Source organism: Ruditapes philippinarum, unplaced genomic scaffold (assembly GCF_026571515.1).
Source record: "Ruditapes philippinarum isolate M1 unplaced genomic scaffold, ASM2657151v2 ctg589_1_1_1_1, whole genome shotgun sequence".
Classification (NCBI taxonomy): domain Eukaryota; kingdom Metazoa; phylum Mollusca; class Bivalvia; order Venerida; family Veneridae; genus Ruditapes; species Ruditapes philippinarum.
The window spans coordinates 32818-154745 of record NW_026866516.1 but is presented as its reverse complement, the minus strand read 5'-3'; the positions used below and the strand labels follow the sequence as shown (position 1 = coordinate 154745).

The following is a 121928-nucleotide window of genomic DNA, read 5'->3' as shown; positions in this document are numbered from 1 at the left end:
AGATATGCTATCTTAATAGTCTCAAATCGCAATAATGTAAGCTTCTCATTAACCCTTGACACTGCAGTTTGCTTTCATGTCTCTTTTCTTGCTTTATGTTAAAACGAAAACTTTTATTTTGTATTCAAGCACGTTATAATCTTATAAAGATTAAATGCATGTTATTCGAGATAAATTTAGTCATTTTTCGTTTATTTAAACAAAATGTACACAAAAGCTGTACATGTAACTAGTCATACACAAATATCAGAAAATGCAATAATTGCCTCACAACATACAACAAGTGGAAGTACACCATACTTATCCAAAATATGTTACAGATTATAATTAATTCTCAGTAAAAACATTCACAACCTTGGAATCAAATCAACTTAAACAATTATGCCATTGATAAAATATACTAAACAATAATTGTTGAAAACTCTACTAACGGTGCATTATCAATCGTTGCATCCTGTTTCTTTTAACATCATCACTGAAATGATAAAATTATATTCATTTTAAGGAAATCAAACATTCCAATAAATTTTATTGAATTAAATGATAGAATGGTTTTTATTGTGTTTTTCTCTCCATATGTTTCTTGTAGGAATATTTTATCCAGACGTTTTAAAGAAAATCCTCCTAATAAATAAGCACAGAGGCCACACCTGTGTTCCTTGCCTCTTCTAACACAGGGAATTGTATTGCTTTCCTGAACTTATTAAAGTGCTCTTCCAATTTCGTAATTGTCTTTTGTATTTTATGATGTTAGTGATTCTTATAATTTATTTCATTTTTTCATCATGTTTAATTATTTCCAAATTATATAATAAATAATAATAATAAATAGTTATAAATTCAAAATATTCTTCTTAAATTATATCTTATTTATATGTATTTTCCACATTATGTGATATTTCTAAAATGATATATAAATTACTAACAATAGTCATTCTTTATAAATAACCTGTTTTGTTACAATAGATGTAGTAAGTTTTCGGTAAGAAAATAAGAAAAATAATTGAAATTTCTGTATATTTACTACTTTTCATACAGTCAATAAGATATAAATAAGGTGTTTTTTTAAACAAAAGAAACATACATGTATATACTGAACAACAGTGTTCAATGCTTATGATTAATGCTTATCTGTTGTGTTCTATTGACTAGTATTACTGTGCAAAAAATATACCCCGATCTCTATTTCTGACTTTAAGTCGTCTTAAATAGACAAAAATACAGCATCAAAAACAGCTTCTTCTTACTTCAATTCTTCAGGTAAACAGACTTTGGCTTTGCCTTTAATGTGTATAAGCAAAACCTTCACAAAAATAGTTACATGCGATTGTCACTCCATAAAACAGACTTGCTTTGATAAAAAAGGTTTTATTTTGTTTGTTTTCTTCTGAAATCGGCATACATACATCATATTGGGCATGAAACAACAACTTCTACACAACAAGTATTACAACTTATTGTATCGGTGAAGCTAACCAAGTCCTGGAGAAATGTACTGTTGTATTGAAAACAACATGAACATATTTCTTTCTCCTGGAATGACTTATTAAATGGCTATGTAGCATTGTTCTATTAAACTTGTATTAAAAATGAGTGTTTGGTTGTATTTAGCACAGTTCTTCAATTTAAACATTTGGTTTGCTATACGTTATTATTTACTGAATGCTTTTTATTTCAAATATCCTAAAACAGCCACAGTAGTGAGCATTGACTTTGAAACGTACATTTTTCTGTTATAATCTACATGTCAACCTAATATAATTATTGTGCGGCAAAACATCGGTTTACGATAACAACGTAGAGGATAGAGTAATGCGCAACCTTATTCTGCAACTGGGAACTTATATGATTTTCGAAAGAATCGACACCTCATAGTCACAATTTGTTGTTTGTAATAAACGAATACTGGTACTTAACCAGGTTTTTCCATGTCAAAACCTTGTACTTGGCCAGGCATATTTCACAATTAATACGATTTACTGATTTGATTAAAAAACTGAACAAGCTTAATACGATCTTCATGAAAATATCCACGAAACAAGCGTATGAACATACAAATGACACGGGTATTGTCCGGTGTCAGGAATAAACGGTATCTACATCTCTCGGTAACTGCATATGTGTAAACAATTATTTTCCTTTACTGCGTTCAATTGAAATTTGATTAATAAAAGTTTACTTTTTGATGTAGCAAAGATCAGTTTTCGAGTCCGATATCCAACTAAAAGCCGCCAAAGTCTTGTTTTGAGCAATGGCTGGTGATAACGGCTCATAAAAAAATATATCTTAAGCACTTGTCATAATGCACAACGATTTTTTCTAACCCAGAGCATACACAGGTTTAAACTTCTATCAATATTTTGCTTTATGAATCACAAATATTTTGCTATTAACTCTGCTTTTCCTATGAACAAAGTAATTCAAAACTTTGAATTTGCAATTTGTCAATATCAAGAACTTGATATATACTGTCACTATAGGCAAATGTTGGAATATATCACTTAAAGAAAGACGCTTTACGTGTTGTTATGTATCATTCTTAATAACCAAAAAGCCAAAGGCTTCGGCGGGATGCGGGGAAAGTTAGCTTTGACTTTCCTCAGATAAAAGGTTACACATATTTAGTATGAAGTTTCAAATTCCATATTCGCTCTGTATGCGTTTAACCGAAATAGAGATTCAATTAACGTTATCTTGTTTAAAATTTGTCTTCAGATTTCTTATGAAATAATATTATGATTTTTTTTTCAATTTTCATTTTTTTTTAGTATTTTTTTTAATGTTTTCTTAGTTTGCATTGAGTCACGCCTTTCCCTTTGCGTGTCTTACATGCCTGGGTCTCATTGACAATACAAGACCTGTGCACGAGCAAGAAAGACGTCATAACGATTTTTTATGTGTTGTAAGAAGTAACCTGTCACAAAAACAATAGAGGTGGTGCGTAAATTCGAAAACCTATAAAATGCACTCTTTCTATAATCAAAATATTTGACTCCACTCAGATTCCAGTTCATTTGAATAACCACTGTCTAACATAAAATAATGATACTTTATAATACACTATTTTCATACTCTGCAAAAATTTATTTTAACGGGCGTGGACGGTCCAGTTATAAAGTAGTTGAATTAAATCGAGTCAGTAACATATAAGTCTAATTTCCTCTTTTGCCTATTTTCAACATATTACATATATTGCTACAAATTTTTTTTCGATCGTATATACAACCAGAACAAATTCTTATTAAAGAAACATTTAAGTAATTTTGTCATAGAAAGAGATAAATGTAAGATTTCTTGAGAAAGGATTGCATTGTGAGAGGTAATTTTACAATTAGATATTTTTACATTTTAAATAAATATGACATCGAAAGTAATGAAAATGATAGTAGTTCGCTTACCTTTCAATCATGTCAAGGAGTTCTCTTTTTTGCCTACGTAGTGCTGGAAAATATACATTCACATAATTATCAAGACTAAAATGAATGTAATAAATTCAAATGTATTACGAACAAATGTAGCGTAAAATTAAAAACGTTTCGAAGTTCAAATTTGATATATCTTATGAATCACCAAAATCAACCACTATATTTTATTCAGACAATTCTAAACAGGACCTGATGTAAGAGGGTTTTAAAAAGAAATAGCAGATCTGCAGTACAGTCGTTTAACCCATGTCAAACAATCTTGTACGTCTCGTTGTGAGAAAAAAAACTTTGTAACAAACAAAGTAAATCATTTTAGATCTAAGTGTTTCATGTATCATTTAGTTATTTACCACATGTTTAAAATCTGTGCGTTTCTATTCTACTTAATTTATTTTAGTCGTTAAATCAATACCATTATCAAAATTATCAAATGGTTCTAGTGTTAATGTTTGACTATATGTGCCACTTTAAAGTACATGTCATAGAAAATTACAAAAAAATTAAAATGAATATAAATTAAGAAATAAAAAGTGGTAAGTCTTGAACAATGCAGTCCTCATAAATGAGAAAATGAGATCTAGCCACCTTTAAGTTTGATATCAGAATAATACTTTTCGAGTTAAACAAAATTAAGCATGAATAATAATAAAAGAAAATTACAAAAACTCTGATAGGCAGAATTATCAATCTTGTGAAAATTTGACGTCCAATATATATTTTTTAGTTAAATTCCAAAGAAAAATAAAGCTAAAAAACAACAACCTCCCCCCAAGAAATATCACTAAATGTGATAAATACCCCCGCAAGACTGCTTCGGAAATGAAAAACAGAGTAACACTAGTAACAGAATACTTTGTAAAAGATTTGAAATAGAGTAATGGTTGCGGGCAATTGAAGATAGTTGTGGTTCTTGTATGTTGCATTTTCTTTAAGTGTGTTTGACCATTGATGGAATTTTATTGAATTTCTCTGTAATAAGTCCAGAAAAAGTTACGCTTCTTAAGCACTGCACTTCCTCTCATTGCACTTGACCATTGTATGAAGTTGCATTGAATTCTAAATATTAGTTTTTAAGTTATGCACCGGACAAGGAAAACGAACAAAGGGCAATAGCTCTACCAATACTGAAGATGGAGTTATAGTTATAGTACACTGCACTTCCTCTATTTGTATGAAGTTGTATTGAATTCCAAATTTTCAAATTATGCACTGGAGATAAAAAGGAACAAAGGGCAATAACTATGTAATTAGTCCAAATAGAGTTATAATTCTTGTGCACTGTATTTATCTGACTACCGTTTACTATTGTATGAACTTTCATCGAATTTCAACCATTAATTTTTAAGTTATGCACTGGACAATAAAAAGTAACAAAGGACAAATCTCTTAAACTCAAGAATGAGTTATGGTCACTGCGCTTTCTTTCAATTTACTTGACCATTGAATGAAATTGTATTGAATTCCAACTTTTTTCAAGTTTTGCTCTAGACAAGAAAACAGAAATGGAAAAGTACTAAGGGCAATAACTCTATAATAACTTTGGACACAGTTATGGTTCTTGTGCACTGTACTTCCTCTTATTGTGCTTGACCATTGCATGAAAATGTTTTGAATTCCAACCAGTACTTTTCAAGTTATCCTCCGTTTAAGGGAAAGTATCAAAGGGCAATAACTCTGTAATTTGTCAAAATGGAGTTATGGTTCAAGTGCACTGCAGTTCTTCTTTATGTGCATGACCATTGTATGAAGTTGAAATGAATTCCAACTAGTAGTTTTCAAGTTATTTTTCGGACAAGGAAAAGTAACAAAGGGCAATACCATAATTAGTCAAGATGGAAATATGGTACTTGTGCAATGCACTTCCTCTCAATTTGCTTGATCATTATATAAAGTTGTATTGAATTCCAACCATTAGTCTTTAAGTAATGTTCCGGACAAAATAAGCAATGAAAAAGTAACAACGGGCAATAACTCTGTAATTTCTTTAGATATAGTTATGGAACTTGTGCACTGCACTTCCCCTTATTGTGCTTGACAATTTTATGAAGTTGTTTTGTTCCAATTAGTAGTTTTTAAATTATGCTCCAGTCAAGGAATAACTTTGTAATTAGTAAAGATTTGTTATGGTTCTTGTGCACTGCACTTCCTCTTAATGTGTTTGACTATTGTATGACGTTGTATTGAATTCCAACCATTAGTCTTCAAGTTATGCTCCGGATAAGGAAAACGCAACGGACCGCTGGGCTGACTGACCGACCGACCGACCGACCGACCACCGGGTGACTCCTATAAACCTCCAAAACTTCGTTTCGGGGGTATAACAAACAAACAGACAAACAAAGTAACAAACCTAACAAAAAAGCACAACAAAACAAAAAGCTTAAGGACAATAACTGAACAATTAAAATTGGTTCCTATACATTGCATATTTCTTCAATGAGATGAAGTCTAAAGTTTTATCTGAAATATCTAAAGTTATGCCCGTACAAAAATTAAAAATAACAAAGTCAAGTTCATAAAACTATGAGGGGTAGAGTTAAAACGTTTATACAAAACTGGCAAAATTTGGCAAAATAAGGCGGGCGCACGGACGGATTATATTAAGAAGCCGTCATTGATTTTGAATACCTTGCAGACCAAGAGAAAGTCTTTAATTGTCTATGGGTATACAGGAACATTTTAGTAAACATCAAAGTGAAATTATCCAAAAAGAGGGCTATTCCTCAAGCATTTTAGTTATGAAACAATAAACATTTCTAATTAAGCATAAATTATATCTATTGGCAATAGCTCAAAATTTTGATGCAGTTATTAACTGCATCCATTCTTGATTTGATCTTGGAATTTTATATAAATATCTCTTAAACTTTAAGACTAAAGGTTGTTACTTGTGCACTGCTGTCCTCCTCAATGAGATCTATCCACAAATAAAGTTTAAAACTGATATTTCAAAACTCTCCGAGTAATGTTTATTACAAACATAAAGTATGAAAAGCAACAAAGGGAAATAACTATTGGGCTAAATCCTGGGTAACATATCTTTTATAAGTTTTAATCACCAATGATGTGGACTGTTAAGCTATGAATCTGATAACTAAAATTTTGACATTTGTGCCCTTTTCTTGACGGATACAAAATGATTACTATGCGTTTCTTTGTGCAGATATTCGTTATTGTATTAAACAATCATATGTGCAGCAAAATACTCAGGTTACTTGGAAATTCTGTATCCACACAATGGTTTATTATGTTTTGAAATTTTATTTTTTTCGGAATTGTGACTTTTGAACGCTGTTTTGTCAACAACGTGATATTTATATATTAATATAGGTCTACCAATACTATACATCATATCAGATTGTTTGGTCAAACAAATTAGCAAAAGAAAAAATAATCAACAAGCACAATATACAAGTAACATATAAAAATAAAAAAAACAAACATACTTGGTGTTTTAAAAGTTGTTATTCCTGGAGGTTCAAGCGTAACCGATTGGTAAACAGCATACACATATACAGAGTATTCCTGATTAGGATGTAGTTCCAGTAAAGTACATTCCTTCGTTCTAATATTCACCTCTCCATATACTACTTTCTCTTTCTGAAAGATAGTTTCATAAAAGTGTAAATATTTGTTTTTTACTGGATACATACAGTGTTTAGGAGAGAGTGGAATATTCGATTATTAAACCATTTTATACTGTAACATAATAGACATTAGGAAGCAATAACTATTTGTTTTGTCAAAGGCTTGGAATGCTTTCACACAAACATGATTTTTTATTTAAAAGATAAAAAATATACAGGAACATAGTTCTTTCATTGGAATGCAAATTAAACAAAATGCACTTACCAAGACACATTTAACCTTGTAAGTGATTGCGTGTTCTTCCTTAAAGATTTCTGATTTTTTATAAACAAAGTTGTTAATAGTCCACCGAATGTTGCATTGTACATATCTCCGTCCTTGTTTACATGATACTGTCGGGATCACTTTTACTTTAACGATAAATACATAAAACATATCAAAATTGTAAATAATCCTAACAATGTATATGTATTTATTGATATAAATTTGAAGATGTATTTCTCAAAAGGTCTAAACCTATCACTTTTAAACATTTTTGTTGCATTATTTCCCATTTTCTAATTTGTCTTAATTACATATCATGCTCTGCGAAAAGCTTGTCAGTTTAAGATTTTATCTTATATCACTATTCATCGCTGTTGGTATAAATCCCACCAAGGACTTTGGATCATATCACAAGGAAGATTTTCCCAAACTATGGAGCGACTTGGGTTCTACCATTGACCTTGCATGTGCTTTATATAATTCAGGAAGGGTTTTAAAGACCTGAGGTCTTACTTTACCTGTTAAGCTTGACAACAGCAATTTGACCATAGCAGTCGGGTGACATGAAACTCAACAAAAGTAATACATAGAACCTAAGCAATTTAATGACAGATATCTAGTTTGCGCTTCAAATACAAACTTATTTTCAAACTCTTAAACCAAGAAAATCTGCACATTGTTCTAACGCTTTTCAGATAATTTAGTTTGTAGTCGTTTACACTTAAGCATACTTACTAGCTTGTGTTTCTACTGCCGTTTCTAATAAAAGAATATTAGTTGTTCCATAGTATACTTGAATTGTAACTGTTCTACCTGGGATGAGACCCTCTATTGAGCACGATGTATTTAAAGTTTGCTTTTTGTAAAACTGAAAATAAAAATTTCTATATTTTCTTCGTGACTTTATATGGTACAGTTATTCAGGCAATAACAAAATTATTATTATAATTCCTTTTGGTTGCGGAAGCGACATGTTCCCGGAAAATACAATAATGTTGAGTGGTTTAAATTATGTCAACCAGCGACATTCTTCTTCAAAATAAGCTTATGACCTTGCAAAACAATGCATTTTGCTGTTATTTTTGTCTTTATTGAATCAATTGAGGGAGACAACAATAACAAACCAAAATGAGTAATTGTTATTAATCAAATGCTTTCAAATTGATGACGATGGTAAACAATCAGTTTGTAATGTGTAAAGCTGTTTGCTATAAAAACTCCTGATACAAGGTTCTCATTCGCTATATGCTTACAAGGAGCTCCGGATCTAAGAAAGATATTTTGAATGTCCTAATTAGTTCATTATATGCGGTTTTTTCTGTATCTTACATGTTATATGATAAATATAACCAAGTAAGATTTGTTTAGTACATACAAATATATCTTGTAGGAGAAAAGAAACATAATTTCAAGTAAGTGCAAAAAAGGCGACGTGGGTTGGCCTCTCGTTCTCGGCATTCGAGTTTTGTATTGGGAGGACTGTTTTTAATAATAAAACATGAAAAGATACAATATAGGTCACTGCAGAACGTGCTCAAACCCAGGCATAGTTTAAATTGTTGCAGTATACATTGTTATAAATGAATTGTACTGACTCAAATAAAAACTAGAAGATAATTATTGTCAAAATCTAAATATCAATTCCCAAAATTGAAAAAACAAGAGGGTCAAGATGGCCCTAGATCGCTCACCTGACACATTGAACTCATCCGAGCAATTACCTAGACAAGCATTCAAGCTACGTTTCATGACAGGTGAGTAAAAAAATTTATAACTACAATGTTAACAAGGATTTTATTCTATATTTGAGCAGTGTGACCTAGTTTTTTACTTCAGGTAACCATATTCAAATTTGACTTAGAAATCATCAAAACAAACTTCAGACCAATTTCAGGGATGTTGGGATCAAAGTTATTTTTTTTTAAATTTCAGTGGTTAAAAAGTATGGATCGTACTTTTTAACATTTGACCTTAAAAGGTGACCTTGACATTTTGGATAGCAACCTAATTCTTGCCCTTTGCACGTCGTCTTATTTGTGCCAAAATATTTTAATTTTTTTTCCAGTAGTTAAAAAGTTATGAAGCGGACAAAAAATATAGACTTTTATAATAAAATGAAGACTTTTTTACGTTTGACCTTAAAGTGTGACCTTGAACATGGTGGTCGCAACCAAATTCTTGCACTCTGCACATCGTCTCATTATGGTGATCATTTGTGCCAAGTTATTTCAAAATATTTCAGTGGTTTAAAAGTTATGGGGCGGACACGGAAGTGTTACCGTACCGGAAGGACAGACGGACTGACAGACGGATGCCATTCGTATAAACCCATTTCTGCTACTCGGAAGGGGATTAAAAATGTGACTTCTAGAGTGTTCACAAGGTTTTTCCATCTTTGGGCTGTGACACCTATTTTTTGACCTCAGGTGACCCGTATTCGAACTTGATCTAGAAAATATCAAAACAAACTTTCCAGGTTGTTTGGATCAAAACAGTAGCCACTAGAGTGTAAAAAAGGTTTATCTATTTTTAGCCCCTGTGACCTAGTTTTTCATCCGAGATTACCCATGTACGAACTTATTTGAGAAATTACCTAGAAAAGCATTCTGAACAAGTTTGATGACAATTGAGTCAAAAATGTGTACACTACAGTGTTATCCAGTTTATCTATTTTTAACTCCTGTGACCTTGTTTTTCATCCGAGATGACCCATGTTCGAACTCATTTGAGAAATTACCTAGAAAAGCCTTCTGAACAAGTTTAATGACAACTGAGTCAAAAATGTGACCACGACGGTGGTAACAAGGTTTTTCTTTCCGAGATGACCCATTTTCAAATTATCCGAGCAAATTACCTTGACAAGCATCCTGACAAAGTCTGATAAAGATTGAGTAAAAAATATGACCACAAGAGTGTTAACAAGGTTTTTCTATTTTTAGCACATGTGACCTAGTTTTTCATCCGAGATGACTCATGTTCAAACTCATCCAATATTACATAGACAAGCATCCTTACAAAGTTTAATGATGATTGAGGCAAAAAAATGTGACCGCTAGAGTATTAACGGACAAGTGTGGACGGACGACAAACGATGGACATTCAACGATCCTAAAAGCTCATCCTGAGCTAGCTCATGTGAGCTAAAAAAACAATATTATATCGCTAACTTTTTTTTGGCTATTTTTTAAAATTAAGAAATTGTCGGAGAAGATGTAAAATAAATAATTAAGAATAGCGGAAAATCGTATGACCATGCGGATGGTTAAAAACATGTACCTGCCAAAATATCCATAATGTGTGAAATAATGATTTGTTTGTCCCATAATCTGATAGACATAACATTGAGTTTATGGACTTTTGTCCGGATTCAAGAGCTTTCTTCACATTTAATCGTTTTCTAAATATCAAAAGAAGAAGACAACATTTTTATGTGAACGCCTATATTACTGGTGGTCAGGTGTCCCTGACAAATTTCTGAAATATTTTCACGCTAGTATGCGGATTATTATTTCTTTATAATTCAATAAAAAAGATATGAACATGTATTTTCAGTGAATGCTTTGAATTTATTGTTTGCCAGTAAATCGAACACAATACTAATAGAACTGCGACAAAGTATGAAATTTATTGTATTTCCCAGAAGAAACTGAATCTCTATACAGTGCATAAATAATAAAAGTCAAGAAGGTCTGATCATATTGATCAAGTAATACCTTATATTTCTATTAAAATATGTCGAGCATCTATAAATATGAATTGGTCGGACAAAAGTATATATTATCTCGTTCTTATTTGTATATTCTGTAAAGAGCTCAGATTTTGGTTATTTAATTTATATTTTAACGGAATTTCATACACAAATACACAGGCAGGGTGACACTGGCATAATATGATGATGATGATAATAATAATAATTATTATAAACTTCAAAAGTGAATCAATTTAATTACCCCGCTAGTGGTACGCAAAATTAAATGCATTTTTATATTCTCTCACCGAGTGCCTCAAATTTTACCGATAGTCACGTGACATGTGCGACAGATACCAGAGGACAGTAAATCACGTTAAGATTTGAAGAAATTTCTGCTATTGTAAGATATTAATCAGCAGCTTTTTAATTTGTCAGATGTCATTAAAACTTAAAACTGACATACAACAGCGGTTTAACTCATAACATACTTAATAATCTGTGAAGAAACAGAAAACAGTAAATCATAGAGGTGATTATATTTGCCAAGGACAAAAACAGTCCGTGGTTGCCCTGGATCGCTAATTAGAGATACACTTTTAGAAAAGGTCAAACATCTTCAAAGTAATAAATCAGTAATTAGGTTACGTTAGATTGTATTTTTAAACAAAGCTGCTTCATTAGAAAAACAACATTTGTCGATGTTTGCTATGGAAAATTACATGCAAAACATCAAATCTCTGGGCATTGCATTTTCACACAAGAAGTTTTTAAAAGGCATTGTTACCATACAAGATTGTTTAAAGGGTAGAACGTTTTAAAGGGGCATGAATTATACATCTTCTGCAATTGTCTACTAGGCAATACAGCATGCCAAAAGGCTCAGCTCTGGTATTGACGTTTTGAAAAAGAAAAACTTTATATATATATTTTTAAAATTTAGTGAACTCCGTGCGTACTAGATTTTACCCGATTGACTTATATTACTTTTGTAAAGGACCACACTGTCAAATATCGTAAGACATTAGTTTATGTTTAGTAAAAGACTATCAGGACCGGACAATGTTTGACAAGAGACAATTTATATAACTTTATAAGATGTCCATTGCCTTCTGTACGTACAAAATATCTAAGTTGAGGGCACTGAAGTTTCACAAAAGAAAACAAATATAAGACAATATAAACTAAGTGACCACAGGCGCGTGGCAAATCTTGATTCAGGGGATTTATTTATAAACCTTTTGTAGAGGACATGCAAAATAACAAAATCAAAAAGAATCGGCATGGTAGTTTCCGAGAAGTTTTAAAAAGGAGCATAGGTCTAAAATGAGCTAATTGTTCATATCGAAAGCTTGACGCAAAACTATTCTAACTCAAATCTTTTCAGAAAATGATTTAAGGCAGTTTCTTGTATAAAATTTCAATGCATATTCTATAAAAGGTAGTACTAAGTATCCATTTTTTGAGTTTTCCTAACTTGTACATACTTGTTATCGTTAAGTAATGGCTTTTGATAATATGGCCAACCATTTTTATTGCACCCGTCATTCTCTCTGTTACATGAAAATTATCAGAATTAACTTTGTATTTAATGTCTTACTCTTTTGATATATCAGTATTTACTTCGTAGTATATATATATATATATATATATATATGGCTTTGAATAACTATAATAACTATTGCATTAGTGAAACAATATTATTTTCCTATTTAACTAAATTTGAAACATAATTTTTGTTTTAACTTTATTGTGGAAAGGCAATATTCTCAACTACGTTTTGCTTAAATGCGTAAAATGATTTCTGAAGAAAAAACTGACATTACATTTTTTCCTAATTGCAATAAATTACGTATTCAGTGATATATTGATGTTTCTGTGATATATATAAGTAATCTGATTATTCTTCTACTAATGTGCTGCACATGTATATGCTGAGAAAGGTATTAAATAAACTACAATCTTTAAAAGAATTAAATACATTAAAAAAATATGTTTCAAATTTAAGAAAACCAAAATTTTAAATATGATATCAATAATTGATTAATATTAATTGAACTCCAAAGAACTAAAAACATAAAAGTTGAATTTCTAACGTCAGCTGGGGGCACATTAAACAGGAAGATATGCAAAAGATAATTAAGAAATATATTCCGAAAAAAATTGAAAATGGTTTTCTTGCTATTCGAAGCCCGATTTGAGTAACTCTGTACAATAGAAATAATTATTCTTGAAAAAGAGAGTGAGAAAATAATCTAAAAATTCAGCACTCAAGATATTGGTCTAGGCCTACATAAAATAGGACCTAAGTCTCGAAACATTGTTTCTAGTCCTGTCATGTAAAAAATTATTTAAGTCCTCCTGTGTTTCAAAAGGATAAAATATATATGTTCGTGAAGTTGGCAGCCTAGCAGCCTGGCAGCCTAACAGCCTGGCAGCCTAGCAGCCTAAAGAAAACTAAGAATAGTACAAACATGAAATCGTCGGAAAAACATTAGTAGCACTTCTTTAGATCATTCCACGCCTTTTTCAATATCGTGATCTTTATTTTTTTAAGATGTTGAACTATATCTTTACATGATTGTTTTATTCTGACACTCAGAAATTTGTGAAGTTAGCAGCCTAGCAGGATAGTACAAACATGAAAACAATCGGAAATGAATCGGTAGCAAATACTTAGACCATTCCACGTCTTATTTCAGTATCGTGTACTTTAATTTTTTAAAATAATTAACTTTGTTTTTTTTATTTTGACACTTCGAAATTTGTGAAGTTAGCAGCCTAGCAGCCTGAAGAAAACTAAGGATAGTACAAACATGAAAACAATCGGAAATGAATCGGTAGCAAATACTTAGACCATTCCACGTCTTATTTTAGTATCGCGTACTTTATCTTTTTTAAAATAATTAACTTTGTTTTTTTTTTATTTTGACACTTCGAAATTTGTGAAGTTAGCAGCCTAGCAGGATAGAACAAACATGAAAACCGTCGGAAATAAAGCGGTAGCAAATACTTAGACCATTCCATGTCTTATTTCAGTATCGCGTACTTTATTTCTTTAAAATAATAAACTTTTTTTATTTTGACACTTCGAAATTCCTGATGTTAGGAGCCTAGCAGCTTAGCAGCCTGGCAGCCTAACAGCCTGGCAGCCTAGCAGCCTAAAGAAAGCTAAGGATAATACAAACATGAAAACCATCGGAAATGAGTCGGTAGCACATACTTAGACTATTCTACGTCTTTTTTTCAGTATCGCGAACTTTATTTTTTAAAATATTGAACTTTGTTTTTTTTGTTTTTTGTTTGTTTTTTGTTTACTCTTCGTCTTCAAAATTTGTGAAGTTAGCAGCCTAACAGCCTAACAGCCTAAAGAAAAATAAGGATAATACAATCATGAAACCCGTCTGATATTAATCGGCAGCACATACTTAGACAATTCCACGTCTTATTTCAGTATCGCAATCTTTATTTTTTCAAATATTGAAATTTTTTTTTTTTTTTTTTTTTTTGTTGACACTTCGAAATTTGTGAAGTTAGCAGCCTAGTTTGATAGTACAAACATGAAAAACGTCGGAAATGAATCGGTAGCAAATACATAGACCATTCCAAGTCTTATTTCAGTATCGCGTACTTTATTTTTTCTTTTAAATAATAAACTTTTTTTTATTTTGACACTTCGAAATGTGTGAAGCTAGCAGCCTAGTAGCCTGGCAGCCTAGCAGCCTAAAGAAAACTAAGGGTAATACAAACATGAAAACCGTCTGAAATTAGTCGGTAGCACATACTTAGACTATTCCACGTCTTTTTTTCTCTATCGCGAACTTTATTTTTTTTAAATATTGAACTTTGCTTTGTTTTTGTTTTTTTTACTCTTCGTCTTCGAAATTTGTGAAGTTAGCAGCCTAGCAGCCTAAAGAAAACTAAGGATAATACAAACATGAAAACCGTCGGATATGAATCGGAAGCACATACTTGACCATTCCACGTCTTATTTCAGTATCGCAATCTTTTTTTTTTCAAAAATTGAAATTTGTTTTTTTTTTTTTTTTTTTTTGTTTTTGACACTTCGAAATTTGTGAAGTTAGCAGCCTAGTTGGATAGTACAAACATGAAAAACGTCGGGAATGAATCGGTAGCAAATACATAGACCATTCCAAGTCTTATTTCAGTATCGCGTACTTTATTTTTTTTTTTAAATAATTAACTTTTTTTTTATTTTGACACTTCGAAATTTGTGAAGTTAGCAGTCTAGTAGCCTGGCAGCCTAGCAGCCTGGCAGCCTAGCAGCCTAAAGAAAACTAAGGGTAATACAAACATGAAAACCGTCTGAAATTAGTCGGTAGCACATACTTAGACTATTCCACGTCTTTTTTTCTCTATCGCGAACTTTATTTTTTTTAAATATTAAACTTTTTTTGTTTTTGTTTTTTTTTTCTCTTCGTCTTCGAAATTTGTGAAGTTAGCAGCCTACATGTAGCAGCCTAAAGAAAGCTAAGGATAATACAAACATGAAAACCGTCGGAAATGAATCGGAAGCACATCTTTAGACCATTCCACGACTTATTTCAGTATCGAAATCTCCATTTTTTAAAGATTGAACTTTGTTATTTTGTTGTTTTGTTTTTTTTGACACTTCGAAATTTGTGAAGTTAGCAGCCTAGCAGCCTGGTAGCCTAGCAGCCTGGCAGCATAGCAGCCTAAAGAAAAACTAAGGATAATACAAACATGAAAACCGTCGGAAATGAATCGGTAGCACATACTAAGAAGGACCATTCCAAGTTTTATTTCAGTATTGCGATCTTTTTTTTTTAAATATTGAAGTTTATTTTATTTTTCATTCTGACGCTTCGAAATTCGGGGATTAAACATATTTTCGAATAACGTAGGAATTAGTCTGAGTCTTAGAACATTTTCTCGGCTAATAATGTCGCTGTCTATTGACAATAAGTGACGTCATGTGAGTTAATTATGATATGCTACTTTGTATATATATGTTTATAATGAAGTTGACGTTGTTTAACGCATATTTATTTTAGGTCTGTAGAGATAAAAATGTGTTGAAACGTAGAGATATAAAATGCATAATTATGTTTAAACGAACACATAAATGAACATAAAAATTATCTGAACTTAATAACAATACCCATTTGATCAATAGTTGCCACATCCAGATCTTGTATACGACACAGCAAAATAATGGAGTGGCGTTGTATGCCTCTATAATTGTTATTCTGATATTTTTTTACATCATACTATATATTATTTTCACTCACGTAAGTGCGTTTCGCAAACTACGCACCGGGTCAGGCTCTCGTGTTGTCAGCAAAAAAGAGAAAGAAAAAAAAAACAAAAAAGAAACAAAACGCAATTACATTCGCCTATTTATTATATAGATGTTGTTTTCATGGATCTATTAAAATGTTTAAAAGGTGATGTATGAATATGTGATTCCTTTACTCTGACTCCAGTTAATAGACTTATTCGTCACCGTTTTCCGGTATGTTACGGTTTTACCAAATGAAGTACATACTACTGTTACATTTACTTTTCTATCATTATTTCGCCGTGTAAGGTGAAAAAACTTGACGTGTTTGAAAATTATCAATGTTTCTTTAACATCTTTTGTATTTTTTTTATATAAAAATTGAATTCTTTAAAATGAAGATCAATGAAATTAAAACAGTCGTAGTGGCATCTTCCATAATAAATAACGAGAGATGTTTTGTGATTAAACTTGTGTATTTTACTTTATTTTTGTATGGAATTATTCCTACAATGATATTTCATTATTTTCTTACATAGTAGTATCTGTTAACTCAATAACGAACAAAAACGAAGAATTCGTTATTACACTCCATTAGCGGATTTTCCCACAGCTATGTAAAGAAAGTACTGGAAAACGGCGTTTAGCTAGGTTTTCGAATTCGTGAATCTTTGCCGTTAAAGGAATTTAATTTAAACTTAATGTTAGAAAATTTCTATAGGCTATTTCGAAATGCATTTCTTTTATTATTCATTCTATTTCGCAATCATCTTCACCTCTTCGTCTATATATGAAGATCTAAATATGAAGATGCGTGAAGTGCAGTAAACATTGAGAAAAACTTATAAAATATATAGCGAAGTAGGAGTGCAAAATCCACATATGAGACCTACTCGACAGAGAACCAGTCGGGGACCAATCGGAACGCCCTCGGCTATTATCTATAATAATATCAAAGGGCCGAAAAGTTGCGATTGATCGGAGATTAGTGTACCAGTCTACCTCCTGAAATTGGAGAAGAGCCAAAAAGTATTGCGAAGTTGGGTATGTAAGCCGATCGATGATTTATGAAGATGATGGAGACTATGGTTTCTTGCATTTTCGTGTGTTTTACCCATGCCGGAAATTTCATGTAGCATGGGGGGGTGTCAGATGAGTCGCGTGCTGTACAATGGCACGCTTAGGATGACATCGTTTTCCCGTTATGAATGAAGTTGCAATTTTTCATACGCTGTTGTAAGAAAATAGGTACGGCTGTAATGATATTAATTTGCGTTGAAAATAAAGATAAAGTATTTAAAGTATAATGGAATATTTTAGAATATGCAAGAAAAAATATCTGACATATGTTTGCGGTTCGGATCGGAATATCCGTCCCTCGGTAACCCGCCCATGGGCAGTAACTCGGCAAGCCTCGTTACCGCCCAATGGGCGGGTCACCTCGGGACGGATATTCCGGTCCGAACCGCAACATATGACAGATATTATTATTATTAAGCGTTGTAATTGCGACACAGATTAGGTTACTATTTATAATTATGCATTTTGCTATTTTCTATTATAATTGTTGCAATTGGACATTATATTAGTTCAAGATTTTTGTCTACAAGTAAGCAGATATATACGGTGGCACAAAGGTGACACATGTGTGGTTTTATTTATCTCGTGCGTACGAGATACTATGTCGTGGCCGAGCTACTAGGCTGTTAGGCTGCCAAGCTGCTAGGCTTCACAAATTTCGAAGTGTCAAAAAAAAACAAAAAAAAACAAAAACAAATTCAATATTTAAAAAATTAAAGATCGCGATACTGAAAAAAGACGTGGAATAATCTAAGTATGTGCTTCCGACTCATTTCCGACGGTTTTCATGTTTGTATTATCCTTAGCTTTCTTTAGGCTGCTAGGTTGCTAGGCTGCCAGGTTGCTAGGCTGCCAGGCTGCTCACTTCACAAATTTCGAAGTGTCAAAATAAAACAACTTAATTATTTTAAAAAATAAAGTACGCGATAATGAAATAAGACATGGAATGGTCTAAGTATTTGCTACCGATTCATTTCCGACGTTTTTCATGTTTGTACTATCCTGCTTGGCTGCTAACTTCACAAATTTCGAAGTGTAAAAAAAAAACAAAAAAAAAACAAAAACAAACAAAGTTCAATATTTAAAAAAATAAAGATCGCGATACTGAAATAAGACGTGGAATGGTCTAAGTATGTGCTTCCGATTCATATCCGACGGTTTTCATGTTTGTATTATCCTTAGTTTTCTTTAGGCTGCCAGGCTACTAGGCTGCTAACTTAACAAATTTCGAAGACGAAGAGTAAAAAAACAACAAATAAAAACAAAGTTCAATATTTAAAAAAATAAAGTTCGCGATACTGAAAGAAAAGACGTGGAATAGTCTAAGTATGTGCTACCGACTCATTTCTGACGGTTTTCATGTTTGTATTATCCTTAGTTTTCTTTAGGCTGCTAGGCTGTTAGGCTGCTAACTTCACAAATTTCAAAGTGTCAAAAAAAAACCAAAAAAAAACTAAGTTAATTATTTCAAAAAAATAAAGTACGCGATACTGAAATAAGACGTGGAATGGTCTAAGTATTTGCTACCGATTCATTTCCGACGGTTTTCATATTTGTAATATCCTGCTAGGCTGCTAACTTCACAAATTTCGGAGCGTCAGCATAAAACAATCGTGTTGAGATAAAGTTCAACATCTTAAAAAAATAAAGATCACGATATTGAAAAAGGCGTGGATTGATCTAAAGAAGTGCTACTAATGTATTTCCGACGATTTCATGTTTGTACTATTCTTTGCTTTCTTTAGGCTGCTAGGCTGCCAGGCTGCTAGGCTGCCAGGCTGCTAGGCTGCCAACTTCAGGCTGCTAGGCTGCTAGGCTGCCAACTTCACAAACATAAAATATATTTAAATTATCATGTAAAAGCGTAAAAACAACATTGATAATAATTGTAATAGGGTCTTAAAATAATAAAAAGATTCATTTAAAAATAGTTAAAAAATAGAATTTAGTATCAAAAGTAAACTTATTTTTTAGCCCTAATGGACAAAAACGTTCTTAATTTAAGTGTTAATGCAAAAGTTATATTTATACAGATAAAATTCTTTTGCACAAGATTAAATTTTTAATTTATGATACTTCATAAAAGATATTTTTGAAAAATAAATATACTGGCAATTCAATATAAATTTTACCGTTTTTCAATATACATAATATCATTACATTTTTTAGTAGACAGTTTGAGAAATTTTTCACACACAAAAAAAAAATGTTTTTTTTATTTCATAAATATTTTTCACTATTTCATGGTTACGATGGGTCATTTTTAAAAAGTTTTAAATTTATCTAATTTCTGATATTAATGTCTATTAGTACATTAGTTATTATTGTTTTATTAAGTTTCTTGCTTCTTTTTAATTAGAAATTGCCCGAAAACTAATATTTTTCTTAATTGAAATATGTAAAAAATTTCTGAGAGTGTTTTCTTGGAATTTTGTGAAAACATATTTCTTACACTTTATATTCTATATTTTAGTGAAAGTAATAGTGTGACATGTCAGCACTCTCCATAGTCACAAGTAGTCACAGCCTACTAGGGTATTAAAAATTGCAAATCTCTAGCTAAGACAAGTTGGTTGTCTAAACGTTCATTTTCTTGGAAAATGATTAATACATTTTTGTATTGACTTTTCATTCTAGAACAGAAAAGTCATAATCGCATTACAAAGCGCCCATTTTTCCTAATACTCTATAATTTCGAAGCGTAAAGGTAAGTCGAGAGATTTGTTAATCAGAAATTCGGAACTTTACAAAAAACTTTAATATGATTTTTAAGGTTTAATTTTATTTCAATACCAAACTCTTTAAAATTACTATTTTAAAGCTGAAGACAAATTCTCAATTCGTTTTCCATAGCCAAATCCCTCATATTTAAAGAAATAATTTCTGTAACCATTATCTTTTTATTGTGAAAATTAATGAATAGGTATTATGATCTTTTATTTTTATGAGACGATCGGACAATAAATAAATAAATAAATAAATAAATAAATAAATAAATAAATAAAATAAGTTACAGACGCTCCGTGAAGGTTCAGTTATATAAAAAAACTATTTGCGTTGACCCTCCGATTCGTGCATTGTTTTGCAACTAAATAGAGAATAATTATTTAAAATTTAGTAAAGGTGTTGTAGTAAACAAATACAAATATTTGTTTTACTATGGAACCCATTACAAAACATAAAATACAAGCAAGCATTTCTTTTACCATAAATTTAAATTTCAAAATGATTTTAGACGGTTGAACATAACTTGTTTTGTTGTACGCGGATAACAAGTATTCCGTGAGTTTTTTTACCTCACATTTACTAAACAATGTCATGTAAACTAGGTGACTCCCGAGACATGTAAAACTTTTATTCTAGGGCCGCGGATGTTTTGGAGAGGTCTAGTATACATGGCTAGATGCCAAAAATCTCAGCTCTACTCATTCACGTTTCCCAAAAGAATACTTAAATGTATCTCCTATAAAAATTTATATAAGGAAATGGACCTTCCGAAGTGGGACCAATTTTTACACCAAGGGCATGATTTATAAAACTTTCGTACATGACCACAAGGTTATGCTACTTGACAAATATCTAAGCTCAGTCCATTGTAGTTCCAAAAAGTTTTTTGATATTGTATGGTTTGTCAAATAGAGGAAACAAAAAAATCTACAGAATTCCAAACGGCAGAATTGAAAATGATTGCATGCTCGGTTTGATTAAGCTTGATCATTAGAAAGTGAAGGTTATCGTCGACGCTCCCACTAACACCTTCAACTGTCAGTAATGAATGTTTAGAAACATTCACAGACATGTTCATATGGCGGCATCCATAGAACCCTAAAAACAGATTTGTTCCATTAAATTTGAAGCTGCATATGGTCCGCAAGAAAACGAATGGGTTTTCCCTAACACAGAAAACAATCTGCGAATCTAAGTATAATGTAATTTTGACAGAGAACCAGATGTTATGCAATAAGAAAACAAGATCAAAGAGGAGAGGCGGCATTCAATGGACGCAGCCCCCAACAAAACCTAACAACACCGAATCACCGACACGGAACCCAGCCAGGCATCGAACAAACGCTGGACCGTGCACAAAGACAAATAAGTTGTGGTTGCCATAAAAAACTTTAACTATCAATTTCATAATATATTTTTGTTGGACACAGCGACCCTTTGGGCAATATTTTTACGTTGACCCTATTAAACTTGCCATTGACTCATAAATGACATTCAAGATAAAATGTTTGAATTTTTCTTTATATTTGTTAAATGGGCTATAACTGATAATAGGTTGCCTACAAATTTGGACAAAACAATCCCTAAGACAATACGTTTAAGTTAACTTTATTATGACCTTCATGGATCAATTGTATTGGCCCTGAAGCACAAATTACAGTATTTTGCTTTTTTGCGTGTTGTTTATTTAATGATTGTCTTTATTGTTGAGCTTAACATTCATTAGGACAATGTCTTACAGGAGTATTTTATTTGGCCATAACTCATAAATGACATTGACCTTTAAGATTAAATTATTGTATTTCACAGTTTGTTTTCCCTGACTGGCTACAACTTTGTCCCTACGGTCAAGGTCACACGTAAAGGTCAAATTGAAAAAAGTCAGCATTTAATGTCCGTTGGATTTTTTTAAAATGATAAATACACAAATGATTACAATTCTGAGACGATGTACATTGCACATCACCATAATTGTAAGATGTTGTGCAAAATGCAAAAATCAGGTTGCTACCTTAGGTGAAGGTCATGCATTAAAGGCACATGGAAAATATTCAGCATTCTGTTTTTATCAGGTACACTCTTTGAGGTCAAAGGTAAAACACTCTGCATTTCGTGATCCAGATGCATTTACGTAAGTGTGATTCAAAACATATCAGTTTCCCTAATTACACCAGCGACGTATAAAAGTAGTTTAACCTGTTTCTAGATATGTTCTCTCTAGGCGGAATTTATGTTTCCTATTTATATTTACCAGTTTCATTGCCTATAAATACATTAGTGGATGTTGTTCTAAATCAAAAAATTATCATTTCATGTTTATTATTAGATTCTGCTTTAGCCGGTGTTCAGGCTATGGACGGTATGCATTTTTTCTTATGGGACTCCTTTAACCCCCTTTTGTGATTTTTTGCGGCCATTTGACTTAGTTCTTAGGTCTTAAAACGCAAGAACCTCTTAATATTAAGTTCTACCTACATATATCAGGAATAGTGGTACATTTGCCGGCTCCATTTCCTACAGTCTGCGTAAGGAAGGTGGTTTTTTTATTACTTCTATATACTTCCAAATGTGTTTTTTTGTATTTTTGAATTTTACAAATGACGTGAAAAGTCGTTAACGTTGTGATAGACTTTAAAAATAAAAACATGAATTAATCTAAAAATGTTAAAGATACATATAATTGGTAACAATAAGGAAATTTCTAAAAGTTTTTCTTTTTATTCTGAGAGCTTAAACATTGAATTTCTTTCAGAACCCAAAGTATCAATAAAAAGTAAGTGACCTCAAGAGCTATTTTCTCATGTCGGCGGTCATTTTATGTTATTGATTTTTTACATGTGCTGGCTTCAATATAATTCTTCACATAAATTTTGTATGTTTCTTCTGATATCTAGGTTCTAATGCCTTAGTTTTAAGATCGAAGTTTAAATGACCTCAGTACATTACAATAAAATATTCTTGTTAATTAATACTGAAACACAGTGTTATGTACGCCCTGGAAATTTCAATCAAATCTATTATTAAACAATTAACAATTAAACCTATTGAGTAAAAATTTAAGGACTTCCATAATGTATACTTTATTTTAGAATTTTATCAGACGTGTTATGTCTAAGAAATATGCTACTCAATATACCCTTATATGGTGGTTTACCTAGAAATTATTGCAAAAGTTTTTTAATCTTTTTTTCTGAAACTAGTACGAGGGATGTTCGAAAATAATTGCTTATTGTCCTCTATCTCGTGATCCACGTGGGACACGATAAACACCAATACATTCCTATATAGGGTAATTCAATACCTACACAACGGTGTATAAATGTACATTTTAGACTAAGTGTAAGACATACAATTTGTCATTTAAATACACACAGTCGTTGAATACTGTAATAAAAATGGTTGGTAGAAGCGTCGTCATAAAAGATGAAATACGGTCTTACATCAAAGCTCGCTCAAAACTGGGTTGCTCTTTGAACCAGTGGATGACTTAACTCTCTACTGCTTATGGACCTTCTTGTGTGTCTTATGACACAGTTAGGGGATGGAAAAAGAAATTTGAGTCTGGTGTAGAGTGCATCAAAAATGCACCACAACCAGATAGGCCAAAACCTGCATCTCGTAACGAAATCGTTTCCAAAATAATGGATATCATTGAAGGAGATGCCAGATTTACAGTTCGTGATATTGCACGAAAGGTAGGCATATTACTATCAACGTTTCACTTTATTTTGAAAACGCATAAGCCACGGGGAGTACTTCGAGAGCATGAAATGAACACTTTTAAGCTAACTTGAAATTTGAAGTCTCCAGATAGAAATAAGCAATACATTTCGAACATCCCTCGTGTGTCTGTTTATTCATTCATAAAAAATCAGAACTTTTGCTATGCACTTGCTAAATGATGTTTGAATAATATACAGAATCAGGAAACCAGTTTACGGATTTATATTTATTGTAAATTTATAAATTGTTTTAAATATATCAATACAATATCAAACAAGGCAGCCTGAAGGACAGCTAATCCCCTCCCGCAGCTGACATGAATGTGAACTTTAACAAGCCATGACTTTGATGTTCTGCAATGCCTATTATAAGCATATAGTCCTATGATAGTGCAAAGTTATTTAAAATCTTCCTAAAAGTCAAAAAGTTATGGAGAATTTTTAACCATGACATTTGGAGTAGCAACCTGGAAGTTTGAGTCTGCACATCGTGTCATAATGGTGATCATTTTCTGCCAAATTATGTTAAAAACTTTGCAACAGCTTAACTGTGATAGAGGGGACACGAAATATAGACTTTTTTATACTTGACCTTTAAGTGTGACTTTGACCTTGGGGGTAGCAACCCAAGTATTGCGCTCTGCTCATCGTCTCATAATGGTGATCACTTGTGCCAAGTTATTTCAATTTTTTCAGCGGTCATGAAATGTAGAATTTTTAACACTTGACCTTTAAGTGCGACCTATACCTTGGTGGTAGCAACCCAATTATTGCGCCCTGTACATCGTCTCATAATGGTGATCACTTGTGCCAAGATATGTTAAAAAAATTAGCGGTTTTGCTCATAATGAGCATTACAATATGCAAAAAAGGTGGTAAATTAACATATAGGAAAATATCCTATATATACATGGATAACGGCATGAAGTTAAACCACTCTCGTTGGTGAGCTAGCTTTTTATTGACAAGATTTGTGAGCCGTTCACGTTACAGTTAGTGGCCAGTGTGGTGGAATGTAAAAAACTGCCTGACCGGAGTTGCCGTACCCACAGATTTCGCAGGCCTACTTCCCGGAAGGGAAAGTTATGTAACGACGTTTGTGGAAAGTCATATAATACTCATAATGAGCATTACAATATGTAAAAAGGGTGGTAAATTAAGATATAGGAAATATATATGTAAGGGCATAAACTCCTCTCGGTGGTAGGGTTGCTTTTCACTGACAGGATTTGTGTACCGTACATGTTACAATTGTTGTGCTCTTCAGGTGATATCATATGGTCATCATTTTCTGCCAAATTGTCTCAAACAAATTTCAGAAGTTTAAAAAGTATGGGGCGGACATGAAATGTAGAAATTTGCAAAATTTGACATTTAAGTGTGACATTGACCGTGGGAGTCGGAACCAATTTATTGCACTCTGCACAAAAAAATAGCATTTGTCTGCAATTAAACTGACTTTTAACTGGATGTTACCATTCATAAAATGTGCATAAAACTTTGCAACAGATTGTACTTCGTCTTCAGAAATGTAGCATATTCAAGGTAAATATTCTTAATGTTTTGTCATTTGTATTTTTGTTTATAATACTCCTTAAAACATAGACCTGAAGTGTACTTTCAAATGGTTGATCATTTTACATTGTGAGCTTTGTTGTTATATGAATTTTGATCTACTTTGGACCCATGTAATGAAAACAAACATGGCTGACAATGCTGAATCACCTTAAACGGCGAACCTACATTATTTAGTTCCAGAATCTTTAGTACAAACTTATAACGCAGCAACTTTCCTTGAGAAGAAAGAAAATACCTTTTTACATAAATTTACAGCAGCTGTGGTTAAAGTTAAAATAAACGTCAAGACTATATTATACTTACTACTCTAACAAACTTGCAAAGTTTATTCTAACAATTTATTAATACTCTCGCTCAACAAACTCAAATACTGTTACATGTACATCCATTGTCAATCACAAGGTCGATCAATGATCACATGTGTCGCCTCATGATAACTGTATGTTGCAGATATTGTGTAGCAGGATACACAAAAATCGCGTTTATATACCAGGGCAGTTACTTGGCTTAAAATCCTTCAACCGGAAAACCCGTATAATATGCGCAAGATCTTGTGCTACCGATCAATCATTGAAATTGAAGAGAAGTAGTCTGGACAAACTTTATTAGCACCTTTCATATTGAAGGGCCCTTACTCGTCCAAAAATCACTCAAGTGGAAACTAGTGTAATATTCCCACGTACTTGAGCCATCAATCAATCCTGTAACGTTTCATTGAAATTGCATAAGTGGTGTAAGAGGTGTAGTCCGGACAAATTAAAACTAAAACAATAAACAACTCTGACAAAAAGCATTGAACCAAAAAAAAAAAAAAAAAAAAATGCCGATGATGTGCACAACTGAATGTGTTACTGATCATTCCTTTAATGATTAAATAACATTGCACCAGTACTTTTTGAGGAGAAGTCCGGACGAGGTTTGTGACGGACGGACCTCCGTTCTTTCTGAGTTGACATTCTGCGGGTTTTCCGTTTTTGATTTCTAAAACCCCAAAACCCTATAAGCACCGTATCAACGTATTTGCACCCCACGAGCAACCTTTTCCTCCACAAGTACAAGTCTGTACGGAATGAACATGGATATTTATACCGTTATGTCACTTGAGTTCATACGGACAGACGGACGGACAGACATAGTGACAGACAGACGACCTGTAAAGGCTACGAAACAAAATATGAAGTAAAATTATTTTCCTCGGTAACAAATTTTCAAAAATGCAAATATAGATATAACGTTTAATTAATTTCATATAAACAGTACCATTTTAAAATTTACACAGGTCAGTTTTCATTACAATGGCACTGAGTATACTAGCTTATTTAATTTATAATATTTTTTCATTATATGCGAGTCGAAATGGTATAATCAGCGCACAGCTAAGCAACGTACTATTCCTGTACAAGCTGTAAACCAGAAGTCAAAAACTAGATGCCTTATAACGTACATGTCAGAGCAGTGGTAGAATGCGAATGATCTTACAGCACAGTTCTTGATGGTTTTCCATGATAGTTTTCTCTCGTTAGGGGCCTTTATTCTTAATATATAGTATTATAAGCGTATATACATTACATTAATTGATTGTGTCTATTACCTGTGAACGGAGATTGTTGGCAACCATAATATTGTATATTTGCGCCGCGATTATCATTTTTTCGTGAGGTCACAAACAGTGCGCGTGAAATCTCTTGGTATGGTAGCGTGGTCGGATTAAGATTTAAAACGGCAAAAAATCTCTATATTTAACATGTTTTACCTTGTTAATAGCAAATGCAAAATTTAGGGACCTTTCATGGTTAGCACTTAAGATTATGTTATTTCACCTGGTGGTACATCTTAGATACTGCATTGTAGAATTTGTTAGTTTGAATTGATTATATTTAGTATAAAACCATTAGCATGTAAACCTTAACGATGTATTTTAATTTTTAAAGCGCATTCCAAAGGTAGATTCTGTGAAACTTGTACTGATACTTAGTTATATATCCTGAATGGTAAGATCCAAGTGTTCAGACCTAAGTCAAAACAGCCTTAACAGGCTTCAATGGTAGTATGATGTGTTTGTGTCTCGAAATTATATGATTTCAAATTGATCTTACTTTCCTGACCTATTCAATTTATAACGTTTCTATTGCTTTTCTTTCTTCAATAAATCAGTCTTCAAGATCAGATATGTTATAGATAAACTAATTTTCAAAACTAATTGCTTAAAATCTACTTTTTGGGGTTTCGAAAATATGAAATTTATCTAAGATCTTAGAACATGGATCTTTAACTTAAGTTAACAATTTTCGAAATCTCACTTCTGAGATCCAAGCTCTATTGTTCCTGATCAAAAGGTTCATGTAAGGCCGCAGTAATTTTCAAATAAAACTATTTTTTTATTCAAATACTATGCCTTTTTAGTTCAGTCACACAAAGGTAATATTGCAATTAAACCAACAAAACACTATAAGCAATGTGTAAATGGAACAAAAGAGAGTACATGATTGGTATCGCGATGGTTTATCCAGTGAGAGAGGAAGTGTATCTTGGTGAGCTTAAGTTGTAACTTAGTCAGCGACTGGTTGCAAAATGTGAAGGGAAAAACGTAAGATTCAATGGGACATTAGGTGATTGGATGAAAATTTGATGTTTTAAAGTATGATTTTTTAGGAAACGAAAAAATTGTTTTCTTAAGATAATGAACTATTAGTTAGTCTCTAGAATAATAATATACTTGAATATTTGCATTTAAAAAAACTATATGTCAGTCCTATGATCAGCAGAAAATTTCAGTAAAAAGGGGGTAGTTATCTTTGGGAAAAGTTTATGAAAAGTTTGGTCGTACATCCCTATATAACAATATCATTTTGTATGTGTCAGGCAGATCATCCTCCCAAATAATTACATATTTAGCATGAATACTAAATTTTAAGGTAATTTTTATGGTTAGTAGGGTGAACGTGTCAGTTTACACGCAAAACGCACGTTACACGCTATACGAACGCACGTTACACGCTATACGAACGCACGTATAATACGCACGCAAAACGAAACGAAATACGCAGACGCACGCAAAACGATATACGCTAAACGAAATACGCTAAACGATATACGCACGCTAAAACGCACGCAAAATGAAAACGTTTCTAAACCTTTAATAAAATATCGTAATCATTTTAAGTTTTTAACAACTTCAGCTACATGTAGATCGTTTAGCGATAAATTTTGATTATCATATATATGGTAGCTAGAAATGTATTTTAAACGAGTTTATGTAAGAACTGAAATGCACTCAACCTAGCACCGAAATTAATTTTTGTCACAGCCTCAACAAATGATTTTTAGAAATATTTATAAGCTATCATGCGCTAATTAATATCGAAAGTAAAATAGTTAGGGTAACGTGTTCCTTTTTATGCGCAATCGAATAAAGAACTATCCCTTGCATTCACTACGTAATCTCTATGTAATAGTCCAACATGGCCAACATTGAAAATGCATTGCAATGTTTCATAAATATACAGTGCTAACAATTAAATTCAGATGGATTTATGAGGCAAATCTATATATTAAGTGAGGCTGCATCATAAACAATCGAACTATATAATCTTGAGTGTAAAATAAAGGAATTAACTATTTTGACAGAAGTCACGAAAACAGATTAAAAACACAGGATTCTACCACGGATAACATTAAGGGAAATGGATAACATTAAAGGAAAAGCTTCCAGAATCAAAAATGATTAAATTGCTGGCACAATACGTAGATTTAAGTTGATGTCCTGTATGTTTCATTTGGACATCGCATGATTTACTGTTTTGTCGCCAGTTAAAGCTTCTCAAAACGAAAGTGAAAGTAGAAATAATCAATACTGAAATCCAGTGAAATCACTAAAAAAGGTAAAATTTCTAGGGCATTACAATGTATGAGTATATATGAATATTAAGAACGCAATTTTATTTTAGGTCTGAAACTGTAATCGAGAGGAAAAAAATGAGGAAAATAAGGAAACTGGTTGTGATGTTAAGTTATTGGATTTACAAAGACAGCACAACAGAAAATATTTTTCATATCACTTAAAATTGAATTTTATTGACATGCGCTTAATATGTATTAATATGCTTAATCACACACCGGTGCTGATTTTGCCACTCAGTAAATATGGTATTGCACATTCGTGCATATAATTTGACGTGACGTCATTAGCGTTATACAAACATTGTGTAAAGACGCGGTAAATGTTAGCGTTATACTATAGGCGTGTATAGCACGTTACATGCTATACGAACGCACGTTACACGCACGCTTTATGAAACGAAATACGTAGACGCACGCAAAACGAAATACGCTTAACGATATACGCACGCTAAAACGCACGCAAAATAGAAAACGTTTCTAAACGTTAATAAAATATCCTTATCATATAAATTTTTAACAACTTTAGCTAGATCGTTTAGTGATTTGATTAAATGATAGCTAGCCATTCATGTATTTTAAACGGGTTTATGTTAACTAACTTATCTTATGTCCCAGGTTAAAGCTGTAATGACATCAATCCGCGAATGCACTCAACCTGGCACAATATTATTTTTTGTCGGGCAGCCTAAACAAATGATTATTGAAATTACAAGCCATCAAGCGCTAATACATGCATTAAAAATGATTTAACAGGGTCGTCTTTATGCACATTTCTGAAAAAATACTTTGCTTTATACCAGGAATCTCTTAGATAGATAATAATTACTTCGACACCTCTTCTGGCGTAAACAAAATAAAACGAATGGTAGTAACTTTAGCAAATCAGCGATCAAATTATCAAATCATTTACATACAGGCGAACAAAATTAATACATGACCTTTTTAAATAAAGGAAAACATACATTGCAGACCGGCAGCCCAACATATTTTCCAGACAAGGGCTAAATCTATATGTTTCAGGACTTTACACCTCCTGGACGTTTCGGCCCTGAAAGTTTCAACCTCAATTTTTAACCACCATTTTTAGTCCCCTACCGGTTTACCGGAGGGGACTTTAGGTTTACCCTCCGTCCGTCTGTCTGTCCGTCTGTCCGTCCGTCTGTCAGTCCGTCCACAAAACTGGATCCCGCGATAACTTGAAAAGTACTGAAAATATTTTTATGAAACTTGATATATGGATAGATGGCAGTATGGAGATTATGCACATCTTTTTCTTTTCTTCCTATGTTGAAAATTCTGGTTGCTATGGAAACAAATAGGCTGAAAATATGGCAAATTGTACACATAAACTGGATCCAGTGATAACGCAAAAAGTACTAAAAATATTTTTATGAAACTTGAAATATGGGTAGATGGTAGTCTGGAGATTATTCACGTCTTTTTCTTTTCTTCCTATGTTGAAAATTCTGGTTGCTATGGCAACAAATAGACTGAAAATATGGCAAATTTTACACATAAACTGGATCCAGTGTTCACGCAAAAAGTAATAGAAATATTTTTATGAAACTTGTAATATGGGTAGATGGCTGTCTGGAGATTATACATGTCTTTTTCTTTTCTTCCTATGTTGAAAATTCTGGTTGCTATGGCAACACATAGACTGAAAATATGGCAAATTTTACACATAAACTTAACTGAATCCAGTGATAACTCAAAAAGTACTGGAAATATTTTTATGAAACTTGACATATGGGTAGTGGCAGTCTTGAGATTATGCTTGTTTTATCTGTTCTTCCTATTTTGAAAAAATATTGGTTGCCTTGGCAACAAATAGGCTTAAAACATGGCAAATATAACAATATTTGTGATTAGTCAAAAAGAGCTGAAATTTTTTATGAAATTGCATCTTTAATTCAAGAGTTATATCCTTTTTACGAATTTGCTTTTAAAAATGTTATATTTTGGTAACAGGGATGTTTCAAATATTAACTTTAGAGGGTCCTTCAGTCCGTCTGTCTGTCTGTTCATAAAAACTGTTTCCTGTGATCACTTTTAAAGAACTTTTCCAACTAATTTACTTAACAAATTTACTTAAAACAGAGAAAAATTGAAACATTAGTGAATGGCCAATGGCCCTTCAGAATGTTGATGGGGTTCTAACCGGTAGGGGACTTATGGATTGCTTGCAATACTATGATAATTGCTTGTTTCAATTTGATAAATATATATAATAAATACCATGCATTATGGGTTATAATATATTCTAACATGACCCGCATTTACCCTATTGAACATAGAAGAACAGAAAGTGTGTGTTATTATGCAACAGATGCACAGTTTGACATTCTATATTTAGACATGTGACGTAATCATTATACACGTGACGTAACCACTAAAAATCTGACGCGCTGAAAATAAGTACGGAAACAAATCAGGCGCAAATTTGCTTAACCATCTCAAGTACGGCAACATTTATTTGTTGATGTCGTGTTAGAATCGAAATAGTATATCCAAATCAATGATTTTATCGCTTGATAACATCACTATTTGTCGTTCGAATGTGCATCATTATATCACTGGGGCTACGCCCTCATGATATAATTCCTCGCATCCGAACTCCAAACAGTGATGTTATTGAGCGATAAAATCACTGTTTGGGATATATTATTTCTTAAATATATATAATATAAATAGAGGATATTTGTTTAGTTCAGTGTAAGATCGAAATATATTTCACCGAGTGAGCACCAAAAGGTATATTTCACGAGTGGCTACGCCACTCGTGAAATATGAACTTTTGGTGTTCACGAGGTGAAATCTATTTCGATCTTACATTAAACTAAACAAATTTTCTTTTTATTATATGCAAAGAAACGTTTAAAAAGACATTTTAACTTAGTACTAAATGAAAAAGGCGCCAAATAATACTAAACGTGACGTTATTTACGACGTCACGTCATTAAGTTGGTTTCCAGTACTGTGAACGCTTGTATTTCACTGAAACAACGTACTGGGCTCAAATATTCAAAACAGTGAAATTATCAAATCGATAATTTCACTGCTTCAAACAGTGAAATTACCAGTTTTTAACTCACTGATATATTTCTATAAACCACCGAAAAGCATGTAATAAAACATACTTGCAAACATGATTGATATAAAAAAGATTTTCGGTGATATTAAGTATAATGAAATTTCCTTGGGAAAATAAATATTAATTTGATTTTGAATATGAGTTCTGAAAAAATTATCAGCTGTAAAACTACATGCATATATTTATTCTTTTTTTTTCAAAAAATTAAATTCCATAAAAAGATATTGATAAAATATGTTTTAATATAACAGATAAGAACGATTATAGAAGTGTGAAAAGCCTAATGAAATTTAATGAATTAAAGTGTTATATTAAGAATAAACTTCTATTTTGGGCCCGAAACTGTAAGCGAGAAAAAAATGAGGAAAATGGAGAAACTTGTCAACCTCATGCACCTCGATCCATAAGTGCCAGGAGGGAAGGAGTGTTGCACTCAAATAATTTGTGAATCATGTGTAAACTGTAAAGTATATGGATTTACCAAAAGAGCAGCGCATCAGAAAATATGTTTCATAGTATTGAAATTGAAATTTATTGATATTTTATGCACTATATGTTATAATATGCTTTATTATTATTAAGGAACATTAAATGCCTAGTACCTTCCTTTTTGTTACTGTCACAAGTTAAAAAAGAAAGTTGCTGCCTCACCAGGACTTTAACCCGGGACCCTTGGAATACCGTTCTGCCACTCAACCAACTGAACTATATTGTATTAGGCTGCTTACGCATCATCTCCCTATATAGTGAACAGTTCGGAACCATTACATATTCCCCTGCTTTATTGAAATTCGTCCTTGAATGGGTACAGTGAACAATGTGAAATAGGACTTTGAGTTTTATACCATCCATCACAGTCCCCTTTGGAATAGGTGATGGTATGAAACTTCAAGGCCAATTTCACATTGTTTTATTACTAACTGTTGGGAGTCAAATGTCAAAGGGTGAGAAAAATATGCAGCCTCACTGGGACTTGAGCCAGGGACCCCTTGAATACAGTCGAAGCTGACTACCGGCTAAGCTATCAGTCTGCTTGCACATCTTCTCCCCTCAATAGTGAACAGTTCTGAGCTGTAAAAATGAAAAAATCAGTTTTACAGTATCTTTTTTGTGATTCCATATACCATGCCAGTAATGGTCCCCTGACGGGGAAGGGAACACTTCCTTACTGATAGTGGATATGAACCCCTCTGTCTGCATTATAGGACATTTGCCATACCTTTTTTTATTTTTCAATGAAATTTGGTGGATTTTTTTCCATATCAATCAAACAGATGTAATATTTACTCAATATTATAGTAATATGTTGCCTTACTAACTTGGTTCCTAGGAGGTTATAATAAGGTAAAATTACCCCCATTTTTAAAGATGTAATGTATTTGCTTGAACAAATAGGCATCATAGAAAATTTACCCTATCGTTCTTCATTGTCAATATAATTCAATGGGGTTTTCTTATTTTAGTCAATTAGATGTAGTAGTTACTTGATAGTATAACATAATTTGGCTTTACTTACTTTGTTTCAGTGACCAGAAAACTGGTAAAGTTATTAATAAGGCATTATAGAAAATTAGCCATTATTTCTTAATTTTCAATGAAATTTGTTGGGATATTCTTATATAAGTCAATTTGATGTAGGTATAACTTAATATAATAATACTATGTTGCTTATATAACTTTGATTCATTTACCATGAGGTTATACTCAGGTAATATTACTCCCATTTTTAATGAATTAGTGTGTAAGCTTGTATAGTTATACATCATAGGAAATAAGCCATAATTTTTTGAATATTCAATGTAATTTATTGAGATATTCTTATTTTAATCAATTAGATATGCTTGTTAATTAATATAATAGATTTATGTTGCACTTATAATTCTGTTTCATTTCCTAGGCTGTTATAATAAGGTAAAAATCCCCATTTTGTAGTGAATTGGTGTTCTATCTTAAGACAGTAAGGTATCTTAGGAAATTTGCAATAACTCTTATATTTTGTAATGAAAATTGGTGGGACTTCCTTACTTTAGTCAATTAGATACGTTTGTTAATTAATATGATAGATTAATGTTCCTCTAATAGCTTTGTTTAATTTCCAAGGCTCTTATAATTAGGTAAAATTTTCATATTTTGTAGTGATTTAGTGCATTATCTTGGACATTTAGGCATCTTAGGAGATTTGCCATAATTCTCATATTTTGTAATGAAATTTGTTAGGACTACCTTATTTTAGTCAATTAGATATGTTTGTTAATTAATATAATAGATTCATGTTATATAAAAAAATTCTGTATCATTTCCTAAGAGGTTAAGTTTAAGGTAAAATTACCCGGTGTATCAACATTTTATGTGGCACTGCTTTCTTTAATAGTTGGGGTCCACATAGAATTTACTATGACATTTATATTTTTCATGGACAATTATTGAATTTTTTTTTAAGTCATCTTATTAAAGCTTTTAATTAATAAAGTTTATTTGGATTGAGTTATCAATTACATTACTTTTCAAAGGGATCTTGTATTATGCTCTTTTTAATGAACTGACCTACCTATGAAGCATAAAATTGATATTGTAGGAAAATTAAAATTACAATCAATTGAAATTGTACAGGTCCCAAAAGATATATTAGAATGCAAAATGGGTTTTTGTAAATTTATATAAATACATAGGTGATATTTAAGTATATTATAGTTAGAATTTTATCAGTTATGAGGTTTATAACTTACTTGAGGGAAGTTAAACAAGTGACTTGGGACTATGTACAGCATACCTATCTAACTCAGCTGAGAAAAATCTTCAAAGAATTATATGGTTATATATGGAAAGGTTATATACTTTTAAGTTAGCAAAGGGCGACACAGGCTCGGGTATCTCAAAGGGGTATTATGTTAAGTAATGATTACGGATTGATAAACCTTAAAAGTGATTTTAGATAATATACAGAAAAAAATCAAGAAAGCTATATATGTTTATCAAAGTGGGTTATATTATGGACCTCATATAAGATTAAGATATATTTGAGCCGCGTCACGATAAAACCAACATAATGGGTTTGCGACCAGCATGGATCCAGACCAGCCTGCGCATCTGTTCGCTATCAGTGTTATACGGTTTGTAAGTGAACAGTAAAAGCCCAGGCCACATACAAAAATAGTATTCTATGCCTTGATTATGAGCTGACAGATAGGGGAATTTTGTAAAGGGTGGCTTAGCCGGTCTGTTGTGATTACATGTCTAAAAAGTACAACATGGTATATTTTAGCCACCATAGAATTTTTTATCTAGAAAAAAATCTAGCTATTTTTATTTGTACAAATATATAGAAATAGTACAATGTACAATGTATAATTATTTAAGCGTTCACTATACATGTACAAATAATGAAACTATTAACAAATGTCGGTACAGCTGCGGTACAGTATTTAGAGGGTCACGGGTTCGAGTCCATGTCAGGATGCACTTTTTTTCTCACCCTGTGACTGACATACATTTGTATAGCCCAGCTAGAAATTAATTCACAATGCTAAGTAACCCTGGGAAATTCGAAGAAATATTTGCATACACAGTAGGTTTATAACTATTCAGTATTTAAACAAGTAAAACGTGTAAGCGGCCGAATAGCTCAGAGGAACTCAAGAGCCGCGGAATCGTATTCCGAGTGTCAGGGGTTCGAGTCCCTGCCAGGCTGTTACATATCAATATAAATCTGTCAAGAAAAATAGGAAGGAACTGTCTAAAATAATTATCACCCTAAATAGTATTCGGATAGGATTCAGACAGTCTTTGATGAAAAGTCAGAAAGGGGGTGGGGTGCTAGTCTGATTACCATCATTTGATGTCTGACGAACTTCATATCTAATATATATTGGTACGCATATAAACACCTGTTTGCTGAATTGAATATCAAAAATGTTGCAATTAATTAGTAATTATATCTTATGCGTATGTAAAATAGAATTTTAAAACAAATTAATCTTCGGCGTAAAGCATGTAGAAATCTGACCAGTATTCACCGCGAGGTCACAAACTTTAAAACTTTAATGTAAATATCACAATAATACTTCTTTATATAATATTTCTATTCTTTGACAGGGACACAGAACATCTCTTACATGTTTAAGAAACAAGAAATTTACATAATATATCTAAGATATTCTTTTACTTCTCAATAGTAAGTTAACAGACGCAAAACACGGTACTTAAGCGCTTAGACGAACGCAGACGCACGCTAAACGTTTCTGGGAATAAGAAACGCACGCTTTCAGACGCACGATAAACGAAAAACGATACACGGAAAACGATAAACGTTAAACGCTTGTAAACGATGCACGCTTGAGAAAGCGTTTCAGCAAACGCACGTTGCACGCTATACGCACGCACGTTACACGAAAAACGGACGCACGAAAAACGCTATTTTTGACAACCGAAACGTTCACCCTACTGTATTTCTTATAATGTATGTCTATGGGAAAATAATTACGTAATCTAACCTTTAGCGAGTCAAGTTTTACTTCTGCCTCAAACCAGATAAACCTTCTCCACCCCAAACCATGTATTCGATTTATCGTTTTATAATGCTTTTAGTTTCAATATATGGTTTACTTTTTTCATATTGATTAATCTGTGCTAGTTTCGTTGAATTACCGCTATAATTATTGTAAACAGATTTTTCGCAATAGAAAATATTTTTTAAAAAGTTCCAGTAATTCGCAAAGAAATACACAAATACTTAAACTTACTTCATTCAAACAATTGTTTTATTATATTATAAATAGAGACAACGATTAACATACAACAAGCACAGCAACATAAAATATTTAATTATTGCTTAACCATGTGACTCAATTACTGGTCTTAGCTAGGTTTACTCGGCAAGTCTTCATTCAGCACATATAAGCATATAATATTTACAAAAGCAGGATAATTTTTTTCCGCAATGAATAGATAATTGTTTACCAAGAATCATCACATCAATTATAGGCCAGCAATATAATTAACTAAAAATGTCATGAATTGGCATAGAAAACATTTTCGATTTAATCAGCTAATTTCACTTTGTAAACACTTCTCTTATCAATAGATTCCTTCGATGATAATTTGATAATAAGCAATGCTTGAAAGATTAAGATTTACCTTGTTCCAACATACACTGTATTCTATCGATTTCCCAGTTACAATAGGTTTGTTCCATGATATTTCAATCACTGTGGACTTTGGTGTGGCATGTATTATTTCACCTAGTTGTAATGAAATAACAATAAAGAATAATGAAAATATGTTTTTAAATGAATTTAAAGTGCAATAGTCTTAAAAACGATTAACAAACAGAATTAATAGTTCTTAACGGTAAAAACAACAATTCTTACATTTTAAATTCAAGGCACAGAGCAAATGTAAATGTGTTTGCTCTTTCATCATTCTTTTGTTCACCGTACAGAATATACAAAATGCTGATACATTCTATATTCTAGATAAGCTTTCCATGTTATTGGCAGAATTGGTATCATAACACACTAAGTGTGTCATGCAGTTACAAACGTTGAAAAGAGTTTTGGGTCCCCAAGTTGGTCTCTTAACTTCAAAGGTTAACACGAAGTCTTTATTACTGTGCCTTTATGTTGAATTAGCTTGAGCTCCAGTTACAATGAGTACGTTTTTTTTCACAAAAAAAGATGTCTGTCTTATATAAATTTGACGCTGTGTTTTTACATAGCGGAAAATGTTAGTTTAACATTAGCTGCTATGCAAGTTTTTTTTTCAATAACAATACCTTTTCTGTAGAATTTTGTGTATATGTGTACAAATGATAAAGAAGTTGATCTTAACTTAAACAAGCAATTATATAAGTATTGAAATACAGAATACCCTTACCTGTTAGACCGGTTTAAACCCAAGCAACATTCTGAAGGGCCGCGGCCTTTCAATTATGCCATTTGAAAGACATGAAATTTAACCTTATGAGTTCTTACTTTGTTTGTATCATAGTAATGTGTTAAGTTCCCCTGCGTAATACGGAAATTATATTTAAACAACAGATAATCAAAGGATTAATATTTTCAGAATATATATGTATAACTAATGTTTCCATTTGTCTCTATTTTAAGTAAATTTGTTCTGTTCTTCAAAAGTGATCGCAGTAAACAGTTGTCCGGGGCGGACACACAGACAGAGGTCTAATTGTTAAGCATACCTGGTTGAAAGAAGAACATCACATACAAAACATTAAAACAAAATTCTTAAACTTAAAAGTAGACTTCTCTTGAAAAAAAAAGATGCTTGAAAAATGATATTGTCATAGATTGTCAAATTAAAAAATAAATAATGGAAACCCAGGCGCTAGACGTAATCTAACCCAGGCGCTACACTTAATATCACATATGATGTATGTGTTGATAATGATCACGTATTTCAAATTTTAAGTAAATCCATGCATAGATAAGAAAGTTATAGGATGTTATACAATGAAAATAAGGAAAACCCAAAGTTTAAGGAGAAGACCATTCTGGAAATATAAACGCTAGATTTATAAACCTTGTTATATCATTATGTTGTAGAAGTTAACTTTTAAACAAATAAAAGGTCTTTAAAAAGTTCAAGGGGAACATAATTCTGGAAATAGTAAAGTTACAGTTTATAATTTTTTTCACACATTATTTGAGTGGTAACAAGAAACAAATATTTGAAGTTTGAAGTTGATGCATTAATCAATAAAGCAGTTATATAAAAACAAATATTTCCTTTTCGTGAAAATTCATAATTAAAGGGGAATTATTTTAATAATGTTTGTGTTAGATGTGTGAAAATTGACTGGCCTTATATCCATATTTAAGGTTTGATGAAATTATTTTATATTACTTTTTGAGTCCAACTTGGAGGGGGATTCACTTAACTAGTTTTGAGAATCCCCCCATATTTGTCCAGAGGCAGGGGGAAGTTATACTTTGATAAAGAAGGAAAAATATCAACAAATGTAATAAATTCTCATTTTTCGATACAAATCTCCCCTGTTTAGAATCCTAGTATAGACACTGGAGTTATCACAAAAAAAAAATGTTTGGTATATTTCATGTCTATTTGTTGCCACAGTAACCAAACAAATCAATATAGAAAGGAAAAAAGACTTGCATAATTTCCAGACTGCCGTTTATAAATATATCAAGTTTCATAAAAATATTTTCAATACTTTTTGTTATCGCGGGATCTAAATTTGTGGACGGGCGGCGGATTGGCAGACTGACGGACGGAGGGTTAACATAAAGTCCCCTCGGGTTAAACTGGAAGGGGACTTACAAGGGTCTGCAAAGAGCATGCAAGACATTTTGCCACTGTCTTTACATTTTGTTGTTTTTACAAAATATAGGTAAAGTAGCAAGAACTTGTCGGTCACGTAGGCTGTTACATTTTCTATAATCGTTACATTATGATGGCTGATTTGTGCCATTCGTGTTTTCACCCTGCAACCTTGCCAAGCGAAAAGTCGAAAAATAACAAGTTAAAATGGCGGGGGCGCGCAGCGAAAACACGCTTATTAGCGTGGGCGCGGGGCGAAGTTTAATAAATAAACCTTCGCCCCGCGGGGGCGCGGAGCGAGATTTAAGAAATAAAACGGCGGGGTCGCGAAACAAAAACACACTTATTAGCGGGGTCGTGGGGCGATAAATAAATAAATCTTTGCTGCGCGCCCCCGCTAATTCGCGTGTTTTTGTCTCGCGATCCCGCCAAGCGAAAAGTCGATAAAAAACAAGTTAAAATAGTGGGGGTCCGCAGCGAAAACACGCTAATAAGCGAGGGCACGGGACAAACTTTAATAAATAAAACTTCGCCCCGCGGGAGCTGAGCGAGATTTAAGAAATAAAACGGCGGGGTCGCAGGACCAGAACACGATAATTAGCGGGAGCGCGGGGCGAAGTTTAATAAATAAAACTTCGCCGCGCGCCCTCGCTAATAAGCGTGTTTTCGTCCCGCGAACCCGCCAAGCGAATAGTCGAAAATTAACAAGTTAAAATAGCAGGGGAGCGGAGCGAAAACACGCTAATTAGCTGGTGCGCTAATTAACATGTTGTCGCTCCGCGTCCCCCCCGTTTTATTGTTTATTAAACTTCGCCCTGCGCCCTCGCTTATTAGCGTGTTTTCGCTCCGCACCCCCCCCATTTTAATTTGTTAATTCTCGACTATTCGCTTGGCGGTGTCGCGGAGCGAAAACACAAATGACAGAAATCAGCCACCATATTACATAGTAATACGAAAAGAAAATTCGCAAAGGCAAACGTAAGAGAGTAGTATTAACATGATGAAATACATACCGGCACTTGGTGTTACAAAAGTACGGTGTCCAGGATGATTAAGCGTTTCCGACTGGCAAATTACATAAACATATACAGAGTAGTCTTGATTAGGATGTAGACCCTCTATAGCATAACTTTGCGTGTTTATGATATCTGTTTTAATCACTAATTCTTTCTTCTTTAACTGTAACAGTAAGATTGTGTCAAATAATTTCAAATAATTGTCTTTTTACAGTCTCTATTTAACAAACATCGACAAGAAGAGACTGGAATATAACTGATAATTAACTATTTATGATTACATTAACACAAGGAAGCCATTAACATTTGTTTTAGTAAATTTGACATATCACGGTTTGGACTGCTTTCATTTACATGTAGAACTCAGTCCTTTCATTCATAAAAAGATTAAGAATATTAAACAGAATTATAAAAAGTAACTGTTGATATACATACATCGTGACATTCAATCTTGTAAGTGAACGTGTCTGTTTCAACGGGGATATTGGAATTCTGTTCAACAACAGCCCACTTGATGTTGCAGTTTACAATCTTCTTTCCAGGTTTATATTTGACTTTCGGGATCACTTTAACTTTTAAGATAAAAAATTAAATAGATTATATATTTCATCATTTATTCACGAGGAGATTATACCATGGCCTTCTTATGCCATATAAAATGGTAAATAATCTTGAACATAATTCTTTCAATTTATGCCCTATTTTGCCTAGATTTTGTTCTCTGATTAGTAAACCAATGTTTCAAGATCCAACTTTCAAACTGCTTAACTTATCAATACTAAACTTGGAATATTTGTTTATTTACTCTCGAAATTCAAATGCATTTCAAAAAGGCAAATTTATCATTGGCTTATGTCTTCTTCGTTACTTTTTATTTCTGCAATTACCTTAGGGCTAGTCAAGAATTGTAAATCGCGTTTATCTTTAATTTGGAGTACTGTCAAATTGGAATGCATGTTTTAAAAGGCAGATAACCCCGAAATTCATATACCTGTTTTACTTAAAGCTGCAAGCCTCCAGATAAGCCAAAATATATAAAAAATAAAAATCCAACTTGAGAAAAATGTACTAAGATTATAAGAAAAGTAAATCGATTTAAGATTCAAGTAATAGTTTTCATGTTATGTGTAATTAGTGACAGATTTTACAGTATTTACCACCATGATATTTAGACTACGTTACTAGTAATGGCTATCTTTGCATATTTTGAACTTTTTTTGGTAATTTTCGTCGAAATTCAGTGCCGTTCGCAATGTCTGAATTATTATGTTTGTTCGCTTCACAATATTTTACTTTTAAATACATTTTCAAAATTTTGATGAAAAATTGCATGCTTTCTGGAGGCATGCTGCTTTAAAATAAGTAATAACAAGCCGTTATAATTATATCCAGCTTTGAAAAAATAAACGTCGAGGGACAGGTATTATCCTTAGCTTATTGAACTACTAGTATCATAAATCTATCAATTGTTCACGCGCCGAGTACGAGCGTTAAATATTGATGACTTCAATTCACCTGCCTGTCACCTATGTGGGTTCGAATCCAAATAGGGATATTGGATTCTGTCACGTGAAGAATCTATCCTTCTATCATGCGGAACATTGGTGTTTCATCTTATGTCGTCAATTATGATGTAGGCAATGAACGAAATGGGATTTGAGGTCTCGCCTTGGTAGTATAATTTGTTATATGAAAACAATCTTATTTGAACTAAATATATATTCACTTTTATAAAACGCTTTTCTGGTTATTTCGTTTACAGTCGCTTCCTACTTTACAGTCTTTCAAAACACTTGAAAGGACAATGCATAAAGCCATGGGTTATCAAAAGACAAATAAATTGTAAAATAGTTACCAGCTTTTGAATAAAATTCAATTTCTTCTTGTGAACTCTTCTGGCTTTTGTATATGGTACATACTTGAACTGTATATTTTTTACCGGGAATAAGTTCCGGTATTGTACACTTTGTTCTAGAACATTCTTTCCGAAACTGAAAAGGAAATTCTAATTGCCTTCTTAATCGTATCGACAGGCACATTTTATTTTTCATTCAGTTGAACTAGCGCATGTGTAAACTGAAGCCGTGTCTTATTCTGACGACGTAAAATTGATTAAAAAGAGAAATGATATAGTTGATTAAAAAGAGAAATGATATAGACAAACCTTAACATTGTAATCACATAAATATGATAACTGTCAATTTAACATTTGTCAAATAGTACACACAGTTACACTAAGTGTGTGCTATCACTCCTTTTTGAAATTTAATAGTTTTTTTATTCAGTATGTTTCACATGGAATAACATGTAACTCTCAACAAGAAAGGCATACAGAGCAGGGCTAAGGTTTATTACAAAACTATTCACGTCCGATATTTTTCAGAATATTGCAACATTGAAAAAATCAATAGTACACGATGTAAATAATGAACACTCTGTCGCCAGACGTACCTTTATTTTTTATATATTGATTGACAGAAGTGACAATTGTGCTACCTAAACTCAACCCATTATTTTGTAAACAACTTTTTATACGAAGGGTGTTCCAAAATTAAAATTAATGTTACTTTCACCAAAACAAATCAAGATATATTCTGGGCTCTGACATTAACCAGTATCTTATGAGTTTACCTATTGAAGAGTACGAAAACTGTTTCAAAAATGGATTGATCGACTGAAAACAAACTGTTTCAAAAAATGGATTGATCGGCTGAAAACATGCTTAAGGGTAGAGGGGAGTACTTTGAGGGACAGGGCAAGTTAAAATGATCTTAAAAACTTATATCAAAAACGAAAACACAAAAGTAACATTAATTATGGAACACCCCACGTATGCTTGGGGCGGTCTAGTGGGGTCAAATGAGGTTTAAACTAAATAAGTTTTTAAATTTGTTTTTATCAAGTGAAAGGTTATCAAATAAGAGTCCACGGTTGCTCCCAAACAGGTCGCCTCATTATTGGTTCTTTATTTTTAAAATTTCACTTAATAAACACTTATACTTAGTGTGAAACAGGCAACATGCATGAGTTTCTGTAATACTAAATAGGCATTTAAATTGCCGTATTTGATCGTGGGTTGTCTTAAATAAAACATAAAATCGTGCGAGAATGAGCATTTCAGAACGCACACAATTCCAATCAGAAAGGTAGTTTACGAGTCGTTTAAGAAGTTACAAAGAAAAGCATTGATGCAAAGCATCAAAGGCGACGCCAAAATACACCTAAATACAGAAGATGGTACTTTATATCAGTACCATAACATGTGACCTGGAGGCCTGTTTAAGTTGACACTTGAACCCAAAAGAATAGACTCTGTCTTTCCAAGATGCAAAGATAATTTAGAGCTAATTAACCAATCACTAATAAGACTCATGCCATAAGTTATTCATTTTACCAGATACAAGGATACCTGAGTCATCAGTTTAAGCTTATTGCTTAGGGTTGCAGACATGTCATTGACATATATATTAGACATAAAAGAGGACCTAAAATAGGTAGGCACTCGGAGCAGTAGTAGAATGAGTACCAGCCAAAGATAAAGTTCTGGAAACAAGTGATCCCTCGGAAGCATTAATCACAACAAATTTACAAGAGAATTGCAGACTCGGTTTGATTGAGTCTGTACATGAGGTATAATGAATACGTGCAATAAGACTTGAACCATATAAGAATGTCATTCCCTATAGCAAATGCTTGAAGTTTCATGTGCAGTATAGTGTGATCAACATGTGTCAGTTGAAAAACCACTTCTTAACCCTGACTAAAACTGCCTGACCATGACTCGAACCCATGACTGTCAGATGACCAACTAATCTAACCGACTGGCTACACATTATCTCTTTAATAATGAACAGTTCTAAACTATAACATATTTCCCCACTATCTTGATATTTGTCCTCGGATTTCTAAAGTTTACTGAGTACAGTGAATTAAACTCTTGATTATATGCAGTCACAGGATGAAAAAAACCGTGCAGTTTGACCTGATCTCAACCTGTGAGCCACAGAATAATGTACCGCGGCTGTAGCGATTGAGTTATCTGGCCGCTTACACAATTTCCCCCCTAAATAGTGAACAGTTCTAAACTGTGAAAGATATTTTTAAATATTTCAATTAACAGGCAGAATAATTCTTAATTAATATAAATAAGAAAAAACAAAAACTTACATGCTCATAGTCTTAATTCAAATAACAATTTATATTATTGTATAATTATTTTATACTAAAAATGACTTAGACAGTTATTGAGTGTCCCATTATTTATATCCGGTCAATTTAAAAGAGAACATTACTGTACTAGTACATGTAGTACTAGTACAGGTACAATATCTCATTCTTTTTACAGTAAAAAAACTGATAAGAAAATTTTATGGAGGCTGATTTGTGCCATGTTATATTTTGCATGAGGGGGAACCGGGCGAAAAAATGAAAATACAACAAACAAACCACTTTGTGGTATTTTCATGTTTTCATCTGGCGTCCGGTTACTTTTTCCAATTGTACTTTGTCGGTTTTCATGTGGCACAAATCATCCAATATAAAATCTAGTGCACAAATTAATTCAAGTGCAAGAAACAAAAGTCTGTAGTCGGATTGCCCGAGTTGAGACCGGTGTCCCTTCATTACAAAAAGATAAGACAGGAGCTGTCCTTTTCAAACTATGCATTTGTTAGAAAAATTAAAATAACAATTACAGAATATAATATTTTTGAGACTTTATAAATTATATTGCTTGATCAAAAAGTTTAAAGACATTGTACTACCTTAAAGGACCAGTACTGACCTACAAGCACAGAGAGTGTTGAATAAATATCTATATCTATATTGCCATGGCATGCAAAAGTCTGGTGGAATTGCTCAATGGACCTTGTCATCACTAGTACTTAATGAAAACTTATTTAACCTCAATTCTGGATAGGTCATTATGTAACCTGCCAAATCTCACAATTTCAGAAAATAAACCACAACATCCAGGCTAAGTCACCCTTTACAATATTCCTTTTACTCTATTATAGATACTATTATTTACCAGCTAACACTGGGTATAAACCTTTAACCTGTATACTAATCAATACATGCATTAAGAACTCTAAATGAAAGTCTCATCCCTTCAATTATAATGTCATTACTGTGACTCTTTATATACAGAAATATTATAAGTCTCATCATATCCATATACTACGATATACATGTATGCACAAAACATTAAAAATTCCCAGTTTCTATTAAATAAACAGAAATCCTATAAACATTGGTACATGGATGGAATTCAAAATCTAGTAGAAAGAAAACTATCATGTATAGTACAAAAGTAAAAAAAAAAAAGCTCAAATAGTCTATATAATAAAGATTGAGTTGAGAAAGGCAAAGTTTACTCTGCACAAACGTTCAATTATTAAAGAGTTAAGTTACAACAACAATAAGTGTCACAATATTCTTACAGTTAATAATGTTAGGTACTTTCATTTTCATTGAACTTTGCCTTTTTAAAAAAAAATATAATAAGAAAATTCATTTGTACGAATTTGTGTGTATCATCTCAGAACATTGTTATTACATCAACTTCATGGTATTGTATTATTGTATTATTTCATGACTTTTATTGTTTGCATTGTACAATAAAGAGAAATAAAAAAAAACTAACTGCATATATATCAAGTGTTAAAATATATAACTTCAGAATTTATACTGTCTCTGTTTCAATATATGGACATGAACACCTATTTGCAAAGCTTTAATGTTCTACCTTTCATTTTAACCAAAGGTTATTTTATTAACAATTCAAATACAAGCACATAGAAAATAATAATAAGCTTCAAATAGTGATTAGAAGATTCCTGTAGCAGATAACTTGTAGGTATGTACTAACTGAACAAACTAGAAAAATCCATACTGTTTTATATACAACAAAAATAGTATGTTATACCTAAGATAGACAGAAACGAACAAACAATTTAGTAAACATGAGTTACTTCCCCTCAAAATAAAGAAAACGAACACCAATAAACAGCAAAATTTTGAAATGTTGCCGGCTCAGATTTGTTAAGCCATGAAAAGTAATGGCCAAAAGTTAGATTGCCATGTGATAACAGTAATAACATTGCAAAAAATCGGAAAGCTTTCAACATCCAGATATGGTACACTTTGTAACGCAATAGATAAACGTTATATGGATAAAATCAATAGGATAATTGTTTTCAACAGTTTCATTACCAATCCGGTTACTCATAAATTTTGCAGATGAACGTTCTTCTTGTAGGAAAATGAAAAATAATACTATTGACATCAATGTAGACCACAACGATATTAGAAATCCGGCTTTTACTATTGCAAATAAAGCTAAGGGAACTGAGCCTGCAATTTCATGAAAATAATATCACGATTCACAAAGTTAATAAACACCAATATAACAGCATATTTGTTTACTTGATTTTTACGAATCAAAATAAAACAATATGTATACATCTCCGAGTGTGTGCTGATTTGCTTTACATTAATCACCACTTATTTATATTGTGGCGTTAATCGCCAGAGTGACGAGCTATTTATAGCTATTTTTTACCGTCGTTTCCGCCTGGTTATACGGACATAAAACTACTGTTAACAAGTACAAAATTAATGTTGCTGCAATGCAGCAATTGAGAAGCTTCGCGAAAAAAATACGCTCATTACATATACCTTACCAACCATGAATATAGAAATTATATTTAATTTCTTGCCGAATATCTTTATTATGTGTGGTTAACACATAAAGCCAACACAAATCTTTGATTTGATCTACTATTTCGTCTAGACGTTCTCTGTAAGATTCTGAGATATTTTTTTGTTCTGGTTAGAACATTCTATAAATGGAATTTATGTTCTATATTCCTTCGACTGTTTTGCGATTTTTTTCCCTGAAACGGACTATAACTGATCTGCTATCCTATGGGGATGATGCAATAAAAACACTTATAGTATTAAACTCGCCCGGAAAAAAAGCATTTATAAAGTTTTTTCTTAAAGTGCCAGTTTTTGGAAAGAAAGCAAAAATACTCTTATTAAGACTACATTCTGTTATCAGAAATGGCTTGTAGCAAATACATTGCAATTTCCTGTGTTTTATTTAAGACTGGTACTGAGTTCGTACATTGATAATGGTATTTTTCAGTTGTTTGAATGAGTTACCCGACTAAACCTGGCGGTTGGGCGAGTCCATGACGCATTTTGTTATCATGTGATATTGAATTATTCGCTTTGATTGGCTTAAGGCAGGCGGTGTACAGGTAGAACTGTTCAAATCTTGTTAATTGTCTTTATCGCCTGCCAGGAACGGCGATAACAAATGGTAAGATTTAGAAAATAAAAATAAAAAAACAATATGTTATTTTTACAATACAGTACATACAGTCCCACACTTAAAAAATGATAAAAATGATATGAATATCAAATGTTTCAATTAGATAGATATGCTTTATATGAACTTTATAATGTCATATAGAAATATGTTTTAAATATGCGAAAACTGACCTTATCTTCGTATGTGACTGTCTGAATTTAATACCTTTGAAAAATTACCTTTGCTTCTTTCAAGGTCACTTCGTACTTCAATTGCCTCTTGTCAGGACAATAAGGCTTCTCCCAAACTAATTCAACCGCTGTTGTCCGTGTAGTACAATGCAAATTACTTGGTTTACCTGGTAGTCAATAAAATGATATACTGAAAATAAGTTTTACCTAACGCTTCGATAAGGTGCACATTTTTCTGAACTGTTATGCGAATAATGATTAAGAATTATAATTTATTGTACAATTACAATCATCAAATGTATTTTGGAACGACAAACAAATTTCCCGGTGTTTATGGTAAAATAAACTATAACATCAAAGGTATAGGAAAAGTAAAAATATAATTGTTTGTCATCGTACACAGCTTAACATTTATTCTCATTTTGTTTTAAACTAAATAGGTATCATATATTATTGGCAGATGTAATTTTACTACGTACCAGGTAGGGTAGTTACATGCACAGGCGTTTTTGATTTTGAACTCATACATAACATGTTCCGGGCTACAATTATGATATAATCAGTCATTGGTTGAAGTCCTGACAATTTGATTTCTGTTTTCCTTGTGGTTTGTTCTTTTTCCGATACTGCTCCGGTTTCCTGAAAATCCGTCTTGTACATTACATTACGCAAAAACACATAAAACATGTGATACAAATATGGGATTTAAGATACTACAAAAAGTAAACAAAAGCATTGTTGTTGCCTGCTTTTTAAGAAGCTTTGAATTTGTTGTACCCATTTAGCAAAATTTTATATAGTAAACAAGTATACTTATCTATAATATCATTTATTATTTGTATATACACAAATGTAATAATATTCATATGAAAATCGTTATAAAATAAAACATACCTTATAACTGATTTTGTATAAAAATATTTTGCACCAACATTTGATTGCATCATTCCATCCTAATTTAACTTCCGTTTCCTTCGGTTCTATTTTATGAATATTTGGTGGCGGATGTTCTGAAATTTTGATACGTGAATAACAAATTTCCTTTTGTTTAACTATTAAATGTCTAATTAAAATTTAAAACCGTTGTTACTTTATTTGATCAAACTAAAAAGAGTGCACTCAATGTATTTTGCATATGGCGATGTAACACCTATCTTCTTCCGTCAAGTGTTATAACTATGACACGTCACATGGCGTATTTACATAACGTAATATTATGGTAAATATGATCATGTTGAAATATCCGTTTTATAAAAAAAAAATCAAAGAATTTTCCTTATTTTGATTTGCCCTCAATGCCTCATCGAAGTTATGTAAAAGTGCTTGATAATAAATAATTGAATAGCTCCGCCCTGTCCCTACTGCCCCGGTCCCGTTTATTAATGGTTCCCTAAATTGTGCCCCTTATATGTGCCATGTTACGGTTTGGGGGAGAACGTCTTCTTTTTTAAAAACACTGTTGATATTCAATATCATTCGTTATACTAGTAAATTTTTGAAGAAAAATCGTTCCTTTTTAGTACATGTATAATTACATGAATTTCATGCTTGCTAATTTTAGTCTTTTTAAAATGTTATTTGTCTTCTCCGATTTGTATCTCCTGTCAATATGCGACGAAGCATTTATTTGCGTATTATGGGCTTTTTTGTAAGTCGTCATATCCGGTACGTACTAATTAAGAACGTATCCCACATAAAGAATTCACATATCATTGTTCACAAGATCTTTCTGTTTTCAGTTTTTTCTTTATATATTGTCTCATTTTATTGTCAATTATTCACAAATGAATATGTGTTATTTTTACTCACATAGACATTACTTGCAAGTAACGTTTATCGGTTCAGTGTTGAATGAATGCAGTGGATCTTAACCTTTTACTCCATGAAAAAAATGGCCGTTTTCATTGGAAAGCCTCCTGTCACAAGTTCAAACTGCTATGAAACTATGAAAAATGTTTCAATACTAATGAAACTTGGCACAAATGTTGACTAGACCATAACCTCTGTAACAGCATTCTCCATCGAAAATTTCCTGTTACCATGGCAACGGGGGACGTCTCAAAATTGCTAAAAATCACTATTTTGCATTGTTTTTTTTCCATCAAATCTGATTTCCAAGTGCTGCAACTTCTCAATGAATTGAGATAGACTAAAAGGCTTTTCAGCGTAGGTTACTAGTTACCCTAAGATCGACCTGAGGCCATTTTTAGCCTGTCACATGTCCAAAATTTTCCTGAGACATCCCCCTTCTGACAACCCCCTGATGTACCATTTTGATGCGCCGAAAAAGTGGTCACCTTTTTAACAACGTTTTTTAAACGAAAAACGGTGTTTGGGGCCTAAAAAGGGCATTGTTTCATAATGTTTGAGGCCTCAGAAAAAGGGGGGAGGACAAAAAGCCGTCAAAACACGTTTATATGACGGTAAAGGTTAAAAAATAAAATATACAGTTGAATGATGGAGTCATTTTGAGCGAATATGAAAGAAACCCACTCAACTCTAATTAAACAAGCAGCGCTTGTAAATATATTATGATGTTTACATAATATAATAAGTACAAAGTTCAATCCTTCAATGAAAATAAAATATAATGCGGGTAAGGCTCAAAGTAAAGTAATGGATGTACTCTAACACCATTACGGAATGTTAAGATGGTGTTGGCGAGATATAAAGCGTGTGCATCATAGAGAGAGCTGTCAAAGCACCGATTTTGGAAGCAGGAAACAAACGGGTTGATTTCGCGGTATTCAAGTAGGAATAAATCAACGAGTAAAACAAATAATTGAAAGAACATGAATCAAGAAATACATCGATAATTTTTACATTGTGCAAGACAATTTCAACAATTTCTGTAAGTGAATACGTATATAGTACACATGTTTCGGTACGTTTTGGAAAAAGGAAAAGGAATGAAAGAAAGGAAAAGGAGAAACAAGAGCAGGCTAGGCTAGGCGGAGCATAATATGTCCGAAAGTTTTTTTTTTTAGTAAGGATGAAGCATTAGTAAGTCATTACATAAATTGAATAAAGTATTACCTTCTTCAAATAGCAATCCTCCTATAAAATTTGAATATTGTGGGCCAAATGCTCTGGAAACTGTTTTCAGTTTTGGGGTAATAGCGACCTTTAACTTTGACCCTGTGACCCCAAAATCAATAGGGGTGTTCTACCCAATATGGACAATCATCCTATGAAGTTTGAGCACTATGGGTCAAATAGAAATAAAGTTATATTCTGGAAACTGTTTTCAGTTTTAAAGTGATAGTGACCTCGACCTTTGACCTTGTGACCCCAAAATCAAAAGGGGTTTTCTACCTAATACGGACAATCATCCTATCAAGTTTGAATATTGTGGGCCAAATAGACCTTAAGTATTGCTCCGGAAACTGTTTTCAGTTTTAAAGTAATAGTGACCTTTGACCTTGTGACCCCAAAATCAATAGGGGTCTTCTACCCAATATGGACAATCATCCAATGAAGTGTGAACACTGTGGGCCAAATGGAACTTAAGTTATGTTCCGGAAACTGTTTTCAGTTTTAAGGTAATAGTGAACTTGACCTTTGACCTTGTGACCCCAAAATCATTAGGGGTCTTTTAACCAATATGGCAATCATCCTATGAAGTTTGAATATTGTAGGCCACATGGAACTTAAGTTATGCTCCGGAAACTGTTTTCAGTTTTAAAGTAATAATGACCTTGACCTTTGACCTTGTGATCCCAAAATCAATAAGTGTCTTCTACCTAATATGGACAATCATCCTATGAAGTTTGAACACTGTGGGCCAAACGGAACTTAAGTTATGCTCCGGAAACTGTTGTCAGTTTTAAGGTGATAGTGACCTTTGACCTTATGACCCCAAAATCAATAGGGGTCTTCAAACTAATATAGACAATCATCCTATGAAGTTTGAATATTGTGGGCCAAATAGAACTTAACTTATGCTCCGGAAACCAAATTGCTAACGGACGGACGGACGGACAGACGGACGGACGGACGCCAGTGGGTATAACATATTATGCCCGAAATTCTTTCGGGCATATAAAAAGGAAAGAAAAAGGAAAAAAAAGTAGAAAGTAGAAGGAAACAAAAATGAATAAATGAAAAATGTTATAAAGAATTTATTTCACTTACTGTTATCCAAATACTTGAATACTGCAATGACGACAATCGGCACTGCAATTACGATTAAAACTACTACGATCACAACTGCGATCACATCTATTAACAAAGTGGACCCACTGCTGTCACTGCTGTCACTCTGTTTACTGTCTTGAACTTAAAAAAATGCATTTCAATGTTGTTAATAAAAACACAGGCATTTATCAATAATTTCTAAGAAAATGTACCATTTAAATCTAATATCGATTTAGGCGAGGTGATAGCTTAATACTTTGCCGGAAGTACATCAAAATTACGAATATTAAATTTGCTAGCCCTTAATTGGAGCCATTTTAGTTCCTTCGTCTATGGAAATCATTCAATCAGTTCACTGCTCTATTAAAGAAGCCACCAGGAACGATATGGTCTCCTGTTTCAATACAGATCCGATCCAAACTTGGCATCTCATTTGAATTGAACATTCAATATGGTAAGACTAAAAATAAATGATTTAGTTGAGGTATTATTTAAGGATTTTTGAAGCAAAAAAATGGTCTATGGAAACAGTGTTAAACAAGTCGAACACATAGGACATAAGGTTTCTGCTGATTCTGTGCGTCGCGTGCAATTCGGTAAATTAACATAAGTAAAACAAGTAAAGTGTTTTTCTATCAAACGTCGCGCAGCAGCTACTGCTGTCGTCAGACGTAAAATATAATATGATTTCGTTGATGAATACTTCTACAAAGAGAAAATTGGCAGCTCTAGGCACTTTCAAATACAAAAGAGCAAAAGCAAAAAACTCTAAAGGCAAATGGAAATATGCCGAGTTCAAAGCCTTAGTGAAGCCCAAATTTTGAAACACCGTGCTCGATCATGGCGTCTATATCTCCCTTTTTACTGTAAAAGATGTAAAAACGTTATAACCACAGATGAGGCTAAGTTTCATATGGTAGGTATTTACGGTCGACGTCGGGCTTGCTAAGTTCAAACTAATGAGACAGACCTGAATAAACTTAGGTTTGTAAAACAAGATGCATTTGCACCTGGGTTAATGGATCGGGGCGGGGTTAGTTACTACGGCATGACACCTCTTATTTTTATCAATAAAGAGTTAAAACTGGTCAATGCAAAATATTACATAGACAAACTCGGTCTAGTAATACCGCTTAAATGACCATGTACTTTCTCAACAAACGCAAATTGCAGAACACCTGCTCAAATAAAGCTTCCATGGACTTTATTATCTGAGTTTCACTGAAATGTAGGCTGTAAAAACGCAACCATGTTCTGTCTTAAAAAGGCTCTCAAAGACGAATGGAGCAAACTTGAGCAGTCATGCATAAACCTGTCTTTAGAAAGCTGGTAAAAATTTGTAGAATATTTACTTTTGCAATGGATCCCAGATTGAGCATCTGTTGCATTGAAACACATGCAAGTAAATAATTAGCCATGTTTTAAAACTGTTTCGTAATGAATTCAACACCTCATGTAGTAATATGTAAAGTTTAACTGATTAGAAAGGGAATTATGTTTATACGGATAGTCAAAAGATCAATTTTTTTTCAAGATGATTATGTATTAAGATTAATACAGCAAATTGAAAAGAAAATACTTAATCATATTATTTTTTAAATTCCAATTAAATAGAAACACAAAGGCATTGCATTTTGTTGAAGCTTAAATTTGTTTTAATGACTTTATCTGTAAATTGTAAGTAACTGCAAGTGCATGAAAGAGATATAAATCGGTGAAATGGAAGCAATAGTTATTCATGGCAACATCATTTTCTTTATTATGATTTACAATGCTAATGTATGGAAATCAATAGGTACTTGTAAAACATTCTTCTATTTAAGGTACATTCTGCTTTCATAAAATTGTAATAAAACATTTATTTAGATACTGTAAAATATCAATACTATTTTAGAAATTTGAGATTTAAACTGTGCTAACATGTAAATTGTATCAACTTTCAAGTGCACTGACGCCAGAGTAATATTTTCACCAGAATCATGTCCAAACAGTACGCAGCAATTAGTTCTTAACTTAATCTACGATACTGCCAAAAATCAGTTATATAAGGAGAGATGAAAGGACAAATATAATCTACATGTATATCTTAATCTAGCTCTAGAAATATCAACACTTTCGTACAGTACCGTTAAACTTTAGTTATACATAGAATTTACGTTTTTTTTTTTTATGCTAAAGTGCAAATTCCAAAATGCAAAGAGGGAAACTTAAATAAGAGTCACATTTCCATAGCTTGCTAGAACTTTGTTCTTCATCTTAGCTAATAAGACGAAAATGTTCATGCTAAGTTACTATAGATTTCGAATAAAAATTACAAGCAACTATCAGGAAAAGGTTTACCATATCACTTTGTTTTAACCATGGATACTTATGTTAAGCAACTGGTCATAACGTAAGTTTAAGCCATTTATATAAGAAGAACTAAGTAAAAATCAAACTGAATGGGAAAAGGCCATCTTATAAATACAGACCTACATACATATAGTCAATCGAACTGTTCAATTATTTGATGTTTAACTTCAGGTTAATAAAGAGTACGTCAAATTATACAAATGCCCTTAAAAATTTAATTATTAGTTTCAAATCAATGCTTTTAGCTGGCGTAGTTATGTAACGGCTGAAAAGCATTACAAATGATCAGATTGATGATATACAAGGCATACCTTTCTGTCTCAGGTAATATCTAAAATGTTTCACCTCAGTCAATATATTTTTCATGTGTCAAACTCTAAATACCTATATTCTATATATAAATATTAATTTCATAGACGATATTCCAGCGGAGATGTTTTATCATTCTAGAGTACATGGTAATGACCCTTACAGAGGTTATTTGCCCATGATTCATTGATATATAGAATATATGTTTGTCTTAGTGTAGATGCTAATAGTATATATATCACACTGAGAAAATGCAATATATTGCAAAATGTGGATATTTTCTTTCTTCACTGTGTAATATATAAAATGTTCACGAAAACATGAACATTTTTCTTTCTATTGTTTTTTTATACGTATGATGATATCAATTTTCGACTGTTGCGATTCTGGCGCAGGAAAAAAGGCACACGTGAAGAAGGTGACGTCAGGTTTACAACTGCTTCGCGAACGCTTCGAAAAGAAACTAAAGTTAGTTGTCACTTTCACCAATATTAGAGAAAAATGACAATTGAATAAGAAATATGCAATTAAGAACAATACGCAACAATTACCTTTGATGTAAATTAATTAATTTGCGGAAAGATAAAACCAAATTGATACGGTAGATCTATATCAGCCGAAATTTGTTGGTGTTATAGGATACACGCATTTTATCACACGGATAAAATCCAGTATCTTACTGGTTAGCATGCAATAAATTTCACAATGGGTCATCTACCTTTACAGTCACCATTTACCCGAAGTATATGTTTTGTTTATATCTGTTGTTTTTAATCTCAAATACCAGCGCAATATTAATATTGTCTATATTATCATAGGATCTTGTGACGATGTGACTAACCGTGCGTTCAATGCTTGCAATACTAGCTTTTGCGATAAGACAATTTCATTCTGCAAGCTTAAGGTATATCCATCCTAATTTATTTACTCCGATTTTAAAAGTATTTAAATAGGATAGAACTACTGTTAGACACATTAAAACTTAGGGTTGGGTATCAACGACCAGAAGGTCGACTTTTTTCTTTACTTTTTTTCTTTTAAGACAATTTATGTATCCTTTATATCCCTTTTGGGAAGAAAAATGTTTAATTTTAATTACCTTATTAATATAGGAATGAGATAACAAATATGGTACCTGATGTTTTCAAAGTTTAATAAAATCAAAACTAGACGGTAAAAGTATTTTATATTTTAAAAAAATAATCAATATAAGGCGCATGATTAATTGCAGAAAAACACCATTCATTGTGAGTACTCAATTAAATGCATGTACATAAAATATTCACATATATCAACTTAATAACTATGGGCTAATTTTGACTTTCTTTGTTTTGTTGCAAATGTATTCATCTCTCTGTATACATACAATGGACTGTACAAGAGTCTGATTGAGAAGAATATCGAGACAAAACAGCAAAGTTGCAAAGTTTTCTGCAATACAGACGTATCTAGACTTTTGTTAGCCACAACAGTTCAAAGTGTCCTATAATAGTGTTTCTTTACTTTTTAAATAAAATAGAAAATAAAACAAAATTAATCGCTTTTTACAATTGTTTAAGAAATCATTTATAATAAAAATAGATATTGGACAAAAATCCCGTGGTCCAATCTTCAACCGTCTGCGCCCAACAACTACCAATTTAAAATCAATCTCATGACATTTTGTCTAGATGGCGACCGAGTGCTAAAGTTTTAGGTTAATATTCATGCTCAAATACAGGGATTATCATTGATGTTGTTCGATTAATAATGTAGTAAGCTATATGCGACGAATTGTTATTAACAAAATGACAACAACAATATTATGTTCATTTGGCCGTTTCTTAATTTGTGTAATAAAGAATGTCTAAGTAATTTAATATCATTATGGATATTGTGCATATTAAACAGAATAAAATGACCCGGAACAAAATGTTCAGCATTTTTTTTAATGGCGATGGAATCATGCATGCCCCCACATACATTCTATAAGTGTCTTTCATTCTATGTGTTCTGTTATCGTTGTACTTACAATATAGTTTTCTACAGATAGCAAACATATAGCTGTGTGTATAATTTAATTGGGGCATTTTTTATTTCTGCTCAAAGCATTATAAGAAAAAAATAAGAGCGTATCAGCAATGTCTTTATACAAATGAAAATCAATGTATCCAAGTTCTGGCATATTTATTGGTAAGCTTTCCTTTCGGCATTGACTTAAGCGTAACCGTCCGGTCAAAGTATAAAACGACAATTACGTAGTACTGACCTTATAGAATTTTCGTGTTGCCACGCTTCCGCTTAAACTTCACTTTTTACAATCAGACAAGACGGACTTTCTCAAGGTTTTTAGCGCACATATGTGATGCTAAGTCATTTAATCATTGCGTAAAGCTCGCTTTTGATTATTATACTATTCGTTGTACAATGTACTCTTTGCCATCAGCTACTTTTATACTAAAGTTTAGCACTAGAGAACTTATTATCATCTCATTAAAATATTTACTTTTTTGTTATCCAAAGATAGCAATGATGTTATAAGATAAGTTGGAATTTTTTTATTCGGGTGAGCAATATGTTTATGTAATGGAAAATTTCATTTTAATTGTACACACATTCTTGATGATAGGAAATGAAGATTTTTTTATATAAACAGCGAGTAATTAAAATTAAATATTGATTAAGTTAAAAAAGCCAAACTTTTCAATGTGATTGATTTCTCACAGGGAAAATTCTCAATCATTTTGCATTTCTTCTTTTTTTACATACAATATGATATTTACATGAAGACCGATATCAATTGTTGTATATCAAACCGCTAGACATTAATATTGCACCAACATTGAAAGCGGGTTCTAAGTAGAAAACAATTTTGTTAGTTATCATTATTTGTGACTTTCAGAAAGTGTTTGCGCAACCCAATGTATCACTTTAAACCAATGTAAACCAAATCTATTCCAAGATGATGTTAACCTTTGATAAATCTTATTATCACATAAAACGCGGCGCAGGAGTGTAATAAAGCCATTTAATAAAAACGATATTACACTAGTGTAATAACACTGACGTGACGTCATTTGCGCTGTATAGAAACATAGCGTTAAAGCGCGCTAATGTTAGCGTTTCACTATGGGCGCGTCATTGAAAAATTACTCATTTTAACAGTTTACTGTTCTTATTTTATATATGTGATAAATAGAATATTATATTCTTGTAGATTTAATACTAAATTTATTGAACTCGTTGAATGAAACAATATAATGCTCACCAGAGGCTCGCATAATATGATTTTATTCAACTCGTTCAATAAATTTAATATTAAACTACACTCATTCAATATCCTCTATTTCAAGCGTAATGTCCATGTAGTATATGTGTCTTCAACGTGGAATTCGTAACAAGATTTAAAATCTGCTGTGCGTAGGTGTTTTGTATAATAATTATGAAAGCAAGATTCAAAAGATCTTTCGACCTTTTATAGTTCACATTTTTTATATGAAATGGACAACTATCCAACATCAGCGCTGTTGTAGGCGTTATTTTTATTGTAAAAAATGATCCTTAATTAAACGCCTTTACACTAAAATCTGAGAAAAGCACACAAATGCGGTTTTCAATTTTTATCTGATTATATTTCTCCAAAGGTGTGTCAGTGTAAGAATTTAAAATTTTTGTTTTTCCTCTTTTGAACCTCCTTAAATGCTGCATCTTTTTTTCTCTAAAAGTTACCGTCCATTTACTGTATATTAAGGTGAAAGTTTTACCTTGATTGTGTAACTATTTATAGTATTCAAATATTCGACATTTTCAGCTTTCACAAATAACAATGTCATGGCACTTTGCACATTTACTCATATTACAATAGTATGTATGCGTGAAAAGAAAATTTATTACAAACCACTTCGACATAACTTATGAATGCTTGTCATTTAAATTATTTTTAGTGTGCATTATAAAATAAATGTAAATGATTATTTATTTATAAAATGATACACTGGGTTGCGCAAACACTTTCTGAAAGTCACAAATAATGATAACTAACAAAATTGTTTTCTACTTAGAACCCGCTTTCAATGTTGGTGCAATATTAATGTCTAGCAGTTTGATATACAACAATTGATATCGGTCTTCATGTAAATATCATATTGTATGTAAAAAAAGAAGAAATGCAAAATGATTGAGAATTTTCCCTGTGAGAAATCAATCACATTGAAAAGTATGGCTTTTTTAACTTAATCAATATTTAATTTTAATTACTCGCTGTTTATATAAAAAAATTCTTCATTTCCAATCATCAAGAATGTGTGTACAATTAAAATGAAATTTTCCATTACATAAACATATTGTTCACCCAAATAAAAAAAATCCAACTTATCTTATAACATCATTGCTATCTTTGGATAACAAAAAAATAAATATTTTAATGAGATGATAATAAGTTCTCTAGTGCTAAACTTTAGTATAAAAGTAACTGATGGCAAAGAGTACATTTTACAACGAATAGTATAATAATTAAAAGCGAGCTTTACGCAATGATTAAATGACTTAACATCACATATGTGCGCTAAAAACCTTGAGAAAGCCCGTCTTGTCTGATTGTAAAAAATGAATATTAAGGGGAAGCGTGGCAACACAAAAATTTCATAAGGTCAGTACTACGTAATTGTCGTTTTATACTTTTACCGGACGGTTACGCTTTAGTCAATGCCGAAAGGAAAGCTTACCAATAAATATGCCAGAACTTAGATACATTGATTCTCATTTGTATAAAGACATTGCTGATACGCTTTTATTGTTTTCTTATAATGCTTTGAGCAGAAATTAAAAATGCCCCAATTAAATTAATAAACATACAGCTATATGTTTGCTATCTGTAGAAAACTATATTGTAAGTACAATGATAACAGAACACATACTAGAATGAAAGACACTTATAGAATGTATGTGGGGGCATGCATGATTCCATCGCCATTAAAAAAAAATGCTGAACATTTTGTTCCGGGTCATTTTATTCTGTTTAATATGCACAATATCCATAATGATATTAAATTACTTAGACATTCTTTATTACACAAATTAAGAAACGGCCATATGAGCATAATATTGTTGTTGTCATTTTGTTAATAACAATTCGTCGCATATAGCTTACTACATTATTAATCGAACAACATCAATGATAATCCCTGTATTTGAGCATGAATATTAACCTAAAACTTTAGCACTCGGTCGCCATCTAGACAAAATGTCATGAGATTGATTTTAAATTGGTGGTTGTAGGGCGCAGACGGTTGAAGATTGGACCACGGGATTTTTGTCCAATATCTATTTTTATTATAAATGATTTCTTAAACAATTGTAAAAAGCGATTAATTTTGTTTTATTTTCTATTTTAATTTAAAAAGTAAAGAAACACTATTATATGACACTTTGAACTGTTGTGGCTAACAAAAGTCTAGATACGTCTGTATTGCAGAAAACTTTGCAACTTTGCTGTTTTGTCTCGATATTCTTCTCAATCAGACTCTTGTACAGTCCATTGTATGTATACAGAGAGATGAAAACATTTGCAACAAAACAAGAAAGTCAAAATTAGCCCATAGTTATTAAGTTGATATATGTGAATATTTTATGTACATGCATTTAATTGAGTACTCACAATGAATGGTGTTTTTCTGCAATTAATCATGCGACTTATATTGATTGATTTTTTAAAATATAAAATGCTTTAACCGTCTAGTTTTGATTTTATTAATCTTTGAAAATATCAGGTACCATATTTGTTATCTCATTCCTATATTAATAAGGTAATTAAAATTAAACATTTTTCTTCCCAAAAGGGATATAAGGGATACATAAATTGTCTTAAAAGAAAAAAGTCGACCTTCTGGTCGTTGATACTCAACCCTAAGTTTCAATGTGTCTAACAGTAGTTCTATCCTATTTAAATACATTTAAAATCGGAGGTAATAAATTAGGATGGATAAACCTTAAGCTTGCATAATGAAATTGTCTTATCACAAAAGCTAGTATTGCAAGCATTGAACGCACGGTTAGTCACATCGTCACAAGATCCTATGATAATATAGACAATATTAATATTGCGCTGGTATTTGAGATTAAAAACAACAAATATAAACAAAACATATACTTCGGGTAAATGGTGACTGTAAAGGTAGATGACCCATTGTGAAATTTATTGCATGCTAACCAGTAAGATACTGGATTTTATCCGTGTTATAAAATGCGTGTATCCTATAACACCAACAAATTTCGGCTGATATAGATCTACCGTATCAATTTGGTTTTATCTTTCCGCAAATTAATTAATTTACATCAAAGTTAACTGTTGCGTATTGTTCTTAATTGCATATTTCTTATTCAATTGTCATTTTTCTCTAAAATTGGTGAAAGTGACAACTAACTTTTAAATTAGTTTCTTTTCGAAGCGTTCGCGAAGCAGTTGTAAGCCTGACGTCACCTTCTTCACGTGTGCCTTTTTTCCTGCGCCAGAATCGCAACAGTCGAAAATTGATATTATCATATGATAGAATGGTTGTCATATCTGTGGTCAGTGAAAGCTAACAACCGTTATGTCTTAATAATGTCGTGAAAACTGCAAATTTAATTTCTATGCATAACTGTATACAAATATGCTGATGATTTGTAGACCAGTTTTGTGTGAGAGTATAGCTTTAACATACAACACTTATGAGTGTATAATACATAGACATAAAAAATACATTTTTTTCCGAGAATGGACAATAATAATTTCGGTATTTCATCATGATTTAACTGTCGTTTGTACAAAACAGATGATACTTGATCACGTTATTTCCTTTGAAATTTCATTGTTTATTACAAACTTTGATGAAATTGTTTCTATATTTTACGATTTAAGATGTGTTGTCTTATTAAAATAATATAGTGTTGCTTCCTATTTTTGTCTATATTTGTTTAGCTTTACATTAAAATATTCTGTGATCGAATTAATTTCTTTTGATATTTATACGTTGTGTTTGCTGTTCTTCTCTTAATATTACGGAAGCGTCCAAGTACAATTTCAAAATGTTACAAAATAAAAATGTATATCCTAATTAGGAGTTTATATCTCCTACGGAGGAGAAACAAAAGCCTGATTAGGAGTTAAAACTCCTACGAAGGACCTTTTAATTCCTACGTAGGACTTAAGAACTCCTATGTAGGAGAAACAAAAATCAAAATTAGGACTTTAAAACTCCTACGTAAGACTTTGTAATTCCTACGTAGGTATTTTTAATTCTTACGTAGTCTCCTTTGTAGCAGATTAATAGTATGATTATCTTATCGCCTATGTAGGAAAGATACAGTCCTATGTAGGAGTTATTAAGCCCTACGTAGGAGATTTAATCTCCAAAAAAGACTATTTATTCTCCTACGTAGGACTTAGACAGTCCTACCTAGGAGTTTTAAACTCCGAATACTGCTTTTAGTATCTTCTACGTAGGAGTTTTCAAAGTCGTACTTCGGGGTTTAAAAGTCAGCCGTACGAGTTTTTGAACACATTATTAGGTTTTTTTTTTCTCCTAAGTAGGGGTTTAAAAGTCAAACGTAGGAGTTTAAAACTCATAATTAGACTTTTTTTATCCCCTACGTAAGAGTTGAAAGGTCCTAGGAGCTTCAAAGTCCTCTGTAAGAGTTTTAAACTCCAAATGAGAATTTTGCATCTCCTACGTAGGAGTTATAAACTCGAAATTAGGTTACATATATTTTAATGAACATAATGAATTGTCAATAGAACGCTTCCGTAAAATATAAATGGAATTCGTGTATCGTTTTTTAAATGATTTTTAACACTTGTTACAGAGGTTTACCACAAGTTGAATTCACATATATTTTTAAAGTACAATAAAATTTATCTATAAAAAAAGATTTTTTTTCAAAAGATTTGCCATTATTATGGTGACGGACCTATGATTGATAATAAGAATTTTTAATGCTATAATACAAAAAAGATCTATATTATATAAAGTTATCACAAATCTTCCCAAATGATATATTCATAAATTTTATGAATTATGTAGGCCTCCTTAATGACTGCCATTTTTTATATTACATTAGCCGTTGAAATATGTATACCAAAATATTTTTTTTTAATTTTTAATTTAATTTAGTTAAATAAAAATATCAACCAAGGCAACTTGAGTCGTTGAGTTATAAGTCAGAAACCGTTTTTTTACGGAAAAGGTCAAGGTGACTTTGACCATTAAAATAATAGGGGTTATCTACTGGCCAAGACCAATGCACCTGTGAAGTTTGAAAGGTAAAGGGCCAATGCGTTGTTGAGCAATTGATCATATAGGAGGTCAGTGTGATCTTGATCTCTGACCTCTTGACCCGACAAATCCATTCAGGTCACCTTCTGACCAAAAACAATGCATTTGTGGACCTTTAAGATCAAGCGCCCATCGGTTGTTGAGTTATTGATAAGTCATTGTGAACTTACCCTTTGACCTCCTGACCCCAAAATCAATAGGACTCATCTACTAGCCTATGCATTTTGCGGTCAAAGGCCAATATGACCTTGCCATATGACCCCTTGAGCCTAAATCAATAAGGTTTATCTACTGGCCAAGACCAATGTTTCTCAGAGGTTTAAGAGTCATCAGCCCATGGGTTGTCAAGTTCTTGATTGGAAACTTTTTTAATCTACAATTCCAATGTGACCTTGACCTTTAACCCTTGACCCCAAAATCAATAAGGTTAATCTACTGGCCAATACCAATGCACCTTTGCAGTTTGAGGGCCAAAGACCCATGGGTTGTCAAAATATTGATCTGAAACCTATTTTACATACAGTTTCAATATGACCTTGACTTTTGACTCCAAAATCAATTAAGGTCATGTACTGTCCAAGACGAATCATTATGCCAAGTTTTAAGTTCATATGCCTAAGTGTTCTTTAGTTATTGATTGGAAACCATTTGATCGACGGACGGACGGACCGACCGACAGACAAATGGAAAGCAATATACCCCCAGTTCTTTGAAGGGGCGTAATTACCGATATATCTGAACGATATTTGTAGAAATTTACGTTACTCACTTGGATCATTGCTTTTTATAATAACATGTTAATTGAACACAGCTATGTCAAAATGTCAAGTCATTTACATTTTTATCTGTACAATTGGGTAGACATAATGGCACTTTAATTTATTATTGGTATTGTTAATAACGTAAATTTGAAATAAGGGGGATAGAACAATGACTTATGATTAGCACCCCCATTTATACTATAACTTATAGCCATGAAAAATAAGCATGCTATATTAAGGAGCATATAGTTACTTACCTTTTATTGTATAAACGTTAGTTGAGTTTACTTCCAATTTCAAATTGGTCGGTATATGAGTCACTACAACTCTGAAGTAAACATTTTTTGTTTCATTTCCAGATGCCTCTATGTGATAAAACCCACATGTCATTTTTGCATTGTCGTCTTCGTTGCAATTTGAACATGAAGATTTGTTGATCATAACGAAAGCAGATTGACCTTGTGTGTATTCTTCTGGTGCTCCATTCTTAAATATGAAAAAAATATTGCAAAATAATAACGCATTCTAGAATTTGTAAAAACGTTCTAAATGTAAAAGCTTTTTTGTTTTAGAAAAGTCTTTATTTTTCAAACCAGATCGTTAATGGTGTAAAGTATTTTCTAGTGCATAAAACTATGATATTTTGACAATTGGCTTTTATTTGCTAACTTGCGTTCTCTCTTTAAATGCGACTTATATACTGACCATGCTTAAGGCGAATAAATATAAATATTAGCATAAGCAGTTCTGATTGTTATTGATTTGAAAGAATTAATAATTTATTGTTTTAAGATACAAAAAAGATCATTGATTTGCTATGCCGGTATTATGTTTTATATGTTTTCTATGAATGGAAAGTTTATGCTGCGTTTGTTTAGACTCTAGTACATTTTGAATCATTATATGATTCTATACACAGGCTTCTATTTTTTATGATTTCATAATTAGGTACATTCATTTAATATGCATATGTAAAAGCCCGTTTACTGAATGTTATTAATGTCATTATAATATTAATGCATTAAAACTTAAATTGATTAAAGTATTCAACTTGAATAAATAAATAAGTAAATAAATAAAAACAAGCCAATTCGTTGAAGTTATATTCCCCGTCTAGTACTGCCTATTACTTACACAACAACTGGAGACATATGGCTTATTTATATATTTATTTTGGCGTTCACATTCTCTTCTCATATTGATTGTTCCCATAAGTCAATCAAGCAGATGCAAAGAAATAGCAACATACTCTTTATGCATACTGCACAAGTATTCATAGGCCATAACACAGTATTAAAGGGTCTGATCGGAACATAGTGGCGATATGCCCAACTCCTACAGGTATTAATGGCTCCCATGAATTTGATTTAATTCAAACAAGTAGTTGCACAGCATTAGCGCTGAGTTTATTATTTCTGTATATGCATACTGCATTAGTATACAGGGCCATTACACTGTCTTGAAGAGTCTTACCGGAATAAAGGGGCAATATGCGCATCTTCCCTTGATATTGATGGTTTCAATAAAGTTTCCTTTATTTCAGCCTGGAGTTGCAGAGAAATAGCCGGAAAGATTATTGCTCTATATGCATACTGCATAACTTATCAAGGGCCATAACTCTGTTTTGAAGGGTCTGATCGGGACAAAGCGTTGATATACGTATCTCGTCTTGGTATTAATGGTTCCCATAAAGTTTCGTTGAATTCAGGCAGTTGTTACTAAAATTTGCCCGGAACAAATTATTGCTCTATAGGCATACTGCATAAGTAATCAAGTGCAATAATTCTATTTTGAAGTGTCGGACTGGAACAAGGCGATGCTATACGTAGTTTCTGTTGGTATTGATGGGGTTCTTAAAGTTTCCTTGAATTCCAGCCAGTATTTGCAAGGAAATACCCATGGAAACGATTATTGCTCTATATTCATACTGCATTACTAATCAACGGCCATAACTCTCTCATAAAGGGTCTGACCGGAACAAGGCAATGATATGCGTTTCTCCTCTCGGCATTGATGGTTCCCATAAGGTTATTTGAATTTCAGCCAGTAGTTGCAGAGAAATAGGCCGGAAACGAAAATTTCTCAAAATGCATACTGCATGACTATCCAAGGGCCATAACACCGTTTTGAAGGGTTTTACCGTAACAAGGCGACGATATGCGCATCTCCTCTTGGTATAGATGGTGTCCATAAAGTTTCGTTAAATCCTAGCCAGTTGTTGCAGAGAAATAGCCCAGAACGGATTATTGCTCTTTATGCATACTGCATTATTAATCAAGGGCCATAAATCTGTCTTTAAGGGTCTGATAGAAACTAGTTGAAGATATGCGCATCTCCTCTTGGTATTGATAGTTCCAATAAAGATTCGTTGAATTCCAGCCAGCAACTGCAGAGAAATATCGCGGAAACTATTATTACTCTATACGCATACTTTACAACTAATCAAAGACCACAACTCTGTGTTCAAAGGTTTGTCTGCTATTGACAAATATTATGGAGATTTTTTATATGCATTCTTTGAATATGACCCTCGAAACCAATGAAATCTAGCCGTGAGAATGTAAGACTATCAAAAATGCTCATCTTAGATAAATAGGCAGTTTGCCTCACACATTTTTTACCTCACCTGAGCTTGCTCAGGGTGAGCTATCAGGATCGTTGAATGTCAGTCGTCCGTCGTCTGTCGTCCGTCCACAATTCTTCGTTTACACTCTAGTGGTCACATTTTTGCATCAAACATCATCAAACTTTGTCAGAATGCTTGTCTAGGTAATTGCTCGGATGAGTTTGAACAGGGGTCATCTCGGATAAAAAAACTAGGTCACAGGAGTTAAAAATTGAAAAATCTTGTTAACATCCTAGTGGCTACTGTTATCATTTAAATATCCCGGAAATTTGTGTGAAAGTTTGTTTTGATGATATCTAGGTCGAGTTCAAATATGGGTCACATAACTAGGTCACACTGCCCAAGTATGGAAAAACCTTGCTTATACTCTAGTGGTCATATTTTTGACTCAATAGTCATCAAACTTTGCCTAAGTAATTGCCCTGATGAGTTTGATTGGTCAGGTGAGCGATCTAGAGCCATCTTGGCCCTCTTTTTTCTGTTAGATATGGGCTTGTCAAATATTGACAAGTCCTGACTGATGAATATTGAACTTAATGCAGATATATTTTTTCAAAAATGACAATTTATTGAATAATTACCACTTGTTTACATACTTGTCACATATTTCCAATTCCTCATTTATAAATATTGGATCATCTTGATGCAGAATAATTTTCGAAAATGACAAATTATTGAAGAATCGCAAGTTTTTTTTTACCGTTGAGAATTGTAAGACTTATATTTATGTACATTTTTTGAATGTTGAGACTTGACTTTTAGTGAATACATTAAATATGACAAAACAAGCAATTTTTTAAAGATGATTTTATACAGCAGTTTTTTGTAAAAGAAAAGCCATTTCTGGATTTTTCGCAAAATACATGATGTACAAGAAACATCAACCTGAAAAAAGGAAGTGGTGCAGATCTGTTGGGATATCTGTTTCTACTGGTGATACACAATGTGCAGTATGCAAACAGATTTTGAAGAGGAACTTAACAAATACAAAATATGTGATGCAAGAATTCAGTATAAGTTACAATACCAGATTTTCATTTCAAATGGAAAAGCCCACCGGATCAGTCTATTATCTTCAGTCAGTGGTCAGTCTTAAAAAATCAATTATCCCAAAGGGTGCATATCCCACCAGGGACATTTTAATACTTTTAATGCTACAAATGCATTTAACTAGCTCATCGACGGTTCTACTCTAGTGCAACCAGAAATGATATCTAAGGGTATCTTCGGTCTCTACTCCAGTTCAGGTTGAAAGTTGCAATACGACTTATCCAGTGTCAGTTTCATTATAAACTGACTATATCACCCCACAATAAAGATAGTCAGTAAAATTACTTACTAAGAATTGATAAAAAATAGTTATTGATAAAATAAATATCTGTACTGTTGTTTTGCTGATTTGTGTTTCGATAGATATGATAGAAGCTGGGTATTTTTTAAATATTTGGTATTTGATTGGTATATAAGTACCCGGCAGAATGTATATAAAAGACCCTTGCGAAGAGAAGATGAGCAAGGTCACAATGAAACCCCTTTCCAAACTGGGAATATGGTATTTCCAGGTCTTAGTGGAGATGTTGTGTTTCTTTATTATATACTTATAAATGATGTATTTCGAATTGAGTTTCGAAATGAAATATTTTTTACTGGTGTCTTGCCACTTTCTGCTATATTTAGCCAAATTTAAGTCTTTCATATGGCGATGTCAAAAAATAGAAATGCATATAATAAACAGAAACTTCAAGTAACTTCTATTTATACAGAATTTATTTTCATCTTGTGGTATGAAAATTATCTTGTTTCACTCGTGGCTATCGCCATTCATGAAATATTAGTTTTTCATACCACTCAATGAAAAGAAATATTGTATTTATAGAAAAAATAAGATCTGTGAGATTCGTGAGATCTTACATTTTTTTCGACGGATCTGACTAATCTCTCGCTACAACGGACCAAGGCGACGATATGCGCATCTCCTCTTAGAACTGATGGTTCCCATTAAGTTTCGTTGAATTACAGCCAGTGTTTGCTGTAAAAGCCCGGAAACAAAATTCGGACTGACGGATGGACGGACAGATAGCGCAAAATCAATATCCCCCTCCCGATTTGATTGATGGGGGATAAAAACCATAATGCATTTTTATAAACTGCTTCCTTCTTTTGAATGATTAAATTAAAAAAGTAGCCTTTATTGACACTTTCAAAATGACAAATTCCAAATACACTTTTGTCTGTGAACTGTTTTATTCCTCTGTAACTAACTTATATAACTAATATTTTGCGTTGCCCTATAACGTGGTTTGTAACGTTGTGTCTTTGTAATCGCATCTGACTAAAAATTTAACAAAGCGTCAAACTGTAGGGTTATTTACATTTTACCTCGGACTTATCCAATCCCTAGTCCTTAAGACTCGGGCAATTAATGTATCCCCTGGTTTCTTCAGATTTTAATGCACGAAAAATATGCATTAACCCTCTGAAATGTTCATTTGTTTCGGCCATCAGTACAAAACAGTTAAAGGGAGACAAAGGCAACAAATTTCATTTGTTTTAAATTTTTCATTCATCATTCTGTAAATGTCGTCAAAATAAATACACTAGACAGTCACAGGAACAAAACTTTTCTCTTTATAAAGAATAAAATGGCGGTTTCCTAACATGGCCCACTTTGGTCCTGTTAGAGCGTTAAGATTTCACAGCAGTTGCTACAGTGAACTCTGAAAATTGTAAAGAACATGTCAAATGAATGACTTTAGACTTGTTTTAAGCATACAATATCCACACTATATGTTATTGTAGCTCCCAGGGTTTGTTCAAGTCACATGACTGGTTTGAAAACTACTCGGTGATTCTGTCGGCTTCTAAATTCTATTCAACATATATAGATATATTTTAGCATTAAATCAAAAATATATAGAATTTATACAGAATTTCATGCTATGACTTTGAAAAATGTCAATTTTGCATGATTTGAGTTCATAAGATCATTTTAATATTTTTGTCCTTAATTTGCCCGAGTATCCCTTTAATAAATATGTCGATTCTGCATTTGAAACTGTCAAATAGAACCAATTTAAAGTTGTAGCTCAATTTTCAAAAGTAGATGGCTGGGTCAAAATTTAGGTTTACAAAATTTTCATTTTACAACTGAAACTGTATAGAGAAGTCCTAAGGGACAGTGTTTTATGCCAAATAGCACTAGCCCTTATAGTTTTGCAGGATATAATTTTTCGTATGTAAAAAGAAAAAAATCATGGCCCCAGCATGGAAGGGCTAATCCTGGTACAATGTTTCATGCGAAGTATGTAAGCACTAGGTTTTGAATATATTTTTGAACAATACATTAGACATTTTCTTAGGGTTGGTATATTTCGTCATCCACCAGAAAAGCACTTAGTGCTCAGGTGAGCTAAAAGTTTTTTCCTACCGAAAAGGAAAAAATAGAAAAGCTGATTCTTATGGTTTCCATTAAGGCCTTTCATCCTTTAGTTAAAGATTTGGTGTTTCGGGCACGAAAGACTTCAGTCTCAAACCAAATTTACAGAAAACAAGCAAGGCTGGCTGGAGCCGGCACTTTAAGCAAATCGTTACCATTTAGCAGGATATTATATGGCTAAAGGTAGATTTGAAACAAAACAGAAAGAAAATCATCATAACTATGTTAAAATCTAACGGTTATATAAAAAGCAGGTCCAACGTTTTATTATTTTAGTAAACCCTTGCAAGTCTGTTCTGACACATGATCATAGATGCCTTTACATAATGAAAACTGAATGCGCAGAAACTATTTGAACTTAAAAACTAAAAATCAACGGTTATTTGACGTAAAGTATTAAACTTTTTTTTGATGTATGAACTTAAAAACATTTGGCAATAGAAAAAGGCACGGCGATTAAAAAGTAAATAAAATGAGTTTTTTAAGCTTAAAAGTGCTGATATTTTCTAAACAGCACACTACTTTACCTTTTGCAAAACTTCAAGATTATAAAGATTTCGTGACATTTATTTCATTGTTTAAGAAAAATTAAATGATATGATTCACTACCATGCACGCTGGATGAATGACCTCAAAAAACTATGCCCGCCTAGAGATAAAACACATTTCAAAATATTTTAAGGAGAACATTCATGTCATCTCTTTAGCGTTTGTAAGATTTTGGAACATTACACCGGTAAATGTTATCTAGGAATAAATATGATTTAATATCACTTTTTAAATTTTGCTTTAAAAGAGAATTTAGTTATTTCTAAACACTCTTTAATGTCTTCATATCTGACAAAAAAATGATAACTTACATTAAAAGTATACCACTCGCATGTCACGTGCATATATCCGGAAATACAGCCAGTTGTTATCGAAAACATACCGTTATTATGACTAAAAGCTGGCTCTGCAATCGATGTAGGATTTGATGAATCAAAGTCTGAAATTTATGACAATATTTTTAAGTTAATTAAACGATTTAAAAATCTGATACGAGTCTGCAAGTAGCGATCAAATTCAAATAATGTATTATATGCTATAAATGTTGTCTTAATATTTGTAATTATGTAATTACTTTGATGTAACTTGTTTACATCATGAAAGATTTTAAAGGGATACTTTTGAACAATAACAACAGAAAAACTGTAACTATCCCAAATTCACCACCAGATAAGGTATTTGTTGTTTAACATGCATAAATATTGTACCACGCCAAATAAACAGTGGCTCTTTCACATTTTGGTGATCTGTTTAAATGAAAGCCCTCGCACTTCCGTTGTAGAGCCATCGACCAAAACAAAGCTGAAAAAGGTAAACACAGTTTCTAAAAATATCCAATTTAAAAGAACATGCTTGTTTTCAAAAAATTGAAGGATGCTTTGCAACGAACAATATTTTTCTCAGAACGTTTACCAATTATCAACTCGTGTGTTTTTCTTTCGCGAAGAGACATATCTTGAGTGATTCCTCTACCATAAAGTAAATGTGACCTACATAATATTAGATGTGGCATTGTACCTACCTCACCTTTGGCTCAACACTAAAACATTTCAAAGAGCTTGGTTATAAATGAAATATTTTTATTGATTTAAATGTGATCCAGCTATCGACATGGTGCTGGCGCCATCGTCAACGTGAAAGAGCTCTCGCAAATGTGATGGAGCCAATACAAGCCACTGACACTTGGGACGTGGAGCACATGTACTGATCATATTATATATATATATATATATATATATATATATATATATATATATTATATATATATATATATATATATATATATATATATATATATATATATATATATATATATATATATATATAACTTAATATAATATTTCAACATCTTAATAATTATAATGGACAATAAAATATGATTTGTTTTTCAAAACGGCTTTTATTATTTTTTTTGGAATATATATGATCAATACATGTGCTGGGATTGACAAATATACATTTTATTTGGATTTTAAAGGCGTTTTGAGTTCCATGCACCTAGTGTCTGTGAAACAAGTATATAACTAGTGTCGATATTGTGGAATATGGCGAATAATATTCATAAATAGACAAAATTGTATGAGTTGATTAAATATAATAAATAAGATCAACAAGGAAGGGCGGCGTTCAATGAAGGCAAATCCCAAACGACTCAGCAATAAGAACCAGCGCAAGGAGCCCTGGAGGACCCCAAACAAAAACAGGACAGGTCGCAAAGCAGAGCACAGACACGATAATCACACAAATGATACCTAAAAAAGTAATAGTAACCGACAAGGAAATGAAAAGCTTACATTGATTATAATTGAAATAATTATATCCAATGCACATTTTACATTTGATATATTTGATAACCTTGATAATATCATCATTTCGTACCTCGAACAAAAAAAAAATAAAACAATAAAAATAAACAGCATCAAATTACTTATGTTATTGGCGTATAAAGATATGTTATATTCTTTTTATTTCTTATAAGAGTTGTATATTTCGTCATCTTAATACCTTGCTCTGCTTTTTCAAACACAAAAAGAATGTTAACCGTCGGAAAGCAATATTGTGGCAATTATACGTAACAAAACTCAATAAAAGTATTAAGACCGAAAGGACATTGTCTGTTCTAAAATGTGTTGGTTTATAACTTAACAAAGACATTTTTACTAGACACAGTGCCTACGCAACATAACACATTATGTCAACATCAATAATAAGGAAAAAGAAACACACAATCAATGATATGATTAATATTTGAAGATTTTACTATGGTTATAAAACATCGTATATTAAATTACACCTTTAGCATATTTACATATGAATTGTAAACGTAATGACATTCCAATTTATATAAATCAAGGGGCAGGAAGTGAAGTGGTTGCACACTTGGTTCAAGCGAGCGAATTGGTTGCAAACTTGACAATATGGCGAACACGGCGTGATTTTTTGAAACGGGTGAACGAATTTTTGCGAGGCAAGTGGGTTTCTTTGTTGTTTTGAAGTTCATTAGTATGTCTATTCCATAATGCAATATATATGCCACACTCGGTTAAAGGTTTCAGCATCCTAGATTCTGGTTTGAGAAAGTTATTGAAGATATAAACTGATCATGTAGATATTTTGAAATTTGACATGTGACTGTTCTGGTCGGTTTTTCTCCTAATTTATTCGAATTTGTAAGTTTTGAACTGCTTTTAACAATAACAAACTATGTTTTTGTCAATGCTGTACAAATGGTTTAGTTCGCAAGTCCGCAGATAACGTTCAATACACAAAAATATCTTGTTCAAGCACATTTTGGTTTGTAATGACATGAATGGGAACATGTCCGTGGTCAGTGCCTGAAAAGAGCGGATGGACACTCATTAAGCCTAGAAGTCATACGTACATAAAAGCTTATAAAAATTCTTTAGTTAGTCAATGGATATAGATCGGAATAATTCTACAATATCGAAACTAATTATATGTTTGTATTGACTCAATCACATTTGTGACAGCTCTTTCACATTGCCGATGGCGCCAACACCGTATCGATTACTCGATCACATTTGAATAAATGTAAATATTTTATTTTTAACCAAGCTCTTTAAAATTATTTTTGTGTTGAGCCAAATGGTAGGTTGGGATCATGTTTCATGCACGATAAATTGGTTAGACATTTACTTAACGGTATAGAAGTCACTAAAAATGTGTTTCAACGTAACAGAAAACACACAAGTTAATATTTGGTAAAAGTTCTAGCAACGTTATTTTGTGGTACTTCGTATCGAAATTACATGCAAACTGATAATGAACATGTTCTTCGTGGCATAGCATTCTTCGATTTTTGAAAAACAAGCATATTTTTTAAAAATAGAATATTTTTTCAAACTGTGTTTACCTGTTTATTGCTTTGTTTTGGTCAATGGCTCAACGACGGGAGTGTCGAGGGCTCTCATTTAAACAGATCACCAAAATGTGAAAGAGTCACTGTTTAGTAGGCGTATGTACGCACACATACAAACTTTCCGGAACAAAACATTATTTTGCTGCTAAAAGTAGGGATTTATCCGTTTAGCAACGATATTTTGGATGCGCTACTCGTTCTCAGATACTTTACTATCATATTTATTTTATACACGAATTTTGAAAATATTTTTTGAAAACTAAAACATTAATATGTTTAAGCAGAAATATAGTTTTATACATTTTAATAAGCTAGGTAACGCTGCAAAACTATTCAAAGGAAATCTTAAATTTTCACAACAACTATCACAAAATAAAAAAAGCAAATAAATAGTTATAAATAGTAACAAAATTATAACTAACATTGACATCGTATGCTTATATTATATTAACCTTTTACCCCATGAACATATTGCGAAAAATGGTCGTTGTCATTGAAAAGTCTCCTGTAACAAGTTCAACCTGCTATGAAACTATAAAATATGCTTCAAAACTGATGAAACTTGGCATAAATGTTGACTACACCATAGCCCATGTAACAGCATGCTCAATCGTAAATTTCCTGTTACCATGGCAAGGGGGACGTCTCAAAATTGCCAAAAATCACTATTTTGCATTGTATTTTTTCCATCAAAACTGATTTCAAAGTGCTGCAAATTATCAATGAATTGAGATTACTAAATACCCTAAGATCGACCTGATGCCAGTTTTAGCCTGTCACATGTCCAATATTTTCTTGGCGATGAGGGGAACTTATGCCCCCTTCAAACCGCCTTAACAGAAGGAGGCAGATCCTCCTTTTGGTAACCCACTGGTGCAACATTTTAATGGGGGGCCGCGCCGAAAAAGTGGTCACTTTTTTATCAACATTTCTCGAACGAAAAACAGGGTTTGGGGCCTAAATAGGACATTTTTCACTGTTTGGGGCCTCAAAAAAAAGGGGAGATGGCAAAAAGCCGTCAAAACACATCTATATCAGGGAAAATGTTAACAAACAAAATAACAAACAAACAAACAAAAGATACAAAGATGAATAAATAAATACATTACTTACTGATAGCAGACGGGACTACCATTAGCTGAGCGCTTGTATTACTAAGGTCTCTGCAATTAATTTGAGTACAGTCATTGTAATCGTAATCGATTTTTGTCATCTTGTAAGCAAACACGTTTATTAAAAATGTATAACCATCAGGCGTAGGCAAACACGTATCATTAAACACACACTCTGATATCTGAGTTCCATTTAAAACCCATTGAATACCATTTCCAACTGTCCGTCGGCAAACGCACGTTACGTTAGTCTTAGCTGAAGGATTTGCAGAGTCACAAGCTAATTCAAAATCATCTGATGATGCTATAAATATAAACATTGTTAAAACATCTTTAAAATGTCTGACAACATTTAAACAGATGCTCATATGTGTAATAGCATAATAAATTTACATTTTCATAGTCTTTACTGATTGTGTTACCAACAATCTAATGTCATTTTTAATTTTAACAAATTAAGCTGGCAAATAATTTGTTTCTATAAATATTTCACAATTGTAAGCAGCTTGATAAAAATGTCAGTACAAACCCTAACATTTTTTAAAGAATTGATGTTTTAAAAAACAATTAAATATGTGTGTCCCATATGAGTTCAATATCCATTAACAATGATACTTCATTACTAAGTTTTCAATTTTGTTTTACCAAATACATGTTTTTTTTTCGCAAAAAGTACTTAAATCTTCGAAATATGAAAGTATAACGTAAACAAAAATGACCATGGAACTTTTTGTCTGTCTATAAAGTCAAAGTTAAGTCAAGTCAAATCATTGTTTTCATTCAATTATGTATATACAGGACAAACATAAGTACATTTGTAGAAGGAAAATGAGGCTGCTAAAATAGCAGTTTTAAAACCCTAAAACAGAAAATTAGAATTTCTTAAACAGATCAGTTGAGGTACTTAACACAGAAAGATACACAACAAATGAATAAGAAATAGACTGGAACACAAATTGAAAATTGTATATTTGTGCTATTTTAGCCATATTTAAGTCAAAAGCGATGGAATGATTTTCAATTGTGAGTCATTTTTACAATAAGTATACTCCCTTTTAAAACAAGAGGGCCATGATGGCACTGAGTCGCTCACCAGAAACAACTGCTTTTCTGTGTTGGGAATTATCCATTGTCAATATTTTCTAATATTAAATTTGAACATAGAATATCTTTTAACAATAATTTGAAGAAATGTCATGACCTGGGGCATTTAAGCTTTTGCTTAAACGGGCCCAATCAAATTAATATGAGCAAACTTGATAAAAGACTACCTAAGACTGCTACAGACAAAGTCTTGTGGTCATCATCAATTATGTTAGTAGGAGATGATGTTCAAAGATTTTCTATTTTTAGCTTGAGCGGCCCCTAAAAGGGGACAATCAAAAAAATATGAGCAAACTTGATAAAAGACTACCTTAGAATGCTACAAACAACATGTGGTGATTATCCATCTATAAATTCTGTAGAAGGAGTTTAAAGGTATTTTTATCTTTAGCTTAAGCAGCCCCTTAAAGGCGCCAATCAATATAGTATAAGTAAACGTGATGAAAGACTACATAAGAATGCTACAAACAAATGTGATCATCTTTAATTATTTCAGGATATGATGTTCAAATGTTTTTTCTACTTTTAGCTTTAGTGTCCCTAAAAGGGGCCAATCAAATTGATATGAGCAAACTTAATAAAAGAGTACCTAAGAATGCTACAGACAAAATTTGGTATTTATCTATATATTAGTTATGTAGAAGGAAACGTTTAAAGGTATTTCTATATTTAGCTTTAGGGCTAATCAAATCAATATCAGCAAACCCGATAAACGACTACCCAAGAATGCTACAGACAAAGTTTAGTGACCATCCATCAATTATTTATGTTGGAAATGATGTTCAAAGTTTTCTTTATATTTTAAGCTTAAGCGCCCTTAAAAGGTGCCAATCAAATTAATATAAGCACAATGGATATAAGCCTACCTAAGAATGCTACAGACAAAGTTTGGTGATCATCCATTAATAAGTTCTGTAAAAGCAGACTTTTAAAGGTCAATCTTTTTTTAACTTAAGCGGCCCGTAAAAGGGCCAATCAAATTAATATGAGCAAACTTGATAAAAGACTACCCCAAAATGCTACAAAGTTTGGTGATCATACATCAATTAGTTCTGTTAAAATAGATGTCTAAAAGTTTTTTTTTCTATTTTAAGCTCTAGAGAGCCCTAAAAGGGGCCAATCAAATTAATATGAGCAAACTTGATAAAACACTACCCACGAATGCTGCAGAAAAAGTTTGGTGACCATCCATCTATTAGCTTAGTAGAAGAAGATGTCTAAAGTTTTTTGTATTTTTAGCCCTAGAGACCCCTTAAAGGGGCCAATCAAATACATATGAGCAAACTTCATAAAATACTATATAAGAATGCTACAGACAAAGTTTGGTGATCATCCATCAATAAGTTCTGTAGAAGAAGACATTTAAAGGTATTTCTATGTTTAGCTTAAGCGGCCCGTAAAAGGGGCTAATCAAATTAAATGGGCAAACGTGAAAAAAGACTACCCAATAATGCTACAGACAAAGTTTGGTGATCATACATCAATTAGTTCTGTTAAAGAAGATGTCTAAATTTTTTTTCTATTTTAAGCTCCAGAGACCCCTAAAAGAGGCCAATCAAATTAATATGAGCAAACTTGATAAAACACTACCCAAGAATGCTGCAGACAAAGTTTGGTGACCATCCATCCATTAGCTTTGTAGAAGATGTCTAAAAAAAAATTTTATTTTTAGCCCTAGAGACCCCTAAAAGGGGCCAATCAAATTAATATGAGCAAACTTCATTAAAGACTTCCCAAGAATGCTACGGCAAAATGTTTGGTGACAACCCATCAATTAGATCTGTAGTAGAAGATGTTTAAAGGTTTTTCTATTTTTAGCTCTGTTGACCCCTGAAAGGGGCAAATTGAAATGACATGAGCAATTTAAGTGTGACTGTCAGAAGGATGCTACAGAACAACAGTAAATCTGCCCGACTGATTCAAAGAAGACGATTGTTGACGCATGACTACTGATGACAGACGCCGGAGCATCCCCCTTTGATACTAATAGCTCACCCTGAACCTTCGGTTCTGGTGAGCTAAAAAAAAAGAAGAAACAAACGAACTTTTTTACTGATCTGAAATTTTGCACACACGTTATTGGTCTAAACCTACATCAAATGAAACATAAATAGAGATGTGAGCATCATTTAACAATCGGCAAAAATTAAACATTCTTATATATGTTTTGGAAATATTTTAATTACCTACTATTTATACTATTATGTATATAGGCTTAATTTTAAATGTGTTAAGTATCTATTTCCTGATTAGCTCAGTAGGTACAGCGCAGGACTGATTATCTCGATGTCGTAGGTTCGATACCTACTCATGCCACTTTTTAATAAATGTGTTTATTTGATGTTTATATATTTTTCATTTTCATTCATCTTCTTTTAAGAAAGTTCTTTTCATGTTCATTCTGGAATATTCTTTCTCTAAGTAGTTTGGTATTCTAGATTTTTCATTGATAGTACGTATATAGTGAATGTTTGTACTTCGATGTGTGTGTGTTAATTTGTGATATTGTGTGATGTTGATATACAAGTTGTGTGCTATTGTACTGCTTACATAGTAATATTTAAGTTTGGATTCCGTAAATCTGTGTGAGAAGTATTTTTGACAGATTTTGATATTTTGCTGTGGAATTGATTAAATTTGAGTTGTGGACCATTGAATTTCGAACTGTGAGGTAAACTTTAAGACATTGTTAAATTTGAATCGTGGATAATTGTGAGTTAAACTCTACTTTCTTTTTTGTATTTTTGTAAATAACTGTTTTTTTTTAAAATTAAAACATTGTAAAATATGTTGCTGGGTTAACGTGTCTGTTAGATCGTAACAGAATTGAGGGCTCGTCCGGGATAGAATTTTGTTTAAAGCCATAAATTTTGTAGTTCATTACCTATTAAAAGTTGGGTATAGGTGGCGTTTAGCTGTCAAATAAAAATAAAATTCTTCTTTGCAAAACACAGCAACAAATCAAAATGTCTTTTGATTTAGAACAGCTTGTTAAAGAACCTTCCAAGGATAAATGTCTTTTGGCTAAGAGGTCTGATTTGCTCAGTCCTGCAAAACATTTTAATGTTGAAGAAATTAAGTCTATATGAGAAAACAAGAAGTTTCAAATAGGTTGATTGAATGTTTGGCAGAAGAAGAAATTGTTTAAGAAAATCAAGAAAAAACAGAGTTTGAGTTACAATTACACTTGAAAAATTCAAGTTGAGCAAGAAATCAAATTAACAGAACGGGAATGTAAATTGAGGTTGTAATTAGAATATGATAAACAAGAAAGATTATTAAAAGAAAAAGAACATGAAAGATTATTAGAAAAAAGACAAGAACGATTTTTTAAAAGAACAAGAAAGATTATTAAGAGAAAAAAGAGCTTGAGGGAAAAGATAACATTATTCCTGATGCTTTATCCCGTGTATGATATTCTATGTTATTTGCTTTAAGATTTATTTCATAAAGCTTTATCTTTACGAGGGGATGTGTTATGTATATAGGCTTTATTATAAATATCTCTAGTATGTATTTCCTGAATAGCTAAGTAGGTAGAGCGCAGGACTGATAATTTCGATGACGTAGGTTCGATATCCTCTCTTGCACTATCATTTTTAATAAATTTGTTTTATTTGATGTTTATATATTTGTTCATGTTCATTCAAAGACCAAGAAAGATTTTGTAAAAGAACAAGAAAGATTATTAAGAGAAAAAGAGCTTGAGCTTGAGGAAAAAGAACGGGAAAGAGAGGAAAAAGGATAGCGAAAGACAGGAAAAATAATGCAATAGACAAGAAAAAAGATTGCGAAAGTCAATTTTATTTACAAATAAAAAAATCGGGGCTAATAAATATGCAAATCAAGCACATATTAAAGCCAACAAACCTTTTGATGTAGCTAAATTTATTTAACTTGTAACTTCTTTCGATGAGAATGATGTTGATAATTTTTTCTTACATTTTGAAAAAGTTGCAGACAATTTAAAATTGCCAAAAGAGCACTGGACTTTATTGTAACAGTGTGTCTTAACAGGGAAAGCCCGTGTAATTTACACTCAATTAAGCATTGAGCAGTATGCCTTTTATGATGCTGTAAAAGAGGTTATTCTGAAAGGCTATGAGTTGGTTCCTGAGGCATGCAGACATAAGTTTAGGAACAGAAAAAAAAGTGAGTGGCCAAACTCATGTTGAGTTCGCAAGAATTAAAGAACAATTGTTTGATCGCTGGTGTTTGCAAGAAAGGTTGGAAGCCTTATGATAATTTACGCCAGTTGATTTTTGTTGAAGTGTTCAAGAGTTGCATTAACTCTGATGTAAAGGCCCTTTTACATGAAGATGAGAAACAAGTCGAAACTTTAGAGGAAGCTGCTCGATTGGCTGATGACTATCCTTTAACTCATAAGCATTCCTATGTCCCAAAATCCACTGGTCAATTTACAACCAAACATGAAAATTCAAAAGGAATTGGAAATCAGAATCCAATTAGTAAGCCCAAGCCCAGTTATGGTTCGTCTGCCTATAAAAAGCAGTCAAAGAAATTCAAAGAGCAAAATGAAAGCACCAATCATTTTTCTCCCTTGACTTGCTGGTATTGCAAAAAGGGCACATTGCTACCAACTGTGGGAAATTGAAAAACAAAAAAATAAAAGCTTATGATTAGTCTAAACCAACAGGGCTCACGACTTTGAAATCAGGCCCTCAGTCTTGTGTTAATAAAGATAGCGATTTTAAAAAGCTAAACAAACCTAGAGAAAAGGTCTCAAAATCTGATTCGGTTATGGAGATTTATGAGCCATTCTTGTCGGATGGTTTTGTTGCACTTTGAGGTGATTCTAGTCTACCCTGCCCTGTCAATATTTTAAGAGACACAGGAGCTTCTTAGTCTTGGATTTTGGCTGATACATTGCCTTTTTGTAAGAAGACCTGTTCTATAGTGTCTTAATTCAAGGTGTTGAGTGTTGTTTTGTAAGTGTTCCGCTCCATAACATCTTTTAAACATCAGATATAGTTACTGGACGGTATCCGTAGGTGTTAAGTCGTCGTTACCCATTTAAGGCGTCTATTTGTTGCTAGGTAATGACTTAGCTGGCAATAAGGTCGTGGTTAACCCACTCTTAACTGGCACACCGAATTTAGATGAAACTCCTAGTTTTGTTGTGCAGGAATTTCCTGATCTTTACTCATCGTGTGCAGTTGTTAGAGCTATGGCTAAAAGACAGAATGAAGCGACTAGTATAGCCTTTGATTGTGACACAAAGGTCACTCAGGACGTTGGCCTATCTTATACATTTTTAGGTCAAATATTTGATAATGAGATACACAACTCATTTTGTGATAGTGGGAATAAAATGAACATTAGTACATATTTTCTGGAAACAAAGTGATCCCATTGGAAGCATTAATTACATAAGATTACATAAGATTTGCAGACTGGGCTTGATTGAGTCTGTAAATGGTCTGTATATAGTTTGGTCCTTACATTGTTGATAAGAAAGAATGTGATCTTAATTATGTTAACACCTGGGAGGCGAAAAGAAAAACAAATGTGTCATATCAATATGCTAAAGAAATACATTGGTAGAGATTCTGAGAATTTTGTTAAGCCGGTTTCAGTGACTCATCCTGTCTCCTATAAACAAAACGTTGGTGATATGGATGAATGTGAAAATGGACAAAAACTGATCATTGTATACCAAAACTTGAAAATTCTGAAATTCTGAAGAATATAGACATGAAATTTGTTCACCTTGAACCTTCACAACAGAAACAAATAAAAGAGCTGGTTTATAAGATTAAACATTTGTTTCCAGATATTCCTACAAGAACTGATAAGATATAACAAGACGTTTTGGTAGAAAGTAACACTCAGTGAAACAAAATCCACGAAGGATGAATCCAGTCAAACAACACGTTTTAAGAGATGAAGTTAAATACTTAATAGAAAATGACGTTATAGAACCAAGCCAGAGCAAATATAGTCATGCATTCTTGTGCCAAAGTCAAACAACTCATATAGGATGTGCACAGATTATCGTAAGATCAATGCAAATAAAAACTAGAACTATCACTAAATGTGATTAATACCCCCGCAAGACTGCTTCGGAAGTGAGAAAGTTACTAGTAACAGAATACCTTGTAAAATCATTGAAAAATGGTTGTTAAAGATAGTTGTGGTTCTTGTATGTTGCATTTCCTTTCATTTTGGTTGGCCATTGATGAAGTTTTATTGAATTACTCTGTTATAAGTCCAGAAAGAGTTACGCTTCTTGATCACTGCATTTCCTCTCATTGCGCTTGACCATTGTATGAGATTGAATTGAATTTAAAACCTTAGTTTTTTAGTTATGCACCAAACAAGGAAAAGGAACAAGGGGCAATAACTCTACAAATACTGAAGATGGAGTTATGGCTATTGTACACTGCATTTCCTCTTATTACGCTTGACCATTGTATGAAATTGTATTAAATTCCAACTACTAGTTTTCAAGTTATGCACTGGACAAAAAACTAACAAACGACAATAACTATGTAGTCGAAATAGAGTTATGGTTCTTGTGCACTGCACTTAATCTCACTGCCTTTAACCATTGTATGAAGTTTCATTGAATTTCAACCATTAATTTTCAAGTTATGCACTGGACAATAAAAAGTAACAGAGGGCAAAAACTCTTTAATGAGTCAAGAAAGAGTTGTTGTTTCTGTGCACTGCCTTTCCACTAAATGTACTTGACCACTGTATGAAATTGTATTGAATTCCAACCACTAGAGTTCGTGTTATGTTCTGCAACAAGGAAACGCAACAAAGGGCAATCACTCTATAATTACTCTGGACAGAATGATGTTTCTTGTGCATTGCACTTTCTCTTATTGTGCTTGACCATTGTATGAATTTGCATTTAATTCAAACCATTAGTCTTCAAGTTATGCTCCGGACAAAAAAGCAATAAAACGTACCAAAGGGCAATCACTCGATAATTACTCTGAATAGAGTAATTGTTATTGTGCACTGCACTTTCTCTTATTGTGCTTGACCATTGTATGAAGTTGTTTTGAATTCAAACCAGTAGTTTTCAAGTTATGCTCCGGAAAAGGGAAAGTAACAAAGGTAAATAACTCTGTAATTAGTCATGATGGAGTTATGGTTCTTGTGCACTGCACTTTCTCTAAATGTGCTTGACCATTGTATGAAGTTGTATTGAATTTCAACCAACATTCTTCAAGTTATGCTCCGGACAAAAGAAAGCAATGGATAAGTAGCAAGGGGCAATAACTCTGTAATTACTTAAGATAGAGTTATGGTTTTGTGCACTTCACTTTTTCTTATTGTGCTTGACAATAGTTTGAAGTTGTTTTGAATTCCAACAAGTAGTTTTTAAGTTATGCTCCGGACAAGGAAAGGTAACAAAGGGCAATATAACTCTGTAATTAGTCAAAACGGAGATGTGGTTCTTGTGCACTGCACTTATTCTTGAATTCCAATCAATATAGAGTATGAGCTAGAAATGGATAAAAGTTACCCCCTCTTGGTATTTTATGGGACCCATGTAGTTTTAAAGATAAGCATATAGGAAAACATGTGTATCCTGTTGTTAGACAGAAACGTTTACCATTAAGAAACAAGCCAATGTGAATGATCTGCCCCTGTCAAAATTTCTTAATAAACAGCCTAATTGAAATAACCATTAATGTTTTAACCAAATGAATTGTTTTGTGGTCGGTTTTTGTTTTAGATCATAGACGAGGTCTCTAAAATGATTTACTTTATACTTAATTGATGTTATTACTTTTAAAATGGCCACACAATTCAAAATAGCCGCCATTTACCTGTTATTTTATTAACATTTTAATATAAACTTTGTGGATTTGTTTAACAAAAAAGCAAAACATCACTATATTATAAAAAAGTTGTTTGTATAAATATTATAGAAGTTAAATAGACTTTTTGTTGATAAATTTGGTTTAATTATAATGCTATCAAAGAATATAAATTAACCCCCACCCCCTTTTCCAATTTTTACAATACAGCTCTTTAGTCACATATTACGTGTTACTCGAAATCTTTTTGGAAAATAACATCAATATAAATTTCCATCTCAATTTCCTCTAGATCATCTTCTTCGTTTTAATCATCTTCTTACACCGATACTAGCAATTTTATTGGCTATGATTTCAATTACCGTGAAATAATTTGTATTTGTGGGCATGAAATTTCGTAGTTTTATCAAAACTGCCATTTTCGTGTGTTCTTAAATCCGTGGATTTTCATTTTCTTGTAAAAAAATAAGCATTAGAAAGTTATCTTTCACTTAATCACCGAGCTGTTTTACTTACCGCGTGTATATAACAGAAATAGTGTCAATAAATTTAATCCTTGCCTCTGGAAGTAAGACAGTTACTGCCCATAATGGACCATAATTAACAGCAATTAACACATTTGTGTGACATAATATGCAGCTCCATTGGTAACACTGCCCCTATAATTTGCCAATGTAAACATCTCATAAATTATACTACATCTGTCACTTTTTAACCAGCGAGTAAATAAGTTTACACCCTGAATCGGTCCAAAACTACACACTACGTCACGTCGACTGTGTACATTTATATGCTACGAGTTAGAGGCTATTTATGTTTGTATCTAGTAAAAAGATGGCAGCTTCTTTGATATTTTCGGAATAGCAGTCACACAAATACATATTGAAATTAATTTAAATGGATCACATAAACACTAGTCGTGTAAAGTTTTATCAGCGCCAATTAATGCACTGGGTTCCCATATTAACTCGATTATGTCACGTATTTTGGCTAACACAATCAATTAGCCTACAACGTACAAGTAGTCCCCCTGATGACATTTGTGACAGCCAACTTATGACATACCTTCGATTTTTTTTCAAGTTTTTTAAATATTGCATAAAGGGGTTATGTACAGTATTGGAAGAAGAAGAAGAAACTAAACTATTTAATATGTCACTGACCTGATTATTAGTATACATTAATACCTCAAAAATCTGCCGGAAAAGCGCCGACTCATGTTGTGATATATTTAACAGAGACATGGTAAGAAGTATTTGTTAAGATAAAATTTCGTCGGGTCTTAAATTCGTGGACGAAAACCATGAAAATTCGTGCTCCACAAATAATAATGATTTCACAGTAATTCCGGTTGTAGTATATTTCCCTCTGTCCAGGTACAATGTATATGTGAGACCTCCGGTTGTACCAGTATTCCCCCCATATCCATCAGGACTTGGAAAAGTTGGGAATCGACAAAAGGCATTTCACCACACAAAAATTTGGTAATTTGATCTTAAAATATGCATCTTTAATGTGGAAAGATATGGTGGCATTAAACGCAAGTCAATACTATAGGTAATTGTAAGTATGTGTGCATTTGGTCTAAACTTTTGTCTGAAATGTCAACGCGCAACTTCTTTATGTCACTTTATTTGTTTTTCCTGTATAAAATGCAAACAAACTGTTCCAGAATTTTGAAATCTTCTTCTTGAAAATCAACTCTCTCGCCCGTTCTCTTGAAAACTAGTTAAAAGTATATATTCAGGATATTAAAAAAAATGTTTACAACTTTATTGTCCCTCTCCTCATAAAAAAGGGCTCGTGGTATCGCATGCGGTGAAACTATGTAGCCAAATCAATGCTTTGCAAAGATCTTCTCCTAGTCTATCAATGATTTCATTTACTTTCTATAATTAGCCACAACAGTGTCAAATAATATTAATCTGTTGATAGACTGTGCTTACGTTTGAAGTAATACCATAACATTAGTATCAGGGGATCGTACAATATTTGTCATCATTTTCAGCCGCATGTTGCATAAGTAGCATAATTCTGGTATTAGCTTCCTCTTGAGATGTATGTAGATCTGGAATCGGTGTTACTTCTACTTTTCAATCTTTACTTCGGAGACATACACATGTCTCTTCACAAGCACAAGATTCTCCTTCCGTCCAATTTCCCTGCATATTTATCTTTAGACAATTCCTCTAATATCAATCTTATCAATTATTTGTTATTTTTATAGTTATTATTACAAAAGAAAACTTTCCAGTCTTGCATAACTTCACCAGGTTCTTTCATCAGGTATGTATCGCTTATTCCTTTTCGTGACATTTTTGCAGATTTGATAAATTCTGCTTTGTAATATCTGTCACAAAGTCTGCACAATCACATTTTGGAAAAATCTCAAACAAATTTCAGCGCGTCTTAATGGGTTGAAGAGAGACAAGAAAGTGCTTGAAGATATATGTATATTATGTTTTTGTTACCTGACCTCTGTTTAGTGTATAATCGCCTTCGAGATCATGCATTAGTTTTGCCTTGTCAGTCTTTGTTTGTAAGCCATCAACTGTAGCTAGAGACCAAGGGATAACATGATAAGCTGACCAAAGACTTTGCCAGCGGCCTTTACTTCCACAAGATTGTTCTGCGTTTTTGCCACTTTCTTACATTTCTTTGTATCGACAAAGGCTTTTAATTTTTGCTTCTTCAGTGGAGCATAAAAACTAACGGTTTTATCACTAGACGTTCTTTGGCGAGCTATCTGTGTGCTTCAAGTCCATTTCGGTAGGCATCAAACAGACTCTTTGCGATCTTCTCTGGTGCAGGAGCCCCTGAACTTAAGCAGAAAAACACATCCCTATTATCTGTTGCAAATGAATTCATAAAGTTAGTTATAGATTCTTTGTGTTTCGTAACATGTTTTTTTCAAATAAAGCTATATTTGCTGGTTGTGTATCAATGTGTGGAAAAGGATCCACCAATGATATGCAGGCCATGCGGAATTTAGTCACAGCATAGCTGGCTCTCGAGTGTCGTGTTTGGCATCATCTGTATTAGGCAGCAAAGTTTCTGCTGAATCCTATTCTGTCTCTACGAGACTTTGCATGTCTGTTCATTATTTGCTCAATAGTTATATTAACAGCATTACGGGAGCCATGCACGTTTGATCTGCTTACACTGAATCCGTTATTTTGAAGAAGCTTTCTTGATCCTAGGTGTATCAAATCAATGTATCAACATAAGAACATATACAGATAGATATTGTGCATAGTTATGATGATCATATGCAAAGAATAATTGTAGTATATTTTATAATGTTGATATGTTTAGGTCAAGATCCTCCTCCTTCATGGCTCTCATAAAACGAAGAACCAGCCAAATCTTAACAATGAATTCATTCAAACTGTGCCGTCTTCCCTATGTGACCTTTTTTGAAGTCTTCCTTGAACTCTTAATGCCTTTTGTGAAGTTCAATGACAAAATCATTAGCTAACACATCTTCAAGGTGTTCACGTCTTTGATTCTCAGCTAGCATATTTACCACTTGGTTGATATCTCCCAGTGCAGTAGGGTTGTGGATTTAGTTTACTGCTGCTACAAACTGTGCAAAAAGCAGTCTTTCGAAAGTTTCGAAACTGTTAACACATTAACACATTCACTCAACTCTCAGGATTTCTGAGAAACCACTTCCAAGAAGCCGTTTGCCAATCGCCCCTAGGTATGAACCTAGCAGACGGAAAGCCCCTAAATGTATGATAGTAGCACTGTACTTATTTGGATTTTCCAAACTTTAGAATATGCCATTTAGCAGCAGCCAAATCAAAGATCACAAATGTGTACTGTTGGTTTACAGCTCTTGAAACACTTGACATTTCTAGAATTGTCTGAACAGTGGCTTTTTTATACTTTGGCATTAACAGGATGCATGTTCTTTTCTGTAGACGATGTTTGATCTTGCAACTCAGAGGTAAGAGAGATTCAGCCAGCCCAACTTGGAACAATCTGCTTGTCATGTACACATAAACGAGAGAAAGAAAGATGAAAAAGCAAAACCCGAAAAATTTCTTTTGTCGAAACTTATATGTATTGATAAACGGAACTTATTTCCCAGTAATTAAGCATTCAGCCAATTCTTCAGGATTAACAGTTGGAGCCTTAATCACCTGTACATTTGATATATTAGTGGATGTTTGTTCTCTCTAAGTGTCATCATCATCATCATCTTAATCATCATCTTACGACTGTTGACAATTCCGTGCGCAGTATGGGTTGTTATTTAGATTGAAATGGTCTTAGCACAAATGTTTATTAAATTGCTTTTTGCAGAAATTGAGTCAGGGAGAACAATGTCCCGATAAAGAGTATTGTTACATAGTCTCCAACTCCAAAATCTGAGAGTATGACTGACAATGTACAAAAGTGTCTTATGCTGTCATATGCCGTGTTGCATTTTAAAAACGATTTCATCAACAAAATCACTCTAAAACAATTGATTTTAAAGGAGAAGCATACTATTATGTTGTCTGCCTTTTTCTAATGGCGCAATACGGGAAGTAACTTTATAATGTTTTTTAAAGGGGAGTAACAATGATAATGAAATGTAATACATTAATTTCAATTATTTTTCTAATAATAATGAAAAACTACCAACTTAAGGCTTAAGTCATTTTAAATAAAATAAGGGTAAGAACAGTTTCCTTTGGTGGAACTCAACGAGCAGCCTTTCTGTCAAATAGTCATTGTGGTACGTGTAAGCTATACTATTCAATATAGTTATATGGATATAAAGAAGCAGGAACGGAACGGAGAAGTCAACTACCAACTTTTCAAATTGTTTCTCATATAAGTGAGAGGATAATAAGTTTCTAGAGAGGACAAAAAGTCATTATTTGCATGAAATTCAATTAAAAATATCTAAAGGCAACTCAAATCGACCCCAAACAATTATGTTTCATATATCTCTATAAAATTGAAATAATATTCAAGAGCAGACTATTTACAAGTCCACCTAGCATAGAGTTAGTTTCACTAAGCACGTCATATTTTTTCCTTATTACATCAAACTATTTATGAATGGGTATAAACGCATTAAATATTGTTGTGAATTGTTTATCTGTTCAATAATTGGCGGCCATTTTAAAATGGCGGACACTTTTAATTATGTTATTTTTATGTTAAAACTTAAAAACTTTTTGTATAAATCATAAAACATATAATACAACTCAAAACAATGTTTAGATCACAAACTTACTCCGTCATAGAGAAGATATCTGAAGAAATCTTATAAAACTTATATATAAAAATATGATTCAAGGACAGATTATCAACTTGTTCTATTGCATTCATGGTAAACGTTTCAGCTAAACAACAAGTGCCAATAGATAGCACATACCCTAAGTTTCTATATAAGTTACTATATAGGTGTACAAAAATACCCAGGGGGTAAGGGGGTTATGCTTGCCCTGCGTCTATTAGTCTTCAAGTTATGCTCCGGACAAGGAAAATGCAATGTATAAAAACTGATACTTATCCAACACCAAGAGTGGGTGATTGCATAGATAAAGATGGAAAAGCAAAATATGTGACGAAATTTGATTTACTTAAAGGCTTTTGGCAAGTTCCATCGACTGAGAATGCGAAAGAAATATCATAATTTGTGACTCCTAATTGACTTTACCAGTATAAAGTTATGCCTTTCGGCATAAAGAGTTCACCAGCTACATTTCAACGGCTAATCAATTCGGTTATCGCTGATCTCGATGGATGTGACGTGTACATTGACGATGTCATCATACATTCAGACAGAACATTGGAAGAACATCTTCAGATCAAAGCGATTGAGCAACGTCAAACTGACAATCAATCTCGCGAAAAGTGAAAAAGCTACATTGACATTTTTAGGACATAAGGTGGGACAGGGTCATGTGAAACCAGTTGATGCTAAAGTACAAGCTATAAATGATTTTCCTGTACTTACATGTAAGTGACAATTGATGAGATTTATTGGTATGGCTGGTAATTACCGAAAGTCTTTGCACAAACTTTTCTGTTATTGCTGAACCACTGACAACTTTGCTTAAGAAAAGTGTCAAATTTGTTTGGAACAATAAGCATGAGACGGCATTTGAATGATTAAAAGCCATACTGAAGAACTTACCAATTCTCTCAGCTCCAGACTTTGACAAATGTTTAAAATTATCTGTAGATGTAAGTGATATTGGTGATGGTGATGTGTTAATTCATGAAGACAACAATGGTGTTGACCATCCGTTTGTTTCTTTTCAATGAAGTAAAGAAACAGAAAAATTACTCTACAATAAAAGAGTGTTTAGCTCTTATATTTGCGATTAAACTTTTGAAGTTTACGTATCTTTTTCAAAGAAACCCATTGTTGTTTTCAGTGACAACAATCCCCTCAAGTTTATTGCATGAACTTAAAATTAGAATCAGAGATTGTAAAGATTGAGTTTGATGTTAGAAGAGTATGATCTTGCCATAAGACATGTTAGAAGAAAAGATAACATTATTCCCGATCCCGTGTACAATTTACTATGTTATTTGCCTTATGTTGATTTTAAAATATTTATTTCATAAATCATTTTCTTTAGGAGAGGAGGTGTTATGTATATAGGCCTTATTTAAATGTGTTAAGTATTTATTTCCTGAATAGCTGTAGAGCCGATCATTTCGTAGGTTCGATACCTACTTATGCCACTATCATTTTTAATAATTTATGTTTTCATGTTCATTCATATTCTTTCATGAAAGTTCTTTTTATATTCATTCTGGAATATTCTTTCTCTAAGAAGTTAAGTATTTTAGATTGTTCATTGGTAGTTTTTATATAATGAATGTGTGTACTTCAATGTGTGTGTGCTAATTTGTGATATTGTATGATGTTGATATACATATTGTGTGCTATTGTACGGCTTACATAGTAATAGGATTATGTTATTCTGTGTGGGAAGTATTTGGACATAATTTGATATTCTGTTGTGTACATTGGACATAGATTAAATCTGAGTTGTGGACCATTGAATTTCGAACTGTGAGTTAAACTTTAGGACATTTGTTGAATTTGAATCGTGGAAAATTGTGAATTAAACTCTACTTTCATATTGTTTTTGTATTATTGTAAATAAATGTTGTTCTTTAATTTAAAAAAATAAAGTTGAGATCGTAACACTACGATGCTCCGACAAATTTCTTGCATGCTCAAAATATTTGATTTCCCCGATATATCAATAACATATTTCATGGCGATTGTTTCATGTTTAACAGTCAGTGTCTATCTCTATGTTACCATTTGATTCTTTGGTACTAGATCTAAAATTACCGAATAAAGAATGATATGAATTTTTATCTGAGAAAAAAACTTTTTTTCTCACCGAATATTTAAAAACAGGTCTTCGACCGCGTAAGCAGATCTCAAACACCACATGACATACCCGAGTAAGATTTTGAAATTTATTTTCTAAATAGAGAAGTGAAAAACAAGATTTTATTTTGCTTCTATTACATTAAAATCATTCGACAGCTCACATCTATAAGCAAGAGCTATTCCGTCTGAAACACGTTTTCCAATGATTGTAGGTTTTTTGTTTTACTTAATTTCAGTTAAATACTTTTTTTAATTCCGGACATTGATCTTTGATTTCAAAGCACAAACATTAAGGAAAGAAGAACGAGAATAGAAAGACGAGGGCTAAAGCATATAATATTGTATTTTTCTGTAGATATTTGACATAACTATTTAATTGCTAATCTTATAGGTATCAAATTATAACTATTATCATCATCATCTGCATTGCTATTACAATGTTCTTTCTTCTTCTTCTACTTATTATTATTATTATTATTATCATCATCATCATCATCATCATCATCATCATCATTATTATTGATATATTGGCAAACAAACATCCAATGTTTTCTAAGTATCAATAATTGACAGTTAACTGTCAAAGCTTCAGGATTATTTGCATCTATGCAATAATATTAGGTTTGATTTTATTAAACAAATAAAAAACTTCTTATCTACTTACCATAACTTGTTGTTAACAATTGTAAAAGAACGATTGCTATCTTGAAATTCATCGCTGAACTGAAATCATATAAAAAATTGTATCATATTGCTACATCTGAAAATCTTATCACCAGAAAAGGTTTGGTGTTTTTAAATGTAAAACCTTAATTCAATCTCGGAACAATCTAGTTTTTAACCTAAATTGATTCATTTGCATGTGTATTGACTATTGTTCCATAATTCTAAAGTTGTGAGGATTTCAGGCGCGAATTTCTTGTAGAAGAAGTAAAATAAGTATTTGTTGTATTTCTATTTAAACGATTGAAGAAATCCTAATTCTACTCGTATATTTATGTATATGTGTATTTACTTACTCAATTTTAAACAGATAACGGTTTTAAGTTGGGACGTGGTCCTAACTGGTGTACTTACAAACCCGAAATTTCCAACCATCAGGGTAACGGCCACTGCAGTGACGTTTCATCACCACTATATATGGTATATTGTATTCCTACATTTTTTCAAGGAAGTTGAATTCAAAGTGATTATCCGACCATGACCGACGCGAGTGAAAAGTAGTGCTCTGTATTTCTGAAAACTTTGATTTATTGCAAACAGAAGAGGATATAAGAATTTTTTTTTGAAAATCATGTGCAATATAGCTTGAAGTACGGTTTTAGAAATGTAGCGGATATAATTTGAATGTTCGAGTAATTCTATGAATTGAGATAAGCGACTGACGACTCGCAATTTTGAACTAACTCATCCGTAACTTATCATCACATTGTTTATGATATTTCAGAAACTTGTGAAAAAGACAATTTTTATCGAATGAATTTTGTAGTTTATAATGGCAAAGTGAATAGCTATTAAAAAAGAAATAGTCAAAGATGTAAATAATCTATTTTTCTGAAATAGCCTATAATTAGATGAATCCAACAAAGTCCGGTTTATTTTATGACCTGCTTGACAAGCATATCAGCCTGTTTAGCCTTTTAAACAAATATTTGTCATGAATTTGATGAATAATAATAATAAGTTTTTTTTTATTGATGTCAATTCGTTCCTAAGGACTAAAACTTTCGTTAATAATTTCGAAGAAACTGAGAGATATCGAGCCATTTCGTCCCCCAGACATTTCTATCCTGGCCTAGTCTAAATTTTTGGACTGCAAAACCGACCGATTTTACAAATTGATATAACACAGATGTATGCCTTTACAGGGAAACCGGTTTTTAAGCCTACAATTTGTGGGGCTTGTCACGGCTGTCACGTCTCTACCAAATGGGGCCCATTCTTAAATATTTCAGAATAATTTTAATTTTATTTTTATCTTACATGTTTATACATTAAGTAATTTAAGGAATAAAGGGATTCTATGAAAGATTAAAAAAGTGATTTAACGCCCAATATCAGCTGTTTAACTGTTAAGTTTAGCCCCTGCAAATACTGCAGGTCTTGTTTAATTGAGACATAAGGAGACACGCTATAAGCACTGTCCTATTATTTCTGACTAAACTCTTATTGATTGCTAGTTGAGTTTTCATACCCACAAATGACAAACGAACATTATTGTCTTTTTTTGTTAACCCTCACCACCCAGTGTTTTCCCCTGTATTTTACAGCCGAATAAAGGCTGTTTCCCCTAGCCCAAAATAGGTATATTTTCCCCTAAAAATGCATAAAAGTTATATTTTCCCCTAAAATCCCTGTGTACATTCTTCACCAGAACGATGACTTAACATCAGCTGACTTATATCAGCTAGAAGAAAAAAAAGCTTTACCTATAGATAGCGTCTGCTAATACCATGCATGTTAAATTAAATTAAGCTTGAAACTTTTTTTTATGTATGGGTAAATTTCACTCTCATTGGTTGGAATTTTATTTTTCTGATTTATCACGTTATATTTTCCCCTTTAGAAAGCCACAGGTTGTTTTGAAAATTGAAAAAAAAGATCACTGCCACAATGATCATTGTTAACCTGAAAAATCTTCAGGCACTGAAAGGGATTTGAACCCCTTTACCTCTTGATTACAAGGCAGAAGCACAACCATGTCACGAAAAGGTCAACACAACAGCAAGACTGTTTGAAATCATCTATACCTGTAATCACTACGTGCTTGAAGTAATTTAATCAGTGTTAATTAGACATGAAACATTTGTTGATAATACTGATATTCACATTTTAACATTTTATTCACAAATATACATGTAATATCATAACGAAATGATAAGAACATTTCCGAAGTGGTAATATTGTTGAATACTATGTAGAAATATTATCATCATAAATTTTGAAATTTACATGCTGTTCACAATCATATTATGGTGTACACACATATATATATATATACATTGTATATACATAAACTTAGAGTAGAAAATGAGATAATTTTGAAGATGAAATCTCTTAATATTTTAAGGGAAATTAAATATCTTTTACTCCAATATTCACTTGGAAAGGCTTGTACATGTAGCAAGAAAAAAGTATAAGATTAAAGAAGACAGGAAGATTATCACAAACAACAGGTTCTTGTTAATATTTGATGTATATTTTATAAATCAAACTGTTCTCCAAAAAGTATACTTGAAAACATATGCCCTTTTTTACCAAGTGTCACCAAGGGCCAGATTACCAGACCATTCCAGTGGCAAAATATGCTTATTTTTTCTAAGCTGTAGAAAAAATTCATAATCGAGTCGAAATTCTCATTATCAAGCTGACAATATTGCTTCATTCAAATTCCAATCCAATATGGTACCAGAGATGATGTTTCAAAAAACATTTCAATTGTCATTGGTCTTTATGGTATTTTTTATGGCTTTGAATGATATCAATTTGTTTGGATTAAACAAAGTGTGTAACATGGTACCGGAATATTTTTCCCAATCAAGATGCAAGATTTTTCCCCAACTGTGCTTGGTTTTTTTTTCGCAAAATGTCTAGGAAAAGGCCTTGAACTTATAAAATGTTTTTAGTTTTGCATTTAAAAAAATCTACATATGAAATAATCCAAGAGCTTGGATCATATATAAGTAACAAGGCCTAAAATGAAAGAGGTGGTCAGTGCATGCTACAGTTTATTATAGTGTTTAGTTTAAAGAACATACTTCAAAATATTTTTGTCAATTGCTTAAGATACTCTACGATAGGACTTTTTTCTTTGCTGAAAAAATAATCCACTTATCTAAGAAATGTAAAGTATGGTCTTTTAAAGGTGGGTACAAAATTCTACAGGGCATTACAAGGAACTGCAAAAATTTACAATATAGTTGTGTTGCCTTGAACAAAGACCCTTCAATAATGTATCAAATTTCAATACAGTTTTCATCGTATGAAACATTGTGTTTACATTTTGCTTATTCAAGATTGAAACAAATGGAAAAACATCCAATAGCAAAAGCACAGATGTGATGTGAACTGTTTTCTTCACCAAATGATTTAAATAATTATGTATACAAAATTTCCCTATCCTTTGATTGACCATTTTTCTGCTTAGTGTGCCTTAATAGCTAAGATCTGCTTAATTGACAGGCTTTTTTAACGTTTGAAGGGATACTTTTTAAACATTCATATTGGTTATTAAACTAACCATTATTTACAATTCATTATTTAAAATTGTAGCCAATAAATAATTATACCTTTAAATTGTATGCTGTGTAAACAATTAAATTGTATACTGTCTGAAAGTATGTGAAAGAAAAAGTATCACAAGAAAGTAATTTAATATTACTATCATGGGTATTTATTAAAAAAAATTGTCTTTCAAATATATTTATTGTATTATTATTATTAGTATTTTTGAAAGTCAGTTTGTATGACAGACACACAAATTTAGTGCTCTGCATTATAAATGTCAGAAGAGACAAATATGATAAGAATTGTTTACAAATTATTGAACTTCATATAATTGTTAACGCATTTTTTAAGGTGGTCATGCGTCACTGACAAGCAAATGAAAGATTAAACACCGGTCTGTTGGGAATCTCCAGTTTCAAGATGTGGTAACGTAAAAGTGGATCATAAACTGTATAGGCTAATAACTTGTTAATTCATGAACACTTGTGACTAGTTTGACTATTTTAGAGGGGTAATCTAAGTTAGCACTTCAGTTGAATCCCCTGTCAATAGTATAGGGGCAGTTAAGAATATTGTGTTGAAGGAAAATGTTAAATCTAGCTTTTTTGGCTTCAAACAAAATCATTACACTTACATAGCAGTGATAAATTATATCAATGGTGATATTTTGACTGATTTACCCAAAAGGTACAATGAATTGAAGCTCCTTGGACTTGTAACATATGACTGCACATTCCAATTTATTAAAATATTGTGTAATGTTTAGCGATTTATAAGTTATTACATGTATCTTTGCTTGCCTGGTTTAATGAAAAGTAATAAACCTAAGGATTGAAACTAGAGTAAATTGTTGTTATTAGTCCCCTTCTGTTTTCACCAAGAGGGGGCTAACGACTGACCCCTTTCTGTATGTCAATGAAATCTGAATTCTGGTATTACCCAAAAGGTACAAAAGCAAGGTTCATCATACTGGTATCTGATATAGAACCATATGGAGATTTAGAATGTTATTATAATTTATGCTTCAAAAGGGAGATAATACAGTTGCTGCCTTAACCATCTGTCAGTATGGAATCAAGTAATATTATGGATAAATATCCATGTTCATTGTGGTGAAAATGGTTGCTCATGGGAGGAAAATATGTTTCTTATGGTGTCTGATTAAAGAAAAAAACACATTGTGAACTTAGGAAGACGTCCGTCCTTCACACTCTTGTCCGGAATATGAATATAACTAGATTCGTCTTGAAGGTATTTTATGTAAACTTGACAAAGTGATAGAGACTTTTGAGAGAAAGTGCAATGTCAAGAAACATAAATCTACCTTGCCTTATGTTTTAATTATCTCCCTTAATGTAAAATGCTTATTTGGAGTTTTCCTTTCAATCTATCACTGAAACTACACCTAGTCGTACAGACTCGAATTTGTCAAAGAACCATAGCTGCATTCCTTAGTTTTAAAATTATCACACTTTATAATACATGTACTTTATAATGCTTGTCCAGAGAAGTACTTGGAAAGAGTTGATAGAATTTGATTAAAATTTTACACAGCCAAAACATTCAAGTGGAAGGAAGTGTAGTTTCAAAGAACCACAATTTGTCCTAGCTTAATTTTACAATTATCTGCTCTTATAATACATCAAAATTTCAAATATTGGTTGTCTGGAGTATAACTTTTCAATAATATCTCACTCAAACTAAACACAGTTGTAGAGACTAGTGAGCAGAAGTGCTGTGTCAAATAACCAAAATTCTACATTTCTTATTTTTAAATTATCTCTGTTTATATTATTTCATGATACTTGTTCAGAGAGAGGATTAAAATATTGAAGGAATTTGATTGAAACTTCACACAAAAAAAGAGATTAGCAAGAGAAGTGCAGTGTAAAAAGCCATCATCAGATTTAATGACATGGTCACATTCATATAATGTGATGCACAAATATTGACCATTTGGGTGTTTTCATGAAATAGATTTATATCAAAATTTATTAAATTTTTCATGTTTTGTCTCCCTTTATTATATCATGTGTTCAAAAAGTCGAGCTTGCAGTTTCCTCTGGCAGCTCTTATTTCACTTGTTGCTCTTGTCAAATGGCACAGTTTGTGATGGACCTACATGTACATGCAACCTAAACATTATATTTGAACATATATGTCATAGAATAATTGTATCAACTACTGTTCATTTACTGAATTGTGCACTTTACATTAATCAACCGGCAACATCCTTCACTCATTGAATTATCTGCACCGAAATAGTTAAAAATGGTAATTTTGATCCTTAAAGTATGTTCCAACTGCAGTTCCTTGATTATCATTTGTTGGTTAAAAGAAGCCAAACGTCCATTCAGAATTTTACTAATCATTTTACTTGTAAAACATATTTACAATTGTACTGATAAAAATAATTTCATAAATGAAATGAAAATCTTCTGAAATATGATTATCAATGAATTGATGTGACATTTTATCCAATGGATGCGTTACGGAAGGTTAAGTACTACTATGGTACTATTGTGACACGCTGTTCGCTGTGAAGGTTTAAAAAGGTTGAAGGCAGTAAGTAAGCTTCCGTTGCTTAATCACTTAAAAAAACAAGAGCCGGTTGAACCGGGTGATGCTCCCCGAATAGGTTTTTTGACACAGGAAGGTATACCTCTTGTAGCGTTATGTCACAGACAAAGTTCAAAGTGTAAAAATAACCCAAATGTTGTGCACGACACATTGTCTCAATATGGTGATCATTTTTGTGAAATAGTTGTAAAATCCAACTTCAAAAAAACGAAGTTATGGGCCGGACATGATTTTGATGCAAGGTCATGCTGTGACCTTGACCTTCAAGGTAGCAACCCAAATGTTGCATGCGACACGTGGATTAAATATGGTGATCATCTCTGTGAAATAGTTGTTAAATCCGACTTCAAAAAACGAAGTTATGGGCCAGACACGATTTTGCTGCAATGGCATGCCGTGACCTTGACCTTCAAGGTGGCGACCCAAATGTTGCGCGTGACAGATTGTCTAATTATGGTGATCATTTCTGTGAAATAGTTGTAAAATCCGACTTCAAATAACAAAGTTATGGGCCGGACACGAATTTGCTGCAAGGTCATGCTGTGACCTTGACCTTCAAGGTAGCGACCCAAATGTTGTGCATGACACGTCATCTCAATATGGTGATCATTTCTGTGAAATATTTTTAAAATCCGACTTCAAATAACCAAGTTATGGGCCGGACACGATTTTGCTGCAAGGTCATGCTGTGACCTTGACCTTCAAGGTCGCGACCAAAATGTTGCTCGCGACACGTCGTCTTAATATGGTGATCATTTCTGTGAAATATTTTAAAATCCGACTTCAAATAATGAAGTTATGGACCGGACACGATTTTGCTGCAAGGTCATGCTGTGACCTTGACCTTCAAGGTAGCGAGCCAAATGTTGCGCGCGACACGTCGTCTCAATATGGTGATCATTTCCGTGAAATAGTTTTAAAATCCGACTTCAAATAACAAAGTTATGGGCCGGACACGAATTTGGGACGTACGTACGGACGGACTGACGGACGGACGGACGGACAACCCGACGACTATATGCTCCCCCGAAATTTTTCGTGGAGCATAAAAACTAGATCCAATTCCTCCGTGCTTTACACCGGTATTTCAAAGAACCAATGTCGCCCTAAAAACGTTGTTCATCTTTCCTAGTTACTATAGCACAAAAGCTCTAAAAACATTTCGTTGAACAGTCTTCAGCATTATTCATTATTGATAATGAGTTAATGTCGATGTTATCATTAAATACAGGCAAACGGTTGATGACGTTACTCAAATTGTGAAGACATTGTAATTTAAATACCTTATATCTTTAAAAGAAAAGCATTTTTGAAGGTATGGTTCGGAATATTTCATGACACAATATTGGCGTTTACGAGTCTTATCTTAAAATGATTTATAATCATGAGAAAACGCAAGTTTTTGTGACTTAAAAAAATAATAATGCCGCATCTCATCGGAAAATGTGGCCATTTTCAATCAAAATCCACTACGGTAAAGCTTGCACAATGCCAGGAATGTGTTAGTAGGCTCCTTTGGATGTTGACTATGAATCCATAACAATGATTTACTCGAACACAGTTGGGATATGTTAAACAATTGATAAATACATACCGTCCGTCAGTTGCACTTCGGCCTAGCTGATAAAAATTAACTAGACAATTGTTGTTATAGTTTTAGCAAGTTTCATCCACCTCAGATAATCACTTGCGGGAAGAACTGTTACACAACGGATTGGGTTATTATGTTTACTTGTCAAAAGTTCTTATTTTTACTGTCACAGAGTTCCTGGAAAACGTTAAGGATTTCGTTGGAAAACTTTATTGTATACTAGAGAAACTCACGTAAAATTGGTAATTTTAAACTTTTAAGTGGCAGTTTGAGGTGCTTAATTAAACTTTGATGATTGAGCTTGCCTTACATATTTTATTATGTGTCACACAAATATTTATAGTGCATTTTTCATTGTCTCTCGTTAAACGTCTGGTAATTTTGAGTAAAATTTCCAAATTACATCTTTTCTCGTAGATATTGAACTTTTCATTTGTGATCTTCTTCGTTGCAATACTAAATAACATTATTATAATGGAAAATTGTAAACGTAAAGTCGTTAATAAATTTATACCCAATTTTTCTAATGTCACATAGTTATTATGATAACTCTGAAGAGTTTTTATGATATCTTTTGTTACTGCAAGTGTGTTCCGTGTGCTAATTTATGGCACGTTTCAGTATATTTATTCAGTATATTTTTTCAGTCAATCAAGTGTGTAAATCATTATAAAGCGTAGTACGCTTATAACTTTAGTTATCACTCGGAAACCATTTGGTCTACGGACCGACGGACCAACGGATCGACAGACAGACAAATGCAAAGCAATATACCCCCTCTTCTTTGAAGTAGGGGCATAATAACAAAAGCGAGTTTACCAATACATAGTCAAGAATGACTAAAATTCATTAGAAAACATTAATTGATATCTAGTGAATTTCCTCAATTATTTTCATGAATAATGTTTCGAACTTCTGATAAATTATATCAAGTGTAGTATTTGTAAGATAGAATACTCCTTATTTATTACACTTGTGCATTCAAAATAAAATGTCATTTTATGCATGTATTAACTCCTTCCTACATTCCATACATGTGTATAATAGTCCATATCTTAAACAGATATACTCAAATTAATCGAATAAAATCAAGTAATAAAAACTCACCTTTCCTGCATTTTAATCTAGTGTCATGGTTGTGCAAGATTAACGTTTCTTTGATAAATTCTATTTTGTTCTGTTCTTTTCTTAATCAATATGTGTGCACAAAAACGGTCAACAAAATATCATCATTTTATGTACATTGTATTACTATCATTAAAAAACCATTTTAAGCAACATTGAAGTCTTTAAAACGACTGAAGAACAGCGTTATAATAGAGATAAATAAAGAAGCACATATAGATGGTCATAAACACGACTTGTAGCACATATAAACTTAGTAAATGACAGGTTATCACAAATAATTATGTTGTTATAACCGTTGTTTAATGCAAATCATGTAGACTATAAGTGAAATACAATATTTATCAATTCATGTCTAGACAGACACCTTTTGAAACTGTCTGAGCATATTCAAATCCCCGCAAGACTGAATTAAGCATAACAATAGATGTTTTTATTATTCCTTTTGGTGAAAAGTATAACAGAAAGTTTTTCTACTGATAGTATTGAATTGTGCAAACTTATCTCGATCGACGCCATTTTTAAGTCTTAACTCCTTTATAAATTTAATTTTTAGTTAACTCTACAAAATATTTGGAACATATAGTTTTTACATGTTAACACTGTTATTTTTGCATTTTATTATAATTATGATAAATTAAGGGAGTTTTCGGGAGTGTTTATATAGCTACATAGGCAGAATTAAAACTGTTCAATAGAATTTCTTTAAACTTGGTATGTTGTTAGAAGATGCTGACAGAAATATGTTGAGCGAAAACAAGTCTCACTTTTAAGTTATTTGTCCCGAAAATGTATTTTATGTTAAAGAATAAAACACGGCTGTTAGGAACTAAGTGTGATAAGGCATAAATGATATTTAAACGACTTACCTCAAACTGCTTTAAAATCGTTAATCGCATAGAAAATGTTTTAATCACATTTTTTTATTTATTTAAAAACATAAAATAATAATAAACACTATACTAAGGAAACTTGAATCACTTGAAAAATGACACAACATTATAAATAGAGTTGAGCATTTGCAAAGATATTTGCTTGTCAACGTCCTGATCATTTCAATCTGTCTGAAGGGGAATAATCTAGTTAATATTAACAAACGGATTGGACTCTCCCTTTCTTATCTCCCCTAATTTGAAGATACAAAACCGAAAAAAGAACACGATGTCTCGCCTCGTGATTTATGTAATTTACAATAATTTAAAGCAATTAATCCAGCAGGAGGAACTTAAGAACAATGAATTGAGGGATTTTTTAACAAAAAAAAAAAAAAAAAAACAACAAAAAAAAACAGCGACGAAACATCTTCTTTGTTTTTGTTTTGGTCAGTTTCTTTATTAAGATGTTTACGATTTTGAACTGAGACTTTGCATTCGATTTCAAAAGTACTTTTTAAAATATGAAGAGGATATGTTTCCGTATGAGTGAAATATGGAATATATTTTCACGAAACAATAGAAAGAAACATTTTTTTAGCTTTGGACGTTTAGTCTTCTTAAAAAAATGACATTTATAAAATAACGCAACGTCCGTTCAACCTTTTTTTAACGAAACGTGATAAAATTTCAAAAAGTTTAACATGTGGGAACGTATGGTGGCTAATTTGTGGCATTTGTATTTTCGCCCTGCGACCCCGCCAAACGAAAAGTCGAGAATTACCAAGTTGAAATGGCGGATACGAGCAGCGAAAACACGCTTATTAGCAAGGGCGCGGGGCGAAGTTTAATAAATTAAACGGGGGCGCGGGGCGAGATTTAAGGAATAAAAGGGCGGGGGCGCCCCCCGCTAATTAGCGTGTTTTCGCTCTGCGCCTCCGTGGTCGAGGGGTTAGAGTCGATGACTTCTAATCCAGTTACCTCTCCGGCGTGGGTTCGATCCCCGGGAGATGCTTTGGTAGTTTAGCGCGGAGGAAGGTAGTCTAGTACTTGTGTAACTCTCCAGGAACGATGGTTAGGAAACTACCCGCCTATATGACTAAAATACTGTTGGAAAAATGCGTAAAATGAAACAAACAAACACATTTTGCAAAGAGACTAGTTTAATTGCACCTGTAACAATACGGGCAGACTCATACTGGAAATTTTCAAGTGCAGTTTTTTGCTCGAGTGTACAATTGTCAAAAATTATATCACCATATCCTAATAATGGCCGAATAAATGAAATGTATATAGTTTGTAGCGATTGTCGGTCAAGAGTGAATTTTAGCTTCCGCATTATATTTTTTCGCTGATAAGCCTTTCCAAGTACATAATCAATATGAGTATTCTATTTCAAATTATTTGCAAAAATAATACCTAAATAACCTAAAATAATACTTAAATAATACCACCTGAATTTCAACATTGTTCATTAATATGCGAGGATGGTGTAGGGGGTTTGGTTTACGAGAAATGATTAGAGATTCTGTTTTCTTAGAGTTGAATTTCACTAGCCACTTAAAGGCCCATCTTGATATTGTTTATAAGTCAGCGTTCAAAGATTCGGCTGCACTTACTGGATCTTAATGTAATATAAAGATTGGTATCATCAGCGAACAGGCGTATATTAGCTTTAATGTCGGCAACAATATCATTGATAACAAGAGCGATCAGTAATCACATGTGTAGCCTCATGGTGGCCAATTTCATGTTGGGACAAATTTTGTGACAGACGGACAGACAGACGGACAGTGCACAACTAGACTTGGTACTGATCATTCCTGTAAAGTTTGGATAAAATTGCACCAGTAGTTTATGAGGAGTAGTCCGGACAAGCTTTTGCATATCTGGCAACACACAGAAGAAAACACCTTTTTATCAAAGGTCCATAACTCGGCCAAAAATCATTCAACCGGAAAACCCGTGCAATATGCGCAAGGACTTGAGCTACAGATCAATCCTGTAAAGTTTCATTGAAATTGCATTAGTGGTATAAGAGAAGTAGTCCGGACAAACTTTAAAATTAAAAATTTATAAAGGGCCATCACTCTGACAAAAATCATTGAACCGGAAAATGCTGACAATATGCACAAGTAGACTTGGTACTGATCATTCCTGTAAAGTTTGGATGAAATTGCACCATTAGTTTATGAGGAGTAGTCCGGACAAGCTTTTGTGTATCTGGCAACACACAGAAAAAAACACCTTTTTATCAAAGGGCCATAACTCGGCCAAAAATCATTCAACCGGAAAACCCTTGCAATTTGCGCAAGGACTTGAGCTACAGATCAATCCTGTAAAGTTTCATTGAAATTGCATAAGTGGTATAAGAGAAGTAGTCCGGACAAACTTTAAAATTAAAAATTATAAAGGGCCATCACTCTGACAAAAATCATTGAACCGGAAAATGCTGACAATATGCACAACTAGACTTAGTACTGATCATTCCTGTAAAGTTTGGATGAAATTGCACCATTAGTTTATGAGGAGTAGTCCGGACAAGTTTTGTGACGGACGGACGGACGGACGGACAGACGGACAGACAGACAGACAGACGGACGGACGGACAGACGGACAGATGTGCCACTTAAATGGACTAAAGGGCCATTTCTTTTGTTATTTTTTTGTTTAATAGAGGGTCATGGCCCCTTATTCTTTTGTTACGGAATGAACTATATTGTTCTCTTTTGTTCTGTTTACTGTTAGATGGCCCCCTAACCCTATTTGGTTGCTCAGACAGACGACGGAGAAGTGATTCCTATATGTCGCCACTACTCCGTAGAGGCGACACAAAAATGAGAAAAAGAAGTGGACCCAAGATGGACCCTTGAGATACACCTGCTGTGATAAAACTCCATCTTGATGTTGCACCTGGAACAAAAAGCCTTTGTTTTCTGTTCGACAGATACATGTAAGAGGAGAACCATTAATATCGAACATTTTCAATTTGTAAAAGAGGCCTTTATGCCAAACCCTATCAACCCTATTGCTTATGTCGCAAAATACTGCTTGGGCCTCTTTTCATTTGCCTCTAGTCAATTGCCTAAGTAAAGAAATTATACAAGTAAGTAAGCTGATTTACGGTTGAATCGCCGGGGATTAAACCTTACTGAAAAAGTGTTAAAAGAATATCTGATAAAATATGGTTATAAATCTATTTAAAACAAATATTTCAAAGACCTTCCCTGTTGAACTAGAAGAGATACAGGACGGTTATTCCCAAGTTAAAATCGATCCCCGGATTTGAAAACTGGCTTTCCACGCTTGAGGATATCTAAATGTACAAAGAGACTGATTGAATAGGTCTGAAAAAGGAATAGACACTTCTTTGGAAAGTTCTATAAGAATCCTTTTGTTAATTTCACCAGGACTCAATGCTTTATCTAAAGTAAGCCTTTTTAGTATTGACTTTACTTCGATCGCTGACGTAACATTTGAATTCAATTTATGAGGTAAAAGCTCTTCTTCTTCAATAATCTGTGTAGGGTTTTCGTCTAAAATGGTTTGATCACGGAAATAATTGTTAAGAATATCAGCTTTATATTGTGGCTGATTTGTGCAATTCGTGTTTTCGCCCCGCGACCCCGCCAAGCGAAAACTTGAAAATAAACAAGTTAAAATGGCGGGGGCGTGGAGTGCAAACACACTAATTAGCGAGGGCGCGTGGCGAAGTTTTATAAATAAAATTTCGCCCCGTCGGGGCGCGGAGCGAGATTTAAGAAATAAAACGGCGGTGTCGTAGGACGAAAACACGCTTATTAGCGGGGGCAAGGGGCGAAGTTTAATAAATTAAATTTTGCGCCCTCGCTTATAAGCGTGTTTTCGTCCCGCGACCCCGCCAAGCGAAAAGTCGATAATCAGCGAGTTAAAATGGCGGCGGCGCTTATTAGCAAGGGCACGGGGCGAAGTTTAATAAATAAAACTTCACCCCTCGGGGTGCGGCGCGAGATTTAAGAAATAAAACGGCGGGTCGCGGAACGAAAACACTGTCATTAGCGGGAGCGCGGGGCGAAGGTAAATCAATAAAACTTCGCCGTGCGCCCTCGCTAAATAGCGTGATTTCGTCCAGCGACCCCGCCAAGCGAAAAGTCGATAAGTAAAAAGTCAAAAAAGAGAAAAAGTTGCAGCTGTCAACTGGGAAGAACTGAAAGGCACAATCAATGATACATATGCCAATAATATTTCTGATGTATGGTGGCTGATTTGTGCCATTCTTGTTTCCGCCTAGCGACCCCGCCAATCGAAAAGTCGAGAATTAACAAGTTAAAATGGCGGTGGCGCAGAGCGAAAAGTCGCTTATAAGTGGTAAATAAATATTCGAGATTTAAAAAATAAGTGTGTTTTTGCTTTTCGACCCGCCATTTTAACGTATTAATTCTCGAATTTTCGCTTGGCGGGGTCGAGGGGCGAAAACACGAATGACACAAATCAGTCACCATACATCAGAAATATTATTGGCAAATGTATCAATGTTCTTCCCAGTTGACATAATGTATTATGTGATGAAGTTATGACAAATATGAACATAGTATCGAAATTTTGTGTTATAAATGGATATATAGACAAGAAACAAAGTCAGCGGTTCGTTCCAAATTTAGCTCAGGAGTGCATTTAATATTATCGGGTAAGGTACTATGCTACGGTCTACTATACCTGGAGTACTTGTCACTGTATAAAATGTAAAGGATAGTTCTAAAATAAAATGTACAGGATAGTCCATTAACTTTCTAGTTAAATTGTTCAGATATTTATGTTCTGTTTAACAACACTTCTTGCATTCAGATGTCATTACATTTTCTAGTGAACAGTTTATTTTACGTAAAGACTTACTGACTGTATTTTACACAATATCCTGAGATTTACATTTTGTCCAAAATAACGAGAATAATATCAGAACTGATCAGGTACACTCAGTATATGATGTTCTATATATCGGGGAAGTCAAAGGCCGTGTTCGCGAAGCGGGCCGGGACTTTCGCTTGCCCGGCTATATACTACACGTGTATATTTAAAAGGAAATCAAATAAAAATAACAATTAAAAATAGTTTATAGATTTCTTAACCTATCAATTAATTTTTTTCAATGTCAGTTCTAGTTGGGTGCTGCATTTTTCAATGTAATTCAATGGTAAAAGGCGGGTTATTCCAATAACGAAACAAGTGCAACTTTTGGATAAATAATAATCATGGAGTGTTCCAACATTCAGCACAACATTCAGCTTGACATTTGTTTTGTGTCTCCATTTTCAATGTCGAGCTTGGAATGTGAACCTGGCTAGACATAAAGCACACAATTCAGCTCGCAATCGTTTTTATCTCTTATGTTGAATGTCGAGCTGGGATGTTTTACTGGCTAGAAATTCATCAAATCATTCAGCTCGTCAATCGTTTTTTCTGTCTCTTCTGAACGTCCAGCTGTGAAACTGGTTAGATATTCGGCACAGCATTCAGCGCAACATTCGTTTTTGCCATGTCATGTTGAGATGTTAAGCTGGCTCGACATTCGTCACAGCATTCAGCTCTACATTAGTTTTTTGTCTCCCTTTAGAATGTCAAGTTTGGATTTGAAGCTGACAACATTCAGTTAGACATTCGTTTTTTGCCATTATTGAACACAATATTAGTATAAGTCCGACAACGTCTAGATCTTCTGTGTTTTTATAATTTCACTGTTCAACTGTCGAAATATATTTTCACCGTCCACTGTTTAAAAACATGTAATAAAATGTCTTAGCCGTAACGATTGCAATGAGGGATTTTAAACAAATAGATATAGATATTATAGAAATCACATGATGAAAAAAAAATCCTATCTTATTTTAAAGAAAACATTACTTTTGACCAAGAACGATTAATTTTTTTTTTAATGTGTATATTAGCTGAATTTAGAAGAAAGTAGTAATAAGGAAGGACACAAAAAATGCGGAAAATATGTTTCACGGCTGAGAAAAATAAATATGTTCAGTGGAAAATGAAAGTATGCAACTTATTTCGTCAATATTTCTCAATATTACGTTGTAAAGTACATAATATAAATATTTCTTATATTCTTATTTCTTATATATAGAACATTTTAGACAAAAAACAGAGTTGCTTCAGGTAAATTTGACAGTCGTCTAATTTCGACGGTTTTAATAAAGATATTTATATTTATTAAATTAATTTATTTAGAACTATAAACATTGAGTGTTACATTATATGTGTTACTTACCTCATATAAATATTAATTGGATTTAGCATGAAAACCTTTGGTTAATTGGACATTAGCTATTTTGTCGAAACATAGTATTTAAAAAAAAAACTTGATTAGTTTTTAAAAATCTTGTAACATTTATATAAAATAGAAGAAAAATAATACTCGAAAAATAATACTCGCATGTGTTAATGATGGTCTTCAAATGAATGAGAAAACAATTCCGAATGCCAGAATGTAATTAAATGCATAGTTTTCGTTGGTATCACTTAGTGTGGTAACAACCTAGTATGTAAATTAAAGGAGGTCAGGTGACACACGCTTACACTGCTTGTAAACAAACATGGCCCACGCCACATACTACAGGTCAGGTTGATCACAAAAGTAAGATTATAAAAATAACCGACTGTGCTTGATGAGCGGCTGCCTTCGGCATCCATGTTTTTTTTTTGTTCTACTTATCGGATGGCTCACGTGAGCGATCATGTGTTACTGATGACGTATCATTGTGTTATATTCAGAAAGACCGAATCCGCGTCGAAGATTTCTCACCATTTTATTTCTGTATCTTTTACCAATTTTGATTTTTGTCCGTAAAATTGTCGCATTTACCATCAAATAAAACCTTTCGGATATTTTTTAAAAATTATTAACATAACATGCAGAATCTTAAACCTAGGTACTAGTCATATATTTGTTTAGAAAATTTAAATAAATCTATATATCTCGTGTATTAATTCACAATGACCCCATACACTATGATCAGTAAAAGAAATTAGACTTTTTGAAAAAGCAAACAAACAAATAAAAAAAAAGCAAAAAAAAAAAAAAAACAACAAACAAGTAAACCAACATAAACATGATCATATTTTGAAAATGAAAATCTAAAAACGTATAGATAAGCCTAGTCTTCATCGCCGTTTATTTATAATAAAACATAGCGTAAGGCTAGCCTATACTGTGTCGACTGATATTATATGGCTAAATTTTGGCTAGCATTACGGCCCAGTATCGAAAGAATAGTCACTTCCCAAACGTAACAGGAAGTGACATTCTCTAATATTGTCTAAATTAAGACTTTATTAGAAGTCGTGATTGTCTGAAGTATTTAAAATACGCTACAAAGAAGTTAATATGATAATGTGTTAAAAGGACTATCGTGGTGTCGAATTTGGCCGAAACGTGTTACATTAACACGACAACACAAAACTTATTGAGTATCATTTTTGATAATGTACATGTGAAAAGAAATCCGCCCTTGATTACAAAAGGCCCACAAATGCATGCTTTCAATTATTTTGAATGTTTATCGTACGGATCAAATAAAAATATCCGCGACAATGATTTTCAACCGGTTCTTCAAATATACAACTTATAAAAGCTTTCTTCATAATTTTTCACATTTTAAATTGGCCAGTTCATTGAGAATGTGTCATTTAATGTTGACACTGTAAGTTGCAATAGTCCGATTGTTACATTTTTCACAGCTTTTTAAACATTACCAATTGTATATGTATCCGAATATTCTATATCTGATAAAAGCCAGCCTTAAATAACATGGTGACATTAACCACCCCCCCCCCCAAAAAAAAAAAAAATAAAAAAAAAAAACAAATAAAAAAAAATGTATAGCTGGATGTTGCGCTTAATGTCTAGCCAGCTTCACATCCCATCACTTTATTTGAAAAAGGAGACAAGAAACGAATATCGCGCTGATTGTTTTACTGAATAACGAGCCAGTTTCACATCCAATCTCATCATTCAAAAAGAGACAACACAAACATGTCGAGCTGAATGTTGTGCTGATTTTTGTGCCAGCTTTACATCCGACCCCGACCTCGACATTCAAAAAGAGGTAGGAAGAGAATGTCTAGCTTTACTTCCAAGCTCGACATTAAAAAAAGGCACAAATAATGTCAGACTGACTTTAGTGCTAAATGTCTTGCCAGTTCTTATTCCATCTCAACAGTGATAAATTGAATGTCTCTCGATAAAATATCAAGCACCGCATGGCAATAGACGTCTAAATTTAAATTGTTTTCTGTTTTAATTTCCACATGGATTTTTTGTTGACATTTTGGTAGAAAACATGCGAGCAAAGGTTGTATTTGATAAAGTGAATTCAAAATTTAATATTGGTGGTTCTTCCATGTCATAGCAGATCTTTAGTGATTTTACAGTAAGAAATGTGACTTTAGAAATGTTTCTTAGAAAATACAAAGACCCCTACTTTTCTCTTTATTTTATATCATTTTTATCATAACCCTTTAAATGAGAGAAGGATTTGTCTCTAAAATTGGTCTGCTTTGTATCTCTTTGAAAAATGTCAGTTTTATATAGAATATATATATAGAAGGGAATACTATTTAGCGGTGTATGGCCACGGGGGTTTTCTTTTCTCGCGTCGATGTACGGGATGCAAAGCGGGACGCGAGATTCCGGTGACATGCAAAACGAGTAACGATGTTGTATCTTTCAAATATCGCCCGATTACGGTGTTCCGTTTAGACATAAGTAACATTTTCGTCACCCTGATACGCTATGCACAATGGTACAATGGTGAAAGCGCGATGGTACGATGATGAAATCACGACGGTACAATGATGAAACAACGTTTGCAAGATGGTGAAATCACGATGATGCGATGACACGGTGGTGAAAATTATATCAAGTTTTCATCATCATGCCATGGCAGTTTCATCATCGTACCATCGTATTTTCACCATCGAAGCATCGTGTTTTCACCTTCATACCCTCGCGTTTTCCTCATCGTACGATCGTGCCATCGCGCTTTCACCATTGTACCATCGTCAACGGGATTCCGTATGTTTCAGTGTACGCCTTCAGGTTCAGCCAATCAAATTTCTTGAATAACAGATATTGGAATTATTATAAATTTATTATTTCCACTGTAGGTTTTAAGTTAAAGATTTCATAAAAAAGCATTAGAAAACCTATTGATTATTAGATTTGCCATGAGTTAAACCGGCAAATCTCGATTTTTAAAATATTTCTGCCGTGGGAAAATACGTGACAAATAATTCGTAAAAAATGACATGACACAAATGATCTTTTTTTCCCCTTAAAAACATGAGACAAATTTGCTTGCTTGTCCTTTAAAAACACCGTGGGTAAGCAACTCTTGTCATGTGACCACAAAAGTCAACGTACACGGCAAAAATAGCTCGGCTGAAGTAAGTTTTTTAGTGATTATTTTTCTGTCGAGCCGATTTAAATTATGCTGCATAGCCTACCGACCGCGGCATTTCCGATGCTTTCTAAAAATGAGTTTGCTTTCAACTTTGATGTCCCATTTCTCTCATGTAGGACACATGCGACCGCATCAGTCTTACGTTAGACAAATGTCCTCCTAGATAAATTTGCTTCTACTGCCTTTTCTTGATAAACATGAATTGAGTTTTATTCAATGATAACACATTTTTAAACATTTGGACATGAAGTTCTAAAACATTTCATTCATCGAAGTTGAAAGGGACTTCAAAAATGAGACAATTAAACATGGTGAACAGTGATTTAAAAAACATTAAATATTCTACGTTTTTCGACCGAAATCCGTCTTTAATCAGTTTAACATCCTGTAAATGTGCAGGGAAGAACTGTATATATGGAGAATTTTCATTCGCCCTATACCTATATATATTTGTATCGTACAACGTAAAAATAATATACAGTCGAACTTCGTTCGCTCGAACTCGGAGGGCCTGTGCAAATTTGTTCGAGCGATCGGTAGTTCGAGCGAACCGAGGTTGAACAATAATTACATAGAACATAGGCTTAAGGTTTTCCAGCTTATATCGGTCAAATGATAAATACGTCAATAAAACTGTTTTTAGTACATCTGTTTGTCGAATACGTCATATTAAGAATTATTATCCTATTGAAAACACTATTAACGGTGCACGGTTTTAATCTATATTCATGCATATTGTAATTGGTTGAGTTCGATCGGGCGATCATTATCTAAACTGTGAACAGTGTTCAAGTTTATTATGGGATGAATTTTATTTTAAACAATGAATCGATAAAATATTAAAAAACAAAATTTTACAGCAGCATCTATTTGTAGTCATTTACTAAAATAAACACACGTACAAGTATCATTCTATAAATAGATTACACTGTTACAATTCACGTTACATGAACCAGTCCACGGTTGTAATTAAAGCCGTCCGGGTAAACGTCATTTACTTATTTATTTACTTTGGGCATTTCAGGAGTTACTTTCTTTTTATCGTTACTAAAGACTGCAAATAAACAATTGTATCATAACAAACAAATAGGTAAAACACATTTTATTTTGTATATATTAACCATAATTGCCTTTGTCACGATCACGAGGTGTTAAAAACATGTGTCACCGACTGTCAATTATTTAGAACATGTCGACCCGCAACTTTTGTTGTCTGTTTGAGTTCGACCGAATAGGTGTGATTTACACTATATTTCTGCCGAAGGGACCGGAGATCGGGTTCGAGAGTTCGAGCGATGGGTGTTCGAGCGATCCGAGGTAGAACAGTATATATTATATAGGAATTATATATTATATTATTATGCAAATTAACCAGTTTGACTTCGGTCGAGTATCTGTTTTTAAAGATACTTCTTGTTCGATATATGATCTCCCTAACTGATATCCGATTTGAAATGAGAACTTATTGTAAATAAGGAAGTTGTAAATGGAACAGACCTTGGTAAAATGTCGTAGAAATGGACGCCTCGTATTAAGTGGTTTAAACAGACTGAGTTTCATTTGAAATTATTGCAATTAAACGATGGATTTACTTTTGTATTATTTTGTGATCAACATGCTCATTTCGACACAAGGTAAGAGTGTGCTTTAATTAGATTTTTTATAAAAATCTGCACGAAATTAGTTTATTGTATTAAATGATCTTTTGAAAATTTATTCCATCTTTGAAAGGAAAGTTGTTCAATCTATTTATCTTTTTTTTCTCTGTATTTTCCGAACTATTTTACTAATGCGGTCTGTCAAAAATTGTAAAACCTTGTTAATCAAGTTCTCATTTTTACGATCGGCAGATTGTCTGACCATACTTATAACCCTAATTTTTAATAATTGCAATTATCTTTGTTTCCCATAACGTGGATATTATTTATTTTCTGAAAAGAAACTGGATTTAATTGTGATTTTAAAACATTATATGTACATGTCGTGAATATACAGTCTTAAAGGGTATTTTGATTAAAAACTTATTGTAAAAAAATAAGGAAACAATAGACTTGTGTTGCAGTTATTGTTGTTAAAATTTCTCAAAGGCGGAATAATAATATGTTCTAGAATGAGCGAATTTCACAAAACTGCTCTCCCTTAAGCGGTATTAATAGCAAAATTGACCAAAACATCTTGTGTAAACTTAAGTCTGAAATGTTGAGCGATAATACAGAAGTGAAAATACTTTTTAGTAGAAAGATTATGAAGGCAATAGGTTATGATGTGTCGATACAACGAAAGTGACTTGCATCATCCGGGATTTGGACCGTGGTCGCTCGATTCACAGTCCAACGCCCTACCTTTTGAACTTACCGACGGATTGATTATGCTTTGTCCAAGCCGGATTTAGTGAGTCCGAAGGAGAATATAACAGTGTCATAAAAGAGTTGCTAAAGCCCAGCCCATCTCACACAGAACGCACGGCTTATACGGCCACCCGTGTAAACCGTACATACAACCGATGTGAGTTTAACCGAGTTACACTCGGGACATTCAAGTGTATCCGTGCAAGCCGTGTATGATTTTTAAAACTTTTAAAAAACTGGTACGGATGTAATGTCCGTGTATGATCGTATATACGACCGTACAAGACCTTTCACCGTGTGAGACCGTATAAGACCGTATATACAACCGTATTTGAAGTCCACGCCACGAGTGAGCCCAACCGTGCCAAGACCGATTGGAATCGTTCGAGACAGTCCAGCAGTCCTACATTCTACACCCGATTAACATCCGAATGTCACACGATCATGGTACGATTCACACGAGAGCACACACGGTTTCATGCGATTGCCATACGACCAATACGGTTCAAGTACAAATCATACATAGCAGACACAGTATAGTACGGGTATACATTGTCTCACACGGCCTCGTACGGTCTTACACGCCCTCTAATATCAGCATGAACTGTACAACGAAAACCACAACTACCTGTTGCCACCCTCATTTCCTAGATCTACCCAGAGTACTTGCTGCATAATACTAGAATGTATCCAAATAAGAAGGTTCCCACGCACAGAAGTAATGCAAGAAGGGCCATCTAGGCCCGCCGACAACTCAAACCTTCTGATCCTGTCGAGCCTGATAAGCAGGGGGATCCGCTCAATGTTTATCAGTTTTATCATAATTTCTAATTCCCTTATCCTGTCATCTGTTGCATCTGGCATTGTTTTATATAACCAATATTCACATATTTAGGTGTTTTTCGTTGAAAGTTTGAAAATTTATGAAGCCAAGCCATCAGAATGGGTCAATTTATATAAAAACATACACAAATGTGTAATAATGCGAGCATAACTCGAACAAAAGTCGGCGGGACCCTATTTTAACCCTGTGAAAGTCGAGTAAATCGAGTAAAAGTCGTGTTTTATCGTACCAGACTAGACCGTACTTGGAACCGTGCAACAATCGTATTTATTCGTATGCAAATCGTGTTCAAACCTTGCTTGACCGAGTAAGTCCGTCCTTTATTCGTACATGCTCGTGCTACATTCGAGTCTAACTCGTGCCAACTAATCTCCAGGCACGGTTGGAGCTAAATACTCATACCAGTCAATCCGTGTATAACGGAGTATACCGTATGGGAACCATATGCCCAACCGTGTTTTGTGTGAGACTGTGAGACGGGCTTTAGCAATGGAGATCTAGACTTTTACACACAAAAACGCACTTGGAAACACTATTGCACCATATACTAGTGTATGTAACGGCATGTCGCGACGGTCGGTTGATAATAAAAATACGCCATACGCAAGACGATTTTTGTAAGTGTGGGTTCACCGATTCCATATCAGCTCATAAATCGCAACATATGCAAATTGTAAAGGGCAGTGTGTTACCAATGTAAGGATAATGCCTTTCAAACATAACATTAAACAAATAAAGTTATAATTAGATTGTGACGATAAGGTGAATTCCATATGCAAAAAAGTGATTTCTGGCCGCATGAAATGTCAGGTCGGTCAAGGCTCTTGAGTGATGCATTACAAAGACAATATGACAAAGAGAGTAGTAGCAAACGTTCTACATGGTCACGTGACATACACCCGCGCATGTTTGGTAACAGACAACTCAGATTCAAAATTTGAACAATTACAATTGAATGTTTATGATTGTTCGAATTCCGTTCAGTGTCTTAACATTTTGTGCATACTTGGAACGCCACTTGGTTAATGTCCAGTTTGTTTTATTGACTTAACTGCTTAAGAAATTCGATATAGGGTTTTCCGATATTTCCAAGCATTACTTATGTCCTCAACTTGCCAATTTTATAGATACTTTGACATCAGATTATTTTACTCACGTAGTGTGCGAAAGATGCCATGCTGGATATGTAGTGTTTTTATCAAAATAATTCGTCGATTACAGAATTATCCATGTGCATTTTAAAACTGCGCTAAATCAGTATTTCAACATATGTCAGGTATATTAACATTCAGACAATCAATCTGAACAAGAAAAATGTAGGTAATTATATGACCTTGGAGTACTTACTTTAATAGTAGAACTGATTTCGTTTTAATAATTTCAATGAAAAATATGACAATTTTAGTAAACGAACAGGAGATATTTTAATTACATTATTTCCTTGTTAATACAAGTATCAGTCCATAAAACACAACAGAAGTTTGCCAGGGTAAATACACGTATAACACATATAGCTCATATGATGGTAAATGTCAACCATTGAAAGGTTTTATATGTATAGCTGCACAACTAACTAATAGACTTTGTACAACACTGTGAAGTTTCTGATGACAACTGTTTAAATATATTGCCATAGACCTATTTTATGTGTTTTCAAATTTCCTATTCTTAGAGTAAACAGTTTTAATAATAATATTATTATCATTAAGTGGAGTAAATATAATCCTAGCATATAATGAATTGTTGATGGCTGAAGGTTACTTCTGGCCTGAGTTAAACTAACGGAAACTACAGTCTGATATGCAAGAATATTATATCAGATAATTTGAATGACGCATTACATACACACCAGCCACGGTTTTACCGGAAGAATTGAACAATGTTATAGTCTAGTGGATGGGACCAGATTTGATATGAATATTTATTTATGCATGGTATTTTAGTTCCTGGGTTAGCATATATGTTAACATGAATGTTGAGAACTACTTTGTGCCCGAATCTCTAAAAGGGGGAATAGTTTTAATTAAACATAAAAATGGGACCAAAAGAAAAGATAACCCTGATAAGTATCGTGCCATTACACATTCAACAATAGTCCTTAAACTTTATAGAATCTGTCAAGAGACTGTCAAGATCAAAGTGTGATATAAGTGAAACATTAAATAAGCAAGAAGGAGGTTTCACTGTCTGCACTTGAGCAATCTTCCTCGTTTTTGTGTCCTTACCAACTGTAATGACAACAAATTTTGCATTGTGTGCATCAGATAAGATATCCCTAGAGTCGATCATCAAGCTGAAGCCCCTAGGTAAGCACTGTAGACGACCTCAATATTTCGTGGCTAAGCAGATAATCAATAATAAACTATTTCACTAATTAAGGTTTGAAATCAAACACAAGGGTTTATTCTGACATAAATTGTATTCTTCAAAAATATGGTTTGAGCAAAATTATGAATTTAGATTTTACAGACGGTAGTTTTCCATCAAAATCGTCATGGAAACGAATATTGCTTGACTCTGTAATCGAAATAAATAACGAACAAAACTAAGTTAGAGTATTACCAATGGGAGATAATCATTTCACGTTGCGGATTATGTCTAGGAATAACCATCGATTACTCTCCCTTTGCATCAACATAAACATGCACTGAAAAGGCTCTGAAAATATGTCTTGAAATGTTATTTTTATTATTGTTTATAAGAAGTCTCTGTGTACGTTTGTAACATCAATATGGTACTGCCCTAAGAATCTAAACATCCGTGAGAAAGTATCTGTCTGTTTGGCTGTCTGTCTCAAATTAAGTGATTAATTAGTTTTAAATTAAGCGTACGTACGTATTGCGTTTCAATACTTGTCAATTGTTGCTGTAATTCTATATTCACCATTTTAATGAATTTGAGATATGAAATATAATAAGAGAACGTAAAGTTTTAATAGTTTACTAAAACTCATACAATTATTCATTATTTTACCCTTTTCATTTAAACCAAATAGATTTTTTTTAAAAAGAAACATACATTTTTAGGTTAGATAAATTTGTTTTGTTTGAATAGTGTACTTTAAGTCTTAACTTGCAAAAGTTTCAAGAAACTATGACCAATATTCGCAAATGTTAAAAATCTTGTTATTTCCCTGTTTACTGTAAACATTTTTTAAATGCGGAACAAGTACATTTTATCACTTAACATTTGTTCTTGAATTAGTTTGTGGATTTATATACTCTTGAAAAATCGCGAAGATTAAAATAATACATGCAATTAAATTTATTGAGTGTTTAAAATTATGCCTCTTCATTGCAGTATTAATTAAAGAGCTTATTTATTAATAGGTACAGAAACTGCTTGCGAATCTCAAATTTTCACGAAAAAGGAAGTAAAATAAATATATTTACAGATTGAATACAGTGAAATGACGCTTACATTTATGAATTTATACACAAAAAGTATCACACCGTACAATCAAATGGGCAGATATGATTATTAGTTATTTACGCTAAACAAATTAACGCACCGGAAAAGTAGCTCTTTTGCACTATCTCAATCGAGGTATTCAAAAGATTATCACTTTTTAAGTTGCTTTTATGCAAGATGTTTTAATTCCTTACATGCGATAAAATAATCTGAATATTTGAATCGCCAAATTCACGGAAAACACGTAGTAGATCGCATATTTTAAGAATACATTAAACCAGTTTGATTTCCCATTTGTAATAACTATAGTTTTGGTCATTGTTACCGTGAGTGAACTTTATAACTTAAGCTGTTCAAATAAAAACTTTTTTTTTTCAAAAGAAAAGGTGGAACTTGTTCTAGACTGGTTTGATTTTGGGAAAATGTTCATCCTAATGGCATTTTTAGTACAAGCAGGTAGTTGGGCTTATTTACCTATTTTGAGTACGCTGAATTCATTTTTTGCTCTACCACGGCTGTATTTTTAGTCCTTGACCTTTAAAAATCAATTTCAAAATGGCCGCCATTGAATTTTTTAATTTTACTTTAATTCTCCCATGGGCGAGATATATACACAATTTGTTGAATTTTAATTCAAGGCTTTGTTAATTTTAGTCTGCTGAAGTGTGGACGAGAAGAATAGAATGCAAAAACAATAAAATTTATTGCGGCAGCCATCTTGGATTTCAAATTTGCGGACAATTTCCTATGTTTTATACACTGTATTATAATTAAAGTAAACAAGCACAAGAAGGCATTTTACTAGGCATGTTTTCTTTTATAAGAAGTGCAGTTATACTAATTAAGACTTCCAAGCGAAGACTTTGAAAAACATCCATTAAAACTACAAACTTAATGGTGCAAAAAGGTCACAATTTATACCCTAATACAACGTAAATGAGAGTCATATTTGCGTTCACTTTTGTCATTTAGATAATTTATACTTCTAAGAATACAATGCATGTTCTTTAAATTATTGCGCGATGTTTTTTAAAACAATCGTCCTGAGGGGGACCTGCTCAAATATCTGTCCGTCTGTCTATCTATCCGAGCGTCCTCTTGTGTCAGTTAGGGGTATTTGCGATCACAATTTGGCTTTTAGATTAATTCCGTATACCCCCGACCTATAGGATGAATCATTGATTATGGGAGGCAAAAGGCTGCTTTTGGAGTAGGAAGCAAACATGAAGATAACATACACCTCCACAAATCTCGCATTAAGAGCTTGTCCCTGTCTGTCCGTTTTTAATCCCGTCCATATATCTGTCATTTTTGGATAGATTTTGAAATAAATTGCATTAATGTGTGGCACATTGATACAATGTCATAAGAAAGACCCAGGTGTGAAGCTCAACTCCTCAAGTAAGACTTGAAAGTGCTTGAATAAAGATGTGCATTTTAGTATTACATTGTATGTCATTTAGAGATGAATTTTGAAATAGTTAAGCACAAATATACGGACTATAACGGATTGGGAAATGAGATTCTTTATAAAATATATTATTACTTAATCTTCAAACAGGGATACCATGAAAATTGTTTGTTTATTGCTTATGTCAATGTCAATGGCGCAAGAACATGTACTGGGACGTGTAATGCTTGAAAGCCAATTCAACAGTCCAAAGACCAGGGTCATGTTTATCAAGAAAGGCAATTTTGTAAAAGTTCAGAAGTGGGGAACCCGGTCAACAATTTTTCATGCACGACCTGATATTTAAAAAAAATCTTAGTATTTCCAAAAGTAATATAGGAATCGCCATCCAGGCTAGCATTCGAAAATATTTTTTTCCATGAAATAGACTACTTACCTGGATAAAAAAGTTAAAGTTTCTTCTTGTAAGAGAAATATTCCATATGGTGTTTATCCCATAGAAGCCTCTACATACTAGTGCCGAGCTTCGTGCATGAGGATAGTTTTTCATTTGCTTATATGCACATGTCGGTTGAGGCCCCTGTGTTAGGACTTTTTTCGTGTATTTTGTTATCATGTGATATTAAATTATCTGTTTTGATTGGCCTAGAGCAGGCGGAGTTCGGGTAAAATTATTTGAATCTTGTTAATCTTCCAGATTATAAACATTTTGAGGAATTGTTACGTGCGCTTTGATGTTGTCAGAACTGATGAATTCAAGAAATATGTACTTCCCAAGTGATCTCGAATGCGTTTCATTCGACAATAATTCTGTACCTTCCTTGACGTGAATAAAAAAGGTCTCATTAACAATGCTGATATTCTCAGTCTTGGGTGATGTATAAATTTGACTATCGGAACATTCAATGCCTTCATAAGTCAACGAATTTAACAAATTCGATGCATTACAGAACGAAAGCAATAGTATGCTTGAAAGTAAAAGTAAACGTTTCATTTTGCAGGTTGTAAAATATATGAATGACACAGGTTGATTGTTATACAATTTATTTCATCAAAAAGTAACTTTAATATCCAAAAATCTTGTTAAAATGTTCTTTCAGAATGACAGTCAAGAAGCATTTGAACATTTGAATAACCCATTTATCTCAAGAAAACATTTGCACCGACCATCGCATAAGCAAACTTCGAGGCAAAATTTCTTACCCAAGACATGCTGAGTCAAGCCTTAAATGTCAATGAGAATGGAAAAACTTTCAAGTACTTAATTAGCATAACTCAAATATAGGAGGAATATCTCATATTGCATGCCATCACGTCTATAGTTTTATAGAACAAATCAAATTTGGATTCTTGTACATTATGCGATTAAGAGGACGTGTAAAGAAGATTACTCCTCCTTGAATTTATGTTGTTTATTTTTTCAAATGTTATGCCGGTTCATAGCAGTATTAGTGGTCACCATTGGCACATTTGCATTTTGGAAAATGATACATTGTGTGTATTGAAAAATTAAAGAAATAGTCGAACAGAGTAAATTCTACTCCTAGTCTTTTATCGTTTCTGTAAATACACCTACAATGTTATCAAAACCTAAACATCGGGACAAATTTGCATCTCGCTCGATTTGGCTTGATGAAAATCTTTTTCTTTTCTTTGCATCGGCATTACTGTATGTGAAAATGTTTCTTTTATTTTTTTGTTGGTATGACAGTGTTATCAAAAAGTAAACACCTGGAACAATTTGCTGGCTTGATGTTAACAAACAAATGTTCATATCAGAACTGTCTCTATGCATGACTTATACTTAATCACTGAAGTAAACATGTTGTGTTGTTGAATAATTGGCTTTGATATTCTCTAATGACCGACAAGCCCGAGACAGTTTATCTCTAAGCTCTTTCCCCGACCATTGCAGCGAGATATTTGATCTGTCCAACATAACTTCAACATCGACAAAGTAGTCGATTTCGCTATTTGTCACTTTCCAACTTTGCTCTTTCGCAATAAATCGCAGTCTAGCATCAGGATACAACTCGGTCATGTAAGCCCTGACTGCTTCATTCCATTTCTCCCTATCTTGATAACCAAGAATTCGGCGAAGTAAGGATAGATCATTCAGTTCAACAATACACATGTCTATTTGAAAAGTGAATTGATTCATGAAAAGCAACGTTAATACAAATATTTTCTCAAAATATTATTGCTTTACATATATAAAATATACTATTTTGCATCTCAGTGATCACAATGTCAATTGTTTTTCCAAAATACGTTGATGCTCTAAACCACACAGAGAAAAGAGAATATTCGGAATTTCAAATGACAAAGGTATTATCGACAGAAGACGATACAATCAAAATTCTCGAAGACAAGATATTTAGCGTGAAGCATGTAGGTTTACAAACGCGCTTCAAAATCACAACATTCCAAAGCTAATACAACTTACTTACAATCAACTCAATTTTATATATGTTTATCGACAATAAGAAAAACAATTTAGGAATATGAAAATATTGTATAAGATAAACATGACATCTGATATCTTCTCATTTTGTCTTTTGACTTCTCACGATCAACATGAACTCGGATGATATTGATGAAACATTTACCTCTGATAATGTGCCTGCGTTAGACCAAATAGAACAGTCAAGCAACAAAAAAGATGAAGAAACTAACAAAGAAATGCAACGTCGGTCGGAACCTAAGTA

At 32.9% G+C, this 121928-nt stretch overlaps 1 protein-coding gene across 1 annotated transcript; it reads right to left on the bottom strand.

Annotated features, from left to right (window-relative positions):
• Nucleotides 1–411: 411 nt before the first annotated feature.
• On the bottom strand, nucleotides 412–101894 carry LOC132732727 (uncharacterized). The gene is made up of 18 exons (XM_060719208.1): nucleotides 101758–101894; nucleotides 92030–92088; nucleotides 75098–75400; nucleotides 70917–71044; nucleotides 64252–64480; nucleotides 52279–52422; nucleotides 49039–49154; nucleotides 48624–48783; nucleotides 48193–48311; nucleotides 42491–42626; nucleotides 41071–41207; nucleotides 40633–40798; nucleotides 37463–37566; nucleotides 8013–8145; nucleotides 7278–7423; nucleotides 6872–7025; nucleotides 3399–3441; nucleotides 412–475 (listed from the first exon to the last, which is right to left on the bottom strand). The coding sequence occupies exons 2-18, from the start codon at nucleotides 92079–92081 to the stop codon at nucleotides 427–429; spliced, it is 2319 nt and encodes a 772-aa protein (XP_060575191.1). The 5' UTR covers nucleotides 92082–92088; nucleotides 101758–101894; the 3' UTR covers nucleotides 412–426.
• Nucleotides 101895–121928: the final 20034 nt, after the last annotated feature.

Bases quoted from the DNA above. Each gene is read 5' to 3' on its own strand.
- LOC132732727 (XM_060719208.1), bottom strand. From the start codon at position 92,081: ATGAATTTCAAGATAGCAATCGTTCTTTTACAATTGTTAACAACAAGT. The intron at 71,045-75,097 runs GTAAGTAATGTA...CATAAATTTCAG, and splicing joins GGTAGTCCCGTCTGCTATCA to ACTTTGATTCATCAAATCCT. The intron at 3,442-6,871 runs GTATGTTTGTTT...TATATTTTCCAG, and splicing joins AACAACTTTTAAAACACCAA to CACTACGTAGGCAAAAAAGA.